The sequence below is a fragment of the Limanda limanda genome, chromosome 6 (assembly GCF_963576545.1).
Source record: "Limanda limanda chromosome 6, fLimLim1.1, whole genome shotgun sequence".
Taxonomy (NCBI): Eukaryota; Metazoa; Chordata; class Actinopteri; order Pleuronectiformes; family Pleuronectidae; genus Limanda; species Limanda limanda.
The window spans coordinates 13,396,125-13,518,892 of record NC_083641.1 but is presented as its reverse complement, the minus strand read 5'-3'; the positions used below and the strand labels follow the sequence as shown (position 1 = coordinate 13,518,892).

Genomic DNA, 122,768 nt, shown 5'->3' with positions numbered 1-122,768 from the left:
ACCTGAAATACTGAAATTCATTCACTGCAAAGATATAGAAAATAAAAACTGAGGCGGGTCACTTTTGAGCCATGCTGGGTATCAAGGGATTTACAGCTCCATTATGTCGAAACTAACTCAGCAACCTTTCGTTTGCTTGATTTGATTTTGGGTTCCATAAATGAACACCAGAGGGCAGACTTGAAGCATGCACACTGTACTTGGCTATGAGGGCCTGTTCATTCGTCACCCCCCACAGACCTTATGGTATTTACTACTCTGTTGTCAATGAATGTTAGGGTTTGTTGAAAAAACAGGATATTTTGCATTAAGGGGTTTCTAGAAATAATAAACAATTTAATGATGCTGTCTAATGACAAGCATAATTTAAACGATATGATTTATGCATCTCCATATTTTCATCTTTTTGTGTTTCAATATGCCTCTTCTATTTCATAAACAGCAACATTTCTGAAAAAGTATATCAATTCTTTGAGATTGAACATGTCTGAGTCACCCAGCCCAGCTAAAGCTGCGTGGACAGTCTTGAAAGGTCTTACACGTAACACAAGATTTTACAAAAATATGATGAGACTACTGATCTAGTTTTGAAAATCAAATTCACGACACAGTACTGATGTTGGTGGGTGGGTCCTGCAGGAGTAGGCAGCCAGTGGCTGCCAGCAGGAGTAGGCTGAAAGAAATACCCAGGTAACAGTGGCAGTCTTCATCCTGAGCATAGAGCTGAACAGTGACCTCAGTCATACCCTCTGAGCAACGTTATGAATGAAAAGCTTTTAATAGAGGTTGTGTGTTTTGTGCAGGAATGCATAATTGGTTTAAAAAATGTGTTTAAATACAAATACTGTGAGTTCTGTATTTCCCCCGTGTTATTTCCAGACATCACTTCTGATTGTTCTACACATTCACCTGTACTCACAACAAAATTTCCCTCATGTATGACTTATTGTAGCACCTTGTTAGGATATGTAAAATAATTTTCTGTTTAGCAAAAATGTCATTCTTTGCTCATAAAGAAGAGTTTAAAACCGTAACTTAGGAGTAAATATCAGTCTTTAACGTAAACGTTACAGTGTTGTTCAAAAACACATTGTCAGATCAGCACTAGGTGAACAATGTCTTTGTAAAAATGATATTGCTAATGAAGTTGCTTGATCAAAACAACAATTTCCTGTAATATTCAAGTTAAAACTACCAATGTCAAGAAAAAAAGGGAGCTATCACATTTCCTTTGTAACTCATTGTGTGTGAGAGTTAATTACTAACAGGTAAGCCTGATTATGACTACAGCCCTAATAGTGACCAACATAAAGACACACCACAATAAAGGGGCAACTAGACTTCAACACATCATCATCAACAAGAACAACAATAATGAGGTAAAGACGAATGGGGGAAAAGCCCAAAAAATAGTATACTGTAGTTTGTAAATATTGTTGAAAGAAAGTTGCTTTCAAGTCTTAAAAACAAAAACAATTTTCATACCTACCAACTGACCCCAAACATCTGTCTGTTAGTTTGAACACTTATCTTGAAAACCATCCTTCTCATCCACTTCCCTTTTGGCATGTTTATTGTTAATGGCTCAGGGAAGTGAGTAAAAGTTTAATAAACAGGTTACGAGCACTCTGTAGCACTTGGGTCTGACCATTTTGTCCTCTCGGCAGGAGGTAACTACGTCATTCAAAAGTGTAAATAAACCCCACATGTGAACAGGGATTAAGCAAATGCAGTTTTATTTTATTAGACTATTAAAATCGTCATTGCAGATAAACCAGGTAGGATAGACACGAAATTGGCTTTGTTCACTCTGCACCGGGTGTTTGTAGAATGCTGTGCTCACAACTATAGAGGACCATACATGACTTAAGTATAAATAAAATAAATAAATGTATAGATAAATACATAAATAAATAAAAAAGGAAATAAATTAATTCATACAGAAATAAATAAATAAATACGTATATAACAACAAAAATAAAAATAAATAAATAAATGTCTTAAATATATTTCCACATTTATTTATTTATTTATTTATACTTAAGTCATGTATGGTCTTCCATACACAACATTCAGCACACAAAACAATATTAAAAAAGCGACAGCCGAAGGAATTGCCACAAGTCAAATCAACAGCACATTACAATGCGTTTTATTTTGAAAGCGTGAGCCAGTGTTTCCGGTAACGCTGGCCGACTTGACGCTGGTGCCGCTCAGGCTGCTGCTGTCAGTGACTGGGTGTTGGACGGAGAGGCCAAGCGATCCAGAGACCAGGGCGACGGGTCCAGCTCAGCATGGACTGCTGCCCGCCTTAGATCCTTCATTTACATTATTGTTCTTTTACAGCCTGCGTTACAAGTCGTCCTCCCTCCTCTGATTTTACTCTCTCGCTGCGGCGTGTTTCTCCGCCTCAGACGACAATGGATCGAGTGAAGAGCTCCATGCAGCAAGTCCCCAACGCCATCCCCAAAGTGATTCGCCGGACTGGGGGAGCCAACAGCCTGGAGATGGAGAAGGAGAGCTTCGAGAGGGGCCAGGTATGGATCCAGAGAGGGAGATCATAATAATAATCAGTAGTGTTGTCATGAGAGAAAGCGTGGGCATGAAGAGGGTCCTGCTGAGGAGGATGATGTCAGAGCTGTTTGCAGCCAGCTCCTAAAACTAAACAGTGCATTGTGATATTTACACAATCTCTACTCGTGTGCATGTGTGCATGTGTGCGTGTGTGTGTGTGTGTGTGTGTTTTATGTACTTTGATTTCCACGTTTGACGCTTTAATTTGGCTGTGCTTGGCTTGGTCCAGATTGTGGGTTATTATGGTGTGACTTTCTCTCTCATGTGCTTGTGTATGTGTGTGAGTTTCTGTGTTTGTGTGTGTGTGTTTTTGTGTGTGTGTGTTTGTGTGTGTGTGTGTGTGTGTGTGTGTGTGTGTGTGTGTGTGATCAGCAGACACCAAATGAGTCCAGTGCACAACAAAAGAGCTGTTGAAATGTAGGTCAATGGCCCTTTGAGTTGAGATAACGGTGATGTTGGGTTATTTGTGCAATACAAATCCAGACAGGGAGGCATGCTGGAGCTCCCTGTCAGTGTCTGCTGTCAGGCCCCAAGTCCCAGCAGGGTCCGTCAAGATTATGACGATGAGGATGGTGATGATGAAGATGATGGTTTAATGAGATTTTGGCAGTGAGGTACTTTATTTGAAAGCAGGGCAGATAAGGATATGATTGTTATATGTGTATTTGTGGCTGCTGGTGAATAATGAATGCTCTGTGGAGCTCCAGTCTGACTTCTCTCACTTGAACATATGTATGTAGGCTGCTGTTATGGCTGTGGAGCCTCCTGCTTCCTGCCCTGCCTGGTGGTCCGAGCCTCCTCCCCTCCCCACAGTAGACTATGCACATGCAGGGGAGGGGGGGTGAGAAAGTAGGTCAGATGAATCCAGGCAGTCAAACTGCCATGACATTGCAGCAACATGCTTCTCCCTTTACAGCGGCTGTTCAACCGGACGGCGGCGGTCAACAGCACAGCCCATAAAAGCACACAGCTGGTTTTTGGCAACTTTCATACGTGGTCTCATACAGTCCCCTCACCCATGCATCCGTGCAGACCTCTCCCATGCATCCGGGACAGTAGCAGCATGGATTACAGAGGGAGGGAGAGAGAGACACATGCGTGTTCTTAATATGTCCCAGGCCAAGCCTGGTCACTAGGTCACTGTCAGGGAACTTACCTAGAAGTGTGTGGTGTTAAAAATGGTCCGCAGAAAAACAACTTATCACATGATCATAGCTCCTTGCCATGACATGTCTCCGCATGCAGTTCTCAGATCATGTGTCGTGGCAGTTGAAGTTTAAAAAAAGGAGGAATTTGGCCCTGATCTGAATTTTTTTATGCATCTGCCTCATTCATGGTCTAACTTATGTCAGGTCTTTTTAAACTGAGCAGACAGCTCACTTTAGAGTAAGGCAGAAGGGGGGGGGTATTCATGCAAGATACAACAAGCTCGACTTTGATTTGCAGTTATACTGTATTGAGTTCCAACATGACTGGAGACGTCATCGTGACACATTCATGTTCCCTTGACACTAATGGTGCCAATTCCTCTACTGTAATCGAAGGCTTTCTCCAGGGTCTTTAGATCACTGATGGGGATTTGTTTTCCCAGTCAACACATGATATCACTTCTTTTTTTTTCTTGGGGGTTGATTTTTAACACAGAGTTGTGGCACACTGCAGGAATCAATGAATCTGCCGTCTACTTCACAGGGATCAGTGAGAGATAATCTCTTCTGATCCTAAATCTGCTGGGTTAGTGGCTTTCACCTCCTCTACAGAAAAACCGACTGCCTGTCAGCATAACTTCTCTGTTTGTCTTTAATTTCCGGTCATCGCCTTCGTCATTTAAGCTCAATTCGTTCTCAGCCAAGGAATCCCTGCAAAGATGAAATATATTGTGCGAACCCCCTTATGTATTTCCCTTTGGATACTTTGATATAACTTGTTTTTTTACACGTCTACTTAGTTACGTGAAAGAACAACACAACAGGAAGGAACTGACAGAGTTTATATGTCATGTCTCGCCTCTTGCATGCTCGACCCAGACACAACAACCCCAATACGGACCATCTCCTGATGCGTTCTTCATACGTGAACGGTAAAGTTGACGTTTGAAACTGGCTTCACGCTGTAGTCTACATACAGTCTTTCTCATCCTTCCTACATTCAACATGAACCCTGATCCAGTATTCTTCGTCAGAGTGTGCGATGCAGACACCAGCGTCTACTTTAAAGTCACAGCTGCGTCAAACAGTGATTCTGGGAAGTGCTGGCCTATCTCTGTGTTGAGTTGGGTAAACAACCAGGGTGTGTTCAAAACCCTCTGTGACATAGTGTCCACACTGGTTTATAAAAAGAATGAACCAGGCAGCCGCACAGCACACAGAGCTGCTTTTAATGACATGTTTAGCCTCATAATAGCAGCTGACTCTTTCATTTAGAGTTTAGCGGGGATCACCATGGCATGTGTTGCTCCTCCATTGTGTTCACAATAGCTTTGAGAAAACCCAACAAGCAAATAACAAGTCAGTGCTGAACTCTGCATGCATTATAATCTTTATCACAAGGCTCCAGTATGTCAGAGATGCCAACTCGCTCCTCAATGGCAGAACAGTCTCTGAGCTGTCAGGGGCCAGAAGAGCCTTTTCATTTGAGAGCTGGTGTAGGTAGCAATCTCTGGGCCAATATGAACGATAATTAGTGCTTGTAGAAAACTTTTGGGGCACCAGTTCCTCCGCAGGGAGATGGAGCCAGAGAGTGACACTGCTCTCTGTATGTTACATAATTAAAGCCTTAAAATTAGCCTGCCTGCCCCCCTCCTTCTTTCCTTGTTACACGTGTAAACGGAGGTCACTCACGTTTGTATCAGTGAAGCCAAAGCGCCTTGTTGGCCCCCTGGTGGCTGACTGCAGAACATGTCATAAATTATGCACACGCCATGTTAGTGGATGGGATATATTGACATACCCATCGATATATCTGCTAAGTTTAGTTTTTATTTGTTATTTTTACGTTATAAAAAAAGGGTAAAATGGCATGATTGAGTATGTGTGTCTGTGCCACCTCTGGCATCACATGTGCAAGATGGCAGCGTTCATAACCAGGACATTTGGGATTCATTTCTGGTTAGTGAGAGGAAACGGAGACGTGTCTTTCATGCTTTTATACAAAGTTTGGCTGTTGGTTTGACTGTGCAACAGGGATGCCTTATGTTAGAGCAGACAGTTGATAGTCGTAGCATCTGACTAATTATTAGATCATTATTATCTACAGCATCAACCTTACTACAACATCAACCTTACTCTGTAACCGTGGACAAACTTTTTGGACTTTGGACTCACAGCTTGTTTTGGTTTCAGAGTTATCACACCCCTATTACTTTATTACTACTTTATCTATTTGCAACTATCTGTTTCAATTGCCCCTAGTTGCCTGATAAAGTTTTGAAACTCTTCCAAATCCTCCCTTGGCCCAAGAACCCCTGGTTATGAGTCAGTGGTGTAAGTATCTGATGGACACCCCTCGTCCTCCATTACCCTGGTTTAGTGCTGTGTGGTGCCCTGGCAGCTGTGGAATTCAGGGGAGGAGCGTGGCCGTGGCCCTCGGACACAACAAGACTCAGTAGTGCAGATGGAGACGAGCCTTTCCCTTTGCCTCTCTTTTCTCCTTTGCCTTTATCTGCTCCTGGTCGTTCTCCCCTTCCCACACCCATTGTCTCCACTCTTCCTTGAGCCGTCTTTTAACATCCTGCAATTTAAAACGCTGGGGAAGTTATGGAGGGATATCCGCATACATGCAGCACACACACAGACAAGCATGCAGGCATGAAAGCACGATCATCAAAAGCACTGAGGCAGCAGAAACAGCAGGCGGCGGTTTGTGGCCTCATTGCACCGACTGGCCGGAGAATAAAAGAGCTGGACGTGAGTGACAGGTCAGTAAGTGGAACAAAGTCCGGCAATGAGTTCTTGGCGGCGTTAACAATGGCTCTGATTTACAGATTGTTTTGGACCTCTCTTCTGTGTTTTACAGCACAGTAAAGCGGAAAGAGAAAGAGACAGAGATAGGGTGATGTTTTGTTTTTTTCTTGTGGGACAGAGGTCACAAGTCAGTCTGAAGCCTGCATCATTAGTGTAAGGCTGGTGGTACGCAGATCAGCCTGCTTCCACATGAGCAGTCTAACCTAAAATAATGTCTAACCTACTAAATTGCAATACCTGTACTTTGACCTGTATCTTTCCGCTGAAAGATGATACACAAGAATACTGATTCATTAATTATTGGCCAGCTCTAGTGCCGATCATGCCATACTGCATGGGTTGTTGTTAACATGTCACAATTCAAATGAAAGCTCATTTATTGCTATTACAAATGACACACACTGAAATTCAGCCTCTATCTTCTGATAGAAGGAAAACTCTAAAAAAATCATCACAATTAAATTTGTTATGGGATACCACAGTATACAGATGATGAAGATGTATGTTTTCCTTCTTTTTGAATAAGTCATGGGGAGCCTGTCTATATTTGACCTGTTGTTTCTCGCCCTCTTCCACCACTCATCATAATGCATACACACTACACCACATCCTCGTAGCGTTGAAGCTTGATCTACTCTCTATTGGGATTTTCAAGTAGGAGACGTTAAGTCATGCTAGAAAAAGTCCTAGCTGAATTTCTACCAATCACTGTCATCAGCTCCTTTTCTGAAGTTTTGAAAAGTGCAACTGCAAAAAACACAGCATCATCCTTTTTATAACAGTAGTCCTAGGTATTTGTGGCCTTATCATTTTAGAGTTTAAGAGAATTTTTTAGAGTTTGAGACTTTCTGTGTCATCCTGTTTCTATAACATTCCCCAAAAATGTAATCCCAACTTCCCAAAACTGAACATTTGAACAAATTTCAGTGTGATAATAACTACCAAAAATGACTGAAACCATCTTTGAGTACATTGACTTTTGAACTTTGGTCAGAGTCCCAGCCACTTCCACTGAGGAGGTAGGACTTATGACCTACTGCAGCCGGTCATCAAGTGGCGATCGAGGTGCATTGCCGTCACGTTTCGGACGCTGTCATTTCGTCCATCATTATATTCAGTCTATGGTTTAAATATTCAAAGGCATAAGGAGTATGTAACTTCAACATTGCACAGTTTGTGACTTTCCAACTTCACCTTTGTCTCAGGCACTATATGCTCAGGTTACACTCACCTGTTGCATCATTTCCTCTCCTGAAAAGTACAGAGGAGATGACATAGATGTACAATGAGATCACTTAACAGTTGCACTTTGCACCATGTACCGGGTGTGTCGTCAGAGTAATCACCTATCAGTATTTTCACCTGTTTGTCTGCGCCACAGTTGTTTCCTTCAAAGGAATTGTTAGACATTTATATTTTTATCACACATAATTATCAGAGTTCCCGAGTGGTTGAGTGAAAGACAGAGTGGGACTTCTGTATGTGAGAAATGCTCTGTGAGGCTGCTCTCGGCGAAGGGCCCACGCCGTACCAGGAAGTGAAGAGACTTGTTGGAAAAGAGCCGGCATTGTCTGGAGACAGAGTGTTTATGCTGAGCAGCTCGGAGGTATAATGTGCAGCCTGATAGTGTAATGTGTAGCATATTGGTTATTGTGTCCCGGCCTCGGTTCGTCAGCTGATGTCCTGCAATTTCTTTTTTTTTTAAACAGAAAAAAAAACAGTTGTTTGGATTTAAACAAGGTTCTTTTTGTCTTTCTGTTTCTCAATGGATCTACATGGCAAACAAAGCATTATTATCTATTTAAACACTTTTACATGATAAACCTGATTATTTATTATCAAGCTATACGTATATACCTTGACTAAATCATCTATTGATCATTTGTATCATGTTAATATATTAAAATGGATAATTCACATTAGCACTTCTGGCATGTTCACACATAATGAACCAAATAGTTGCTATAATAAATTCATTATATAAAACAACTGTTAAGGTTTAACTGACTGCAACATAAACTCTGACACACACACACACACACACACACTCTGTTGTTGACAGTCTCAGAGAAACCAGATGGGGGCATCACTTACCTAGAATTGCTCTCCTGGTGAACACTGAGCTCCATGTGTTTTATAAGACCACATCAACTCTGCTCACACAGTGTGTGTGGTGTTTCTAAAAAAAAGCCACTTGCGGTTATGGTGACATTATGTACTGCCTGTGTGGTGTGTTTGTTGTGTTGGTTCTGGTACTTTGGGTGCAAACACACTGAGCAAGATTGAGAGGAGGATGAGTTCACAGCTTTTCATAGAACATTTTAGATTTCTTTCTTTTTCCGGTTTAGTTACCATGAAGGTTACATTTTCACCTGTGTTTGGTAATTTGTTGATTGGTTGATGGATTTTCGTCATCCTCAAATTTCGGTGAAGATGAACAAAATCTTTTCTTTCTACATTTTTTAAGCAAGAGCTGCCAAATATTGCCTAAACATGAGATTTTATTATATCACCCGTCCTGGACATTTTCCCCAAAAGTTTGGTAACTTCATCAAGGATGTTGTTTTTGTTTCTTTGTCTGCAGTAAGACTGTTGCAAATCCAAATAAAACTGGTGACTCTGGTGAATCTAAATGTGTTTCCATCAGGGGACTGTTGGACCTTGGCGGGTGACCACATATTTGCCACAACATTTAAATATCTTGGTGTCTAACACAATACAACCAGGAAGAAAGAAGTAAAGGGCTAAGACATGATGAATGAGGGGATTGTTGGGCGTTGGCGGAGGTATGCACTCCACTGAGAACCATTCTAGTTAAGCTTTAAGATTATTGATTGGGCAATTGATTGATTTGTTATTTTTTTATTTTATTGAAAAATATGTAAGAAAATATAGTTTGGTGTCAGCTTTATAACACTTGATCTGGGCTAACTCCAGATGAGTGGAGCATCAGAGGACCCTGGACCCGCCTACCTTCACCCCCCTCCCCTCTCAGGACCCCCGGCGGCCCCCGGACCCCAGCTTTGGCACCCCCGGCTTTGAGCCGTCCCACTCTCTATGCTACTATTGTCTACTACCAGGAAAGCGGGCTATTTGCAAAATAAAGGTGTCCTCCAGCCTCCTGCCTCGGCCCCAGCCCGATACACACACATGTGAGCGGAGCTGGTTGGTGAAGCGGAGCAGCGGTGAGAGCAGCGGGCTGTAGCGGGCTTTAGAGGCTCGACCAGCGGCTCTCCTCGCTGTGTTTCCCCCTCACGGAGCCGCAGCTCCTCGGCGGGCGGAGGCTGGGAGTCCTCCCCGGGCAGGGAGCGAGCAGGGCCGGCAGAGGAAGGAGCAGGGACGCGGAAGGAAGGAAGGAAGGAAGGAGAGGGCAGCGGCATTTTAATACCAAATCAGGACACATGTTGAGCTAACGGCCCCTCCACCTCCTCTTCCTCCTCTTCCCCTCCTCCTCCTCCCCCCGAATGCATTTGTTGCTTCAATCGCTTTCCCGTTTCTAATTACTGCGTGTGAAGGATCCGACCAGCGGAGCTCCTCTCCTGGCCTCCCCGGGCTGCGAGGGTCCCCTCACCGCTGCTGCTGCTGCTGCTGCTCCGAGGACCATCATGGATCTCAGTAAGATTGTAAGTGCTCAACATTATTACCAAAATAACACAGGGTCCGCATGTGTGTTTGGAGGTGGGGGTGGTGTCCAGGAGCTCCAGTTGTGTTCGATGCAAGCAGGGACTTGTTGTGTGCAGCCGCAGAGAAGTTGAAGGTTTTTATTTGTTGTTGGGGAGAAGAAGGTTCTGAGCGGACATCCTCTCCTATCTCCCCTCTTATCCCCCATGCTTTGTAAACTGGGCTCAGGGTCCTTGAATGGCGGGGGGTCCCACTGAAAGTTTAGATCTTCTTTCATTTAGATGGAAGATTCAGTGATCAAAGGTTTCCCTCCAGCAGGGGCGGATCTAGGGTTTCTCTAAATCGGGGGCCACGCTCACTGAGAGGGGCCAATTCAATATCCATGTAGTTCCTGGTTGAGTAAAGTGCAGATTTAAGGCTGCATCCATACGACTGCGTTTCCGTTTGAAAACAGCGCTTTCAATCCTTTAATCCCCATCCATACTAACATGCCTGTAAAGACACATCCCGTGACCCCTCCCATACACCGGGCATGTGCGATACCTTGACCAATAACTTGTCTACTAAGCAGTTGTATCATTGTAAAATACAGAATTTGACTGCATAACAGCAGAGAGGGGTCAAGGGGCAGACAGGGTCGGCAACTCTTCTAATTGATTATCTATGTTGCGTTCTACAGCGGTAGCCGAGGCTAATGCCGGTTAGTACCTTCCGGTGATAGAGGCCCAACAAATCAGTGAAACCTCTGTTGTGACCGAATAGACCCGATCAGGAGGCGGCTGTGTGTGTCGACATCATCCCTTCCAAACATCTCAGTTTCTGCCAGTCCAGACTAAAATGCTGCTCTGGAGTTAAATGAAATAAAAAATGGAGCCAGCAGCATTTCCAAACTTCTCCATGTTTTTGGCCCATCCCTTCTTGGGATTACCAGACATCCTTAACCTTCAGACCTGTACAGCTTCTTCCGGGATTACACCGACATGTGGAAAAGTAAGGGAAAGGAGTAGATTCATAAACCAGTATAAAATAGATATCTTTAAATTAGCTTTATAAAGAGCTGTTTTTCTTGTCTCCGATAGGCTTTCTCCAGATATTTGGGAAAATTTATATGTTTCATACATAAACAGCCTAAGTCAGTCTTTGCACATCATCCATATGTACAAGATCAATATTGTTTTCATCTTACAAAACAGAGCATCACAGAGTTCATAGTAAGCAGGACAGTAGAAAACAACTGAGATGTTTTTCTCTGTTGGCCGCAGCTTTCTGTCTTTTTGGCTCAGTGCGCAGCTGCAGGTTGGTGGATAAAGTTCAGCAGCTTAAATGTGCCATGAATGTCAATTACAGGTTGTATTGATGTCAGTGGGCGACAAACCTCAAGGCACAGTGTCTTAATGTGTGAGCATCACTGTGTTTATTCTTGTAATATTGCAACGTAAAGTTTCTGGCCAAGCGGTTCAGTCCTAAACACAGTCATGGTTGTGAAGTCACAGTGAAGTCGTAGTTTTACAAGAACTTTTTCTTCCCTTTAAGTGGCCACAGTACCGTAATAGCAGTTTTGCTTCTGGTTGAAAGTTGTGGGTTTAATCTCTTCTTTAGACTGGATTGTCTTTATGAGCAGAGAAGGAGAAACGCTTGATAAACTGCAAAACATTTTACTAATCTGAAGTAGAACAATCCTGTTATATCTCCTCACTGTTCTTGTACAATGTATAAACAGTATATCGATTTATATTGGACCTTTGTGAAATTGCTATTGATGAAAGTTGTATTGCGATAATTATTATTTACAGTGTTTATCCAACAGCCCCAACTGGGTTACACATATTAAAGAGACACAAGCTGTAAATCTAAAGTATGCATCATAAGCAGATCAATAAAAACTATTCAACAATGTTATTTTAACACGTTTAAAGGTTGAACATGTATTTCTCCTGTGACTCGGAGTGCTCTGACAGACTGGCTGAAGTGTCCAGCGTGCAGTGCAGCAGGTGCACACAAAGCAAAGCAACAAGACCGGCCTTTCACTGCCATCATGGATGGATGGGTGTAGTTTTAGCCCTTGTGTAGGTGTGGGGGAGGGTGCATGGGTGACATGAAAGCACACTCCAGAGTCCCCCTTTTTTCCTTCCTCCAATGATCCCCAGCAAAGGGATGGTCAGAGACATGTATGGAGGAAATTTAAGATGCAGGTCACATAGATGGTGTGAAGAAGAAGCACCAGATGCACAGTTTTGTTAGTGAAACAGGAAAATCCCTCTGTGGTCTGTGGAATACAACTCAGCTGCCCACATGAGGTCAGCTGGGCCATGCAAGCGCAGACAGAGGTGTACAGTGATGGAAGTTGTCCTCCAGTGGGTTGCCATTAATTTACACTGCTGAACAGGTTATTTCAAACCTCTTGGTGTTAGTGGGAAATCTTTCGGTGCTTTAGGTTTAGCAGATTTCCTCAAGGCTGCTCTCCGTGGTTGAGCCGGCTGTCCCCATGTTTTGGCTGTTTTGGAACGGAGTGAGGCAGAGTGGTATGGAAACAAAGCTCTGAAGACTGTTTGCAAGGACACTTTATTTTCCCACACTGCACAAAAGTTAGTGACGCATAAAAGATCTTGATAATAAACTTTATTTGTATGGCCCATTTTCGACAGAATTACAGAGTTATAACAGACAGAAGCTATACTAGAGATGTTCTGATACCATATACCAGGCCCCGTACCGATTCTGATACCTGGACTTTGCATATGCTGATGCAGAGTACCGATCTGATACCTGATATAGTACATTAAAAAAATATCAACCAACATAATGTATTTTAGCTGTGTGTTATTAACCCTGTATAGGAGTGATGGTTGCTATCATTGTTTTATGGTGTGGCTCAGCTTAAACTCTTTTGAAAAACTAATACAGATAATGAAATACAACATCTTTTATTATCTCGTTTGACAGTTATGATTGAAATAGACCAGAAATAAATAAATCAAGGAGTATGCAACAATGAACTCAACAAGTTTGTCGGTTATGGTTCTTGCTTTGGGTCTTTGTCTAATTCATTGTGTGAACGCGGACCAACTACTGCAGTTGGTCCGTTTTTTTCCATCGCCTCATTCGTCTGATGGATCCTCAAATACTTTATGAGATTGCATGTGATGCATCTGGCAACACTAGTGCCACCCCTATAAACCAAAATCTAACAGACAGTACACGTCAATGTTTTACTTGAGGGACTTTCCAGCACTAATTATGGCCAATTTGTTAAAGTTGAATATTTGTTGGTTTTCCGTAATCCCCTTTTTGGACGGTTTTTTATTCGAAAATTCAATTCAGCGGCTTATAAAATTTCACTTCACATTTCTGAGTAATCTAACTGAAACTTTGAATTAAAATGCCTTATAAAGGAAATTATTATCCTCGTCATTTACTCTTAGTGCTATTTGTTCAGATGTGGATCAATAAAGACAAGGTTGTTTCACAGATTCCATAAATCTCACAGCTCTTCACAAGTTTTGCCTCTGTGACGTTAAGAAGTAAAGTGTGTTTGGAGTTTTCTTTACATTTGCCATCATTAAATCCTTCAGGAGAACATACACAGACCCACACAAATTCTGTGTGTGGTGTGTGTGTTTGTGTATGTGTGTGTGTGTTGTGTGGAGTAATGAGAAAAGAGGCTGTAGCTTTTATAATGCATCATCATGACATCCCCAGTCATACAGGAAGCTGAGGCTCCTTCACATAAGGCTGCAGAAAGGACACTTTTTAGGAGAGGTGTGTGTGTGTGTGTGTGTGTCTTCAACCAGCTGTTGCCCTCCACCTCTTCCCACAGGAAGAACAGAAGCCGAGTGCTTTGAGATCACTCACTCCAAATATCCTGAACCTCCGTGTTTTAATGGGCCCTTCAGAGACTGTGTCATCCCGCTGAGTCTATCTGCTTCACCAAATGCCCTGTTGTTCAGAAGACAAGCAGTAGGTTACAGACTGAGAGGCTTGAATGTCACTGGCAAATAATTCTAGACCATCGGCATTCAGGCTGTTGATTATGATTAGACTGATAAATGCCGTCTCACCATCACTTATGAGCAGAGTTATTATCAATTGCAATGCAGGTTCTATTCAGAACAATATGCAGACTGCCTCAGTTCCCTCCAGTGAAGCCTCCATAACATGACCTTTTTGAGTTTGTAATTTTCGCTCTCCCACTCGGGTCTTTCCCTTTTGAGTGCATTGAATTACACCGGAAAAATAGCCTAAAATAGTTCTAAAAAAAGACCATCTTTTCCAGTCAGGCTCGTTCTCAAGAGGTGTGGAGTGACTGCTCTGTGAGAGCGGATGTTCGTGTCAGATGCAAAAGCTCCTTAAACAAGCAACACACAGTCCGCTTTTTTACAGGAGTGACCTTTTGATTTGGGTGGAGTCACTTTTGGAAAATGTTAGGGCTCAAAATGTCTTTCAATTTTTATCTGATTTAAAAAAAAAAAAAAAAAAGCATTCGTGTCATTTCATGCTGTTGTACCCTGTTGTGAGGGAGGATGTTTATTTGTTTTAAATGCTCTCTGGAAAAGTTCATTTTTGGTTGTGCATATTGAACTGTCAGGGGAGTTGTGTTATTTTCAGTCAACTGTATTTTGAGTTTGTGAAACATATTATCATATTATTAGTTAGCATATTTGCTAACTAGTTGGTGAAATACATTGCGAGAAACAATGATCCCATAATTTTCCCTTCTCAGTGTATCTCTACCACAGCTCAGTGTAGCATTATAGTATCTTTTCACCCCATTGTTTTGGTTTTACTTGCTGTATTTTTGCTGCTGTTACAAAGTCACTGGAGAGTACCTGCTCAACAATTCACCAAGTGACAGCTAGTGTGCCAGATCTAAAACAGAGCTCAAAGTGGGAATATTGGACTTACAGAAATTTGAATAATTGCTAATATTGCTCAATTTTATAGGAAACAATTTGCCTTGTTCAGTTAAATGCAGGTTTACAAACGTCAATAGTAAGACAATAAGATGCATAGTGAACTACAATGGTACTCGGACATCGCCTCCATCCGCTAAGGCAAACACCCGATTTCGCAATGTTAAAGAAAGTGAAATAAACTTATTAGATCTGCCTACTTAATCATAACCACTCTAAAAGTGAATGGGGTTTTCCCTGGTTCATTCTTCACCCCTCCACCAAGTTTCAAGAAAATCATTGCAGTGTTTTTTTCAAAATCCTGCGAACACACAGACAAACAACCTCCTTGTTGGAGCTAACAAGAGTGAATAGAAGAGTGGGCTCACTTTCAGTTTTGCATCCAAACAAACTAGTTTAGATAATCTTTAGTCTCAATCACAATACTCCATGTGTATTAATCTAACTTTTTTCCCAGGTCTCTGTCGTTTAAATTGTTTTCATAACTGATGGACAGAGCTTGGGAAAATACAGCAGTTGTTTCGAAGCATAGTTTTTCTTAAAGGACACCTGGAAGCATCTGGCAGGAAATAGGAGAGCTATGAAAGAATGAGAAGCTTGGCCTGACTGACTGTCTGGGTTGACTGAGCAAGGTTTTGAGATGAAGAGGGGCGGGTGTTGGAGCTGGGCATTTTTCAACAGGCAGGAAATGGCCAGTGCAGGGTGTGCCAAGACAGGAAGCCTGACTGAGTGTCTCTACCCACCCCACCACCACCAACAACAGCACCAACACTGCCTCCACCCCCAGTGCTTCAGCCACAATGACCAGGCCTCCACTGCTGCACCTCAGCATTACAGTGCTGCTGCATTCACAAACAGGCATGTTTCCTGTTTTCATTCCTCCCTCCATCCTCTCTCTGTTACTCCGCCCTTTGTACAGCACGGTGGATCGACATGTCTGAGCAGTAGCCCTGTTGCCGCCCGCCCCCGTTATTCGGCAATGGAACCACTGTTGAGTTTAACTTAAATCTCAAGGCAAACTGTGAAAAAGGTCTTGGTTTGGAATATTCTATTCACAGATGGAGCCCGATAGGTGTGTGAGGTGCAATTACCAGCACACTTCCCAATCTTAAAGTGCAAGATGGACAGCAACATCAGATAATGAATGTATTGGAGATGGCATGGGATGGCATGATGATAACAACGGTTAGCTCTTTTACCAGAAGGTAACTGGTTTAAATCCCAGTTGTGTCCCAGTCTTTCTGTGTAGCGTTTGCATGCTCTCCCCATGTCTAAGTGGGTTTTCTTTAGATTCTCCGGCTTCCTCCCACAGTCCAAAGACATGCAGTTTTGAGCCTATGTTAATTGTAGACTAAATTACGTAGGTGTGAATGTGAATGATTGTTTGTCTCTATATGTTGGTCCTGTGATAGGTTGACCATCTGTCCTGGGTGTACCCTGTTAAACTCCATTTGTAGCACAATGCTCTTATCACCACATCACCATGCTGGTGAAGGTCTATAAGGTCTATAAAGTTTTTCCTTTAAGGTTTAATTTTAATGCTAAGTGCAGAATGTATTTTTTTCTCTGTAAAAGAAATTATCTTTTGTCTATTGTGTTCTTTCCTAAAATGACTTGGGTCAGATAATCCTAGAACTGTATCTTAGATCTATCACAGATTTGATTAATCACTCCACTCCCGCACTAAATCATTGGGGTCACACAAGGATACCTCCTCCGTCTCTTTTACCACGAGAATATTTCAATCCAGGGAGAACAAGTGTTTCTGAATTCACTCTCTCCCTCTTTCATTTCGCTCTGGTTTGGAGGTTTTCCCCTGTCATCTTCTCGTGATTGAACGACCACTGGCTGAGGGTTTGTGCCCCAGCAAACACAGAAATATCCAGAAGCGCTGTCTTTGCTCTCCTCCTGTCATGGAGCGACCATGATGCAATGACATGCGTGTATCTTTAGGACTTACATGATATTGCCGAGGCATGTGATTCTCATTCCACAAATCGGTCACAGGAGTCACTGACTAGGTTTACATGGACACCAGTAATCTGACTATTGACCCTTTTCTGAATTAGACATTTTTTTGATTATGATTGCTACATGAGTTGGTTGCTGCAGCTGAAACTATGAGTTCTGACTTTCTGCCTGGATGGCAAAAATGTTATGGACCATAGCAGGACCATGCAGACCATGCATTAGGTTGTTATAGTTTGAGCATGCGGTGGCGAGAGCAAGCACAACGCAAGAAGCGCTGCAAATAGTGCACGCCCCAAGTTAGAGATCTCTTTTGGTTCATGATGAAACTGTGGCAGGACAAAATTAAAATACAGCGGGCTGCCACAGTTGATATTTAATGTGAAACACTGCCACACTAGCTTCCATCCTTTTGGGTGTTTTCTTTCTAGTTCAGCAAAAGTTTCAACTCATTATTTTCTCATAGTTTTTACTCTTGAACCCAAGACATGAGTCATCAAGTAGTTTGGAACTGCTGTACATATCGATGTCTGTGAGAAATCCATTAAAAGGCCATTATGAGGTTTACATATGCAAACATGTATTCATGATGTGACTGAGGGCATAATACTCCACTGGTAGTAATTTGATTATTGCTTATTCTGAGATGACCTTATTTGGGTTAAGATGATGGGAACCGCTACATGTCGGTGTCTTATCCGGACTATTGTGTCAATCGCGTTAATATCAGAACATTGTTGTCCATGTAAGCGTGTCCTCTGAGAAGCGAGGCAGAGGAGAGGGAAGTGAGCCAGTGGCTGAAGGCTGTGTCACTTAGCAGGCAGACGATGCCTCTTCTCTCCCTGTGCTCGACGCTGGCCCTTCAGTGGACACAGCCAGGCTACGACCAGCATATCAATGTCCCCCTTTCCACAGAGCGGCCGATCGGGGCTCGCCAGGCCTGACTTAACATGCTTTCAACACTATCAATAACACTTTGTTTGGAAGCAAAGCTGCAGGGGGTGGAAAAAGATTTTTTCTGTAAAATTCCTGTAAATGGCAAGATACAAAGAGGAGTTATGTGTTGGGCAGTATTGATTGGTTATTTATAGGGCTGGGCAAGTTAACTAGTTAATTTCGAGTTAACTCATCACTTATTTAACTCAGACAATTATTTTATCTCGCATTAACTCAGGTTTGATTATTTATTGTTTATTTGTGAAAGTCAGGCTTTTATTTTGTAAATGTCTGTTGCTGACTGCTCTCAGAGGACACAGTGACACAGGTTTCTGTTGAAGTCTAAGGAGGAGTCTTACCTCTACTTTTTTATCTCCATTATCACTCACTTCTCAACTCTGATTCAACTTCATTTCACTTCATCGGCTGGTGTGGCATGGGCGCACTACAAGAAGCTAATGGGTTGTTGATGCCAGCGAGTCACCTCAGTTAATGCCAGTGCTCGGCAGCTGGCAGCTCTTATTCAACCCAAACACAAAGTACAGAGTCTCACTGTGGCCTAAATGGGTCATCCTCATGTGGGAACCAGTCGCACTGGGCGTTTCTCAATCATCTCTTCAGTTGTGTGGACGTAAGACACAAACATGATAAAGTTTTATTTTTTTTAAATTAATGTCTGGCACCAGCCGATACTATAAATCGAAACCTTTAAGCCTTGTGATATTTTAACTCCTGTGACCCTTATACCGATGACAACATGAGATAATGTCAGCATTTTTTGTTATGACACATTAACAAATAGAACAGTGACAGGAAGTGACACAGCAGTCACTTCCTCCAGATGTGAACATACTGTAAAAATGCTTACTGAGGTTGATTTTGAAAAGATTATCTCAAAGTTGAGAGGAAAACAATTATTTCGGTATAGATACGTAATACTTATACTGAGAGAGAGACTCAAACTGTAGTTATATGTGAAATGGAGCTCAAATGATGTAAAGATTTAAGTCATATTTTTGCGCAAATGCTTTTAACTGCAAGAATACATCATGATAAATGTAAAAAAAATGTCTTCTTAACAACTATAAATTCAAAAATGAACTTTAAAGGATATTTAACAATAAGATATTCAGTTTTATTGGTTTATTGGAACAAATGATGACCTAAACAGATTAAAACGTTTTCTTTATTGGTATTTTTTAAACATCAAACCTCTCAAATCACAGCCTAAACTAAAAAGTTATGTTAGTCAATGTAATGATACAAATCATGAAATTGTGTTGAGAAGGAAAGAAATACAGAAAGTGCACATTAAATTATCAAAGTAAAGTGAATATCTCTCTCTGTCTCCCAGCTGTTCAAACGTCCTCTGGAATAATCGGAAGTTCCTTCTGTTTATTTTGTATACAGGCAGTTTGAAATGCAGTCATTAGCTCATTGATTATCTTGATTTTATGACTATTGAGCTGGGCAAGAGATCTGTGTTTTCACCATTAATTTCCAACACAGGTCAACATCTACACACACTCTTGTCCTTTTCAATGCATCCTGCACTGTTTTAGTCTTCACATAGAGATAAGACTGCAGGGAGTACTGCAGAGGCCTGACAGGAATTTCCCCGGAATGAAAAACTGGGTCCAATTATCAGTCCACTCACTTGTGATTTGTGCTGACGAGCCCAGAGCCAAGTTTATTCACGGGGAGGAAATAACTTCTTAGATAGCAGATGCTCAGATTTTAACCCGGGGACCTTTTGCTTTCTGCTCTCGGTCAGAGGAAACCGACTCATTTCAGTTCACTGCTGCACAGTGAGGACAGAACAGTGTGAACCCCGCTGGGTTTGACCTTTACAGTACTGACGCACACACACACTCACGGCTCAGGTTGTGCAGCTGATCCAACAGGACAGGTGTTGGAATCATAGCTCCAAAACTTGTGTGCAGCCAATTCTGTGGCAGTTAAATCTCAGTCGTGGCGGCTCGGTCTGCCTCCGTCTTTCACGACACGTTGTGGCGTCTCCTCTTCGTATCCGGCAGATTAACATACGTGAGCACAGATGGGTTTGACGATAGGGAATTCAGAGTCTGAGATGTGGAAACAGCAGCCAGCTCCACATTCCTCCTGCTCCTCACACTCCCTCAGCTTTAGTGAATTACTTCAACTGCATTTCTCTCTTAAGATAGATGTATTTTTTATAAAGACAAAACCTGCTCAATTTTTTCTCTCTAATCCTATATTTGCTTTGAGCTTTGAGCTTTTATTCTCGAGTGATTTTCCTACATGTTCGGCTTCAAACTAGTCTGTGACACAGTGAAGCCTATTTGTTTGTTTGCTTTAAGGACACCGCTGATGTTGCCTGTACTTATAATTTTAGATCTATGTTGCCTCCTCCCTCTGTTCCTTCTCTTCTTCCTCATCCTCCTCCTCCTGACGGTGAACTTCCAGTCCTGACAGCTCACATACTGGAAGAGGAGGAGCCGACTCGGGACATCTGTGGGAAGTGAGATTATGAAACAGGCATCCCGTCCCCTGCTGACCTCACGCTCACAGTTAATACCGTGTAGGAAAATATAAGACAAAATGCGTTTTTGTTTTTAAATGTTGTTATTATTTTAAGTTTGGTGTTTCAGGCTCAGTTTCAGAGTTTAAGCCTGTGTGATAATCATGAAAATCATGGGGTGAATTTACTCTGGTGTGATATGATTTGTCAGCCAGTTATTATGGAAACACCTTGTTTTGAAAACCATCTGAATTGGCTTGATATGTGAAGCAATGCAAATCTGGAAATAAAAACAGGAACACAGTGTTCATAAGTATTTCATAATGCAGCAGTCCTAACATGTCCTTGATAGGACATAAAGAAAAAGTTGAATTCAACCGACTGTGGTGATTCCCCCACTTCTCCGAAACTGAGATCAACTGTTTTGGTTTGGAGAAAAACATCGTGGCATCTATTGCATGTACTACCGTAACATTAGGTTCAGACTGGTGGTCCCCAGAGGATACATCCAGATCTTTAATGATCCCTTAATCTCCACTGCTTTTACACATCAAAGTATGTGTACAGATCTGGAGATAAATAAGCTAAAGTTATCTCGCTATGGCTCAGGAGGTAAAGACAAGACACTGAATCCCCATGTGATTGAATGTGACTTACAGTTCAAAGCATTTTATTGGTCGATAAGACCATTTACTTTTCTTAAGACTTAACTACTTATTTTACTAAAAACACCTGAATGAAAGTCATCTTGTGGTAAGAAATAAGGGAACTCACCAGACAACCACAACACATAAAGCAAGCCTAACCCTGAGCTCTGAATATTTACCTTTTTTCCATGACCGTATCATTGTCTTTTCCTCTTCCTCTCTCATTTGAATTGGTGGCTGTATTGTGCAGGTGGGACATGTAAAGAGAGATGTGCTGGCACACACGTCTCAGACAGCTGTTTGCCTCTGAGGCTGTCGAGCTCCTAAAAAGCAGCTCAGGCCTCTCAGGCGCTGCCTTGAATACCAACTCTGCAGAAAATGGGTCAATCACCCTTTACTAAAAAACGGCTGCTTCTCATTCCCCAGGTGGTTCTACGCGTGTGTGTGAGCGTGTGTTCGTGTGCGTGTGTGTGTGTGTGTGCGCGTGCTTGCCTGTGTTCAAATGGAACACTTAACACTTGAACGTTTTTTCTGCAATCGATCAGAAAAAAAAGCTGGGTGCTGATTTGTGTTCTCCGTTTCTCTCATGTGTTCACCTCTTCTCTCTTCTCCTCTTCACAGGCTGTCAGCATCAATAAGGCCATCAACACACAGGAGGTCGTTGTCAAAGAGAAACATGCCAGGAATATCCTTGTTTACTGTGTGTGTGTGTGAGAGAGAGTGTGTGTGGTTGTGCGTTTCCTCTGTGGCTGCAGGGTTATGTTAGTGCAAGATCAAAACAACAAACTTGTGGTAACCCCATCTTCTCCACGTGACTCTAATTTAGTCATGTGTGGAACAGACAGCTTTTGTGAGATATAAAATTCTAGAAATGGAGTTATTAAACGTATATTAAAGGTTAAGTGTGTAAGATTAAGGTGAAAGGGATCTATTGGCAGACATTTTTTATAAAATAATCCCATATGTTTTCACTAGTTAGTTTCATCTAAATTGTACGAATTGTTGATTTCTTTAAACTAAAATGAACCCTTTATATTTTAATACATTATATTTATCTCTGGTCCTCTTTACGGAGGCCACCATGTTTTTTACAGTAGCCCAGAATCGACAAAGTAGCCGCTAGGGGGAAATCAAGATGATTTCTCTTCACAGAAAGGTCAGAGGCAGTAAAAGAGTAAAAAATAGATGTAATGTAATATCGGTCACGATCCAGATTAACACCACCGAAACAATGTCGTGCACTTTAACCCTTTTATCCTTGACTGTCGCTCTCACCCTGCATCTTGGGGACCCATCATGAAAAAGGCGCCCACACATTCTGGGCAGCCATCAACCGGCTCCCTCTCTCCAGCAACGCGGTGCTCTGCTGGAAGTTCTGCCACGTCTTCCACAAGCTGCTGCGAGACGGACATCCAAACGTACGTAGCGTGACGGCACGACTGCAAACCCAGAGAACAGAATCATCATGTAATCGAATATATTTCATCGGATCTATTTTGTTTTTCTAATTCTTCTCCCCTGCTCTCCGTGTCTGCTGACGTCCCTGCAGGTGATTAAGGACTCCATGAGGAACAAGGCTGATTTAACAGATATGAGCAGGATGTGGGTAAGAACACATTTTTATATTCATCTAGTCACATCCCAGCATGAAGCCATATCAGCCTGAGGAAGACGACCTTCTTCCTCTCCGCTGGTAGAACATTTAATCAAGTGGGCTGTTTTTAATATTACCTGTCCTGCTCAAAGATATTCATCTCACCCCTCACGCCTGTATGAGTAATATTTTTAAATCGTCTACCTCAGCGATGAACAAAGCTAAAATCACCTTCTGTTTTTCAGTGAACCTGTTACTTTAAGTCAGAACCTGAGAGAGTTTGTTTTTTTAACAACAGAGCTACATTGACTGTTACACCACTAGAAATCGAGAAGAGTATTTCTAAATTGAGCGATCACTCAGCTCACGGATTATATTTACTCGTGTGATTAGCAGCAGTGACTCTGGCGCAGGCCTAGATCCTCCTTTTTTTTCATGACTCAATTTCTGCTGATGTCAAGAGGCAGGAGGATACAGGTCCCTGTGAACAACGCTACGGCCTCTCTTTCCTGTGTGAGAGAAAAAAAGGAAGTGAGAGGCAATTGGCCAAATATTTGGGGATGTTCAACTTTGTTCACACTCTCAGATTGTTTCCACACTGTATCTATTGCCTGTGCAGTAAGAGAGTGTTCCTAGCCAATCCCTCTCTTCCCTGCAAGGGAGAAGGAATTACACTTTCTGGCTTTGATCATGCCTCCTCTCATCTTTCTCTTAACATTTCTCTGTTGCCCCTCTCCTCTCCTCTCCTCTCCTCTCCTCCCCCCAGGGTCACCTGAGCGAAGGCTACGGGAAGCTCTGCAGCATCTACCTCAAACTGCTCATCACCAAAATGGAGTTTCACATCAAAGTGAGTTGTCGGCCCAGCTAATAAAACCCAGCGCCAGTCTCCCTCCCTCACCACTCATTATCTTTGTCTCAGACACTCCTTTTAGTGCCAGCGTGTCTCTTTTGGGGAGGGGGTTCATAGAGAATTCTGGCTTTACACTAATGGCCTCTCAAGAATCTGTAATATGGCCTTTTTATGAGAAAATTTGTTGCCATATGTTCTTACATATCACCATCCAGTTTGATCCGTAGGCTCTGTGCATCAAAGAAAACACCTCCTGATCTCAAAGGGACAGAAATAATACAAACTCTTTCATTACACACTTCATAAAGGGCAGTTTATCAACAATCAGCTTCTGTCGTCTGTTGTATATATTATCTTTTAACCTGGAAAGAAATCTAAAAAGAGCACGTATGTCCACCAAGGCCCAACAGTTTATTTTATGAAGCCACTTTTAAATTCATATTTACATATACAACAAATTGCCTCAAGGTCATCAAGATTCATGAATTACATACCATATACCATGTTTGTTGAAGGCTGTAATAAAACCTAAATAATCCACTGTCTTCTACCTGTACAGAGAAGTAGCTGTAGAGCTGAACTGTGTGTGTGAAATGATGTTAAAGCCTCCTCTTGTATATCTTCCCTTTCAGAACCCGCGTTTCCCTGGCAACCTGCAGATGTCAAACAGACAGCTTGACGAGGCGGGAGAGAACGACGTGAACAACTTGTGAGTGTGGCGAGCTGCTTTCGTTATTGTTAAGGAGAATGGGACAGAAGGTGACTCAGACAGTGGGAACACAGGAAGGAACTCTGTATTGTTGTCAAGCAAATGTTTAGAGAAAGACTTTAGATCAGAGATTTTTATAAAACTTTAATCTGCCTGAGCTGTTCGGATGTTCACCAACAAGAAACAGGAGAAAACTCATCTGAGAAAAAAAAACTTCATAAAATAGACAATGTTTGTTTGTGTATTTGTTCTTATATTTTTGTGACGACCATTTTCAGCCTAGACCTTACAGAGTGAGGTCATTTTGTCTGGTGCTCACTTTCTGTCCCATTTTCAAAAGGCTGTTTGAGGGTGAAGACTTGATTTTAGGGTTGGGCTCAGGTTTTAGATTGGGGTAAGTTTAGGTTTAGGTTAGGCATTTAGTTTTGATGGTTAAGGTTAGGGAATGCAGTATGCCAATGAGTGTCCTCAATAAGGTCAACTAATGTCCTCTGAGGTCATTGAGACACAACTGTGTTTGCTTGTGTATGTGTGTATGTGTGTTTTACTGATAGCATCATAAAATTGTCTTCTCTCTGTCTCTCCCTAGCTTTCAGTTGACCGTAGAGATGTTTGACTATCTGGAGTGTGAGCTCAACCTCTTCCTCAGTGGTAAGTTAGTCATGTTTGCGGCAGACCAGTGACGATGTACACACACACAAACACACGTACACACACACATGTTCACACCATTGACAGACCGGCAGCCACAGTCTGAGCTGTTCCGCAGAAAGACAAACACTGTGACAGACGGATGTGGACTGATGTTATCATCAGTGCTATCACAGCTCCTCCTCGTCTGAGTGCTGCGAGCCTGTGAGTGGTCACACACTGTCCTCTCCCCTGTTGTTGTCTGGGTGAGTCATCGCGGGTTGATGTCTCTTAAAGTACGCTTGAAGCTAAAAATAGACGCCTAGGATGTGGCCCAGGAGCTCCGAAGAAAAGCTGCAAATGCTGCACACCCCCCCTTAAAAAAGGAAGGGGGCAGGAAATTGCATTGTGGACTCTATTTATCATGTCCTTCATTCTACCTCCTAATGATGATAGTATCTCTCCCTCCTCCTCCTCCTTTCCTCTTTCCAGAGAAATGGAGATACTAACAAAAGTTGTATCTCTGCTTTTATGTTCAGGACAAAATAAGCAACTTTTAGTCCATGTATCCCGAGTTTAATATTTTCTTTGACAAATCTTTGACTTCATACCCCCCAAAAAATCCACTGCACATGGGTGTGTTAAATCACACCCTTCTCAAGGCTGCTGTCAGCTTCCTCCCCCGGTCTGGAGTATTTTAAAAGCATCACGTCATCTGAGAGGAAAGATTCCAGGCCTAAGGTGTGACTGTGTGTCCGTGTGTGTGTGTCTGTGTGTGTTAAGCTGTGCAGAAAACCACACCTCTGCAGCGCACACACAGGCTCTGGCTCTGGAGATGCTGTGAGGCAGCGAAGCAGGGAAATGAAAACGGGGTGTAACGATGGAGGCTGAGTCGTTAACAAGCGCGTCAGTGTTTCACGTTGCTGCTCCATTTTTTTCCGCACATTAAGCCTGCCTTTTGAGCTGTGTGTTGCTTTCACATACTTCATTAGTCAGGTCTAGTGGCCCGATGCAGGGAAGTGATCAGAGAGCACAGCAGCACAAGCTGATTGATTGATGAAAAAGTTGGGATTTATAATTGTTGATTTTCAATACATAAATACTTAATGCTTTATGTACTAAGTTCAAGTACAGGTCTGAAGGCACCCGAATGCGTTTTGAATCCAGCCAGAGATCCGATCGCTCAGACCACCAAACGTGGTCCAAGTGATCGGATCTCAGGACTCCTCTGACCCGCTGTAGTTTCACAATGAGTCAAATGCATTTTTACGCTACACACACACATACACACACACACACAAACACACTGCCATCGGACACATTTCTATACTCAGAGTGGGTCGAACTTTGAACTACCCATAACTTTGACCTGTCAACTTGTGATTGGATCTCTTAGGATGGATTTTAACTTTGTGTTTGTGTTCGCATCAATAATCTCTGATATGTGTATGTGTGGGAGTACGGCAGCTCCTGCTGTGTTTATAACTGTACCTGATCATCTCAGAGGAGTCTTTATTTGTAGATATAGATCATGTGAATACATTTATTGATCTGACCTGTGTGTGTGTGTGTGTGTCTCTCTCTCTATCTCTCTCTCCTGTACCAGTGTTCAGCTCTCTTGACATGTCCCGGTCGGTGTCGGTGACGGCAGCAGGTCAGTGTCGCCTGGCTCCCCTCATCCAAGTCATCCTGGACTCCAGCCATCTGTATGATTACACCGTGAAGCTGCTGTTTAAGCTGCACTCTTGTGAGTCTCTCACAAACACAAACAAACAAACACACACACACAAACACACACACATTAGCTTTCTCTTTGGCATGTTCATGTATAAATACCACAAAAGCAGTTTGCAGGGCTGAGGACTGATGTGTTTGTGTTTGTGTTCACCTCCAGGCCTTCCAGCAGACACTCTCCAGGGCCACCGAGATCGCTTCCAGGAGCAGTTTAAAAAGTAAGACGTTCACACACGCACACACACACACACACACACAAACACAAACACACACACACACAGACACACAAACACTGTGCTCTCTGACCGAGTGTGACCCAGCAGTCTAAGCTCTTAGCACCATGGTTAATGAATTTGCAATGTTTAACTTCCTCTCTCCTCTCTCTCTCTCTGTTCCAGGTTAAAGAGTCTGTTCTATCGCTCCAGTAACTTGCAGTATTTCAAGAGGCTGATTCAGATCCCACAGTTGCCTGAGGTGAGGACGGCCGTCACCAATTCTAATTTTTAACCTCACCTTAGCCTAGAGTCGACCCATGACAGAAATGTTATATCAGGTTTCTGTTTTACAATTGAAATCATTTCTTAACAAAATGCTCTGATGGTTTTTCTTTAAACACAGGTCATTTATAAACTCTTCATTCTTCTTGGAGCTCAGCTGTCCTATACTCTAATTAACATTTGACAATTTCTTATGATGTCTGTTCTTTTCATACACACTCTTTTATCCATCCTCTGTTTCACTGATGGGCTATAGTAATGTAATGTAATGTGATGTAATGTAATGTAATGTAATGTAATGTAATGTAATGTAATGTAAATGAGAAACAAGACTTCACACGCTGGGCTTAACTTAATCACATGTATGTGTGGGTGTATCTCATATCCACTGCCAACATTAAGTGATCTAGTGGTGACAAAGACATTTATTATAAATCATTGACCTGCATGATCCTGACTCTTAATATTCAAATTACCATTTTTTCAACATGTTTTAGTGCCTTGTATGCACCTTTTGTAAACAAAGTTTTATTTTAATGCTTTTATCTCATCCTACTGCACACACAGAATATCTCTTAGAAATGCTGTCTACTTTTTATAGCCTTTATTGTCATTGTACGAGAAAAAGCAGTACAACAAACTCAGAGGTTGAAATGTATAATAAGAACAAGGGTAATTAATAGTGTGAAACAGTAGTTTAATGGACACTGAGCATTCAGTATACTTTAAGTATATATCAGCCGATATGTCGTTAATATATTCTAATATCAGTATCAGCAGCAACCCCCCAAAAATCCAAACTGTAGATTTCCAGTTTTAATCCCTGTCAAACCTATGCCGCATATATTGACATAACTTACATCTAAATTGGAAATTTAAATGCAACAGCTTTTTTGTTGTTCACACTGATCACAAACAAGGAACATTTTAGCACATTTCTAGCTTCACTGTGGCCAGTGCTTCAATGGATACAGTAACATATTTGACAATATATACTGATCAGATTTGTGCCTTCTGATCCTTGCAGAACCCCCCCAACTTCCTGCGCGCTTCAGCTCTGTCGGAGCACATCAGCCCCGTGGTCGTGATCCCCGCTGAGTCATCATCCCCCGAGTCGGAGCACATGGTGGAGACGGACGACCTGGTGGACACAGATGTCCCCTCACTGCCGGTAACTACACAAGACGAGTGTCCCTGAATGGTGCCATCTTTAACGCTGTGCATCGCTTCTGAAACTGTCCTCGTCTTACGGAGTGCGTTGCTGTGATCAATAATCAAAAATATATTCTCTCCTGAAATCCCCTGAATAAAAACATCAGCTTCAGGGAAAGAGGATGAGATAAATCAGGGAATAACATGCATCTCTGAAACTCCCACATGAAACCACTTATTTCTTAGATTACTGGTAAAACTACTCTAAACATCTGGTTTGTATTTGTACTCGCATGTCATCATGTTTATTATGTTGTCTTCCAAATAGCTGCATTTTGAAGGGCACTCAGGGAAAAACAACAAATATTCTTCTTATGATATTGGATATAATAGTGTTATAATGAAATCCATGTTGGATCCACCATCCAGCTGCAGGACACCTGGATCACAGACTGAGCATGAGCAGTTTTGGTCTAATGGATATTAAATGTTGTTTTTATCTGTAAATCCAAACTAGTCCTGCTCTGTAGAACTATGATGGATTTAAGTTAATGACTATGTTTCCTACTAACTGCATAATCAAAGTATGTTTATCAATACCAACATTTTCATACGTTTTCCTTTAACATTGTTATTTTTAACCTTCAGGTTGCCGTGGAGACAAAGTTTGACGACTTGTTCGGCACCTCGGCGGCCAGTGACCCGTTCAACTTCAACAGTCAGAACGGGTTGCGCAAAGACGACAAGTAAGTCTCTCCACAACATCATTTCAAGATTGATCTTTTTTATAAATATTATTTAACTGCCATGGTGATGTGTGAATCTGCAAGAAGCAAAATAAGTAAGTACAATAAAAGTATTGCACTATATGTAATTAATTAATAAATCTATAACAAAATGTCACGTTTCAACATAAACATTTTTTGGAAAATATTCAGACTGAGGACCGGTTAGTTCGTAGTATGTCATGAGCACGCTCTCCAAACATAAACAGATAAGGAATATCAAAAACATGTATCTTCTCTAAGTTTGAATGCACAGCATGGATATCTGTGGTTCTTTTTGTAATCATATTTATTGTAAAACCTGATGCAAAGTTTCAGCTGTCTATTTATGTATTGGATCAATAAGAGATATGTTGTCTGTGTCCATCAGAGATCGCCTGATTGAACAGCTGACGAGGGAGATCCAGGCCCTCAAAGAAGAGTTGGAGTCTTTCAGAGTGGAGGTGAAGAATCGAGGAACCCTCTTTCCTTTTTACACCTTGTTGCAAATCCCAAAACATCACACAGACTCTGCAGAAGTGAATCATCTTTACTTTTCCCTCTCTTTTCCTTCCGTCTCCAGAGCGGTCGGTTGTGTCAGGTGCTGAGGGGGCGTGTCAGCGAGCTGGAGGCGGAGCTGGCCGAGCAGAGCCACCTGAGGCTGCAGGCTGTGGGGGAGTGTGAGTTCCTGAAGGCCGAGCTGGACGACCTGAGGAGGGTCAGAGAGGACACGGAGAAGGAGCAGCGAAGCCTGACGGAGATAGAGAGTAAATATCCTGCTCCTATATACGCTCTAACTGGTGCTATATTACTGGGGAGCGTGTTCCACCATTTAACCTTATACAGAAAAGAGACATTATTTCAATATCTTTGAACAAACAAGCACTTCTAACATGCATGGCTTTATATTTTAGCCCCTTATGTGTTTATCTTGGATATATGGAGCAAAGAATTGCTGAGGTGCTGAAAAGTGTTGACTGTAGATGTGGCAAACGTGGTTGATAATCTTATTGTAGTGAGGAAAACCCACTTTGGAAAGGTATATGTGTTTTATCATGTGCTTGAACACACTTAGAACAGACATATCCAAATAAGTTTCTGTGCAACTAAAATATAAAATCAATAGAGAAATTCTCTGATCAAAATAAGACCAGGAAAGGTAGGAATGTACCTAAAGATCTAATATTTGTCACACAAAAAACTAAATCTGCAATTTCCTCACATGCTGAAATCATTCACTGTATGATTATGATGATGATGATGATGATGATGATGATGATGATATTGATGAGGATGATGCTTCCTCAGCACATAATCGTGTTTGTCTCTGTCTCACCAGAAAAAGCCCAGGCCAACGAGCAACGCTACACCAAACTGAAGGAGAAGTACACAGAGCTGGTTCAGAGTCATGCAGACCTGTTGAGGAAGGTGAGAAAGATACCTCACTCTCACCTGATTATGAAAACCTTGAGCTTCCAAGTTAGAGTAAAGGAGACATACTCATATACAGGTTCATAATTCTAATTTAAGTCCTTGCTTGAAATGTTCACATGCTGTAATATTCAGGAAACACATCACTTTCCTCACCCGTCGCTGCAGCTCCTCTGTTCAGCCTCTGTCTGAAACACTTGATTTTAGCTCCTGTCTCTTTAACATAGACCAGTGTGCTGTGATTGGCCAGCTGGCCATCTCTGTTGTGATTGGTCAACTGCCTCCAGTGAGTCTTGGAAATGTCTGCATCTGCTATCCTGGCTTTCTTGGGGGGGGCGTGTCAATCTAGCCACGAGGTGTGCATTATGCAAATATGACAATGCATTAGGATGCCACATGACCTATTGCCCAGAAGCATCAGCCGGACTACTGATGAGAAACAGGAACTTTTAAACTCTGCAGAAGTAATAATTAAAACATTAGAAGAGGTGAAAAAGCATTAAATGTCTCCTTTAATTACTCTCTTCTTAGACCACCAGATTTATGATAATTTAGCTTTCTTTCTCTTCATGTCTGCGGCTTTGTTTGTGTGTGTTTGTGTGTGTGTGTGTGTGTGTGTGTGTGTGTGTGTGTGTGTGTGTGTGTGTGTGTGTGTCTCTGTGTGTATGTGTGTGTGTAGAACGCAGAGGTGACCCGGCAGATGACGGTGGCTCAGACGGCACAGGATGAGGTGGAGGTGGTGAGGAAAGAGATGCAGGAGAATGTGAAAGCAGCTCAGGAGTCTGCAGACAGACAGGTGAGGAGGAGGAGAAGAAAGTCCTTATCACCGACAAACATACAAAAGAATTGACCCCCTCTGAAGCCAAATGATTTGCTGAGTGTCCGACAGAGATGTGGAGAAGGACTCAAACCTGGTTATTTTAGGGTGCATGTATACAGAGGTCTGGTTGTGAGGAGAATAGTAATGTACAGATACGGTTTGTGGGGTCCCCTGTGCAGTCTTCAGAAAATTCCTGTGTTCTTATAATCTATGCTGAAATGTTATAAATCAGTGTTTTCAACCTGAGCTGATGTGATCTATCTGAAGTGACATCTCCACGTGTCTTTGCTCAGGAGAGGAACCAGCTGGAGCAGCTCCAGGAGCTCCAGAGAGAGCTGGTGTCCAGCCGCACAGAGCTGGATTCCCTGAAGACCACCGTGGTTTCTTCACAACAGGTTGCACTCCTCTCACATTTCTTACTCAAGAAAGACTACACCCATATTTTCTGTATCTAAGCCTCCGTCTGCTAACTAAACTCTTTGTCAAGTTACCAAACTAATTTTCAATATTCTGTCCCACTAAAAAGAAACTGAAATGAAATGCTGTACCTTGGACCTGGATAATCCAAATGGATTACCGTCTGAATAGAATCTAATAACAGGATAGCACTCGTTTCCCAGTCATCAGTTACTTGATGATCTCATCTTAAAGCATTAGTCACAACATGAATCAGTCGTACCTGGGATCTGTTTTCAGGATCATTTTTATAACTTCTTTTACATGAGAGTGTGGTTCAAGGAGTAAAGTGGGTCGTCCACTAACCAGAAGGTTAGTGCTTCAATCCCTGGCTCCTTCAGTCTGCGTACCAGTGTCCTTGTCTAGATACTGAAGCCCAAATTGCCGTGACTGTGTGAATGGTGTGTGAAAGAAAAAAGTGCTGCACATAGTAGCACTGTATACGTCTGAATGGGTGAATTTGACCGTAAAAGTGCTGCTAGTGGTTTATAAAACTGGATTTAAACAAATCCTGGATCTTGACTTAGATGGTAAACCACACCCGAGCGTCTATCAGCGAGGGCAGGCTGCAGGCTGAAACGTTCCACCACACTCAAACAACATTTTCCAATTTCAGTCACAAAGCTGTTTTTGTGCATGTTTTTATCTTCAAACTATCATCCATCCCATCACTCCCTCCATTTCTCTTTTTCTCTTGGGCTAAGGATTTATTCTATGCATCTATGAGAAGTTACAAAACAATATATATATTTTAAAGGGAAATTAAGAGGCCTGTATCTTGAAATTAATTTTGAAATGTAGTGTGGATGTATGCTTAGTTTGGTACACGTAACATCCATTAACATGGAGGAGGCATGATTTATGACGTACTGCACCCAGCCACCAGGGGGCGATCCAGGCGCTTTGCTTCATGTTTGGGGAGCTGTGATGTCTCCGTCTTCATATTCAGTCTGTGATTGTGATTACCTTTGTCCCTCCTTTTTCTCTCCGTGCACAGTTCCCTCTCCTCTCTCTATTTTCATATCTACTTCTCATCGACTCTGTCACCTTTCCTGTCCTCCTCCATCATTCTGAATCTCAATAGCTCATTTTTCACACACACCAGCCCACGTTTTATCGCTCCTGTCTCCAGTGTCCAGCTCTAACCAGCTCCTGTCTCTTAAAAAAAAAACTTCCTTAACAATTCTCCTTTCTTGTTTTATCTCTCTGCTTCTCTCCCCCCCGTCTGTGTGGGACCTGCTGGCGTTCAGGCTGTAAGTCTCTCACCTGTTCTTCATGCACACACCTCATGAGTCATAACCTAACTCTGCTTACAACACGATGGTCGTAAACAGTCTGAATATTTCATTTCACAAACCTCGAGCGCACAGAATGTGATGCAACCTCACTCTGTTTGTCGTAGCTAACGATTGCTGCTTTACAGCCGAGTTGTGCAACCACAACTTCCCCGCCTTCCTTTGATTGTAAACCCAACCGTCTCTGGAGACTGTCCACAAACTGAAATGGAGACAGTATTGTTGTAATCACTGGCTGGAGATAAAATGTTTTCTATTGTGAGGTCGGAGCGCTCGCAGCAAAACCACATCCTGACATGTCCTGACAGCTGCGTATTATCCTAACCACGTCCTGCTGTCTGTTCATCGTCCCCCGACACCATCCAGACTGTGTCACATTCCTCACTTCTTTATCCCTCCATCTTTTATGTCCTCCGTGCAGTCGAGCGAGGTGCTCAGCACGCAGCTGACCGCCCTGCAGTCCGAGAAGGCCGAGCTGGTGCAGTCCCTGTCGAAGGTGGAGGTGGAGCTGGCGGCCCAGGGGGAGGAGCTAGAGCGGGTCCAGAGCTCCCTGGCCACAGAGAGGGAGAGCGGGGTGAAGACGGCAGAGGCTCTGCAGAATCAGCTCAATGAGAAGGTGAATGAATGTGAACTCTTTTAATTAGCTGCAATCAATCAAGCAGATAGAAGTGACAGAACCACGATGATCCAGTGTGTCCAATTAATAGTTCTTTAACACTAAGACCCTCCAGCGTTTTTAATAAATGACGATGTCGTAGGTTCACCTTGGTCCGTGTGTGTTTGCGTCCACAGGAGAGCCGGGAGCAGGCGCTGGAGAGTCAGCTGGTCGCAGCTCGCTGGTCCAGCCTGCAGGGAGCTGTGGAGGAGGCGGAGAAGATCATCCAGGACTCGCTGGCTCAGATTCACGACCCGGCACACATCAGCTGCACCAGCTCTGCAGGTCAGGGGCTTTTATTCTACAGCAACACAGAACAAGGCAGCTCATACTCCATGAAGGAACACTAATTAGCAGTGTGTGTAGAAAGGGTTGTGTGCATGCCCTCATGTTTGTCTCTAAGCTCCCGCTGTAATGCATCGTGTCTCTTTGTGTTTCTCTCTGCAGATTATCTAGCATCCAGATGTCAGGCCTCTTTAGATTGCATGGAGCGACTCCATTCTGCCAGCGGGGTCTTCACAGCAGATGACACAGGTGAGTTTAGCTTTTTCAGGGACACATTTTATTTTATTACACATTATAAAATAGGTAATAATTAGCTGTTTTAGCTTATTGTTTGTGCCTTCTAAGCATTTATTTTGCCGAACAACCACAGATACTAAAACGCACTGGTTGAAGATAGGATGTCACCAAACTCTAATATAAACATAATGATGCAAACTGTCCTGAGCAGGCACAACCATAGACTGCATATAAAACTTGGTATGATGTCATGATTGAGACTGACCTGTGATTGGTGGAGTGTGAGCATTGCTACCGTGGCTCCATCATCCTGGCGTCATTTCTAGAATGTGAGGGGAAGTGGAGACGTCCACTTTCATGTACAGTCTCTGTGTGCACAGAAGTGGCTACGATGAGAGATCTGTACAAGGTTTATGAGAAGTGAAAAAACAGTCGACATTTAGACTGGAATTCCCAAGATGAAAATAAAACTTGTCGCTCTGTATTTTAAAAGGTACTATAGTATACTAGTTGTTGTAAGGTTTCTATCAGCTGCAGAGCCTAATGTGCATATAAATACAGTAAACAGAGATGTTTGGGGGCCAGGGTTTTATATATGTGTTTGTGTTAATGTTGACTAAGTGTGTGTGTGTGTGTCAGTAAATTCTTACCGATTTCTATTGACTTGTATTCATGTCTATCTAGATGTATCTGAGTTGCTGCGAGTGGTGACCCAGTGTGGCCACCTGGTGGGAGACACCATCGTTCAGGGCAGTGCCACCTCCCACATGGTGGCAGTGGAGCAGGCTGATGGTAAGTGTGTGTGCGTGTGTGTCAGAGAAAGAGAGAGCTGGAGATGAATAGAGTTTAATCTCCAGGTCCCTCCTGATATTAATCTGTGGGTGAGTCAGTCTGCTCAGTCATGTTCTGACAGGTCTGTGAGTCGCTCATGTGTCTTCATGTGTAACATGTGAAGTTTGGCAATATGAGCTAAAACTATTGCCTCAATAATTTACTTATAGGAAATAATCTTCTGGTTTGTCAACTAAGTGTTGTAACACCTTGTGTTAGTCTGAATGTTCTGCTACAGCATTCGCATCATGCTGAGAAGCAGCCCTTTAAAAGTCTTTAATGCGCAAGTTCAGTCAAAACATGCACAATTTAATTCTTTGCTGACTTCAAGCAGAAGTAATGTTTGAAGGATCTAATCTCTTGGGAGATATTAGCAGCCTTTGGAAGACTAAACATGCCCAAATATAACAATGCTCTCTTATTACTGCAAGAAATAACAAACACAGAGAATTGAAACTGGGTCAGACTGAAGCTGCTTCTGTAGCTGTAGCTCAGGAAGTCGATGGAGAGGTTTAGACATGAACCTTTTCTGTCCAAACTGCGCAAAAACATTTCAATAGAGGATTTTAAATCTTGTGTACATTTTGATGCAAATCAGCTGGATGCGCTGCGTCCAAAAACGGTAATTTTAGTTCCTCTCTAATACTATGAGAGCGGCTGGTAGATGACACTTGGCCTGAGGGGACGTCGGTATAATTAACACTACAGCTGCAGCCACTAGTTGCACCGCTACACATCGGAGTTAACAGAGGACACAACATGGTCCTTTCATATGAAAGTGAGTGTAATTAACACGTGCATCCTCCTCGTCTATGTCTCTGTCAGCCCTGTCGGAGAGTGTAAAGACGTGTGGCGCCGAGGCTCTGGCTCTGCTGGGACAGATGAAGCAGCGCGACAGCCTGGCTGCAGCCGACGACAGCCGACTGAAGGCTGCTCTGGAAGCCCTGCTGGCCACCGCAGAGGTTTGTGCTCCGGTGCCGAGACACACTGCTGCTGAGATAATAATGATGATGTCGCTGTTACGACCTCAGAATCTGGATCCCAGCGAAAGGTCCTGTTCTTCTGCTGTATTATTAAACTCAAGTCTCTCTGGTGTTTTCAGAAACTGCGTCCTCGGGGCTTGGAGCTGCAGCAGGGGGAGCTGGGAGATCTGGTGGAGCTGGAAATGTCCTCCACTTCTGCTGCTGTGGAGTCAGCTGCTGCCAGGATAGAGGTGCTTAAGTGTGTGTGTGTTTAGATTTGCTCATCTGATGGCAGATGTGTATTTATATGTACTCGCTGTGTGTGTGAGCTTGTTTTTCTATGCGTGCTGTGGGAAAACATCACCAACTATTGCATTTCAAAACCGTTTTAACTTCAAAGTGTTTTTTGTCTGTGTTTTCCAACAGGAAATGCTCAACAAGTCTCGAGCTGTTGATACAGGAGTCAAGATGGAGGTCAACGAGAGGTAAGATGCAGATCAGAGCGAAGTTTGAAAAGTTGGAAAACACACACCACCGTCTTCTGTGAGAAAATATCAGTATAAATGCAGAAGTAGGATGGCTGTGGATCAAGAGATAGAGCAGGTCATCCACTAAATAGAAACTCGTCAAATATGAGCTGAGAGACAAAAGTGCAACAGGTTCTCAGAGACCAAACCTGTGAGAAAACATCACGCCACCAATTAGTCTGCTGCTGTATCTAGGCAACACAGTATGTGTTAAAGGAGCAGTCCACAATTTCAACTGTTACAAATTGTGCGTGGTAGAAACCCGTGCATTTGCAGACGGTCACACATTGATGTGCAAGGAATTTCATCAGTTCAGCCACAAAGGCCGTGCAAACTGAAGTCTGAAGCGGATGTGCCATGTAACGTAATGTCTATTTGCAAACCTAAAATACATTTCTGCAGTAAATCTGCTTTTCAGACAGGCACTGTAACTTCAGATTATTTCTTAAAATCCAAGTCAGTTGCTTGGGACGTTTTCCCGAACTTTTCCAGCCAGCACCCCGAGTAAAATGCCTGAGTGGGCCCATGTGAGAATACAACAGGGAATTCACAGTGAGCGAGTGGGCGCCTTGAAGACACTGACAAAGTTGTCAATTTGGAAAGACAAAAAGATCTGAGAGCTTTTCCCAGTGTCGACCCGTCAAAAACACGTGATAACCACAGCAAAATGATAATTCATGTTCAGCTTCTTCATGTCCTCCCCCAGACACCACTCTTCATCTGAACTGATTTTGACATTTTCCTGTCATTGTGAACGCGTCTGACTCCGACAATCTCCTGCTGCGTTCTTCGTATGTGAAATGCAAAGTCCTGTAAATACCCAGAGCCACTTTCGAGTTAATGTCTGAAAACCTTTCCCTGGAGCATCTCCACTGAACAGGTTGGCAAGTTCTCAAAGTGTTTCTTCACAACGTGCTGTTAACAGCTCCAGGAACCTCTTGATGACATAATTGGACAGAGTCTAGGTTCTTTGCTCCAAACCGGACCATCGGGGTCATTTGTTGAATGCACATGAATCTGGACTCAACCATCCAGTGCCACATGAATCACTCTGTAGGGTGTAGATGTCTCTCTGAGCAGCTTTTTGAACCTCATTCCAATGAGCATGTCTAGTCATTAGTGTTGCATCCTTTCATTTTCAAACCACAACGACACAGAGAAACGGGTGTATAATTCATTACACCCGTGTGTGTTTGTTGTATTCAACCAATTAACCAGCACTGCTCTTTCTCATCTCTGCCTCTATGGAAGCCCATTTCCGCCACTGTGATGAAAAAAAAAAAAATTGGTATCTCATAATTATGAGATACTATCTCATAATTATGACTTAGCATCTCATTATTATGAGATACTATCTCATAATTATGACTTAGCATCTCATTATTATGAGATAGTATCTCATTATTATGACTTAGTATCTCATAATTATGACTTAGCATCTCATAATTATGACTTAGTATCTCATTATTATGAGATAGTATCTCATAATTATGACTTAGCATCTCATTATTATGAGATAGCATCTCATTATTATGACTTACTATCTCATTATTATGAGAAAGTATCTCATAATTATGACTTAGCATCTCATTATTATGACTTAGCTTCTCATTATTATGAGATAGTATCTCATTATTATGACTTAGTATCTCATAATTATGAGATACTATCTCATAATTATGACTTAGCATCTCATTATTATGAGATACTATCTCATAATTATGACTTAGCATCTCATTATTATGAGATAGTATCTCATTATTATGACTTAGTATCTCATAATTATGACTTAGCATCTCATAATTATGACTTAGTATCTCATTATTATGAGATAGTATCTCATAATTATGACTTAGCATCTCATTATTATGAGATAGTATCTCATTATTATGACTTACTATCTCATTATTATGAGAAAGTATCTCATAATTATGACTTAGCATCTCATTATTATGACTTAGCTTCTCATTATTATGAGATAGTATCTCATTATTATGACATAATATCTCATAATTATGACTTAGCATCTCATTATTATGAGATACTGACTGCAGGGTCTGTCATGCAAGTCAAATGTTGTATTTCTGTTACAGTGGCGGGCGTAGTTATCATTAACTCAAACCTTAACTTTACTTCACTGAGTTCCCAGCCTCTCTACCACTGCTCACCTGCCCTGCTGCAACCCGCCCACAGTCAGACACTAAGTCATAATTATGAGATAGTATCTCATAATTATGAGATGCTAAGTCATAATTATGAGATGCTAAGTCATTATTATGAGATGCTATCTCATAATAATGAGATACTAAGTCATTATTATGAGATACGGATTGTGGGCGGGGCGCCACAGAGCAGGGAACCCGAGGCTGAGCGGGTGCGGGGACAGCAGCCTTCCTCGCGGAAGTGGAAGACTGTGCATCGATACAGAGACATAACAGGATCGATCCATGTTTTCTGCTCAGTTCATTGTCTTAGCGATGTGCTGCCGCTGAATAATTATAACAAGCGCTGCTCCAGGATCAGAACAGACGCTCTTTAAAAGTCCGGTTGTCTTGTGTGTGTCGGACTCTGCTTCCGCCTCACTTCCCTCTGACCCGCGCTCACTTCACACTTTAACAATAAACACCAGCACCGATCACAAGTTATTAGGACACGTACAGGACTGATGTTTACTTTGTGTTTGTTTGAGTTCATGAAACACGTGTTGTGTGGAGCTGGGGACTACGTGCACACGGTGTTTAAACATGTGTTTCGTAACGTGAGATGTAACGTGACGCGCACAGTACAGGACCGTCAGCGTTGAAGTGACGGAGCGATCCGAAGTCTTGATCGGTCATCATCGAATAATTACTAAAAAATACATGTGATTATCAGTTTTAGTGAAGAGGAATAGAGACAAGCATACACACACACACACACACACACACACACACACACACACACACACACACACACACACACACACACGCAGACTCGCATGACAGACCCTGCAGTCAGTATCTCATAATAATGAGATGCTAAGTCATAATTATGAGATATTATGTCATAATAATGAGATACTATCTCATAATAATGAGAAGCTAAGTCATAATTTTGAGATACTATCTCATAATAATGAGATGTTAAGTCATAATTATGAGATGCTAAGTCATAATTATGAGTTACTATCTTATAATAATGAGATGCTAAGTCATAATTATGAGATAGTATCTCATAATAATGAGATGCTAAGTCATAATTATGAGATGCTAAGTCATAATTATGAGATAGTATCTCATAATAATGAGATGCTATCTCATAATAATGAGATGTTAAGTCATAATTATGAGATACTATCTCATAATAATGAGATACTTAGTCATAATAATGAGATGCTAAGTCATAATTATGAGATACTATCTCATAATAATGAGATGCTAAGTCATAATTATGAGATACTATCTCATAATAATGAGATACTAAGTCATAATTATGAGATGCTAAGTCATAATTATGAGATACTAAGTCATAATAATGAGATAGTATCTCATAATAATGAGATGCTAAGTCATAATTATGAGATAGAATCTCATAATAATGAGATGCTAAGTCATAATTATGAGGTAGTATCTCATAATAATGAGATAAAAAAAATTTTTTTTTTCATCACAGTGGCGGAAATGGGCTTCCATACTGCCTCTGATCTAGTTATTCATGTAAAGTGTTGTTTTCTCAATACCTGCTGTGAGAGATGATCACGAAAAGAAACTAAACTAAACTGCTGCAGCTGCAAACACTACCTTGAGTATTTAGGTCAGTGGTGCATCGGTCCTGTTAGAACTAGACTGTCTGGAGACAGTGGGGAGGCTGATCCCTTTCAATTTTGATCTCATTCTTTAAAAAAATAAAGCAGCTACATGTTTGTTCTGTTGTTATTTTGAGAGGCTTCAAACCTTGCGTGCAAGATATTTAAAGCACCACAGACTTGAAGATGTTCTGATCCCGTATGAAATGGAGATATCACCTCAGCAGCAGCTACAGAAGAGTTTCAATGCTTGTGTGCTCTGCTCTGTCGCCCCCTGCAGGATCTTGGCCTCGTGCACAGAACTGATGCAGGCGATCAAGGAGCTTGTTCTTTCTTCCAAACACCTGCAGAGGGACATCGTGGAGGGCGGAAGGGTGAGTTCTCCTTCATGTGACTTTTTACAGTTTTCTCATCAGTTTCGAATCATCTGAAGGATTTATTTGATGATAACGTGACATCTGCAAACTTAGTCTTAAACAAGGATTCTACACTACATTTCAAACTAGGTCGAGATTTCTGGTCTGTTGTATATACCGAGTGTCTGTTGCATGATCCAAGTGATCTTTATTTGAAGTCCTGTATTTATCATAGGGTCTGATCAGGACTGATGCTGGTATATATTAAAAAAATCCTTCATATTGAAAGTGAAAAATAATGATAATATCTATCGTGTTTTATAGCAGTTTAAGTGTTTTTTAAATGTGATGTTACACCAAAAATAATCATACATACAATTCAGTGTTGTTGCTAATCAGTGACATATGCCAGGATCTCATTAAGATCTAGTATATGGAAAATTACTAATTTTTGAAAACAAAATAAGTGATTTAAAGTTGAAAAATGTATTCATATATATATAGCGTTTTATAGCAGCTTTAGGAAGTGGACATTTTGTGAGAGTGCAGAGAGGATTTTATTTTAGGGAGCTCTCAGTGTGAAACCCGAGTAGATTTAAACTTTTGGTTTTGGACTATCAGTCAGACCAACCAAGACATTTGAATGTCTCCTTGGACATATTCAAATTATAATAATTGACCTGTAGTGAAAATAGTCGTTAGATCCAACCTCTGCGTTCAATTCATACACAGGAATGAAAAAAGTGTGTCATGTTGTTTGTTTGAATTTTTCACTCTTTTGTCCACCAGGGGGCAGCCTCCATGAAGGAATTTTATGTCAAGAACTCCCGCTGGACCGAGGGTCTGATCTCTGCCTCCAAAGCAGTGGGATGGGGCGCCACAGTCATGGTGTAAGTACCAGTCGTCCTCTGAGTATCTCTTACTCATATCAAATGTATAAAGAGTTAGTGGAAACATGTATTTCAAGATGCAGCGATCAATATAAATCTTGGAGGATGGGAGAAATTTGTTTAACAGTCAAATAAAAAGTAACATTTATAAACTACCATTTATAAATCATGTTAAGTTTTCTTGTCCTAAATTTTTAAGACACCGACTTATTGAATGTGTTGCTTGGTTGCAGGGACGCTGCTGATCTGGTGGTGCAGGGCAAAGGGAAGTTCGAGGAGTTGATGGTGTGTTCACATGAAATAGCTGCCAGCACTGCACAGCTGGTGGCTGCTTCCAAGGTGAGTGAACAATGTTTTTCTGTACTTTTCCCTCTCCGTGTGGAGTAATGACTTAATGTGGAGAAAACACACAGTAGACCTTTTTTAATCCATAAACATATAGTGAGTTAATAGGGGCTGAATGCATACTGGAGATTTACACATTAAAATACCTATGACTGAGTGATTTAAATTGTTAGCTATTGTTGAAGCAGAAGTCCCAAGCTGTAGATGTCATGTCTCTTGTCTTGTTGTCTGTTTTTCTCGTCTGCAGGTGAAAGCGGACAAAGACAGCCCCAACCTGCACCGTCTGCAGCACGCGTCCCGCGGCGTCACACAGGCCACCGCCGCCGTCGTGGCCTCCACCAAGTCTGGGAAGTCTCAGATTGAAGAAAAAGGTGAGGGAATCGATCTCATAACCTCAGCTTAAATGTTTGACAACAGTATAATAGTTAATAGTTAGTATAATTAGTTATAATGCAGAAGTCCACTTGTTGTAATTTTTAATCTTTCTCTCTTTCTTAAGTTAAAAAAAGCCTTTTTCTGTTTAACATATAAAACTGATTAAAAAATGTTTTTGGCTCCATTTAAAAGTTCTCTTCTTTGGTTTGTGTTTCCAGACACAATGGATTTCTCCAGCATGACGCTCACACAGATCAAACGACAGGAGATGGATGCACAGGTAAACAGCAGGAGAGACACTGAGACGTCCTATACCCTAAAATAATATATTTCTTAATGAGCCACAGAGCTGAACGGGGAGTCTAAAAAAACAGTTATGTTAAGTTAAATCAAGTAGAGAAGCAAAAGGAACTAAACTCTGCTTTGGGCCATAACACTAGAAAATCTCATTTGTACAGATTTTGAAGGTGAAATGGGATTTTGGCTCATTTAAAGGAAATAAAGTTTCCACTTTAGAATCTAAAGGTTGATTGTTTTTCATCCATTGAGGAGCTGAATTTTGCATGGACACTTACACAAACACACAGACGTACACACACACAAACACAGACATACACACAGTCCATTGTTGTAAATGCACAAAGGACTCATACTTAAACATTGTTCGGTGTATTTTAGGAGTTTTAACTCGAACCTGTTTAAATAATGATCATTTCCTCGTTTTAAGTATCCACACACACAAACACATGCAAACACACACACACACACACACACACAGGAAATAGAAGGAAAGAAAATAACAAGCATTCATTTTATTCAGCACTCCCCAGTGTAACCTCAAGAAGCCTGGTTTAAGTTTGTGTGTTTTAAAGAGTTCAAATAATTTTAATTCTAAAATAGTAGCCTCTTAATACAAAAAGTGAATCTAATGATGCAAAGCTTACGATTTGGACTACCTCTGTAGTGACTCATCTTTAAACTGTTCTACAACACCATGTACCATATAATGTTTTAATTAAGAAAAAGTGCTCAGCTATAAAATCTTACAGAAAATCTTATTAAGGTATTCAAATATTTGTTTTCTCCCATGTAACCCATAAAACTCTGTTTTTATAATGTTGGCTTTTCCGTGGGGGACATTCGAGGCCACAGGAAGTGAAGAGTGAGTGATTGTCCTCTTTCTCCTTCAGGTCATGGTCCTGGAGCTGGAGACTCGTCTGCAGAAGGAGCGAGAGCGACTCGGTGTCCTGAGGAAGAAGCATTACGAGCTGGCCGGTGTAGCGGAGGGCTGGGGCGAGGTGGAGGAGGGTGAGGAGAACTCTGCTATAATTACACTTCAGTAAAAAAAACAACATTGTAGTAGAAAATGTAAAAATACACTAAAACCTGTCTTTTCCATCTTCTCTACAGGCACAGGTTGAGACCAGTCCCGTCCCGCTGCCTCCTTCCCTTCCTCCACCATCACACCGGCTTCTGTCTGCCTCTCTCTATTTATACACACTCTTCTCCGTCTTTTTCTCCCTTGTTTCCTTCTCTCTTTTCTGTTTGTTTGTTCTCTAAGCCAAATGAAAAGGTGCTTCTTTTGTAAAAAAAACAACAAAACACTGCTTCTCAACCCATGTCCGGAAGCTTCCATGAAAGGACAGCACCAAGGGCTCAGCGGAGGAGGGGGGACGTCGGAAGAAATGGACGTCAGAAGTTGGGGGGTGGGTGGGTGGGGGAGAAAAGCCTACAGTGCAGCCCGACTTCACAGCCTCATGTTCCCTGCCCTCCCCTCCCCCCTCCTCCCGCCCAGGACGGAGACGAGCAGTGATGGAGTTGATCACTTCGGCCCGAGTATTTATTGTCTTCTTTTTATTTCTTCTCCTTCCTCCCCCCCCCCCCGGTTTTTACTACCAAGGAGACGCAGCAGAGGCGACACAAGCACAAGCGTCAACTAAGACATCCCAGGCTGCACTGCACAAGCTCTCTGTGTAACATAGATGGCATGCATGCTCTCCTTTTTTGTTGTCTTCGTCGGGAGCTGCTCTCTACTCGTCCGTCGGTGCAGTTTTGACGTTCTCTTCCTCCCTCGTTCCTTCCCCGTTTGTTTTTTCTCACACTGTGAGTTCTCACCTTGTTAAGTCCGTACCGCTTCACGAGCAGGTTCACTGGACTTTCTGCCTTTTCACCACCTCACCATTGTGACGACCGTGACTGTTAACCTGAACGCACCCCTCTTTTATTCAAATTTTTTTTGGTTTCTTCATATTTTAGCAGATTCCTACCCGGAAACTCTTTTAAAACAAGAACAGGGAAAAGTAGCACACGTAACAGTCTTCTCCCTGTGGCCTTCTCACACTGCCAACTACCTCGTGCTACATCATCAGAGGTCAAAGGCAGCAGCTGTGCATCATGGGGAGGTCAAATCATTTCCTCTTTCCTCAGTTTTTAGACACGACCACGGATCATTTCCACACAATTGGTTCTGGACTTTCTGCGGAGTTTTGACTTTTACACATGAACGATGCAGCAGGAGAATCTGCTCAGATGCGTTCACAACAACACAGAAACCCCAAGAGCGATCAGGTGTAGGGGGGGGGGGCGTGGTTCTGGTTGCAGCAGGTAACTTAAACATTCTGTTGCGGAGATCGACACCGGTGTCTGCCTTGCGTCTGTGTCTTCTATGTGTATGGTATGACTGCTTTTTCCTCCTGAGATATTTGTATCCCCCTTTTTTCCATTTTTGCAACTATCGCCTGTTTGAAACGTCATCAACAACACCCCCCCTCCGCTCGCGGTGAATCCTCCGGAGGACTTCCTGTCCTGGTGGGCCCATTGGAACATTCTCTCCAGTTTTTCCTATAGGACAGAAACAGTGAATGTCAAGAGCCTCTCACTCTGACATTTGCATTTTCACATACTGCCCCTCCGGAGCTCTCGTGAAGGAGAGCAGTGGGAGGAAACCCTCTTTTTTATATATATATAGAAAAAAAGCAACAACACTAGTCATAAAGTTTTTATTTCTTCGAGTCTGGCAGCAAAAGCAAAGTTTTCAGATTAAATTGGTGCATATTTTTAGTCAAGCGGAGCCACGACGAAGCTGTCACAGCAGCTGCAGCGGCTCTGGAGGTGGAGCTGGGATCCAGTCACTTATAATGAACTGCGAACACCGTGGTCTCCTGACAGATGGCGAGTATCTGCTCCTCCTTGAGACGTCACGACCCCCCCGAGCAGGACGGCCGTGCTCCCGGGGTGGATGATAATCCTTTTAGGGTTCTGCAGGAGACGGGAGTGTCCGCCCACTCGTAAATCTGCAGGAAGGAGGAAATGTAAATCTTTTAAAGTTTGACTGTTTCAAATCAATGTTGAATGTGAGACTTTTATGAATTTTGAGGCCACCCTGCTGCACAAGCCTTTATTAATGAAACGTGAAAGATCGACCTGCCTCTTCATAAATCCTGCAGGACTGATGGCAGGCTGCAGTTTTATAAATCCTTCACTAACGGCCTGCGTTGGCAGCACCACAGTGGACCCTGAAGAATGCAGTGCACAGACTGCAGTGTTTCAACTTCCTCAAGACCAAGTAGCTGTGTATATAAACTCTGAGCCTTTAACTGTTGGAAATAATCTTTGGATTTCTTTTCACGGCATCTCTCCAATTAACGCTTGAGTTTAATTGAATACATGATGGTGCCCAACAACACCACACATAACTAATATAAGTCTTTACTTCTTCCGTACCAGGGTTTATTTAACTGAATTTCCTACTGAGACTGATGAACTGACTTTCAGTGGACTGAGAAGACTGATCATGCCTTTGTGTAAAAAAAACCATGAGATGAGCAGTCATCTTATTTCTCTCTCTCTGTTGGATAATGATTCTCTTGGACTCTTTGTCTTTCTCTGTGTCTTACCATACGTAGCTCTGAGGCGCCGCTTTAGCTGTGTAGCTCTAAAAAGTTGTGACACTGGGTATTTTACAGACACTGGTCAAATAGTATCTGCAAATAATTCTTAAAAACACAAAAGAAAGGGTTTAAACAGCTTTGAAAGCAGATGGTTGAATTACCCCCCCCCCCAAAATAAATCCATAGCCCGACTGATTTTTTAAAAGTTGAATCTCAAGATGTCAATATCAAACCCTCATGAGCAAGAGTCTTGATATTTTACAGTTTAACCCAAACCTTTATTATAAATAACCATAAATAAAAAGAGAACGCGTAAACAATCAAACATACAAAACTATTTTTTTACATAAAATATCTATAAATGCGCATCTCTTCTACATTGTTTGTTCTGTCAAATCTAAGTTTGGATATCGGCAAACAAAAATGTCAATATCAATTTATTGATCAACTGATAGATCAGTCGGGCTCTAATTCTACAAACAAACTGTTGGCTCCAGGTCTTTGTATGTAACAATGATTTTAGCTGTTTTCTGTCATTTCTCCCACACACGAGCAAAACAGTAGCTAATTTCATCAGAAACATCTGGAATATAAAACAAATTAAAACCACCACAGAAGAAGGATTCATCCACTTTTGATGGTGTTACAAGTGTCTTGGAAGATGAATGCACCTTGAGTGATGTTTAGTTGTATTTTTCTTGCCCAGATATTCTTTATTGACCTCCCTCTCTCCGTCTGTGTCCTCTCTCTTCTCTCGGGTCTGTGTCTGTAGTCCGACCAGCTCAGCCAGCCTTTTCAAACTGCCTCACACTGTAGTCAAAGAGAAACAAATACTCACATAGCAACAGTGGAATATGTCTTTGTATGATATACTAAAACTTTGTTGGTGGGTTTGTTTTTATTTTTTCAGTTTTTGAAAATAAATATTTCAACTCGTTAATACGGACCCATGTGGAACTGTTGTTATTTTCTGCTCCATGTCAGCTGAGTTCATGTGATTAGGAAATATCGGATCGGTGAAACAACTAAACGTCCATTTCAGATGATTCAGATTTTGGACATAACAGCTGTGCCTCTTTCCTGTTGTTTCCTCTATGTTTTTATGCTTCAGTGCCGGCGACCGAGCCAGATAATATGTTGTTGGGAACGTTTGACAAGAACAAGAACGTTTGAGAGAATTTCTTCGCAGTTGGTCCAAAGTCAAGGTCTCTGTCACCTCACAAAAAACACATTTTGTTGCCTTATGAAATATTAGGAACACCTCAAGAGAATAGGGGAGGGGGGGGGGGTATCAAACCATATTCAAACTAGAGTTAACAAATAAAAGTGTAATAATGTATATAGCAGTATTCAGGATAAGTCACTATTTGTGACTAACACAAATTTAGCCTAATTTGATCAGTTTTCTCTTGGACTCAAACATGAATCGATGTTTTCAGAGGTTAAAGGTCACAATGACGTCAACACTGTCACTAGTTGGCAGAGGCCTTCAATCACTGGATCGGAATTCCAGTTCATCCTTTTATTATTCGTGGAAAGGCTTGATATTACATAACACTGACATTGATTTATTACCCCAACGGTTGTATTAAATCTTTTTACCAGCTGATGCAACATGCAGTGAAAAAACCTTGAGGAATTCCAACAAGTTAAATAAGCAGCTGCATCATTTCAGATTGTTGCTTTTTTTAGAAATACTTTGTTGAATGATCTTACTTATGACAGTGTTTTCACTATAAGGTATTTTGTGTGTTTGTGTGTATGTGTGTGAGTGTGAGAGAGAGATAGGATGAAAAGTGTGTGTTTGCTCAGTAATTGTCTTCTCTATGGGCCCATAACCTCACATCTACATCAGAGTGAATCAAAAATCCTAATGTTCTTAATTGATTTTACTTTGGAGGTGGATTTTTTTTTCCAGTAAAAGCATTGACCTGTAAGATCCTAAGTGCTTTGTTGGCATTGGAGGGAAAATAAATTAGTTGCAAATTAGTTGCAAAAAAAAAAAATAGAACTTTGTATAAGTCTGTTGCTGCTCCTCCTACACTGGAAACAAAACACACACACACACACACACACACACACGCATCCCCCCGTCCACACACAAACACACACACAATTTGTAAGGCATTGCAGGACTTGTGAGTAAATGAATCAACGTAATCTAAAACCACTGTGCTGAGATTACAGAAATCCATAATCTGGGCTAAAGTGTGCTCCAGGATCAACCACATCTGATAAGAGTCTTATTTCCTTGTCGCTGCAGTTAGTAAGTGTAACAGAGCCCCACTGAGACAGTAAGACAGAAGCTACTTCAAACAGTATGGAGCTAATGTCCTGTTTTCTTGTCTCTTCTGTTTTTCATTGTTTCTCACTCTCGCTCAAGTATATCATCTTTTGAGTTAAGATTCGCTGTATGTTTAAAAAAAAAAAAAAAGTATCAAGATTAGAGTCTTGGCATTACTGACAACTCAAGAAACTAAAATTGCCCAGTGCATATCTTCAGCAATGTCCAGCAGTCCCCTTGTGAAACCTCCTTTAAAAACACAGGATCCAGATTTTCATTTGGATCTGCACCAACCTGCTCACACTCATAGATATCAGTCCACTACATGTGCCTGATATTTTTTACCACGAACCTGAGATATCTGTAATCACGTCATAAACGATCTCACAACGTTATATTATTAAAAAAAACATCGGATTTAACATTTAATGGGTCCTTCCTTAGGTCATGCCCCAGCCCTCCAGTAGTTTTTGCATAATCCTGCCGATGAAAACATCACCTCCAAGATTCAAGATTCAAGATTTAAGAGTTTATTGTCATATGCACAACAATTACATTAAGCAGTCGCTTGCAATGAAATGCTTGGGTAACAGGCTCTCTTATAGCAATGCTCAGAATATTACAAGCAGGCAAAAAAAAGTATAGACTTAAATAAAAATATATATATACACCTAACGAAAAAAAAACAAGAAAAACAATAGTGCAAAATGTATTGGTGTGAATATGCTAAGGTGCAGAGATGGTGGAATTATGACAGATTGGAGGAGTTAACAGTCGGGTAAATATTTATCCGGCAGAAAAACATCGTTATATCACATATTTTCACAGCTAACGAGTCTTACCTGGTGTCAGGTACACAGACCAGGTGTGACTCGTTAACTGGCTCCATGGTAACACTTCAACCTGCAGGCGTACGGAACAACAACAACAACTCTTCTTCTGTTGTTTAATCCTGACTGACAAACAACAACAAGCTGAGGAACAGTTCAACCACAGAGGCAAGTAGTTGATTGTAGTGATGTGAGATTTTGGGATCAGGTAAATGACCTTGCTTCGAGTTGAAGGTTCTTTTCTCAGGCCTTTACCAAATGTGGTGATTGTATTTGTAGCAGTGAGACATTATTCAGAGTGACACACCACTGACAGCTGTCACTAAACATCAGTCAAACGTCAACTGGACAATCCATAATTCACCAGATTTAAATTAGATTTTGAGATCGATTAAGCTAATTCTGGAATGGACCTATTGAATTGTGCGTCCCTGCTTTGTGATTTGCTTTGCTTTGAGAAACTCAGGTTTAAGTTAGGCCAAGCTATGCTGGGAAGTCGTACAGTGATACAACAGAAATGGTTTGATTTGCCCCATTTTATCAACATGTGCAACAAAAACAGCCACTGTGATCAACCAAAATGAGTTTACTGATGTGGAGCAAAATAATTAGGTTCAGAATCGTTTCAAGCCTAAAAAGGAAGAATCAACAGCTGCTTTTCAGTTTATGGAGTACTGAGTCCGACAAAATACAAAATGTTATCCGTTAAGTCAAATATATAATTAAATACATCAATAAAAAGTACGCTAAAAAATCAAAAGATTAAATTAGTGTAGAAGAATAATATTTTCATTATGGATTACAATGCTAAATTCTTAAAACTTCAGTAACAGTTTTAAGAACTGCACTAGGCCAACTTAAGTTAGATAAAAAATTCAACTCCTCACAAGACTGGAACAAATGTTTGGCAGTTTCGTTCAGTATATAACTATCTTTATAACATCATTTAGCAATCAGAGTTTTATTACGTTTTGTCAGTTTTGGTGCTCCGTACAGTGTCTGGAAAATTGAGGCTGTAAATACATTTAGCTTTCTTATCGGACGTTTTACATCATATCATAAGCTTTTTCTTTCACTTTGTGTTACAATGCACCTATTGTTACAGTGGAAACACAGCAGATATATTTGTCTTTAATGCTGTTGGCTAACTCGTCTTTGAGTGAACATCTTGGCGTATTTGTGTTAAAGCAGATTTCCGGCCTTGAGCATCACAACCAGCACTACTTGTTCTCTTCTCCCTCACTGCCTACATATATCACAATGTCCTCCATCAGCAGTGGGCAGGTTAAGCCCCCCTATCTGATTTAAGACGTGCTACAGTATGCAATGGTGCTGTGTTGTTTTGTTCTGTGCTGCTGTTATGTCACATGGGTAATGTGGTGGGTGGTGCCCATGAGAAAGGCAGGCCGGGCTATTTATAGTCTCTGCAGTCCTGAGCTGGGCTGCTTTACAGCCCGTCTCCTGGCAGCAGCAGCAGTGGTGGGTCTGTTTGTCTCCCCTCTGCTCTCCAGCACAAGCACAAGCACACTCACATGTACAATATACATACTTTAAATCAGCAGGTACACTCATGGCTACAGGCTGATTGTTCACAGTCTAATGGAAATACCCAACCTGCACAGGGGTGAATACATGTGTGACTATAAAGCTGTGACAGATGCTAAAACGATATATAAAAAACACAAGACAGGTCAGTGTCATAATGTCAACACGCATCACTCTGTTGGTTGCACAATGTCAGGCGTGTGTGTCTGTGTAGGACTAAGTTGAGCTGTACAGCTGTTCATGTCAGTGTCCTCTGCACACACGTTTCATCCCGGATCACAACAGCTTGCAAAACCTTGTTTTTCCTATTCTTTCCTATTTGTGCAATTGTCCTGAAGGAGAGTCACATGTGTTAAATTGTTTTAATAATTCTTCAGGGACAGGGCAAATTTATGTTTTTCTTAAGGTAACATTGGTACATCTTATAAATCTGAATCAATCCAAACCAAACGGTGTGAAACCTTGACCTCTCATCTGTTTTAATACCACTACAACAAACAGCTACTTTCACAGCAAAATAGGATTGTATACAACTAATGTTCATTTCAAACTTAAAATTCTTAACACATCATGTCTCCTTCTTCACTGGAAAGTAAACTGGCGTAATTGAGAAAAAGTGTGTGTACACTGGAGGCCACAGATTTCCATGTCCTGTCAATGGACACTGATGTCTTTTACTTGACCTCGACTTTCGAAACTGTTGTGATGTCCAAGAGCCCTGCTGCTCTTGGACATCACAAGATTGCTAAAAGTCCACGAAGGCCCAACAGTCTCTTTAAATTCTGTCACGTGGCCCCCAATTGCAAACACAGAGATCAGTCCCCTGAATGTGCAAGAGCCATGAATTATTCCCTGGTAACAGTGACATTTTCAAAATACACCATATCTCTTAATGTTAAAGAAAGTGCTTAATTCCTGGATCTGCCCACTGATGTGGTTCTGACCCAGAATGTAATAGGTTCTTGTTTGGCTCAAGTCCCATCCTTCAACCGAGTTTTATTGAAATCTGTTTAAATGGACAGTGTTGAAACCATCATAGTAAAGGTAATAAGCATAACAACGAGATGTACAAAGGAAGTTTCTTTCCTGACTGTCCACTGAGGGAATCCAGAGGTTGTAGATGCTCTTATATCTGTAATGCAAAGGGAGACCAGCTGGAGAATCCTAGCTCCACCATCATGAGGCACTGAGGGATGCCTGAAAGGAACAGCCTTTGTAACGTGAAACCACCTGAACGCTCTTACTGTTGATGGAAGGGTTTATCTGTGTCAGCCCTCTGAACAGCAAGGTGTCATCACTGGGGCCGCCCTCACTGAGGCCCTTTTTCAATGTCCTGCTTTGTGCTTGCCTTGCACATTGCACTGTGGCCTGGCTGGCCTTGTCCTGCTTTTTGAGAGCCTGACACAGATATGAGGTCACGGGCTGAGAAAAAAAAAAAGCCCTCCCTTCTCTGCCGAGGCCTGTGGGCACTTCTACCCGAGTAAACAAACAAGCAGTCGGCACTCTGCTTCCCTCAGGGGCTGATGATTCCCCACAGAAAGAAGACTGAGCGACAAAGGCAGCTTTCAGATGCTGCTGCAGACGATCCCCGGGGACATTTCATGCTTCCTATTGATCGACAATATCTGGTGCCACTTAGGTGAATAACAGAACCTTTTAGAAAAAAGGTTTATTTACTTTAAATGCACATAAAAGTGATTTAGCGTCCTCGTGAAGCTCTCAGCTCTTCGTGCTGCGGGGCAACAGACTTGAAGGAGGATGATGAAGCGCTTGTGGTGTCTGTATGATGCAGCTGGAAAAATAGATTAAAGCAATTAATCAGGGACGGAGGCCTCATCGTCAGGCATGTGGCTGCCATTTAGCTCGTGTTTTTCCCTCAGCAGTACTAAAGTGTCACGGTGGTGGTTCTGCGTGTGTGTCTGTGCATGGTGGATGATAACTATGAGCTATTAGACTTTAGAGGCGTCTGTGTGCACGTTCCAGAAGAATAAAAACATAGAAAGTTTTTGGGAGTGTGTTGTTTTTTTTGTAGAGAGTTGAGGATATCATTACCGCTTTCATATCTGAACACAATTTTTGCACAGGAAACGGACGATAACTTTGAGCTGTTTCTCACTGTTTCCAGTCTTTGTGTTGATCTAAGCTGGTTGTAGTTTTATTTTCACCATACAAACCTGAGTGGTATCAGTCTCCACATCTCAGGAAAAGTGAATAAGAGCATTTCAAATGTCAAATTATAAGGTTGGCTTCAGGACTAAAGAAGGACAAGAGGATGATGAATGACTTTTTTATACTAAAATGTTAAATTAGGTAAAACACCGCAGTAACCAATTGTAAACGCTTCATGTAAAATAAGAGGTAGATGACATTTAATTTACAAAAAGGAGAACTAAGACTTACATTTGCAAGAAAATGTACTGAGGCATTTCTGTTTGTTTTGTTGTTTTGAAACAGTTTTGTTTCTGGAGCATTTAATTTATTTCTTTAGTTTTTGCTCTCTTTATATATTGTTCATATGTTGTTTGATTCTAACCAATGTAAATACCATTAAATCTTCTCATTTAAAATAGGGTGATATTCTGGTGATACAATTATTTTTTGTTACCAACTGTTATTCTTATAAATGCATCACTGGTTTCTTTCTATCTGAAAAAAATAACTTAGACATCACAGGAAATCATGAAGCCTTAATTAATCAAAAGTAAATTATAATGAATCTAAAGTAAGAATAACAGCTTTTCCATAACTGAGCCTGAGAGACAACTATGACTAAAGAATGCAATATATGCATGAGATCATTGTAATCTTGAATATGTCAGGTGTGAATCAGTTGTTAGGTGCTTTTGCTTCCTCCTCCTCCTCAGTCCCAGACGCTTTCTGATTGTTTTCCAAATCGAATATCTCTTCTTCTTTTTGAGCGTCTCCTCAGAAGCAGGAAGAGCATCAGGGAGGGGCTCCTGCTGGTTGTTGAGTATAGTTTTATATGCAGGTTTGTCCATAGGCTTCTCCCCTCCTTCTTCTCCTCCTTCTTCTCCTCCTGCTTCCCCTACTGCTCTTTCTCCTCATCTTGCGTCTCCTGCTGCTTCTCCTCCTCTTGCCACTCCTGATGCTTGAGATCCTCTCTCTCCAGAGTTGAGAAGTCAGCTCCTCATCTCCTCCATCAGACGGAGAGTGTACAGCTCCGCCTAGAAGGTTTGCATCTGAGACTTGACTGCTTTCTCAAGCTCAGTATTCAGGTGAGTGGCCTGCTGCCTTGCTCTGTGGTTGTTAGCTTCATACCTTTGACTGATCTCATTGTATGAAGCTCTTAGTTTCTCCAGGTAATCTAGGAGAGCCTCATTTGTGCTCCTCTCGGCCTGCAGCTCCACAGCAAACCTCTGCTGGTTGATTTATATGAGCCTCCTGCAGCTCCTTGTAATGTCTGTGGAGGTCCTTCTCCTGGTTCTGCTCGCTGATCTCAGTGGGGATATCTGCGTTGCTGAGGGTTTCGCTGTCCTCCTCCCAATTATCAGGCTGCTGTTTTTCTTCATCCCAGTAATCCTCCTCCTCCCAAATCTCAGGCTGCCATGTTTCTTCGTCCCCGCCGCTTGTAGCTTTCTTCCGGGGATTGTAGTTCGGCAAACTTTTCCAGTGCTTGGCAAAACTTGAGTCTCTACTCTCGTTCTTGGCCCTCTCCTTGACCAACAGAAGTTCAAGATATCTGACTTCTGGTTGAAATGCCCGGCAGTCCATGCAGTAGTCCTGAGCTTTGACCTGTCTCGCAGTTCTTCTGTTGTAGGTAAGTCTTTTCCTCCTCACAGCGGTAATCCACAAGGTGATCAGTAGGAAATGATGTGAGTAAGAAGCTGCATTCTTATATATATATATATGTGTAGAATGTTCAAGATCACAGACATTTCATCAAAGCAATTTTTACTAGCATTACTATACTGTACTATATCGTTACAATGTTTACAGAAATAATGCTGTAGTTTGTTTGATGTTTTTATCTGTGTGTGTGTGTGTGAGTGTGAGTGTGAGCAGAGAGTGTATCTGCAGCCCTGCGAGTCTCTACAAGCAGACTTAATGGTGTGTTTTCAGAGGAGTTGCTCACAGGACGGTAACAAGCTTTTCTAAAGTTCGAGAGATACCTGCACAAACACACAGTTGTAGGTTTTAGCAGGTAGCGACAACATGAACACAGAGAGAAAAATTGTCATTAAACCCATCATGACCCAGATGTGATCGCCGCCTGCCATCACAACATACGTGAACAAATCTAGGTCACATTGGGGTTACAAATCACATTGGTGGTTATGTCCTGCTTTCCCTATTTTGCACATCAAATTCAATCATTACACATGTTTAGTAATCCAGACAGTCAGCCTCCTGCCCTACTTGCATCCGAGAGAGTGAAAGAGAGAGAGGCACAGACATAAACACAGACGTCAACAAAGAGACAGAGGAGGGGTGGGCACAGTAGACCCAGACAGAGCATGACACCCACTCCTCCGCTGCCTTGCTTTAGGGGAGACAGATAGAAGAGGGTGAGAGAGAGGGTTGCTAGGAGACCTGGCCCAATCCAAACACAGCACCATCTGCTGCAGTGAGATTTGGAGTGGGTTAGCCAAGTCAGACGGAGAGGGAGAGACAGAGAAAGACACAAGCCCAGGGGGATCATTCAAAACAACACCGCAGGGAGAGATGGGGGACAGAGGGAGGAGAGGAAGGGATGAAGGATTAAAACAAAAGAAGAAAAGGAGAAATAAAAAAAACTAAGATAAGAGCGGGTGCGAGTGAGGAGGAAAGAAAGCATGAAGAGCTTGATTCATGTATGACTAACAGGTGTAAGTCTTACATCACCCACTCATAACCCTCCTCCCTGCACACACGCTAACACTTGCCAACAGAAACCAACACACGCTAACACACACTGACACACACATCATCAAATCCACTCACACAAAACAACAGTCAACCGCGTGATATTTTCTGTTTAAGTGAAATATGAACACTGGTGCTGCTGTTGTTGGTCATTTTGTTTTTTACAGTACAGTACTATTCTACCCTATAGTAACGGTTGATGCTCTTGTTACCATGGGGATAGTAAAATGTCCCCATCGGATGTCACTACTCAGTCGCAGCAGGCTTTGTGCCCACGTCCTCTGATGATGCCTCAATGCAAACACCCACCTCATAATTACATCAAATTACTTATTTCTGTCATAATTTTGCATTATTATTATAGGTGCATCTTATGACACAAGAATGTGTAGAAATTTGTGTGCAGAAGCTGTTCTTTTACATTTCCTCTGCAAAATCAAAGTATTACATAAAGATCAGCAGGTTTTCTGTTGAAAATTTGTGCAAATCATTTTTATCTTTTGGCTTCATAAAGGAGCTCACCAACTACATGAAATTTGAAATCAAGATGATACATAATTTGTCTTACAGATATTAAGTCGTAAGCAACTTAAGACCTAGGCTAAATTTCAAAACAAAAGCTTCCATTTGTCTGGTATGAGCAGAAGCTTATGGCTGATGTTAGCAAACTTGCTAAAAAGTATTTGGTCAAAACTGAGTTACAACCAGAATCAAACGGTTTGACATCCCATTTTACTACTTATATCAGCATCACATGGTAGCTTAGCCCCACCCACTTTTTATATATTTATTTTGGTGCCCCAATATTTTAGTATTAGTTTGTAATAAAATATAAGTAAGACTGTAGCAACATTTTTAATCTAAATGTGGCGGGGAATCAAGAACATATTGTTTGCAATTTTTAGGTTTTATGCAAGTTGTGTGATGATCAAAACAGCATAAACTGATGTCAGTTACACATTTCAAATTCTTCAGACTAACATAAATATAAAATAATTTGGTCTTGCTTTAAATAAACATGTCATCATTAAGCTTCAATCTTGAATTTATCTTTAAAAACATAAAAAGCCGGCCCTATGAACTTTAAAATATGTCGTCATTAACTGGACAGGAAGTACTCAATAAAAGAAAACCAAAATGCATAATAGGAAATGTAGGTTCGTTTTAAGCCCATAGGGACTTAAACTCTTGACCACTATGACTTAATTTTGCGAGAAATCTTTTCAAAATCTGACTCACAGTATGAAAGGGTGGCACATGAAGACACAAACTATATTCCATACAGATATCAAGGTGCTTTTTATTAGATGAAGATCCAATGATATATAGTCAACATCAGCATCCTCCTTTACAAAAGACATTAAAATTCAAACATTTTCAGTATAAAAGTAGTATCGTACAGCCAATGTGGGGTACCAGAGAGAAAGCATGACATGTCCTAAATCATATTCATTCATTATCATATGGATCATAGATAAAACACAATACATTAACACTATTTACAGTCTGTAACACAGAGGTCGACATTAATGGTAATCCTCGTGGTGAATACAGTAAATAGAATATATTCATATATTAAGATCTTTTTGTTTACAAACTCATAATGCTTTACATATATCACTCTTGTGGAGAAAGGCTATCCACAACCTTGGCTTTCAGCTATACACCCCCCCCCCCCCCTACACCCCCCCCCCCCCCTTGTTCTGCAACACTTTGCCCAAACAAGATGAACCTTGTTTGGGCAACTTGTTGATGGGTGGCTTCTTTGGTTGTGCTGGGTTTCATGTCGTAGCCTCCGACTGAGCGGGCAGCTGCTGAGTATTACTGAGGAGAGTTAACTGTTTACTTTGAGTTAACAGGGTAACACCGTATACAGGGCAACTTCTAGAGCAATTTTCACAATAACAGGAAACAGGGCAACTCAGTTTGTTTTTACAATCTCTTCTGCTTTTGGGCTCTTACAGCTCAACTCAACGGTGATCTATCTCATTAGATGTGGTATTACAGCACAAGGTTTCTCAGTGCAACTCTCATACACAAATCTGATCAGAAAACTGTAGTTTTAAATCGAATTAGAAAATAATACATTTTCATGAATGTTGCCACAAATATTACCTAGGTATCATAACTCCAAGGTCCATGATGAATGAGGACTATTAAGTGAGTCAACTGAGGTCGAAAAAATGTGAAATCTAAATCTGAGGCAAAACAGTAAAAGATAATGTGTTGGTACAAACAAATTATAAAATATATCTATCCAGTGCATTGCTTCACAATGTTGCCCAGTTGGTTTGTTATGTTAGTGAAGGTCGGTGTAACAGCAGTTAAACAGCCGCCATCCCAGACTGAAATAGAGCCTAAGAGTGATGGGTATTACCTGTTTATACATATGCATCCTTAATGCACACCTCTGTGGTCATGTCTATACCTCGTTACTTCAGTAAAAAAAATCATTACTTACTATTTGAGTTCATTTTTTTTACTATTTTCATTTTCCCTAAGCCCATGAAACCAGTCATGCTTTGGCCGTTTGTGTTTTCAAATCAAACTGAGTAAGTCTGTTTTTTGTATGATAACAGGGGTTGTGTCTGTGTCTGAATGATCACTGGCGCCCCCCCCCAGCTGATGGAGTCTCGTCATCTATGGTCATTGACCCACAACAGAAACCTTTGGAAATCCCAGCGACAGTTGCTCACCTGAGACAAGCTTATGTAGTATAATTCTATGTGACAAAGAAACAAAGGTGGACGCAGCGATTCCGCCGGCACCAGACATACAAAGGAGGGATGACGAGATCACTTTACATGACGCTACGAATCGAACGAAGACTAAACCCCAGGGGGAGCTGCTCTGCTGCTGCTGCTGCGAGAGCAAGTTCCTGCGAGGTTCTAGGAGGAGCCGGTGGCCGTCGTTCTGTTCGCTGTGGGCTCACTCTGCTCTTCCTCAACTGCTTCACTAGCAAGACGTGGAGTGGATCCCGGCCAGAATGCCATAAAGCCTCTGCATAACTGGATCAGGATCTTCTCCTCACCACCATACTGAGCTGAGTGAGCCCCCACCCTCCCCACGCCCATGTGCTCAGGCCTCCGTGCCAAGCCTCAGCACCAGGCCTCATCACTGGCCCAGCTGGCACGGCCCCGATCAGCTGGATTTGAGCTGGTCTCATTCATGCTGCGGACAGAGTGAATGTCCGTCAGCGCTTCAGGCCAATAAACCCACGCTGTGCCGTGCCGACTGCCCACCTTCCGGCAAAATTTCCACTGAATCGCCTGTCAACAACTGGCTTTAACGTCATTGTTAGTCGAGATGGAGCGCTTCAGACAATGTCAATGTTTCCTAGAAGGTATAAAAGGAGTGTTATCACCTTTGTAAGTGTTATCGAATCATGTTTCAGAAACAAACAAAAAACGAGAAAAAGGACATCACTATTGCTGGCCAGTCACCTAGTCCTGCTAGCTGCATACAAGCCTGCCTAGTCTGTCGAGCTGGGATGTTTGGGATCTTGATCGTGTGTGCGTGTGTGTATGTGCATCAAGAGCCATGGTAGGGAGGGATTGGCAGAGAGTTACAAAGGTTAATGGTAAATCAGCCAAACCAAAGTCACACACTCACCCACCACACACGTTCCCCCCCTGCTCCCCCTCCTCTATCCATTTGTATCCCCCCTCCACTGTCGCGGTCAGTCATGTCCCGGGCGCTTGTCCCTCAGTCCCAGCCGTTGTCCTTGATCATGTGGGCCAGCTCAATGATGAACTTGCCCTCTTTATACTTCTGACTGCTCTCAAAAGCATGTTCCTGGAGGGCGAGGCAGCAGGCAGGAGAGAAAGAGGGACAGCATTTAATTCAAATGACAGATGGACTGAGGATATTAACATGTTTATATCTCTGACAGAGGGCAGGATAATGTAGGGAAAGACACTAGCAACCACTCTTTGTAACCCTTGACTCATTTTTGTCCTGTCTCTGCTCGTGGCTCTCTGTTATGGTTATACAAGCGTCAGTCACTAAACACTGAGGACTCTGCAGAATGAAAAGTGATTGGATCATCGTACCTTATTTTGGCAGAAATTAGTCTTTAACCACCAACAATCTGCCAGAGAAAAAAATTGAAAAAAGGCCACAGGCAGTTCCAACACTGATATAGTCTCCTCTACTTTAGCAGGCTGTAACATGTATTGTTAGGTGTGTAAGCCAAAACTCCTCTGGAGAATATAAACCACATGAAGCCAGAGTTTGGGCAACACACACTTATTATCTTCACTGTAGCATATATCAATTTAACCCATAATTGTACATGTTCACCCTTTATTCAGGCTGGCTGCATATACATATTATGAAAAGCATGACTTTACCATCACAAGCAAAGCTTTAATGATATAAACCTAATAAGAGTAAATAGCTTGTAATAAAAAATACAAGGTTAAGAACCAAACATGATGCCAATAGAAAACTTCACTATGGTTTATATATAAACTTGTTAACATCAAGATATTTCCATTGGACTTGGTTGCGTTTCTTTTCTTTAGCGCTAATTAGCAATCATTAGCATCACTTTTTAAAATCTTAGTATTTCATTGTGAAAAATTTAACATTTACGAGTAAGGGCATTATTTTTGACACCCCTTAATTTTTCCGAAACTTTCCCCCCCATTTCAGATCACACACTAAACAGCAGAGCTGCAAGTTAATGCTGTTAAAATGGCAGAAAATGACCTCTGCTTACTGTCCAAGTCCATTACCGACATTGTGTTCCCTCTTAAAGCCCAATCATTCTCTGAAAGCCTTGAAAACGACATCACACAACAGGCTGAAGCAGACGTGCTTTCACCGTGGAGCTTCTGATTCTTGTTTAGTGTTGGGCTATTTTGGTTGCGACCTACAGACGCACATTATCAGATTTCCTGTTGTAGAAGTGCAGTGGGTCAAACCTCTCAATAGAACTGTGACGAGTGAAGAAAATCAACACTGCTGCAAGTGATAATAAACAGCAAGCCTCCGTTAGTCCTATCCAGTGTTTGTGAGCGTGTGCAAGCATGTGATCTGTTTTCTTTGCCTTGTGGGGTCCTGACAGGAATAGACACTACACAGAAGAGCAGCTACATTTGAAGCTGGTTTACCGGGTGTTTTCCAGGCACCATGAGGAAAAATAAGCTATTTTTAGGCAGAGAGGTTAAAGAATCAGGTTTGGGGTTTAGACACGTAGCAGTGAACATGATCGTCAGAGGTCAGGCAAGGAGAGCTGGTCACCGGAGCCTGCTCAGAAGTCAAAAAACAAGGCGTGTGCATATGTTTGTGTATGTGTGTTTAATCTATGAGGGTGCCCTATAATGTAAACTCTCACCTTCATTCTGACAGGGCTCAGTGATGACAGTTGCACATGCTCAAATCTGTTGAGATGTGATGACCGCTAACATGTGTGGATTCTGTTTTGCTCACCCTGCCCAGGTTCCTTAAATACCATCTGTGCTAAATTAACATAGCGCGTGTATTTTGATATGCTATACTATGCTATAAACAGACACTCACTGTATGCATGGCTCTGATATTAGCCAGGCTGTCAACCTTAATTTAACACTGTAAGAGAGTTTAATCAACTATTCCTGACACTGAGCCGTGATGGCTGTGATGTGAATCAGCCACATGAAAAGGAGCTCAACAGCATGGTTGCAGAAGTCAAATACCTATTCATGTTTTGAACAGAGCTTATGATATCAGCCATAATATTTGAACCATCCAAGGTAGACCTACCACAAGCTACGAGTATAATCCTGTAGAGGCCACAAGTTTGTATTTCCCCTATGTTTTCGCTCCAAAACAAATGTTTTCTGGTCACGATTCATCTTGTAGCTGGTCGACCTGGTTGCAGGCTTAAAACTCTTTTTAAAGGAAAAGGAATGGGAAATTAATTTTCTCAGATTTACTTCCAGAACCAGAGTCTGTTACGCTCTAAAACACAGCTACCGTGTCTAGTATAAAATCCACTAATTATAGGTATTTCTGACCTATGAGACATATGAAGTGATGAATCAAGACCTGATCAAGATGTTTTTACTTCCACAAGACTCATCACAAGTCCCTTAAGATAAATTAAGACTTTCCCTTCTTGTCTCCATCTGCTCTGAGAAATCTGATGAATAATTCAGCCCACAGCCGCCCTGACCCTGACAGAAGAGGAGGTCCAAACATAATAAGGGCGAGAATAAAATTAGGTTGTGCCATAACAGCAGCCTCCCAGTTTATCGTCCTCTAACCTTGGATGCAGTTTGCGGTGCCATGCATCATATCAGCCGAGGGACACTTACGTATTTCCAGCCCAGGGTCGTCTTGCAGTTCTCACAGTAGATATCTGCTACAGCGTGCAGGCCTGTGAGCAGCACCCTCTCCTCTGCAGGGCCGCACCCGACGTTCACCCTGAGAGAGGGAGAATCAGTGAAAAAGAGGGAGACAGGCAGAGACAGTGAAAAACGGATTAAAAATAACTTGTGAAAGTGTCTCAAACTGCTCAGTTGCATCTACTGTATGATGAGCTCCGAGTGAGTCACCACCTCACGCCCACTCGCCCAGCGAATACTGATAGGGCATCAGGCCGCAGAGCATAGATTCAAACGCTCTAATTTTCACACTCAATTCAACTTGATAATGACAGCGCTGCGAGGCACAGGCTGGCTCCATCTGCTTCAGAGCCACAGAAACAACACCACGTCCTAGTGGAACAACCTGCTTTACAAACCCACTTTATAACACCTGGATACGTTAGATCACTTCGGATCCTGCATGTTTTTCCGGCCTCTTCCGGCCTGTACAACCTCCCAATTGTCATCCCGTCACACCGAATGAAAAATATTCAGTCTTGGTTTTCAATATTCTATATTTGAAACATGAACAAAGTATCACTTTTTTAACCCCAATTTTACTGTTAAAATTTTGCATACAAGTTACTTGGTATTATCTGGCAAGAACAACGTATTAACACATTAATTCTGGTATAATTAATATACCAATTCTAGTAATAATTTTGGAATTGTCCAGAGTATTTTACCTGAACCGCCCCAAAGTAACACCCTTGGTTTGGACAGATACTCACACTGAGTTAAACAGGTAGGCTCTGCCCTGGCTGCCCTGGAATGACTGCAGAGAGAAGGTGAGACAAAGATAGGGGTTGACAATAAGAATCTTCTTTCTCATACAGTGTGTTCTCTATAAATAGGTTTGTTTCCTTCATAGAAGAATTTGATTTGCGATTTTCGTGTGGATACCTGACCCAAGCCCGTCGGGACCAATGGAACAACAATTTTGAAATGATATTTGGGTTCCATTTGGGTTCTGTCATGTAGACTGGGCTATCAACTTAAAGGCACACTGTGTAGAATTTAGTGACATCTAGTGGTGAAGTTGCATGTTGCAGCAGAATACCCCTCACCTTAACCTTCCCTTCCAAACATGAAATAGAACAGGTGGTAGCTTTCAGTGTGTCATAAAAACTCAAAAGGTGTTTAGTTTGTCCAGTTTGGACTTCTGTAAAAAACATGCCGGCCTCCATAGAGAGGACCTGCTCTCGATGTAAATATAAAGAATTTAAATATAAAGGGCCCATTCTAGGGTCAAGAAAACCACAATTCATACAATTTAGATGATCACACACTAGTGAAAACATCATTAGGATTAGTTTATATTCAATTTCTGCCAATAGATCTCTTTTACCTAAATCTTACACCAATAACACCAACTCAGCGCAGCTTATTGTTATATCATTATATTATATCATGAACTTAATCTGGGCTTGGGTCGGGTCAGGACACAAAGAACAGAATGCTTGTCGAGTTCAGAGAGTAAAATTCAGCCTGAGCCACATTCTTATTTGAGCCTTTTACTTTGTGGAGGACGTTGGGGATCTTTCAGCAGAAATTAAATATAATATTCATAATTATCTTTTCATTAGACTGGAATCACCTGAAACTAAAAATTATGTTTTTGTTCCTTAGAATCAGCCCTTTATATAGATCAGGTTATCTTCCACAATGTTTCTACAGTAGCCCAGAGAGGACAAAACCGAACACTGGCTCTAGAGAGGGCCTTTCACGTTTATACATTACCTGATGGCCAATGTAGGTTCTCTTACACACTTGTAATTAGATTGGCAAGAGGTTATTCATCTGGCTGAGATTTGTAACTTCACTGCTCAATGCCACTAAATCCTACACACTGAGCATTCAACACACAAAGTTCTTTCAAACCAGTGGAAAACAATTTACCTGAAATTATTGACTATAGCAGTCTCATAGTAACTAATATTCTACTAATTTATCTTTACCCAGTTTCTAAATTAAAAGAGACAACACAATAAAGTGAATTACTTTTTTCTTTTCACATTTATTAAGTAAAACAAAACCTGAAGCTGAGCGGCTTGAATGCAAGTCCTGTCTCAATGGTTTCCAATGGCTACCAGTGTTGGTAAGGTGAGTCAAGTCACCAGAGCGGAGCGCTGCCGATGCCGTCGGGTTACCTTGGATATGAGCTCGTCGTGGTTGGCCAGGTGAGCTCGGCAGTGGATGCAGCTGTAGGTCCGGTGGCAGCTGGGCAGGTACGCCTGGAAGGTCTTGGAGCGCGTCATTCTGACCATGGGCGGGGTTGGCGGGCGGTGCAAGAACGGACTGCCAGCCCAGGTCGGCTCACAAGGGAAGCACCGCAACACACAGGTGAGGGCCGTGGTGGGCGGTGGGTCGGGAGGCGAACACCTGGGGGGGTAAAACAGCACCTAGTGGTTACTTGGTTGTGTAACAGCTCCTTAGTTAAGCGGATGTTGCGCACTGATCCACAGGTGTATAATTGCTGATGGGATTACAGTCTGCCCTGAGAACTCTCCAGCCTGCTTGCATCTGTCAAACTCCTAAAACCACAAAAAGCTACAACGTGATGAGACAGGGTGCAATATTACACGAAGGGAAATCTACTACAGGAGATTCATTCAAACTCAGTACAGGTTTTATCACACAGTAAACCAACACATCAATACACAGCATAGTCATAGCTGGTTAAGATACAAAAGCATGGTCAGACACAAACAGGTTCATTCTTCATTCTTTCAAAACTGTCATGTTTCAGTGCTTAATAGCTAAACTACCACACTGAATATGGAAAGCAAATATTACCATGTTAGCATTTGTGGTTGTGAGTGTGTTAGTATGCTGATATTATCAAAGTCCTGCTTTGCCTAAGTACAGCCTCACAGAGCTACCAGCCTGTTGACTTTATCTTGTTTAAGCTAAAATACAAAATGTGAGAGCTTCCTGCTTCTCTCCAGTGTTTAATTCCATTGCTACTTTACAAGTTCTTGTTCTGCCTTTCGTAAAACATGGGAACCCTTTCTGTCATATGTTGGTCTGAATGTTTCCACCATTCTCACAAGAGGGTTTGTATCATAGCTCAGAATGCTCTGCCTCAAAAGAGGCACTCAGTTTTATCATTTAATTGATTTACTTTTATTTCTGTATACTTTTATTTTACTTATCTGTTTTTAATTTTTTCTTACTTGTATAGGACGTGACCCCTGAATCTTCTGCCTGTATGGATTTAAATATGTGTGTTAGCCAAATGTTTGTCTTGTTTTTGTGTTGTATAACCTGTTGGAAAACTAATAAACATATATGTAAAAAAAAAGTTCTTGTTTTGGCGCCATTGTATGGACAGGTCACCTTGCAATCTGGGGAAATATGATGATTCTCACAATGTGGCATTTTATAAATCAAGCAATTCATCAGTAGGTCAAGTAAGTATTGGCTGAATTTAAATGAAAAGCAGCCATTGGTTACAGACACAATGTCTTGTCCACTGGTCTCCACTCTGCACTGTCTCCTGTTGAACGCAGGTCTTTGCAGTGCACGGCGCCGGCAACGCTAGCTCACATTCTGTGTTTAAGTCTATGAGGCTGCAGAGATAATCTTCTTACTGTAGCACAACTGCGAGGATCAGGCCATGCTCTCTCCATGATATCCAAATAGACCGAGCCCTTAAAATACTTGTGCTGGTATGCCCTGGTGACTGAAAAGATTAGCAAACTGGCCTGGGAACCCATCCCAAAGGCTTGGGGGCCATAGGACAGGGGACTATACAGTAAAAACTACTAAAGAGTTAAAAATCCTTTGTTGTCTTTGTTGTGGTGCATTGTCTTTGTAGTTTTATTTTATAATTCAACTTTAATCTTGAGACTGTAATATATGCTTTTATTTTCTCCGGATTATTTTGAATACAGGAGCTGGACTCCTCGCCACAACGAAAAAGAGACAGCACATTACCCCAAGTCTAGTGTCACTGGCTTATGGGGAACTTATTTTAACATTTAAGGCTCGATTTGGACTCAGACCCGAGCACATCAGTGATCCTCTGACACTGTTCCTGCCCAGTCGCAACCTGAGGTCCTCATCCAAGGATCGGCTCGTCATTCTGCCATTTTAGCGAAAAAAAACTCCCAGAGGAGCTGATTCCACACCATCAAGTGTAGACCACACGGTGAAAATTTTATATAAATCTAATTTAAGTTGTAAAATGAGGCTTACTTCATACTGGCGTATGAGCCATCACTACATACAGACCAATAGATCTGTTCAGGTCCAAAAAAACTCTTGTTTCTCTTCAGATCGTATAAACTTTTTAATTTTGCAACATATAAGACATCAAAGGAATCTATGACCACTGACATTATACAGAGACAACAGAGGGGACTTTTGAGCCATTTTGCCACGCCTAATTCAAATGACTCAAAAATACATAAATTGTCACCCCTTTTGAATTGTCTACTATTTCAAATACTCTTCTTTCTCATTTGAGTTCATATAGATAACTGTATTTCTTGTCACCCACAAGACTTTGACTCTATATGAAAGTTCTGTTGTAAATTTGATGAGTTGTTTCATCACCTTCACAATATTTGGTCCCCTTATGTCCCCTCTCCTTCCTCTCTGTCTTCACTGAACCATCTGGAAAAACTAATAAAATACTGAATGGGAGCAGGAGGCCTCTGTGAGTTCAGGGCAAACAACACGGAGGCAGAGCGACAGAGCGCGGCCTCATTACTTTACTGCTCTTCAGTGCGATTGTTTTTAGTGTCGGACGGAGGCTGATAAAGGCTCCAGTGCTAATGGGAAGGAGCGGGGGGGGATATAAATAAATAAGGCAGAGAGACGTGCCCTTGTTTTCTCTCCTCTGACTCGGTGCCAGCGGTGTGGGATTGAGGCACAAAGACACGCTCAGTGCAGTGGTCAGAGCTGCCCCCCCCCCCCCACACACACACAAACACACACACAGACTGATGTATAAGTCAAAGTATATTTTATCCTCTTGGTTTGAGTGAGTCAAGGGTGAGGACAAGGAAAAAGTTTCTGAAGCTTCCTTATAGATTTGTTCCAAGTTATTGATTCCTGGTCGGTACGCTGGTGCAGTGGTTAGCACGGTCACCTGACCTCAAGACCCATCGTCAGATTGGCCCCAGCTCCCCCCACGACCCTCAAATGATCAGCAATGACGTAATGGATGGAAAATTATTGAATTTAGTGATAAAGTATCAGGTTCTTATCTCTTAAGCCAACATTGTCCTACTTAATGTTTATATTTGGAAGCTGTATTGTTACAAAAATGAAAACATAACTGACATGTTGAGTCAATTTATTGATTAGATGAAATGAATGAGAAAATATTTTTATAATCTGTTGCTTCTTTGTCTTTGTCTATAAGATAGTTTAGATCTCAATTCTCAATTGAGAAGATTCATATTTTTTCAGCATATTTGGCTGTAGCCATGTTTGTCAGACAATATAGAACATTTCAAGACATCACCTTGAGCTTAATAAAGATATTTTAAAGGTAATTTGTGGTTATTTCTTTGTTATAATAATTAGCAATCTGATTACAATTGTACTTTAAGATGTAGGTACTGTCTGTAATGTGGGAAGATAAGCTTGGGCTTTACATTCGATCACATTCAATTTAGGCTTCTTCTTTTAAAGTTCTTCTTCTGTTGCACAGGAGCGTTTCCAGGGTCTTTGGGGGCTGAGGGCATAAAGGGACCCGAAGAGCCCCAGCAAGAAACATGTGATGCCAAACTATTTTCAAACGATTATTTTAGTATGAAAATTATAAACAAAGAGCAGACTTCGCATACACATAAATAAAAGTACATTTTGAGTGCAAGCCCCAACCACCTCTACACGCAGCCGCTAAACTCACTACAAAAGATGACTACTTTCCCATTGCCAGTGGGAGGTTTGCCTTCCTGTTTTTTCCCCCGGTGCGTCATGCTCGACATCACAAACTAAGAAGCTCTCACCTCGCTCTCTTGCCAAATTAGCGCCTTCACTTAAGTGTCTAATTTCCATCACCAATCATAGCCAGAGCCGATTAAAACCCCTGTCTACTGCAGAATCATTTGACCTGGGAGTGAATGCTGTTCTATCCATTCCCATTGCAGACAAAAGCTCAATGTTACCGGGTTTCTTCACCAGTGGAAGGGTGCTATAGGATTAAATGGAGTTCTCACACAATTGTTGTTGCTCTGGACGTGATCAGCTGTTCTCAGGGGGCCCTTCTCAGCTCGGGGGGGCCCCAGGTAATTGCTTGCTTTGTCTACCCTGTTGCAATGCCCCTGATGCTGCATTAGTCGCTCAGAATAAAACGTCTTGAATGTCAACATGGTATCCACCACAGCTGACGACAAGGTGGGACCGAGGTGATGTTTACTCCGACTAGCTGCAGTAGGGATGCAGTTACAGTTAGCTGCCAGCGTGTTGACATACTCCCTCTCCCTCACAACGTGCTAATGGGCCTTTAACGGAGTGCTATTCCCCAGCAGGGCAGCGTCACACGTGTCACACAGCTTCTCGAGGGTCTGCACTCGCTCTAAGAGGTATCACTTCATTAAAGCCCAAACAACAGTAGCGGCAGTGTTTGTAAGTGGCTTCGGATGAGGACAGATGCTTCTTACAAATGTGATTCAAAATATATTCTAATGCCGTCACTGTGTGGGAAGTGGAGGCCTGAGCAGAAGAGTTTAGTTTACTGTACGTCTCAAATGTTTGATTATTTAATGGATTTTCAAGCACAAGTGACAAACACTTTATTTAGTTAGAAGCATTTGATGTTTCTTGTGTTCAAAATATATTAATATTACTCTTTTCTGGCATTTTATTGTCATACAGATGCAGATGAATATATAGATTTGTAGATGCACTGGTTACTACTTTCACATCACAGCAAGAAGAGCTGTGTGGAGTTTATATGTTCTCCCTGTCTATGATTTTTCTCCAGATTCTCCTAAGTGGAGACTCTTAATTGACCATAGGTGTGAAATGGGAATGGTTGTTGTAGATTGGCCCTGTGAGACAATGGTGACCTGTGCAGGGTTTAACCCACCTCTAGCCCAATGTCAACTAGGATTGGGAACAACCCTCAGAGGATAAGTGGTATAGATAATAGATGGATGGATAATAACCGTATTTTTAGCAGATGAATGGCGATGAAAATGATAAGTAGCTGCAGCCGTGGAGATGTAATGGTTTTGATTTAGGAGGTATAAACTCTGACACTGTATAACAGTAACATAAACATCTGTAATTAAAAATATATTTCCTAAATATTAGTTTCTCTCATCATAATGACAGAACAACAACAAAAAGGAGACAGGCAGCTCTTAAGATGAGAAGTGAATGAAAATGTCCCGGACCTGTTAAAGGCCGAACTGTGACGCTGATTGACATTTCATCAAGAACAGGATGACAGCGCACTTGAAATTCATTTTTCAAGGAAACATATTTTGATGGGGTAAAGGTTGTTGTTGATGGCACGCTGTAAAAAATGCTGACGCAAACAGGCTGCTCTGCACAAAAAACAACACTCTTGACAGAATAACAAATGACATAAATAATCAGATGACAACAAGAAGTTATCGCAGAGATCCCGACAGGCTCCAGCAGCAGCAAAATGTTTATCGAATCAGACACGTCTGTGTAACCTCACAGTGTGTATGTGTGTGTTTTGGTATTTGTCCATCTTCTAGCAGTTTATCTTTCAGTCTGCCCTGCCTGTGTCTTCTCCTTGTCCGTCTCTACGCCTCTTGGCATGTTTGTGTATACATTTTTTTTCTGCTGTCACTCTGGCTATTCGTCAGTGCGGCCGCGGGTCGTTTCAGGTCGCCGTGCCGTCCATTCTGGTCATTTATGGGTGTCATCACAAAAGGTTACGTGCCACGAGCCTCACCAGCCGAAAGGGCCCTTGTATCCCAACAAAAAATCCTTTGTTATGTAACGCACTGATGCTGCCGCTGCCGCTGCTGCTGCCTCCGACAATGATTGAGAGCAGGAGAGATGGAGGGGAGGAAGAGATACCAGGGTAGAGAGATGAGAGGAGGGGAGTCAGCCGGGGACAGGGAGGAGGCAAAATGAATGAAGGAGCAGTGTGTGTGTGTGTGCATGTGCGTGTGTGTGTGTGTGTGTGTGTGTGTGTGTGTCGCTTCAAATGAGCTGTGTGTCGTACGCTGCCCACGAGCTGCACCGACACAGTTGTTGTGTACTTTCACCCTGCTCTCCATTCAGTGTTGCACCAGGACCAACAGCGTGCAGCAGCATGACATCACCGAGGAATAAAACTCCCCTGTGCCCCCTCTCACTCATATCAAATCTCACTGAGGAGGCGATGCCACTGCATCCTTGGTGTGTGTGTGTGTGTGTGTGTGTGTCTTTGTGTGTTACCGTTGCCACGTTTTATATTCGTATCTTCTTCTATTGGTCGTGCACACACAGGCAGCTTTATGGAGGGCGATGCCTGTTTTTTCCAGCGGCTGAGATGTCTCACACCAACGCTTTAACAGAAAACACGAATGCAAAAACAACACAACTGCAGTAGCAACAACATCAGCGCAAGTGACAAGACAACCACCAAAGCCATAACAACACAAACGCAAAGGCCATAGAACTGTCACGACCACAACGGCTTACTTGATTGCATAATTTTCATTGTCGACATCCTTTGTTGCTCACTAGGTTTGTGGTTTGTGTTTCCGTTGTGCAGCGGTTGCAGTTGTGTTGTCACCTTTGCATTTGTATCGGGGGTTTTGCAGTTGTGTTGTCACTTCTGTATTAGTGTTGTGGCTTTTGATGTTGTGTTGTCACTTTTATATTAGTGTTGGGGTTTTGATGTTGTGTTGTCACTTTTGTATTAGTGTTGGGGTTTTGATGTTTTGCCGTGACTTCTGCAGTTGTGTTGTCACTTCTGCAGTTGTGTTGAGACTCTTACATTCAGGTTTTCCGTTAATACGCTTGTGCGAGGCGTATCAGCCACCGTAGCTTTCAGCTGATTTTGACGCACAATCTTCTGCTACGTGTACAACTCCTCAAAGAAACACTTACTCATTGTACTTCTTGATCATTGTGGTTATAACTCATACTTTCCTCATTTCCAAAGTTGTTGCTTACACATGACAACACTGTCACGATACAAAAAAAATACAAAAAACTAACAAGGCGATGTAATAAAGGTGAGATGGTCGGCACAACACACCAACACACCGCAACTTTGTTCATGCAAACAAGTCCTGTGTTGTATATCACCTTACAATGCCTGCAGCTCTCTGACCCTATCATCTTCGATCACTGTGTGTTGACCCATAGCGTGATCAATAACTATCTGTACACTCGCTCTGCAGTGATAACAGAGGGAAGGCCGTGAACTCCTGAACTGTTGGCAGATTTATTTTGCAGATTTCCTTGGACGTGGTTGGTTGCAGAGTTTTTACCAGCAAGTCTACATGTCACTGACTTGTAGAGGGTTGTAGAATTCATGTCCCATCATCTATTGAGTGTAACACAACAATAAACACAGAAAAACGTGCATGTTTGAGGTTTACAGTGTGTGTGTGTGTGTGATTATTGGGGATGATTATAGGTTCAGTGGCAGTGCTGCACTTTATCTGGGGCAGAACTTTAGCCACCACACGGAGCACAGATGGTGGAGATGCCTCAGCTCAGCAACACACACACACACACACACACACACACACACACACACACACACACACACACACACACGAACACGAACACACACACACACACACGAACACACACACACACACACACACACACACACACACACACACACACACACACACACACACACACACACACACACACACACACACACACACACACACACACACAGAGATGGGAGTCAGGTGGTCAGTGTTCACGACACCACATCGTGACGCGATAACCCCGCATTGATCACAGCTGACGCGCGCAATCACTGCCAGGCGCGTGCACGGCGGATGATGGCGCATACGTGCACGACTGCCACCTCGAACAGCCTGTGTGTGTGTCAGTGCGTGCTATAACAACAAGCAGGACCTAGATTCTGTCGGTCCACCACAGAGAGGAGACAGACAGAGACAGCATCAGTCCACTCACCAGGACGAGTTTGGACACATGTGTGTTGACAACATATAATAATAATAATATAAAACACTAAATTTGTCCTTTTGTTGTCTGTTTACAAAACGTGCACATGCGATCTATGCTGAGGAAAAGTCCTGCACAGCCTGCAGCTCCACGGAGTCTTCGTGCAGCGACGTGAGGAACGTGCGTAACAACAAATCCAGCAGATGACTTTACCTTTGTAGGGGAGAAAAACCTGCGGATCTCCACGAAGCCAGGGAATGTGGCAGCTCCGTGCTCGTGTCAGTGGAAACCCCCCCACAGCCCAGAGTCCCCTGCGCTGGTCCTCGGCCCGGAGACTTCTGCAGGAGACGCAATGTTTTGACGCGCAGCTCAGCTCAGTTTAGAGACGGAGACAGAGAGAGACGAGCCAGTCAGCCGGAGAGAGAGGGGGCACTGCTGCCTACTTCCGGGTTCGTAGGAAAACAAGACTCAAGAGTTTATTATCAAACGCACAACAATAACACTAAGCAGTCGCTGGCAATGAAATGCTGAAGTCACAGGCTCTCTTCTAGCAATGCTCAAGTAATTACAACCAAAAAATTAAATAAAAATAAAAAAGTATAACATAGAATATCAAAAATTTAAAATAGAAAATAAAATATATGTATCTAAATATATAGAAAAAAACAATAGTGCAAAATATGCCATGGTGCTGGTTTAGTGGAGTTACTGCAGTACGGAGGAGTTTAAAAGTCTTATGGCCTGGGGGATGAAACTATCTCCGGGCCCGGATGCTGCGGTACCGTCGGACGGTTGTACAGTCAGAGTCAGCTTCATTTAACACTACTGTAATACTAGGAATTTGACTGGAGTTGTGCTCAGTGTACACAATAAGCGTGACCACTATGTGCAACAGAGGTGAACTGTGGACAGGACAGTACTGCACCGGGAAACAAAATGTGCAAGGGTGGACAAGAGGCATGTTTCTATGGGGGGGCTGGGTTGGTGACATGTTTGAGTCCACAAAATCAGTTTTTGGAGTTTTAGGTGTAAACAGCCTGGCAGTCAAATTCAATCCAATTGAAGTAAATGGTGACCAATTGTGTTTGAGCCTCCACCTTCAAATTTGACATGAAATGTTATCATTCACACTGTGTTTTTTAGCCTGAATGTTCTTTGTGTTCCTCCCCCTAGTTACTACTGCAGTTCTCATATATAAATACACATTATTTTAGAAACCACACTCCATGTCGCACATGTACGTTTGACATGACTCCTTGTTTCCTTCAGTTATAGCAAAAAGATAAACTACTAAGAAGTATTTAAAAAAATTCCAAAACTTGTAAGAAACTAACACAACTAGTTAAGAATTATACATTTTTCTACTACTGTGTTGTGCCTTTGCATTCATATTTTACGTTAATGCACTTGAGTGAGACGATATATATATATGTTTTCCATTATGTGTGACTTTTCTCACAGCTATACAGCAAAGGCAATCTCTTAATTGTTCACCTCAGTGAATAAGGAATTGTTCACAGATGTTAGACAAATAATTGGCTCCTCTGTTTAAATTGTGGCCCCTGATTTAGCTAAATCCTATATCTGCCACTGTCACTTCACCTTTCCACCCACTTCTCCTCTCTCACCCCACAGGTCGAGGCAGATTTGATTTCTCCACCGACTTCTTGTTGGTTGTGGGAACTGTTGTGGTTTCTCAGTGTAAGTGCGACAGTGTAAGTTCTCAACCTCATTTGACACTAAATTAAAATTGAATTGAAGCCAAGTTTCATATCGTTGAGTCTTTTCCCTTGTGACAAACGATGAAAAGAGATTTACCATTACAATGTGTCTCATTGGAAGAAAATCCCTGTGTTAGAACTTTAAGCAATTTCTTTGTGAATAGGAGCCATTATCTAAATACGAACCATAAAGTAATAAAGTGCACTCCGCCACACAGTGAATTATCTTGACCAGAGACTAAGCCGAGTTGGCTTGATGAATAACTGACAGCTGCTTCAGCCAATCAACAAACCGATCAGCCATAGCAACACTGTGCTCATTGGTCAAAACGTAGAAACGAGCAACCAATGAAATCACTGGCAACCCACATTTTCCTAACTTATCTCTATAAAGAACAGACTCCGGCAGAAACTTTTTATGGCAGAGACTCGTTGTTGGCGCGAGGTGTTTTAAATACACCTCAGTCTTGTTAATGAATGAGAGTAAGAAAGTCTGGACTGTGGATTTATCTGGAGTGAAACGTGTCCAGCTTCATTCAGTTTCGCTGCTGGAAAAAACTTTGAATCCCTCCAGTCAACACTGCCACCTGCTGTCAGTCTGCTGGAAGTAACCAGATATTTTTTCCATACAAAAACCCCATTCATTTGTATTAATATTAATATTTCTAGGTTTTTATACATACAAACAACTTATGTTACCTTTTATTTTTTTATTGATAAAAACGCACATTTTCAACCACATTGGACAGGCCACACGTCCACACACTGGTCCTGTCAAAGTCATCATATTCAAACACAATAATTTGTCAGATATTGATTTCATGCAAAAACAAATCCACACACAATGCTGCACAGGTATTGTATTACAATACTAGAGTGCAATAATTTGTGTAAGATCTGAAATATGATTGGTTGATCACAAGGCTTTCTCCATTAGAAACATTATAGTGATGTAAAGTCGTTTTCAATACAAAGTAAAAATATCAGAAATCAGATTTACACCTGTAAACCATGTGCAGATTTCATTTCAGCTGCGTGAAGTAATTAAAACTCCAACACAGTTTTGACAGTACAATACCAAACAATACTACATTCATTACTTAGCCTCACTGCAGTGTCACAGGTCTGAAAACCAGAGCATCAATAGAGTGGTCATCCGTTATAATAACCTTTAATCATTCAAACTGTGACGCAGCGAGGTGTTGTCTTTGAATTTCACACAGCTAAAATACAGCCATCATTCAACATGTAAAAACCCATGAATTAAACACATTTCTTAAATCTGAGTTCAATTTAAATTCACTGCTGTTGTAGATCACATTAACAAAAGGTGAAAGAGGTATAACTCAATAACATAAGTTAGATCAAGTCCGTTTTTTGTGCAAAAGTTCTCTCTTAATGGAGAATGATACCTCACTACAATTTGATCTTGAAATGGGAAACTACACCCAAATATACAACTATGTATCCATTCAAAGTGCAACCTTTCATCTTAAAAAATATCATATAAAACATAATAAGACGTTTTTAGAGACAAATCGTACTGTAAATGTGAGCAGTAGCCCGTATTAATGATGTTTTGTCTGAATCTGGCACATATGCACACATCTGGACGAGTAGCGTGTCACACTGGCTTAGATCAGCATGTGACAGATTGTAAAAAAACAAACAGAAAAATTGACATTACATTTCAAAATCAAGGTGCATCTGCTGGTGATTCTACTAGCCCAATATGCCATGCAGTTATACTGCAAACTCATTTACTGGAAGGCAGTAAAGAAAGATTTAATTAAATCAATAAAAATTTAAAATATTTTCAAGTTAAAAGCCATATTCAAGACTCATAAGACTTGGAAACGGCATATTTCAATGGTCATTATGACCCCTTTTATAGATACACATACAATACAGATTAGAGTCAAGTGGATTAGTCAGGTAGAGTCTGGCAGGTCACTGGAGCTTTGAGAAGCCATTCCTGTCCATGAAGTCTTTAAGCCTGGTGGGAAAATCTGTCATAACTCCTGTGGCTCCCAAGTCAAACGCCCTCTGGAAGTCCTCCTCGTCGTTCAGCACCCACACGTACACCTGAACCAGACGCACAACTCGTACAGTGAGAAACACACAACACACAGCGGAGGGAGTGTCACTAGGCTCAAGAATGTTACTGTCCTCTTAACAGCAGCAGTCGAGGCAAACATGAGACATTTATTTATATATTTAGTCAGCTGTTGTGTAGAAGATTTGTTGGGTCCAAAGAGGGGCCTGTGCCTGAATCATTACCTCCCTCATTTCCTGATTTAAATCACTTCTGTCCAGCACCCAATATTTACAATGTTTTGGATGTGCGTGCTTTTGTATACCATCAGAATGTGAAGGATTTTCCTCATTTGTGAGGACAACTATAGAGCGTATACAAAAGCATTCTTACCTGTATGCCTCTGGCAGTGAGATGCTCAAACAGAGCTTTCCTCATCAGCAATCTAAAAGAGAAAAATATTAATTTACAGAAACCACAAGTATAAAGCCGTTTTCAGACATGAACACAATACGGTCCAAACATTATCTGGAGTTTCACTCGGGGGTTAGCATAGAATCCAGAGATTTTCCGCAGAACTGATTTGGACAAACAACGTCTCTGGATAAATTGAAGGGGATAATCTGGAGTTAAGTGCATGTCTGTAAACAGATTAACAAAGGTAGTGTGACGTTTAATAGTAACTGTAAAGGAGGAACACTCTTTAATCAAACTTTTGCATCAGGCCCGGGAATCCAGAAAAATTGTATCTAAACTGTATCGTTATTTCCTTGAAAAATCTTATTGTACTCTGCCAGTGAATGCATCTTGGCGGGCAGATATTCCTGACCTTGACCCCGACTTCAGCTGGGATGGGGTCTGGGAGACAGTTATACAGTCATCCAGAAACCCTGACCACCAACAGATTCATCTAAATTTAATTCACAGAACATACATGACTCCTCGTAAACTGTACTGCATGAAAATTAAAGATAATCCGAACTGTACACTATGTACTACTGGCACTGTGGGCACCTTTTTCCACATGATTTGGGAATGCCCAGGGGTTGAACATTTTTGGAGACTAGTGCAGAGTGAATTGTCATTGCTATTGTCCATTCCTATCCCCCTGTCCCCATCTGTTTTTATTTTAAATGATATTTCTCAACTGAAACTCACGAAATCCTCAAAGCGCATATTTCTGGCTGGCCTAACTGCAGCTAAAAAGATGATCGCAACAAGGTGGAAACCACCCCATATACTATCTCGGCGACAGTGGCTGCTCAACTTCATAGATGTTGCGCTTCTTGAATTGTCCACAGCACGCGTTCATGTTGCAAAGGAGGAAGTGTCATTGTACTGGGCTCGAACAGTGGAGGCTCTCAAGGGCTTTTTGGTGTGAGCTCAGCCCCCCCCCCCCTCCGGTCCTGCTTTCTTTTCTTTTATTTGGTTTATATTGCCTGTTTATGTTTTAGTGTGTACTGTAAATTGTGGACGGAATCTAACCATTTGATAGATCTAACTCGGTTACACTTCAATGGCACCTTTTTCCTTTTTGCTTCTATGACATATGTATTGCACTTAATTGTTCCTATATATTTATCTTCAGATATATCGTTCTATTTTATTTTTATGTCTTCATTTTATTATTATCCGGCGTGTATGTGTGTATCTGTGTGTGTGAGTACATGGGTATACTTATGTTTGTATACGGTAATTACTTTATTTATGCGCTGTTGAATGATGATAATTGTTGTTCTTCAAATCCCAATAAAAATTTGATCACAAAAAAAAAAATAGTAACTGTAAAGGTTCTGCATAAGTCATGGTAATGTATGAAACTATCATTTTATAAATCATTATAGATTCAAACCAAGTGAGTGACTCACCTGTCTGCAAGCCAGGCGGCGATTCTCAGGCCCCTTGTTAATCCTTCAGGATCCTTCAGTCTGCAGAATCACACAGAAGATATTGTTCAATTGTGGAAAAAAGCCACTAATGTCGCTGCCGCTTTCAGACTTGATCAAAAGTTTGCTTAACCTTTCAGGTTATGTGACACGCAAAAAGGTAACCTATTGCTAAATTAAGTTGTTAAACTTCAACAACAGCTGAGTTCAGACAAATTCAAATTCATTCTAGGAAATAAAGGAAATCATTAACTAAAGTCGACGTAAATAAGTCAGAATGAAGGAAAATGTTCATAACAAATCCGAATCACATTATATCTGTTGTGCACATTTATCACAACAGATTGATTCGTCAACATACAATAACAGTCACTGTGTTTCAGGGGTGAATTGTGTACTTAATAGCTTTGTCGCGAAACATAAATACTGAGGGACAACAGAATTGTAAAAGAGGAGATAATTTAATCCTAATGAATGTTCAGCATGTTTAACCTGCTGTGTGACATTTATCCTTATGATTCACTAACACACCCCAACAGGGGAAAGGGTGTGAAAGTCTCTTTTAATCACTCGTCAGTGAGTGACTTTGTTTAGAGCAGCTCTGTGGCAAAGACAACACAAACACAGAGGACTTGTTGCAAACAGTTAGAAGGTGATTACATTTAATGAAAGAAAAGCAAGTAGCTCATCAACATCAAAGCAAATCTCTGACTTCAGTAAGGAATTATCTTTGTACATAATTAAAAAAGAAAACTAGCTCAGAGTATGTTTATTTGTGATTTAAATAATCATGTTAATTCCATTTGTGGCGTACATCTGTGTGTAGAGTTCAAAACAGTTAAGTACAGAACTTGAGTCCCATGAAAACCCTCCTGTCTCTGAACGAGGTCTGTCTGTGTCAAAATGGGTCGGATCTGCTGATGAAGGCCACAAGATGTGACTAAGGTCTGGAAGCTTTACAGTAAATGGACCTTGTAAAAATGCTTTTTCATATCCAAGGTCGATGATGAACTTTTAAGCTTGGTTCAACACATGATAAAATTATTAATATTTTAACCATAAATGGAAATCTAATTGCCGTTTTTTTCCAGTCGCTTCTTTTTTGTAGTCTTTTGATCGTCTTCCCAACAAGAAATGTTGAGTCACAACTAAATGTAAAGCGCAGTGCTACCTTCTCCAGCAGCTCTTTCCACAGATCTCATTTCCATTAGTCTGAACTCACTTGGTAATAATGGAGGGCATGGGGATCTCTAGGAACTGCTCCTTGAGGGGAACAAACGGCAGAAGGCCGGTGTAGAAGAGGCCCAACAGCTGCAACACTCTGGGAAAGCTGAACAACACTGGAATCTGAGGATTCTGCAAAACACAAACACAAAACCAGGATTCAGGGTCAGTTTACAGGGGATTCAGTGAGTCTATACTTTTAAAAAGACACAAGATGATTTGTTTGTTTTTATACCTGAAACAAAAAGAGAAATACTGACTTCCCTCAGACAGCAGATACAAAATCATTGTTAATATTTTAATACCCTGCAGTACAGGACATAAGTACTCCTCTTTACTGCAGCAACTTACTCATCCCATTATAAGGATATTAAATAAAAACTATATTAATATTAGCATATAATATTGACATTCGGGAAAGTAAATAATAATTTCAGAAAACTGAATAAACTCTACATCTTATTGTCATTAAATAAAGGCCACACAGCTCATATAAAATTACCTCTTTATAACACTTCTTGACAATCTGGTTTCTGGCGTTTCCCCAGACAGTCAGATGTTCTCTGTCGTACTTCACAACCAGCTCGGAGACCTAAAAAATGTAACCATAACTGAAAACTCAAACAATAAAACATGTTTACAAATGTAACAGCAGTAAAACACAAATTAGGATTTGTTTTTAGAGCATCAAATGTTACCATTGAATACCATTTTACTTACACAATTAGTAAAACTAATTGACTATACACATACATATATATATATAAACACGTACTAAAGTCTGTTTTCTTGATAAACACTTGAAATTGAAAAATAAAGAAAAAAACACGAGAAAACGGTTTGATCGGAGGGTTTAAGACCAAAAGAAAAGACACGCACACACACACACACCTTCTTGATGAGCGTGTTGTTGTTGGCCTTGATGTCAATGTTGACAGGGGTGTTCGGAAAGGCATCAAAAACGTCCTTGAGGAGAGGGATGCATTTGTCCTCCCCTCCCTCACAGAAACACTCTGCACAGACAAGGACAGGTCAAACACACAGGCGGCTTCACATAATTAACTGAACATATTTACGATAGATGACAGGCTGTAAACTTAATTGTATTCATATTTGACACAATATTTGTGCATTTATCTCAATAAAAACATAGAGCACTTGGAATGTACATGTAGCTGTTCACTCTGTAGAGCACACTGAATGATGTTTCTGAGAAAACATCTGTATATGAGTGAGTGTTGAAGTGACTACATTACACATGTGCATGTGATGCTTACCCCTCTGAAAAGTAACTCCCAGCTTGCAGAGGTATGGAGGTAGTTCCTGTGAAGAGCACACAGCAGTCAGTGGTTAACAGACAAGAATAACAGGCTCCAGTCAGAGCCTGAGCAGTCAGGGCAGGTTCCGACGCTGTGAGAGCCAGGGGGCGCTCACGGTACTGACAGTCTTTACAAACCAGACAGGAACCCAGAGAGGACATGACAAAGTGAGATTAATATGAAGAACTTTGTGCTTCTCTATTATGAGGCCGAAGGTCACATAAAAGTAATGTTCTGTGAATATCATCACGGTTTCAAATTAGTGTGTGGCATTTATCAGTGTATTTATCTCTGCCAAGGAGGTTTATTTTTGTAGTGTTTTTTGTGGAGGGGCGGGCCATAACTCAAGAAAGAACTAAATACACTGGAACAGATCCAGATAAACAGGCAGATCCAGGAATTTTTTATTTCACTTTCTTTAACCTGGTGGGATAGAGTTTGAGCTCAGGTGGAGGTTATTATGCCACGAGTGCTTAATCACTGGGCTTTACATACTGTAGAACGAACAATCATTTAGAAAATGGGGATATTCAACATCTCGTCCTGTATTCCAAATGATTACTTCCCTAAAGTAGGTTTAAGAGAAATAATGGAAAAAGGGCTGTATTAAGCAGCTGCTATTAGTCACACACTGGACTAGATCATCAAAGATATTTATAACTAAAAATAACAGCATTGTTTTATTAATCAGCTGATAGTTCCACATGACATAATCAGATGACTTGGGATAGAACTCAACTCAACTTCCCTCACATAAGTCTGGTCACAAGGTTACTCGTTGTTTGTTTTTTAACTCAAATATAGGGGAACCTCACGACCTCAGGTCTTTTACATGCTATTGCCGGCAGAAAAGTAAAACAATATTATCTAACTGTTCAAATATTATATAGGTGTGTAGAAAGGTCCGGGCTCTGTGCGGGCGAGTCAAGATGTTCCACACCACACTCACCCAGACGTTCACAGTTTACCAATATCTTGTTAACCTGAAGCATTTAGATTTCCCTTCACTGTAACTAAGGGGTCTAGGCCAGCCCCGGAAAAACAACCCCAGCTGCTCGGCCATGGAAATCCATGCCATCAGGTTTGGAACTCTATGCGCCTCTGCACTCAGCGACCCTGCTCTGTAACTCTGTACATTTCACAAACTGACTTGTTGCAGCGGTGGCCTATTTTAGTGCCACACTCCAATTCAATGTGCTCTTTCGAACGACCCATTCTGTCACAATTGTTTTAAGGGCCGACTGCAAGGTGCTTGATTTTATACACTGAATGAGTCACCTGAATTGAATGATTAAGAGGTGTCCCAATAATTGTGTTCATATAGTGCATCTCTCTGTCAGATATGGAAATGTGATGACTCAAGAGACATTTCAGAGCAGTAACTCACAGCGTAGGCGACGTCAGAGATATCAGCATTGATACCAGTCGCCCTCCTCAAGTTGGCGTCGTGAGAAACCACAACCTGTTCGTCTTTGGTCAGGTGGCAATCCAGCTCCAGCATGTCTGTGCCCAGATCCACAGCGCTGCATGATTTAAAAAGCAGGACACACACTGTATTTATCACATACCTGGGAGACTCCAGAGACATTGAAACGTTAATCTCAGCACTGAGGTCAACACACATTATAAAATCATAAACCACTTTACACTCGTAAAACAGACATTACAGCACTTTATCATCTAAACCTTTATGACCAGTGACCGAAGGCTACATCTTTAGCAATATGTCTTAGTCCTAAAAAGGCGTTTTTGCTCTGTAACTAAATTAATAAAGGTTTCTATGTCTCATAATCTACTCACACACTTTTTAGATTGTCTATTTGCACTCGGGTGGTTAATCGCAGAAAACATTCTAAACAAGGGAAAGAAATTGTGAAAGAGCAAGGATTTCTTTCCTTGGACTGACGACAAGGTGGAACTGCTCTCGACAATATGTGTGATTTACATCATGGCTGGTCGACAAATCATGACTGATAACACGATCAGAACTGCTTCATCTTTACCAAATATGTGTTATACTCACTGCTTGAAAGCTGCCATGGTGTTCTCCAGGTTTTCGCCGGCACCTGCAATGCAAAAAAGGAAACACTACATGTGATACTCACTGCTGATACAGATCAAACAGGTACAACCAGGATCTTGACCTATGAGGGCATTTTATTTGTGCTTTCTTTAGCTAATCATCTTTCAAGTATCCAACCTTTTGTTTAGTGCATATGTCATTTTATTAATCTTTTCCTTTTTTAAGTTTACGTCATAGCGGCAGCAGCATACACAGCGCAAAACAAGCAAACACACAGACTTTTGTAATACAATCAAAACCATGCAAATGCATCTATAAACAAAATATTAAATTCTTAACAGAGGTGGAATAGGTAGACAGATCTATTATTGCTAAATATACAAGTAATTAGCTCCCATTAAGAAGCACAATGGGTCTAATAACCATCATCAGTAAAAATGTAATCATAATAAAGTTTAGTTGCACTTATTTATGGCATTTACATGTCGCACTTTGTAGTTTGCTGCTTTTGAAGCTAATGTCCTTAAATGATTCTTGGTGTTGTGGGTCTGTTCCCTCATGGTTGAATGCACTTATTTTAAGTCGCTTTGGATATATGATATATGATGTAATGTAAAGTAAAAGCACAATGGTCCACAAACTGGAGTTAAGTAAAAAAAAAAGAGTTACAAACCATGTACTCCTTAGTAATTATCATCCAACGTTGATATTCAGATAAATACATTTTGAAATCTTAGCATGTTCATATACAAAACTTGCCGTGCATTCTTTTCTTTGAGTGGGACTTTGTGAGAAAACTGAAATTTGAGCGAGTGCCACTGACTCACCTCCACGGTGGGAAATGTGTCGGCTGAGGAAATTCTCCCGCTTCCTCCGGTGCAGTAGAGTTGGACATTTCATGAGCAGTGCAGAGGTGAGCACGTAGCCCGTGACCGTCGACAGGACATACACAGCAGCGCACATCTCTCGCCAGACGCCTGCAAAACAAACACAAACCAGACAACATACTCAGTGACGAATATTTGATTCCAACAGCCTGAAAAGTCTGAAAATAAAGAAATTCAGGATGAGTGACAGCAAGTATTTTCCAATTGATTCATATAAAGAAAATGTTGCTGAAGTCCTAGACGAAATAGGGCTAAAACTACTGACTATCTATTGTTGAATGTATAACTTCCTTTAAAGTTTAAAAACTGATTTCTGCTACTCTGTGAGAGTTGTGACTTTAAACTCTTCTTTTGGACAGAGAATGACAAACGTTTAAATAAACCACAAAACAAAGTTGAGGTCAATAAGTTGTGTGTTATACCTCCTCATTGTGTTTCACAATGTTTAAGCCTTAGATGGATGTGTATTGGACTTTCGTTCTATTGAAACCGAGGAGTCAAGGACTGAGGTTGTGTTGTTTCTCTCCCACCAACATTCATTTGTACAGTTACCACAGAGATGCTCCATCAGAAATATAGTATTTGTTATATTCCACTCACATTATTCACTGTCTCCTCAGGTTCTAACAGAGCTGCTTCGGTGCCAGCACTGGAGCAAAGGTTTGTATTAATATAAAATCTAATGAATCATTAAGAACGTGGACTCTCCCAAACAAACGCAAAGTCACGTCAACAGGTAACGTCGTTAGCACACGGGCTAGGTGAGGCTAACGTTAGCCGAGCTGCTCGTCGAGCTCTCAGGTGACATTTTTACCTTTGTCATCAAACTGGTTCGGGTTCCTTCGTCCCCTGGTGTTGACTGACTTGTCGAGTGGCTGGTGAGGTCAGTCGGAGTCCATGGAGCTGAGCAGGAAGCTTGTTTGTGTGGAGATGAAGTGATGGTGGGACCTGTCCTCTGCTCCACAGCTGACTATGACTTCCGGTGCCGCTGGAGACTCACTGCGCATGCGTAGCGCTGAGCGTCCAACAACAACAACACTGACAACTTTATATAGGATCACTGACAACACTGACAACTTGTGACAACACATAGGATCCAAAAAAAGAAGATCAAAGATCAAAGAAAGCAGTTTAAAGTGAAGTTCTATAAATATATTATACACATCATGGTCACATATTGGAAAATAATATGTACCTCATAGTTTAACACGTCAAACTAACACATGTTAGTAACTATAATTCATATCACTTTAACTTTTGAAAAAAGTATTCAAGATTAATAGTGCATCCTATATTGGACAGTTCAAGAAGAGGTGCAAACATTTTTATCAGTCCAACAATGAAATATACAATTGAAATGTGAATTTAGAACAACTATCCACGGCCTGATTGATCTCCTACAGGGCCCTGGGGCACACATCTGTTGCTGGGCCCCATGGACTGAAAATAAAGATGGACGACACATCTCCATGGCTCCACGTCTCCACGTCTCTGCCGGATATATATATATATACATGTAAAACTATTGAGATACCATCGCTGCCATCTTGTGCATTTTGAGTCAGAGCAGTAGTGGCAATGGTATGAAGTTTGTTACTATAATTCTCATCTGTTAATCATGAATTTGACATTTTTATGGCATCAATTAACCAACCATAATAAAAACAGGAAAATTAACGCTTGAACGTGAATCAGTTTGATAACCTAAAATGACAAAAACTAACTTTAAGTAAATTTTATTTGATATGTACAAATACTGTTTTGTTTGGTAGTGTTACGATATTAATTTTAAGCGGACCAAAAAGTGCAGACAGAGAACACGGCAGGTAGATGGTAGGAAAAGGGTTTATTGGAAATTCCAATAAGGCAGGCAGGTAGCAGAGAGGTAGCAGACAGGTAGCAGGCAGATAGCAGGTAGCAGGCCGGAGCAGGTAGCATGCAGGTAGCAAGCAGGTAGCACTCTGTGGCATGTAGTAGAACCAGGAAGGTGTGCAGCTGAACCACACAGGTGAACGGACGATCTGGCGAAGACTGTTGAGATGAGCTGAGGCTTTATGGAGTGGAGGTGGAGTTGATTAGATGAGTCTCAGCTGTGAAGGTGTTCCACAGGAGGCCCCTCCCAGCTCCAGCCACCTATGGAAAGGGAACAGTGGGGGAAGGGATTACCTGGTCCTGACAGGTAGTTTGGGATTCAAGGCCTATACTGCAGCCAGCCACCAGGGGGCAATCAACAAGCTTTGGCATCGCTATTGGGGAACTGTCATGTCATCCATTTTTACAACAGTATTTCTATGTGAGTCTGCTATTATCTGTTATTTTTCTTTTATTGTAGAAATGTAATTACTGCTCGGAAGCTTGATATTTCCAAATCCTTTCATAAAATTGGTAATTACTTTGATGCAGGTTATACAATCAAAAAGAACATAAATGTTTCATAATAAACAATTTAAATTACTACAATTTCAAATATTTATTTACACCAGTTTGTGATGTGTGCAATCAAATTGCAACAAGAGAAAATTATCCCACTAAACTCTTTCGTCTCATTTAGTGAGTTGGTTACTGATGTCGTCCACCAGAGAATGTGCTGGGAGGTATATGCACAAAATGAATATCTAGCAGACAGCCTACAAGTCATGTGCAAATATTGACGTCTATTATTTACATTTAATATAATACAATAACCAGTTCCTTTTAGCTCTGATGACTGATCAACGAGATAACACAGTAATCCCCACAGAGCAATGTCCAAGTGAAATCTTGTTCCTGTCAAAGTTCACTTCATGTAATAAACCGCCCATAGATATGTGATAAGCACCTTGAATTCCTACAGCATTGTGTGCAAGTAATTTCTCGTTGTTTAAAGAACTAGAGCTGCTCCCGAGGGTTTTTATTTTCAGTTGGTGTTGAGTTTCTCTGCAGTAAAATTCAGTGAAATGTCAAATCTGAAAATGCCTCAAGAATTAACAAACATCCTGGATGAGTGGAAGTGCCTGGAGGAAGAGTATCAACAACTTCAGGTAACTGAACTCCTCACACTTAACCAAATATTTGTTATGCTGCTCTAACCACACATTTACAAGTTAACGACGGTTGCTGTCCTGGGGCGCAAATGGTGGAATTAGCTCCCCATTGATATCAAGATAGCAGAAAGTCTACTCATCTTCCACCGCAGACTAAAATCACATCTCTTTCGACTACACCTTACTTAAGAAGATGATGATTCAATAACCATTATCCCAAAAAATGAATATATATTTAAGTTTAGTTGCACTTATATGGCACTTACATGTAGCACGAGTACTAGTACTTGTACTTACATGATTCTTGCCGTTCTGGGTCTGTACCCTCATGGTTGAATGCACTTATTGTAAGTCGCTTTGGATAAAAGAGTCAGCTTAATGTTATGTAATGTAATGTAACATGTTATATTGGCCTTTAATCAAGCTTCCTCTAAAACTGTCATGCATTATCAATACCATGTTTATGTCAACTACCTTGGTTGTGCTTCAGGTTAAATTAAGCCCATTTTCTTTGGTTATCGATGCGACACCATCTTCTTGTGTTTTTCAGGAGACACACAGAAGCTACTTACAGAAACTGGATGAAATTTCCAAACTACAAAAGAGCTGCTCTTCTTCCATTTCCCATCAGAGAAGAAGACTTAAGGACATCTCGCATCTGGTGAAGAAGTAGGTGTAAACACACACACATTCACACATTTGCATGGTCACATCTACATTTATATGTTGGTATGAATACAGTAAAGAGGGAGGAAGAAATGCTCTCCGATATAAAACGTGGATTCTATATGTTATGTTGTACCAATGATACGAACTGATCTTGTGCTCTTGTTTCATCCACCAGATGCAGCCCAGGAAAATCAGAAGAAGCAACGAAAAACATGGATGTGATAAAAGATAAAATGAAGACGAGACCCAATGCTTATGTTGAAATGGAATCTTTTCTTCCTCAAAAAAATGGGTGACAACAGCATTTTTAGTCACAGAATTAGTGTGGATATCATTATTGTGATAACAAATACATACAAACTCATTGGTTATAGCAGATAAGGTGAAATTAATATGATTTTGTCATATTGCAGGCTGTATCTGAGTCTGGTCCTTGGAAATGTGAATGTCACTCTTCTCAGCAAACAGTCCAAGTAAGAAATGGCGCTTGAAAACAACATCATCTAAAAATACAGATTTTTATTTTACATTAACATTTGTTTAGTTAAATTAATTAAATCAAATGTAGAGTATTTCTTCGAGTGATCATTTGCCACCTATTTCAGTAGAGAATCATGAACATATCACATGTTTGTCAGATTTGCCTACAAAGACGAATACGAGACGTTCAAGCTGTGCTCCACCGTCATCCTGCTGCTGTGTTCCTGCATATGTTATTTCTTTGTCAGCTACAGGTATGTATCATACATCACAGCCGCTCCAGCCTTGTACATTGCAATGGGTTCATTAGTCTTCATGGACACTTTATAAAACAAGCACTTGTCTTTTGTCCCTGACTTTTAGATTTGTTGATGCGGTCCTCAACTTCCTGCTGGTGTGGTACTACTGCACATTAACGATCAGGGAAAGTGTTCTCATCACAAACGGCTCCAGGTCCGTCCTGCTACTCTGTCTACGCTTTCATTATGTCACAGTTTTATAATTTTACATATAAGCCCTTCCACTTTATTGTTATAGAAAAATACTTCCTTTTGTGGCAATAAACCATGTTATTATGTTTTTGCCCAAGTAATCCTTGATAAAGTCAGTTCAACTAATGCTATTTTATCACTGCCATTTTACGTTTGAAGATCTTTTGCACAATTTAAGTTACCAGCTACCAGTAGATGTTCGCAGGTGAGAGTGGCCACCAGCTGATGTTAGGGGCATAACTTCAGTTGTGTGCCTTAGCGTCATCAAGTGTTTTGGTCTTGTAATCGATACCGGCCGAACTGAGGCTATAGGTAAATCTGACTGGCTTGTATGGCAGCACTATGAAAGCCATGCTCAGTAGATCAGACATCATTCCCTCTGTACCTTTTTAATATAAATGCTGTCCCCTTTAAAAACACAGTACAAAATGGAATACATCCCTTGTTAATATCTGGCACAGGGCTTGCCCATGGCTCCTCAGATCTCAAAGCAACCTGATGGCGGATGTTGCAATGAAACCTCTGCTGCCAACCTCCACAGGGCAAACTATTGCTTTCCAGCCATGGTGTTCTGCCTCCAATGCCATGTCTTAGAGCAATATCTGGGACAATCATTTCAATCTGGATTAATAATAATCAATCTTAATAATAAATCTGATCTTATCTTATCTTTTATGTAAAATATCAAATGAAATGTGTCTTGCATCATAGAATAAAAGGCTGGTGGGTTGCTCATCACTACTTTGCAGCTTTTTTGTCCGGTGTGATGCTGACATGGTGAGTAGAGGAAGATAAAAACCTTAATTACAGACTAAGAAACAATAAAACTCTGTTATGGCACATTTAAATACCTATAATTCTTGCTAAAGTCCACTTTTTGTACAATAATAAGTCTCCGCTCTTTCACACACAAGGCCGGAGGGGAACCTTTACAAGATGTTCAGGAACCAGTTCCTTGCCTACTCCCTGTATCAAAGTAAAGTCAAAGTACTTGGAAAACTTTCATGGTTCGAACTTACAAAAAAAAAAAAAATGATCTAACCTGAAATGTCTTTCATGTGGAATGTGCAGGTTTTGTTCAGTGTCTGCAGTGCTACTATCAGAGTGGATGCCTGTACAGATTACGAGCCCTGGGAGAAAGACACAACATGGATCTGACCGTGGGTGAGCGACACAGTAACACGTTGAGGACACAGAGTACAGATGTACATAGTCAAGTTTATCATTCATTGTCATTCATTACTGAATATCTTGTAAAAATTGTAATAATGTTAATAATGTCTGTGGCGCCTCATTATCCCTGCTTTAACTAGAATAACGCAACAGTGAACCTGGTGAGAACAAATTGCACACAGTCCTTACTAAAAGATGTCAGTTTTCTTTCTTCAAGACCCATTAATTATTCTCTGTGACCTCAATGAAAATATGGAAAAAACCTATCTCACAATGTTTAACCCTCCTAAAATCCTTGGGGTTAATTTGAGTCAATGTTTAACGTCTCTAAACGTTATCATGGTCCTGTTCTCCACTTCAAGACAACAGGGTAGACGTATTGCTGCTAATGTAAACCATTAGGCCCCATCAGATATTCTGCTGTCAGCCATGTCCAAGACATAAAATAGGCATTTGTGCTCTTCATAACATTCGAGAGGTGTGTAAATGAGATTACACAATTTAGAAGGGAGGCAAATTTATGAAAATTTGGAAAAACAAGTAGTTGGAATGCTGGAGGGGCCATATTTCCAGCCACCACTTATCCAAAGACATTCCATGTTTTCTGTCATGTCATACGCTTTGATAACAGAGAAACAAGGTAGAATAGTGGGATAAGTGGGTTTAGCAAATACCAATGCTCAAATTTACCTTTCATGAGTGTTTTTTGTTAGTCAATGACTGTTGTGTGTTCCTCAGTTCTGAGGATGATGATATTCTATTTTGAAAAATAACACATTTCTAAATGCTTAAAATTATGTTTGGTTCTCCTGGGTTCAAATTGACTCCAAACATAATATATGTTACTTTCCTTGATAAAATAAATAGTTTTTTTTTTCCAAATGTTATGAATGATAAAAAGTGGTCAACAAAGAAACATTAAGTACCTGAAACAACTGTAATTTTGATTCGAATATTTTTTGGGGATTGCTGGGGTCACAATGAGCCCAAGGATAAACAAGGTTAGTAAATTTGAGGATAACAGGAAGGTTTACCAATGAATCCGTATCAAACTTTAATGGGTTATTTTTCCTTGGGTCATGCCACACCCATCCACAAAACTGAAGAATGGAAATCGGTTCAGTGATTTTTGTGTCATCCTGTTTACAAACATACAGATATACCTCCACCAATGTCCAACTGTCCCTTATATCCACACAGGCTGCACCACAGTCATATCAATCCACTAAATCTACCTAATCAATAACAAAATTGAAAAACATCCTATCATGCAAAGTTAAAGAAAATGAAAAAGATTAAATTGAATGAGCATTCAAAATATAATGGGTTCTTCCCTGAATCATAATGAATCCTCCCACCAAGTTTTGTGGTTATCCGTCCAATAGTTTTTGTACAATCATGCTTAGAAATGAACAAACAACATTTTAACGAGAGTAAAGACAGAAACATTTATTTTTTTTACTTTGTCTGATTCTATTTTCAGAGGGATTTCAGTCGTGGATGTGGAAAGGGCTGACGTTTCTGTTGCCTTTCCTCTTTTTTGGTCATGTGAGTACAGTGTGTGACGCTGACATGCAAGTGAACTTGAGAAATCCCCTCTAATGTACTGCCTAGTTTGCATTAAAGCCATGCATAGTCATGGTTCAGACTGGATGACACAGACAAGCTGATTTTTAAAAAATGCTTATGTCATTCTACGGCCAACGAGTACACTGAATTTTTAGGAATGACGACAGAATTGAAGGGTTTTAGGCAATCTGAAAAAAAAGTTTTACCTTCACCTAATCATCCATTCCCCATTCCAACTCTTGAGTCCTTGTGATGTTGTCCTGCAGTTCTGGCAGCTCTTCAATGGCCTCTCTCTCTTCAAAATGTCTCAGCTCCCAGACTGTAAAGAATGGCAGGTCAGTGATTTCACAGTCACTCACTATTTCACCTTGTTCCTGCAGATCTTTCAACAACACTCCAGGTTTTACTGTTTCTATTTATCTTTGCAGAATCACAACTTGGGGAGGTTTAATGTTTTATATCAAGAACGGTGTCTTCGAAATGGACTTTGTGAAAGATATTATTGATAACTTAGTGTTACATCACAATGAGCTTTTGTACCAATATTTTTATTGCATAAATATAATTACCTTATGAACCCCCCCCCCCCTCATGCGTTTGCATTTACATACTTCACCTTATCCTCTCCTGATCGTATCCATTAGAAAATGACAATGAATCAACTATATTTTGCTCACTCAATTGTTTTGTTCTCTAATTCCTGTTTTCTGTTTCTCTGGCGTGACGACAGGTCTTGATGTGCGGTCTCTGCTTCCTCGTTCTGTTCATGGGAAATTTCTTCACCACTGTCGCAGTGGTCCGACAGAAGCTCAAGAGCAGGAATCAGAAACAGAAGAGTCTGTGATACAACGTGATAAAATAAAGCATGTCCACAAAACACTGTCTCACATGTTCACAAGCTCATATCTTCATTAATATTATCCTGGCCAGCAATAATACGTCTACTGGCAATACTGCAAAACATGAACAGTAGATACATAAATATAAAGGTGTGCTATGATTAATCAATCGTTATTAAAAGTTAAATAAAGGTGTGTTCTTATTTGTACCAGAAAACATCTCTGATATATAAGTGCAAACTCAGGCTATGTGTTTAGTTGTTATTTAATATCTTAACATTTAATTTCCAGTGAAGATCTTTTAGATTCTGAGATTCATACTGTCATATGATTATCACTCTCTGTTTTTTTCTGTTATACAAATATTTGTCCAATTTTCTCTTTAATAATAATATATAACCTGTATTGACAATTTTGTGTGCATGTCTTTTATCTTTGGTTTATGTTTGGTTTTATTACAAGACATTGCTGGCTTCTCCCACACCCCTGACAAATGTTTACACTTCATTTATGCGAACTAATCTGACTAAACTAACTCAACTTTGTGAGGGGCTTAAGGCAAAATCTTCCTGTTTCATGCCCGTCTTTTTTCATTTCCTTTTCACCGTGCTTTCAGGTTCAAATAAATGTGGGTTGCCTCAGAAATGTAAATGCAGATCATTTCTTTCGGCAGATGTGATGCTGAACTATTATTTTCTCTATGTGTGTTTAGCTCACTTTGTGAAATGCGGCCTGAGCTGAAGGCGGAACAGGTTGGTTCATTAGCACATTTTCTCATGTATTGCTAAATACAATTTTCCAGAACCTGTATAACCTATTTTCTTACTACATAACAATTATCTTTAATTGTTTTCCATTGAAATCTTACACACAAAACCCATAGTCAGTAATTAAAAGCCGCATTTCCGCCAGTGACTACAACATTTAGATCAAAATTTAATATTTCTTATACTGGTTGTAAATGGTGGAAAAAATTGTAAAATCCTCAATTAAGAAAAGAGCTGACCAGCGGGCCGGCCCACGAGCTAACGCTAGCCGGGGCTCCACCGGCTTGGTTAGCTCCCCTAGCCAGGGGGAGCCCGGCTCCCCGGCTAGCGTTAGCTGGCGAGCTTACCTGGCCAGTGGAGCCGGGCCTTGTAGCGAGACTATGTCGTACTTTCCGGTCGTAATCCCATTCGACGCCATCTAGCGTATCGTTTCTGACATAGAGGAACTACAACAAATCGCGGGAGTTGTTTTTTCCCAGAGTTTTTGGGACGGTAGACATGCCAGATACCCAAATTAACGTGTAGAAGCACTACAAAAGTGGAATTTTCATAATATGGCCCCTTTAAACTATAAATTTATGGATTATTGGAGCATCAATGGAGCGAATTTGAATTGCTTTATATACTACGATATAGACTAAAAACACAGACAACATAAGGAAACAGACAGAGGCACAAAATATAGTATTAAAACAAATGTTTGAACAAAATGTTCGAAAAGTGATAAAAATATGGCTATTCTGTAAACACCTTCAACAATAGTATCTTCTACAGTTTTTGCAGTATATTTTACTGTAAATACTGCTTAACTTGAACTTTTACTACAAAGACCGACTGAGCATGCAGGCAGATCAATTCTCAGTTATAAGAGTTTCAACTGCATAAATAGTTCCTTGACTTCACTACAAGTTTCTGCTAACAACGTGTCTATGTAAGTGAGAATGTGAATACAGGACCTAAACTTTATGGAGCATTTAGAAAATGGCGCATTAAGTTAAAGGTCTGAGGACATCTGGGCACATGCAGGGAGAATCCCTCTCGGGATATTGGGCTATCTGACCGTGTCCTTGGTGCTGTGAACATCAACAGTCCTCCACAGACTTTAAGCTGTGGAGGACATGTCCGAAGAGTTTGTCTGTCTGCTCTCAGCCCGTCAGGGACACGCAGACACGAACCTGCTGGCTGGATTACATAAACACCGACCCTTGGCCTGCAGTTCCTCCACATTGATTTATTGTTACAGCAGGTTACGTGTGCACGCTGACACAGAGCTCCATGCCTATGGAGCAGCCCAACTCAAAACACGTGGCTCCCAGACTCAGAAGACGAGAGCGAAAAAAATCCAATGGTCGCATAGAGGACGAGTGCCTTTTTCTAAATTATATTTTTGAAATGATCAAAGATTGAAATATGCATTTATAAAAGTTATTTGGCCTTGTACGTGCAGAGGTGTTCCACCCCCGCCGACAGGCTGCAGATGGTTTCGTCCGGCAAAGCGTAAAGTTCCCTTCCGCATGGAGCGCATTGTGAGCCTGCCACGAAGAGGAGAGGAGAAGGTGAGATCACTTCAAACTCATCTTTATACGACTTGTGTCCATCTCTAGCTTATGGCAGTCTGTGGGGACGGAGCCTGGGGGACAAAGACACTTTCTGTGAAGCTGTAGGGGGAAGATGGAGGCGACATGTTCCGCTTTTTAAGTGAAACGTTAGCTTGGGAGAAGTGCTGACTGCTGTGTTACGCAAACTGAGCCGAACTTATGTCACTGTCTGACACGCCGTTTCTTCAGTGGCTTAACACATTTAATATTATTTACACACACCAGATTTTAGACATTGGTATTCTGCCTCAGAGTTCACCCGTGTCAGTTTTCTTATTCCTTATTTTTACACGATCGCGTTTCCATTCAGTATTGTCACGATCCAGGGAATAGCCTGCGCCAAGAGTTCACTCCTGCTGGCTGTAGTGGTCCTCTTGATGACTTTATCAGAGCTGGTGTAGGAGCAAGGGGAATCGAATCAGTTCTTGGATAACTCCGTTAATAGCGAATTCTTCTGATGTGTGGTGCTTCCCGCTGACTGTCTGTGAACCGGTGCCACAGCCATCGTTTCCCAGCTCGTCCATGTCTGTTTCATCATCATTCAAAGCACCGCTGGCTGTTAAACGGCGGTTACCCTCATGTGATGTCGAGTTCATCATGTGTTTAAACAGTGGCCGACCACCTGAGCCCAGGGCAACATGACGCTTTACTCACACAGCCAGAGGTGGATGGATGTACGGTGGCCGAGAGGGCACAACGCACTGCAACCTTAACGGATCTCCAGTAAAGCACAATTCATGCTTCTGCGTCCAAATCTCCCGTTCGCCTCCATCTGTTTAATGGTCGTACAAACCATCTCCTCTAACGTCTTTCTTTTCTTTCGAAGTTGCATTTCTCTAAGAAAAAGTAATTGCTCTTCAACAGCTATCCGCTCCAACTCCAACATGATAACACTCGCCAATATCGCCGTCGTTCTGGAGAAAACAGAGATTCCAAAGAATTTCTAAATAAGTGGATCGGAAACTCACCGCAATAGTGTTCCAAACCAGTTGGACCACCGGTTGACCATAATTTGCATCAGGTAGATATTATACAGCAATGGTGGTTGAGACAACAACTCCCATTATCCCACGCTGCTTCACAACGTCATCAAACAAGGTCCTTGCTTTCTTGATGGAGACCAGCACCAGCCAAAGTTACATAGTGTATGTTTAAGAGAAGACAAGAAGGATCAATACTTTTTAAATGGTTTAAGATTACCTGACTATTCATTGTAGTTCTACAGCTTACCCCTGTCTCCCCTCATATCTTTGACAGAGGCTGCCTGTGACACAACTCGTAGAGATCCTCTCTGTTGCTGTGTAGTTGAGGTATAATTTTCATGTTACTACCAAGATGCTAACTTAATTGGGTTTCGAACTTGAGACAGGAGCCACTTTGTGTTCACTTTGCGCTGCTAATTGATCCTGCTGGGAAATCCCTAAGCAGAGCGGACTGCATGGCAAGAAATAGAAGACACTGATAAATTATAAGGGACCAAAACTTTAGCTTGGAACCCGTTAGTGGTGTGACGGTACACAAAAAATAATAACGGTTCACTACGTACCTCGGTTTTGAGGTCCCGGTCAGGGGATCAAATTGAAACGTCCTGTTACCTTGAATCAAATTGTGGATTTCTCTGGGTTTACACATTGTTGGAAACATCTTGGATAATCCAAGTACAGAAGTCAAGCTATATAACAGATATACAGTTTTCTTTTTTACATTTGAATAAGGCATGTTTACATACCTTCAAGCTAAAATGCAATTATGCAATTTTTCGTGGGACATCGTTTCAAACTAGAAGGCATGTTTGATGTGCTACCAGCTACATGTCTGATGACAGTTGCGCAATGTCGGCTTCTGTACAATCCACTCGTCTTTGTCCGTCGTCATTATAGTAACTGTGAAACTGAAGTGTTCCTACACAGCAGACTTAAATGATCAGGGAGAGTTTCACACTCCTGTTTGTCTGCGGTCGCTATGACGATGAGCCTTCAGCACAACCGGTCCTTCGCTAAAGCAGTCCCTCTGAATTTGAGACAGACACAAATAATTTCAGCACATGGACTCGCTGTATTCTTTAGGTATGTGTGCGTACCGAGCCAGAAGGTCCATACTGGACATTTTCTCTTAAAAAACTGAATGAATCGTTTGCCTTGCTTTGAAATTCTTTCTTTAGTGATTGATAATCACCTATTTTAACCACATTACCTGTTAATATAACATTTTATATTGTAGAATGATACATATAAACGTGATATTTGTGAAAACATGATTTTAAAATATTTGATTTAGAAGTTTAAGTTTGAGTGTGGTTTTGACCATGTTAGGGTTTACTGCAGGTCAGGTCAGTCCCTGTGACTCCTGTACCTACTTGGTTGGCACACAGTTACCTCTGTACATGGTAGTTGAAGTGGTTTGCTTAAGATCAGTGAGTCAGCAGTAAAGTTGTATGTGTGTGAACATCGCTGAGTAAAACTCAGTCCAACTGTACTTGTATTTATGTAACAGCCGGTCCCAAGGATCAGAGGAATCCGGATCTCCTTATTTTCCCAGCTTTAACCAAATAGTAACCTGAGAGCTGGGAACATGAAGTCCTCTTGTGCTCATTATGAGACGAGCTGCTGCTTCACAACAGATTCCTCAAGTATAGAGAGCAGTGGCTTACAATGCTGTCGAATGTTCTGTAGAGCCAATTGTCCATAAATTCATGCACAAAAGCTGTCATTGTATGGTAACACATGTTGAATCTTGCTCATATATGCTGGAAATCGTAATGTTCCCTGCAGCTGCTTAAACAGTTTTACGTCCCTGTTGTTCAGCTGGAATTATTAGAAACAAGATTGTAGACTTGAAACTCATTTATTGAAATTAGTAAAAATGGACTATAGTCAGAAAATGTCTATCAAGGGCGCATACAATCAAAACTTTTTAGTTAATAAGTGAAAAAAATGATGGATGCTATCAAAGTCGATCAACGTCCTGTCAAATAATCAATGAGTCGCATGTCAGTTTCAGCTCTATTCAAGTGTTTACGTTGTTTTGAACTGGACTAATTTCTGTGCTCTTACCATCCCCCATGTATAGTGTTAACATGGCAGACATGGACGGTGAGACCACCACACACACCGAGACCATGGCAGAAGAAGAGGAGCCTCTCTTTAGCAACCTGGACCTCTTCCTCTTCACACTAATAGTTGGCCTGGTCGTTTATTGGTTCATGTCCCGCAAGAAGGCAGAGCCCATCCCTGAATTCAAGAAGCTTGACGTACCGTGAGTATCCATCAGGGTACACCTGGGTAATTTTTGTTTCTGTTGTGTTTTGTTCTGTTTATTTAAAAAGGTCCCTGTAGTATAATCGGGTTCCAATTCAGATGTTACTGTAGGTTAAGGAGAAAAAAAATCTGAGTTTTTTTTATGGCTAAGAATAAAAACTATGAATTTGATTTAATCTGGGGCGACCGCTGTGGGGGTAGGGACACTGATGCACCGGCCTTTTCCCCGGTTATCCCTGTGTTCCCGACGGCCAGTCCGACCACTACCTAAGGGGGGGAGGAGTTCTACTGACTCATATAACATTCAATTTGAGGAGATCAGACTGCCATTACAGATGTAAATATTCTCATATCTTGCCCTGCACAAGTTAAAGGTTGTTTTTAGACTGCAGTGTCATATCTTGGTATTATGTGGTTGGAGAAGTGAATATCTACACCCGCGTGTAGAGACCCCAGCTTGACAACCGTTGGTCAAAGGATTCTTTCAGGGATCCCGGTTCTTCATTACCAGGTTGTGACGTCAATTACTTTAGCTGAACAAACTTCAGCAAGAGGCACCATATTAACGTTAATAGCTAAATCAGTGTCCGTCCTGTCTGAGTTAAGCTTTTGTCCCAGATTTACAGTACATTACATTTCATTGAGCTGACGCTTTTATCTAAAGCGACTTGCAATAGGTGCATTCAACCATGAGGAGACAGACCCAGAACAACAAGAATCAAGCAAGTACAATTTCCGTTTAGTTCTTAGATTTTCAATGTAGGCGGTTTAACTCGCATTAGATCAAATGTCAAACTCTCAGCTCCACTAGTGTGCAGTGTGGTCTATCAACTAATCAAACAACTACTTAAATGTTGCAGCATTATGTTTTCTTCTTTGTTGGACATTACTCATAGTTAAGCACATAAATTACTGAAGAGCTTATCCCTTCTGATCTGCCAGTGTCTTCTTAGACATAAGCAGTTAGAAGGAGACAAATGTTTTCCTTAAGTCAGACTTTTTATTTTTACGAGTTGTTACTAAATTGGCCTTGAAGCATGTGTGTGAAGGTGCACAGCTTCAGGCTCTTGTAAATGTTCCACTAGTCGCGACCTTTGTTGCCACCCCCCGCCCCTCTCTCTGTTTGTCGCTCTCTCTCTCTCCCTCTCCCTCTCAGTCTCTCTCTCTGTCTCTCTCTCTATCTCTGTCTCTCTCTCTCTCTCTGTCCCTCTCTCTTTCTCTGATCACTTATCAGTGAGTGATGGAGGCTTGGCTAGGTTTGAGTGGACTCCCGTTCAACTGGACAGATTTTTAGCCCCTCCCCAACCACAACATACTTTCTTCGGTCACCAGAGTAAAGTCCCGGCCCAGCAGCGCCCATGCTCTCTGTGTGGCTTAGGTCTTGTGTAAATAGAGACGGTGTTTGGAGCTTAGTGAGGGAGATCCATTTGTGTTAAAAACAGGAGCTTGGCTGAAAAGGGGGGGAAAGACCCCTGGAGAACATGTTTTGCTTCATGGAGAATGTGCATCTGTGGAGGGCGGGAATACAGGAAGGGAACACAGAGCAACAGAAGAGCCAGGCTGGTCCACCCCCCTCCCCTCAAAGGGAGCAGTGATTACCTAACTGTTATGAAGGGGGCGTGGTCTTCCATGTCTTTCCTGTGCTTTTGTTTTTGGCCCTGAACCCATTTTGAAAGAGTTCCCTGGAGAACAAATGAGGAGGGAGAGCCAGAGCTCCATTTGTGAGTCTCTCCAAAGGTGGAAAGTTGAGGCAAAAGACAAGCAGCCCTTTCTTTTCCCCGAGGTTTTTTTTTTATTCTTTCTTCCCCAGTCCCCTGTTATTCTTTTGTGTGTGTGTGTGTGTGTGTGAGATTGTGTGGGCTGAGCTGCTCTGTTTTTGGAGAAGGGCCATGTCACAAATGCAATCCTTTTATGATAAATGACGTTGCTATAGCAATGACATTCCCCTCTCTCTCCTCCAATGAGATGGGGGCGGGGATACTTCAGGAAAAAAACGACCATTCACAGCCCCCTCACCACCACCTCCTCCTCTTTCAGTGCTCCACCGGGGAGTTGCTGTGATAACTAGCCAAATTCTCAGAATGGATCTCGTAGACTTTTTCGTCCTGAACACCTTTCAGAGCAGAGAGGGGAAGAGGCGGGATGAGGAGGAAGGCATTTTCAGCCCCTGAGTGTTTCAGTGTGTGTTTGTGTGAGTCAAAAGTGTGGGTCTGCAGCTCGGCTACATTTTATGGGAAAGTCAGTTTCCCACCATTGTGTCCTCAGTGGTTGCCAGACACTGACAGGGCTTGTAGACTGCTGTGCTGTGGTGTGTGTGTGTGTGTGTGTGTGTGTGTGTGTGACTGTGTGTGGAACAGACGCTGCTGATTTCAGAGAGCAGCACAGGAAGAGACAGAGTTCAGATCGTGTTGGTGCCTCAAAGGTGAAGGAAGGCAGCTCTTCCAAACCTACGAGTGTCCTGCTGCCGTTCTGGACTGGCTTTCCTTTTTTTTCCCATCTTGTGTGGTTGTAGACTGTCCTGCGACCTGCTTTTAATTTTTGAGCGTGGCGGTTCCCCGGCGTAGCCTAGCCAGAGGTGCTAGAGGTAGTGACGAGCTACAGGGTTGCATGCCATGGGCTGCGTCTTCTCCCTGCCTGAGGACAGGAGAGATGCTGCCGAGAGGTCAGTGAAGTATTTTGAATTTCCTCACAGTATGAGTTTTTTTTTTTACTGATGCATGCCTGGAGCTGTGTTAAACATTTGATAACAGCTGCTGTTAAGTTTGATCGCACAGATCTTTGTAAATGTCGAACTGTTGTCTCTCTACACACGCTGTAGTTGCTAGTTTCTATCACAGACTGGTGAAGATAGTGGTTTCAAAAGCCATTCTATGTTCCAAGTGGGCTATGTAAGATATGGTGATAAAATTGATGAGACCACCACAAACCCAATTTAATTATTGGGTCACTTTTTTTTCCTCCCTCTTTTCCACTAGCTGAGTCATTAAGCTCATCGGCCATCATTACACATTTTAAAGCCTTGTTTGTTTTTATTCAGTAATCAAACAAAGCACAAGCTCTGATTTCCATTTTGTGGAAGCATCATAAGATTACGTCTGGGTTCAGGGACTGAAATAACTCTCTGTGAAAAGGTGTCATTCATGTAAAGATGAATTAATGAATGAAGGAAAGTTGATTGACATTATATACAGATGATGAGATCTGAACTGTTTCAACTGTTTCAAATTGTTCAAAAAAGAGAGCGCGCCGGCAGATGAGGTTTACTTTCATGTTGGACACATTAAGATTTCGTTTTTTGTTTTGTTCCATTTGAATTTGCTTGTATGATTATTAAAAAAAGACACACTTTATTTATAGTTTTATGATTCTAGACCTTTAAATTGTTTCATTGCCTCTATTAAAATCGAATATCATTAGAGTGGAATTGGCAGATTACATTTATCCTGTTTCAGAGATAATCAAGTTTATGATTTGCAAATACAAATCACTTATTGCACTTATTACAAGTTGCTTTAGATAAAAGCATCAGCTAAATGTCCCCACAAAATATCTCTCAGAAAACAATACGTTTTAATGAATGAATTAATAGGGATATTACTACTATTACTATGTACTATACACAACATGTGTTGGGCTTCAAACCCACATGCAATAAAAACTCTCTGCACACGGCTTCATAGCTTGTAAATATTTCTCTCAACATGTGCTGGAAATGAAATGTAATCAGGCACTTTCAGTAAAATATTCTACTTCATGGAGACAGCTGATTAGTTTAAAAGAGGACAATAGTTATGTATTAATATACAATATGATAGTAATAACTAAATTACACTTTACAGCTTTACCGGCTTTTCTATGATCATCAAAAATATACATTCTCCTTTTTATCCCTGTTCCCGCTGCAGCTGTCCTCTCAGAGCTTTGATGCTGGATGAAGTGGTGTTGCCTTTTATTTGATGGAATAATTGATTTTGCCTCCTGTGTACCTTTTTACTGACACTGTGTTTGGACTTGTTTTGATCTGATCCCATCCAATGAATTACTTCCTGGATCTGTCCAACCCAGGCGATTAGATTACCATAGTGTGTGTGAACTATAATGATTGTCAACCACTTCTGTTGTTATTAATATAAAATGTGTAATGTAAAGTTAAGAAGATAATTACACCATGTTCACCTCACAAGTCGTAGTATTTCCTCACATAACAGCCTGATGACTCTCTGCTCTTCTCTCACCTTTGTGTTCTGAATTACCTAAATCATTTGATTGAAAATCATTTTTATGGATTTTGACCTGGCCTCACTTTGAACTTAAAGACATCTAACATTGTTATGTTCCTATTGTCTGGTTAAAAGTACTATCAGTGATCTAAATGTAAACAGAAGCATTATCTCATCACCAGAACTCCAAACACAGTATCACATTATCATCTGTAAGTTATTGATGTCGTTAACACTTGACTTTAACCTCGTTTATTATATGCTACAGGCCACAATATAATGTAGCATATATAAATACGTTTAAATATTAATTATTGTACATATAGATGTTCAAACGGTGCTTAAAATGCATAATGTTCGGGTTTCATATAAACGGTTACTTTGATGTTTTCAAATGGTTTGTTTACAACAATAATGTCTATACTTGTAGCAGGAAAATATGCCCATATTTCCAAATCTGATCATCTAAACAGTAAAGTCAGATGTTTCTAATGAAGTCAATGCCCTTGTGTCTGGATTTATCTTAACCTTCTATTGAATTGGGAGTTAGGTTTGAAAGCACTTGTCAGAATATTTTCAGTCTGCTTTCAAAAAGTTGAATGACCAACAACCTTGAAATCGGCTTTATCTCCATGAACAACATTTGAAAAACACCATCACTGCTGTTGGGGAAATCAGTGTCATGTCAGTGAATACATTTAGTCTAATTATGTATTATTTAACCCAAATTGACAAGTTCAAATTTTTTTTTTAACCAGAGCACCCACCACAAGGGAGACGAGTTTCATTGAAAAGATGAAGAAAACGGTGAGTTACGTTGCTTCCTTGCCACTGACGTCTTCACGTCACTGGTGTTTGTTTAAGTTGAGTCTGTGGTTTTATCTTTCCATCATAGATACTCTCTTTTTTGTTGCTGATGTTCCAAAACATTTATTCAGGTTTAAGAACTAGTTTTTAAAGTAATTTTGAAGCCTGTCAGACTTGAAAACTTGCAATTTGTGTTCAACAGTGTCAATGTTGACCCCTTGTTTTCCTCAGTAAATGATAACAAAAAAAGGACTTTCAATCAAATGCTTCACAGTCCCTCCTCTATTGCTCTCTGACTATGACGAGTGTACTTCTTCTTCCAGCGAATGAACGCAGATTTATATCTGAAAGCCCTGTTTTGACTCTGATGCTCCTCTGTTTTCAAGCCAGCCTTGAGAAAAGACTTTGGTTTTGAATCATGTGGTTTTGCAGCAAATAGTTCAGATACTGAGATGGTGGCAGAACCGAAGTTTGGCCCCAGGGCTATTTGATCTGGTCTCCTCAGCCTTTTTTTTAATTATGGGAACATTGTGGCACAGATGAGAAGTATGTGCTTATGTAAAGATAAGTTAAGTCTCAGAGAAGAAGTGTAACACAATTTAAATCTAATGTAGTTTCAGTCCTTTTGCATCATGAAGCTTCTAGGAAGGGTGAGGAACCTGTTTTCCAAGGGTCATTTACGTTTGTGCAACATTCTTTCAGGACTATACTCATTACTGAACACACACTAACTTCTCTAATGAAGGCTTGAACGACTTCTCTGTGCCAAGGTGTCTGATGTCAGATGCTTGTGACTACTCGCAGCTGGTTTTCCAGGTTTGGGTCAGTCGTTTGAGCAGAATTGGATTTTTGCAAGGGTCCGTTTTTTTTTTAAAAGATGCTCACAGGAGTAATCCGTCCCAATGGGGAAACCCTCAGGATGTAAACACATTTAATAGAACTCCTGCATGGAGAGGTTAATACACTGAGCTTTGAGCTTGTCTTTCCTTTGCAGTTCAATTATTTCACGTTGTTCAGATGAAACAGGGTGTTCCACATCAAACATTTCGCAACATGCTCTGTTCCCTTCTCCACTTTTTCTCAATAAATGTTATTTGCATAATTCCTCAGCATATTTAAATATCATATCAGGCTTTAAAGAACTCTAGCAGAACTGCTGTCGTTTGGTTTCTTAGCTGTTAGCGCGCTCACTTCAAACCTATCTACATTGTCTCTATCAGAATGACTTTTTGTTGAAGTTGCTTGTGCGGCAAAAAAAGCTGTTTAGAGTTATCTTTAAAAAAAAACTTTATTCAGCCACATTTGATTTTATCCTGTGACGCTGCATTTTTCCACCTGTAATACAGTCAAGATTGGACTTTGTCTTCATTGCATGTATGCCTCAAGAAACTAGACAATCTAGCCTTTTTTTTTCTTCTTTTTTTTACTTCACCATGAATAAATCTTTTGTCCATTTGTCTTGGAGAGCTCGACATTCTGCATTTGCCTTCTGCTATTCTTTTCCTGAGTCATTGGGTTGACTCAGCAAAGGACATAGCTGTTGCTCCTGCTATTTGGCACACATCTGAAGAGAAACCACGCTGAAGGATATGTTATTTTCTTTGGTCACAGAATAAATTAATAACCGACATTTGACTTTTTTTTTTATTGCCTCAGAGCCTAGATACCAGGTGACACAACTCTGTCAGACCAAAGAGACTTTTGGGTGTATTTATAGATGTGGGAAAATTATTTTTCATGTAGCGTGTGAACTATTTTCTGCTTATTTGTTACCAGGGCAAGAACATCATTGTGTTCTACGGCTCCCAGACGGGCACAGCAGAGGAATTTGCCAACAGACTGTCCAAAGACGCTCAGCGCTATGGCATGAAAGGAATGGCTACCGATCCAGAGGAGTATGACATGGTAATTTGCATGAGTGGAGTGACACACAAACCACTGTAGCAAAATGTAACGGACGTTCTTCTCAGTCTTCTGGATGATGCTCTTAGTAGCTGTCAGTGAATGTTGTGTCATAGCATCATGGAAGAGGTATCACTGCAGTGCTGAAGACTGCAGAAAAAACACACTGTTACTGTGGCATGTAAATAATTCAATTAACACCCCAACGATAATCTTATTCTCCTGCACTGTATAGAAATGCTTATATACCAGGTCATATTCTAAAATAACTTCACTGCTGTCAGGATAATGTGGTCTCTTCTAATTATATATTTGATCTCCAGACAAGAGAGATAATTAAAACCAAGTCAACACCCACTCCTGTCTAAATGTGTATAAAACGTCAGTCAAAATTATACAAAGTGCACAATTGCACCCTAAGGTTTAGTCCATAAATGTAGAAATATAGATACAATACTTTGATTACTCATAACATACATATAATGAATAATAACTTGCACGTTTATTGAAACGGCAACAACATTTTTCATGTTCTGACATTGATTTCCTCATGTTCCAGGGGGAGCTGTCCCGTCTGTCCGAGATTGACAACTCCCTTGCCATATTCTGTATGGCCACCTATGGTGAAGGTGACCCAACTGATAACGCCCAGGACTTCTACGACTGGCTGCAGGAAAACGATGATGAAGACCTCTCTGGACTAAACTACACTGTGAGTCTTAATAGTGAAGCTTTTTGTTTTTCTTAAAGGCTTTTAAGAGTTTTGTAGAGCAAAACACTAATTTTCTTTATTTCTTCAGTTAATTAATTTGTTCAGATCCAGAGTAAATACTCTAGAGACCAATGTTAAAAACTAAAAGTGCCAAATGCTAGATACTTTTTAAAGGGGCTTAAGTTATAGAAGTTTATCAAAATAGCAATATTGATCAACCAGAGCTGGTCTCAGACTACTTTATTTGCGATACTCCCGTAATGAACCTTGAGGATGTGAGTCCCATTTCCATTTTAATTAAAATGTTCATTGTTGTCCTGTGTGACGCAGCGTTATTGTGTGACGCAACATTATTGTATTATGTTAGTTTGCATGAGTTTCATATTAAGCACGCAGGCTTCATAGGAATGAACTGCATCTGGCTTTGTGGGCACCATGAAAGAAAAGGCTTTGTTATTTGTCGTGTGTGTGTGTGTGTGTGTGTGTGTGTGTGTGTGTGTGTGTGTGTGTGTGTGTGTGTGTGTGTGTGTGTGTGTGTGTGTGTGTGTGTGTGTGTGTGTGTGTGTGTGTGTGTGTGTGTGTGTGTGTGTGTGTGTGTGTGTGTGTGTGTGTGTGTGTGTGTGTGTGTGTGTGTGTGTGTGTGTGTGTGTGTGTGTGTGTGTGTGTGCCATTGTGTCATTAATGTGGTGCAGCGTCCCTGGCCTAATTTGAGTGAGGAACTTGACTCAAATCAACAATTCTAGTGCACAGTCATGTTTTTTGTATGTATCTGTATTTTTATCTATAGTCTTCTCTTAGTTTTTTTTTCTTCAGAATGTTTTCACCATTCAACAGAGAGGTAGTCAAATATCTGCTCTGTTGAACTGATGATCTACTACACAAGACAAGAGATTAAATCTTAATCATATATTTTCCATAAAATTCCTCATTTATCCTTGGTTGCAGTTCAACTGCTTCTTCAGTTAAATTGTCGTCAGTCGTTGGCTAATGGTTTCGTGTTGCACCCTTATCTCTCTCTAGGTATTCGCTTTAGGCAACAAAACATATGAACACTACAATGCAATGGGGAAATACATTGACAAAAGGCTGGAAGAACTGGGAGCCAAGCGCATCTTTGACCTTGGCCAGGGAGATGATGATGGCAAGTAAGTGACCAGTTCATTCTTGCTGTAAAAATAATTGCTGAGCTCATTTACTCTGGTTATTGAGGTTTAGAGTCAAGCACAAGTTCACATGAACCACAGTCTGTGATAGTCGAAGCACATGATGGGAGGCAGCTGATCTGCAAAGTTCTCTGATGTTCACATAAATGAAAGTAAATAGCTGTTAACTTTACTGAACACATTCATGCACCATAAAGGATTATTTGCATTTGAAGCATTTCATAGACCTTTAAAATTCAATGACATTTGTTTTGGTAAACAATAAATTAATAATAATTTCAACCAGCCCCCTTTGAACAGATGTTAACTCAAACACAATGTGTTTTTGTGTTTCAGTCTGGAAGAGGACTTCATCTCATGGAGGGAGCAGTTCTGGCCGGCCATCTGTCAGCACTTTGGAGTGGAAGCCTCAGGAGATGATTCAAGGTGCAATAACAGACATTCCACAATTTTTGTGCATTGTTTTACCAATATATACTCCCTAGTGTAGTATTCCTGCTTTAGCATCCCTTTTCTGTTTCCTAATGCAGTATTGGTTCATGGCGTCTCTCAGCTCAGGTTTAAAATATGTATTAATCCAAGAATAAAGTTATAAGTTGATCCCCAGACAGTTATGTGCAACGGTGACACTTTAGCATCACATACTGTACACTAGTTTAAAGTGATATTCCACCCAATATAAATTTTTACCTTTTGTGAAACATCCATAAGGATAAATAAGGACATATCAGAATTAGGTGGTGATTCCCACTCATCTCTATTTGAAATGAAGAAATGCCGAGAATCCTGTCCAAGCATTACACTGCATTTTACCTAAGTTAACGTCCATTAGCCTAAAAAACAAGTGCCAATTTTACAGCATCTATTTTCATTTATCTCTCGAAATTAAAATATGTCCTACTGTGGTTGTATGCAGAGATTCTGAAGAGGCTAACTTCACTGTATTTTTCCTCACAGCATACGACAGTACGAGCTGAAGGAGCACCCTGACCTCAAAATGAACAAAGTGTACTCAGGAGAGATCGGCCGCCTTCAGAGTTTTGAGGTCCAAAAGCCGTAAGTTCTCTGTTCACTAGCAGGACTCATTCATCATAAAAGTGTTGTGTGTTTTAGTCTCTACTCACATTTCATCGACATTTAACATCTGATTGCCAACTTTTCCCAAAGGTTACTGTGTAAAATGGGTTAGGGTTATTGGGCATTGCTACATTTTTAACCAAACATTGTTGTTTCTTCATAATAATACATTTTTTCTGTATTCATTTCTGTCTCTTTTAATCGACCATTTGTTTTACAGGCCCTATGATTCGAAAAACCCTTTCCTTGCCCCAGTCACTGTCAACCGCAAACTCAATGAAGCTGGTGATAGACATCTCATGCACCATGAACTGGACATAACCGGCTCTAAGATCAGGTGAGACTGAATCAACTCGTAGATAAGGTTATGTATTCACCTCTGTCCGTTTGTTTGTTTGTTAGTTGGAAAATTACATTACAAAACAGAACAGAGTGGTGGAAGGATGAAGTATTATTTTATGTCACTTAAACATTGGAGCTTGTTTTTGTTTGTCTGTTTTTTTAAATTTTCAGATTGAGTGTGTAGAATTTTGTACAGCTTGAAGTGGGCTGTTGGGCTTTGGTGGAGGTATCTGCTTTAGTGAGTGCAATTCCAGCAGTATCAATAGTGTTAATGTGGGTGTATGTGTATAAATATGCTGAGGCAGGCAGGGAAGAGGAAACTGTATTGGAAGCTGAGGTCTTTATATTCTGTGGGGCTCTGTCACTATATACAGCTCCACCTCAGTTACAGCACAGGCAGACACCGTGACAACATACACAAGGCAAACAGGGGACCATCACTATGCTACCTGAAGCTTTGTAAATACAGGTCAAAGTGTAATCATGTTCTCTGGTTTCAGATACGAGTCGGGAGACCACGTGGCCATTTTCCCCGTTAATGACTCAGCATTGGTGAACAAGCTGGGACAAGTCCTTGGAGTGGACCTTGATGTGGTTTTCTCTCTCAACAACCTTGATGGTATGGCATTGACAGCCCCACGCACCTTGACTTAACCACCTTGTCCCTCCCATAAATGCTCCCCTGATAAGTCGATCCAGGAGTATCAGCCATGTGTTATTGCACATGAAGTTGATATTATATCACTGCAGTTACACCTTATTGCTCTAATATAAATCGTTTGCTGTTTTTGTGATAAATTTAATGAGTTTCCTGTCATGATCAAGCTGATTTGACATAATTAGTGGTTGCATAAGATCATTTTATGAATCATTTTAACAACCGATGGCGTGCATTAGCATTGACAGCTGTGTACTTACCAGAATTCATTTTGACAGTTCAACATCGAACCATAACTCACTTGGAGCTGGCTCCTGCAGTGGAGCATCGTCTTCTATTTCTATCACTTTTGAACTTCTGTTGAAGTTAGAATTCCAACAAGCTATCCTGGCCAAACGCTCTTGTCACTTTCCAATAGCAAGTCTTTCAAATGGTAGCGCTGCTCAGAGGGCTTATATAACCTTTTGTCTTGTAAACAATAGGATCACAAATTTGATGTGTTGAATATATTTTATTAATCAAATATATTACAATGCAGTATGGGCTGTTTGTATCATATTTGCAATTATCTGATTGGTCCATGACTTACACTTTGAAGTGATGCTTGATACTTTCTTCTCATCTGCTGTCAATTAAAACTAGAATTTCATGCCACCAAAAGATAAACATGTTTTCAATTTGTTTTTCCAGATGAATCCAACAAGAAACACCCGTTCCCCTGCCCCACCACCTACCGCACGGCCCTTACTCATTACCTGGACATCACAAACTCGCCTCGCACCAACGTCCTCTACGAGCTGGCACAGTACGCCTCTGACCCCAAAGACCAGGAGAACATGCGAAAGATGGCTTCCTCCTCCGCCGAGGGCAAGGTCAGTGTGGAGCGATGATGCATCATCATATGTGTTTTAATTAATTCCGATAGATGCACTATACAGTTGAGTTCCCTTTTCTATATTTTCCACGTTGACTTCATTTCATTGTATTTCTTTTTCTACAGGCTCTCTACCAGGGCTGGGTGCTGGATTCCTCTAGAAACATCCTTGCTGTCCTGGAGGATATACCTTCTTTGAAGCCTCCCATCGACCACCTGTGTGAGCTACTGCCTCGTCTCCAGGCTCGCTACTACTCCATTGCTTCCTCTTCTAAGGTACTCCTTGCAGAGAAAACAAATTCAAGTAATTCATTAATACCATTTTAATTCAGAAAAAAATGGATCAAAGGCTGTTAATAACTCTCTTCTGTTATGTAGGTTCACCCAAACAGCATCCACATCTGCTCCGTGGTGGTTGAGTACAAGACCAAGACTGGTCGCACCAACAAAGGAGTTGCCACCAACTGGCTGAAGAATAAACAGGTCACGGACAACGGCCACAAGTCCACCATCCCCATGTACATCCGCAAGTCTCAGTTCCGTCTGCCCTTCAAGGCCACAAACCCAGTGATCATGATCGGACCCGGGACAGGAATCGCTCCCTTCATGGGCTTCATTCAGGAGAGGGGCTGGCTCAAAGAGCAAGGTATTAACAGATAGCGTGTGTGTGTGTGTGCAGGCGTGCGTGCAGTCGCGTGTGCTTCTATAATTTTGTACAATCTACTACGCCCCACAGAAAAGCATTTTAATGAAGGACATTACAGTTGATGGATACAAGTAAACAAATTCATATTTTCAGAGACACAGGATGTAGACATTAGAGTAAGTCAAAACTGTGTGAGATAGCCTGTACACAAATGTACTTATAAAACTTGATGAATGTTGGGCCTGATAATTACTTAATGGCTTTTAAAATCTCTTTGGAGGATTCTGAATGTAATGATTAGTGTTCCCACAAAAAAAAATCGTTGTTTTGTTTATGCTTACAGGAAAGGAGGTTGGAGAGACGGTGATGTTTTTTGGCTGCAGGCATAAGAATGAGGATTATATGTACAAGGAGGAGCTTGAGGAAGCGGAGAAGAACGGTGTCCTAACACAGCTTCATGTGGCCTTCTCCAGAGACCAGGAGGAAAAGGTATGGCTGTGCACCTCACCGCTGACCAGCTGTGATTACAAGTTTTTACAGTAATAGTCAACAGGCTAGTGTTATGTAATGAGCATGTTTGTGCTTGTCCTTGTTATACCATGGTGGAGGTTTAAACCTGAAGGGTCACATGGAGTCTTGTAATTGTGTCACCCAAAAGTACAGGCTGCTTTGAGGGTTAAGACTTACATTTTAGGGTTCAGGTTATATTAAGGTATAAGGGTGTGGGATTAGCATTTAGTTGTGATTGTCAAGTTTAAGGTAAATTCACTGCCACTCTTTTATTTTCCCACATATAAAGGTGTACGTGCAGCATCTCCTGAAGAAAAACAAAGAGGCCCTCTGGAAGCTGATTCACTTGGAAAACGCTCACATCTACGTCTGCGGGTAATTCACAAGTTTGATAAGCATTCTATTAACTGTAATTCGTTGTCACATTACATTCATGTATTCATCTTGTGAAATAGGTCTTAATAGGACTAAATATTACTGACCTAAAATGGAACACTGTGCCACTAAATGAATGAATAAGAAATTTAAACATTTGATGTTTACAAAATTAAACTGGACAGAAAGAACTATAAAAAAGTCATTAAGATCTATATTTTTATTGAAAACCAGTCTGTTTTGTGTTTTTGCACCTCCTGGTGGAAGAATAAGATACAGTTGCACTCCTTTTTTCATACAGTTCCATTTGTTTACTTTACATACACTATGACAGATGTGCTTTTGTTTCTTTAGTATGAAAAGGAACAATGTAAATTGATCCACATTCGTACGCATGTAATGCATCCAGGAGTGATAGAAAAAATAGTGCTACAATAATACAATAGGAACAATAATTAAAAATCATACTATTTTGTTCTTAAAACCAAAAAGTATGAGTACAGTCATGGAAAAATAATATTTGCATAACCAGCCATTTATTAACATTACATTTGAATATACGATTTGATCAGGACTTTCTAATATTTAATTAGTTAATCAAAAAATTACAAAACACTTTTGGGCCACTATTGAAAATGGGATGATATATCTCAAGGGGTTTATCCCATGATAATAACATTTCTAAATTAAATTGGAATATTCTCCAGGCAGAAAAATGGTTAATAAGAAAGACACCACCACCAGACATCTAAACCGATCTCTTTCCTGGTTCAGGGACGCGAAGAGCATGGCTAAGGATGTGCAGACGACCTTCCATGAGATCGCAGAAGAACTGGGCGCCATGGTGCGCACCCAGGCCACAGATTATATAAAAAAACTGATGACCAAGGGACGCTACTCACAAGATGTATGGAGTTAAAGAGCCTCAAACCTCAGCTTCGGTCTCACTTCTCAAGTGGTGGTTTTAAAAATATTTTTTTGTTCTTTTTATTGTATATCTTTTATATACACATATAATAAAGAAACTCAACCTGGTTCATGAAAAGCTACAGGTCGAAGAAGATCATGAGGCAAACCCTACCTCAGTAGGCTGCAATGAACCCATTCAGCAATTTCAATCTGTGTTTCATATTTATGTATCTTATTAATACCCAGCATTCTCAGAGATGCATATGAATGAATGAATTTGTGTTATCTGGTGTTCGACTGCATGTCTGGTCATTTAGATCAGATAAAGGAACGTGCTGGTTTGAGTAAAGTCATGACACTTTCACACTATGTTTCAATTAGACCCATTTTCATGGCTGTGCGTCTATTCAAACAGACACTGACTGAGTTGTACATGCATCCGTTAATAGGGACAGAGACGCAGCAAGTCCAAACTCTGAAGGGACAAGAATTAAATCCACTGTGAAAATAACAATCTCAATTGAACTTTTAGATTTGTAACAGATCGTAGACACAATATCGCAGCATGACTTCTTTAATATAATGAGCCTAAAGACACTCACGTTTCAGACATGAAAGAATGTGGCTATTAGTTTTGGTAAGGGATTATCTAGTTTTAAACGTCCTGTAAATGGTTTTAAAAACTTTATTAAATTCTGTGAGGAAAATGTTTTGGTGTGGCAAACTTGCATCATAGCCTTTTATGCATAAGCTGCTGTTAGTTTTAATCAATAATGAAAACCTTTCGAGAGGCACAGAAAGTGGAGGCTCATATATAGAAAACTGTAGATTATTTACATTTTGTTTCCCTAAAGAGACTGCCTTTAAGCACAATGAAAATGAATTATATGTAATGTACCCTGCATTGTTTGTCAAATGTTTGAGGTCCAGTCTCCTAAATGGCAACGGTTAATTTTATATGCATCTGAAGAGTTCAGAATCGACCTTCTCTGTCTGGCATTATTTGTATTTTAGTGTTATTGAGACCTATCGCATATGCATCCCTACCTGGAGAAATCAGACATATCAAACTGTTGTGTCTTGCAGTTTAGCCGATCAGTTAAAGTGCAGCCTGTGCCTTTTCTTTTCAACACTGCCTTATGTACTACCTTAGCATCGGAGCCATGATGCACCGACGTATTTTCAAATCTTTCATTCCTCAATAAAAATGTTGATATCATGTCCAATTAATTTGAGACACTGTCACTGTTTATCATTCTTCCTTGTGATTTAATTATTTGATTGTATTAAGGCATGCATTTTTTTGATTAATAAATTTTGAATAATCTGCTGCGTTAAGGTTCTTTTTTTGTGAACACATTAAATTAAACTTTGAGGTTAATTTACATCTAGTGGCCTTTTCAAGTGGATTAATTGAACCATGGTAATTCATCGTAAGTGGCAGCGGTACAAGCTTGTGTGCAGGTACAAAAACCCTGACGAGAGCAAAGTCATTGATTACGACAAAGATGACTCATTACAAGCTGCAACAGTGGTACTCCAGCTTCCTCCCCCAGCTCAAAAATATAATGATGACATTTCCAAACAAGAATGGCGTTCAATAGAGCACATATCTCCACCAAGGCCCAACCATTGCATTAAATTCAATAGCGCCGACAAATTTCACACATATATAATTTACTCCAATATGCTTGGATCATGCTAATCCGTCCAGTAGTCCACAAGCAGAGGGATATATGATAATAATGATGTTATATTTTTCACATATCATATCAAGTATGCAGGCAAAATGCTGTGTTTCTGATGTTAATGACCTAGTCAACATTTCTGTGGTCCTGCACAGATCAGTGATTGAGTGACAGTGGTTTTTAACACTAATGTTTGAATCTGCATATTGAATCCAGCTCCGTTAGTCAGTCCTGACAAGAATATTAAATATTTCTGTAGTTGATATTTCCTGTATATTTATTACAAAATCAGACCATGGGTGAGTTTTGATTTGAAATGCCTGTAGATTAATTAATAAGTCGATCAACCTGAAATGAATGTTCAACTATGTGGGTATTTGTCTTTTTGGAGCGTTGGGATACATAACCATGTTGGCTAAACAAAGCTTCAATATGATAATGTCACTTTGCACTTAAATTGTCATCGGCTCATTTTCTGGTACTCAATAACCTTTTATTCACATTATTCACGTTATTTTAATGATCAACATATGTGCATGATAATTAATTTGATCAAGCCATCCAAAGCATGCGTAGGGTGGCAATGAACGTGGATTTTATTTTTGTTGATATTCACGTTACATTACATTTCATTTAGTAATATTCATAAGTATGCATTGTTCAAAACATAATTTTTCTCTATCCAAACATGGACCTCACTTATTTGACAAATAACTTTTTTATGCTTGTTATTCTCCTTTTCACTTTGTCAAGTAGACTCCTTACTGGCTGATGTCTTCCCAGCTGGAAAGGCTTTATGCGGCCAATGCCTGACAGATCATCTGGTCTATGTCATCCTGTCTCTGAGCTTAGTGGAGCTCTGCATCTCTGGGTGGAGCTGGATTTGAAACATTATATCTGACAGGTCAGTTTAACTGCGTCCTGTCTCTCAACAACAGAGAAACTTGGGGACCAAGAAGAAGAACATGAAGAACTTGTGAAGGTTACAACTTGGAGTCAGCGATCATCGGAAAAATGCTCAATAACAAGAATAAGTCGTGCATTGAAACTGTTCTGTAGCAGGAACATATTTATTTTCTGAAAGATGTAAAGTACCAAAAGTTATACAATGCAAAGATTCATTTTTCAAACTTTTTACAGACAATGTAAGAATTTTCAATCATTAAATAAATGTAGTCGAGTTGAGATATATAGCACAAAAAAACCTAAGATACTTGTACAAGCATCCTGAGTACTGTACTTGAGAAAAGGTACTTGGCTACACCCGTTACTCTCTGTTGAATTCTACTATCCAGTTTCATCTGCTTTCAGGAGGCTGCAACTGCATTTGAAAAATTACGAGGTTGATGTTCAGTTTGTAGAATCTTTGCGAAGTGAAGCAGTTTTACAGGTGGTAAGTGGCATTGAAGAATAATTTGAGTTAAAAGTTCTATATATCAAAGGACTAAAGTTCAAAGGGATGTGACATTAAAGTAAACTTAAGATTCTATAACTGCTTTAAGTGTAACTACTTAATCGTCAATTGTTAGTATTTGATATATGCTATTTTCTATAGTCTGTTTAATATGCATGTTGACCCATCAAAAGGTAAGGCGTCAACCTTTAACTTTTATTTTAAATCTAATTTAAACCTGCATTTGACTGGAAATAGCACGCAGATACATATGAATATCAGGTGTATCCACAATGAAAATGTACATAACTTTGTGAATTTCTCAGATTTTCAAGCCCTTTGCTTTCTTATCGCTCTGCCATAAATAATGAGGACGTTTTGGGCTTTAGATCCTCCGCCTTGGCGTCTTACAATCATGTCAACACTGCGTCTAAGACTTCCTTGGGTTCTGTAGGGTCTCTCTCTCTGTCGTCATACACACTGTGAAGTTAACAGTGTTAACTGTAGGTGGCGGTAGTGAGGGTGAGGGCCGAGCGGGAGCGCCGTGTTAGAGTCGGAAGAGGAAGAAACAGCATTAAAGGAAGTGCCGCAGTGACTCGGGCTCTGTTCTCTGCTGCGTTCATGTCGAGCAGGGTTTTAATCAGCAAACAAACAGGCCCGATCCACCTCTTTTAAACGATAAAACTGTGCTAACAGAACGGCGCACAATGGCCACTGGTAAGTTAGTGGTTCGTGTATTTGACTTTTTACGTTTTGTGTTTGTTTTGGGGCCTGATAGTGAAAAGTGGGTCGAATAGCGCTGCAGCTAGCTTAGCTGCTAGCCGCGAGGCCGCAGGGAGGGCCCCGTCTATTTCCTGGTGCGTGTTTTATGACCAGGCTATGCTAGCCTCCCGCAGCGTGTGGCTAAGTGTGTTTATTCCGTCTTCAGCTCACTTCGTGGTTTTGTTTTACTGATATTTCCACGCACAGCGACGTGTAAGTGAACGCAAACATCGTACACTCAGCCAGGCCGTGTGGTGGCTATTAGCTGGAGGTGTCATCTCGGTGTTTCTTTGTTTACAGCGATGCTAATAACGTATCTGCTGCTAATTGAGCTACATCCAGCGCTACCTGAGGAAATGTGGCGTTATGACGTGTGTTGGTGTTTAATCGGTGTCTTTGAACGCAACCCGACGTGGTGGGCGAGCTGCATTTGCCCAGCGAATGACGTTGTTGGTTTCGTTTCAACATTTATACCGAGCCGAATCCAAATTGACCGCCATTTTCACAGACCGGCGTGGTGACGGGCCTGGCCCACCAGCCTGCCTGGTGCCTCGCAGCCTGCTTCTTCATATCATATCCCGCAGCAAACACGTCCATGTCCTTCCGGTTTAACGGATAACCAACCACTTATTTCTCTTTCAGACTCAGGCTACGGCCAGCATGGCAGTTCACAAAGGTAATGCACAGAGGAGAACACGGAAAACCCCAAATAAACTGTTTACATACATGTTTTATGTTGTGTCATGTACCAGTGCACACATTCTTAATCGTGAAGATTTTGAACACATGAATAATTCAACAAATTTACAAACAGGATAATAGTCTCTACTTATATGAATATATGTAAAACGTAAAAAAGATGATGAATTCAGTGAGTTGGATTTTGTTTATTTGGATAAATAAAACACACTGAATTAGTTTTTGTCGTTTTTTTAACTATAAAACATTTTATTTTCAGACAATTATATTGATACTTTAATGTCAGACAAGGTTTGGGCTCTTTAGTAGCCGATTATTAATGACTTTGACTTGTCATGGGCATCGAAGATAATATCTTATAATGTGGTGAAGATTGTTCTAATCATGCACAAAGACATTTATAATGTCCAGCATTAATTAAAAAATGGTTAAATCAATCTAATATAAGTAGTCCCATTTCAGCAGGACACCACCCAATCTAAAACACTGCTAACAGAGCGACTAAATGTTTTTTATTATTTCTCATGACTGCAAAGTTAGATTTTAGGTTTGAGGCCCTATGTAAACTTTGACATTGAAAAAGGCAATATAAATAGTTTATTATTATTATTGTTGATGCACTTAAAACTGGAAGCTCACTACTTTCATTGTGTATTCTGTAGCTATGGAGCATATGCCGGTCAGCAGGGCGGACAGGTAAGCTCCTTCTCCAAACCCTTTGTTGGCTGTAAGCATTATAAAGTTGAACCGGTTTTCACTCTGTGATGTTAACTGTCCACATGGCCTATCTGACAGGGTTATGGACAAGGAAATGGCAGTGGCGCTTACAGCGGGCAGAGTTATCCTGGCTATGGACAGCAAGGTGCAGCACCTGCTGCGACGCCAGCTGTGACGCAAGGTGCGCCGGAAGGTGACCCAAGGAGCAATAACATACCTAAACCCCACTTAAATCTTTGTATTGGTTTTATCTATAATGTTGATGTGACCCGGTTGTGAAATGTCACTTGATCTGATCTGTGATATGTGGTAGATGTATAAACCAGAGAGATTAATACAATGTTCATTATTAGAACATTCAGGTTTTCTTATAGCATGGAGTTGTAGTAGCGGAGGTAAAGTGCGCCCAGAAGCATTTTGACTTCACCTCCGGCTGCTTCACTGTCTGTTGTTCTTTGTCAGTGTGGGCGGGGCCAGCCCAGGGTGTGAGAGTTAAGACTCACTGTCAGACAGAGAAGTGGCACTCACTAAACGTTTGTGACGTTTTTATCTAAATATGTATGCAAACACGGTCATATTTTACTAGGTATACTGCCACTGCTAAATGCATGTATGGGAAACGCTGTCCTTATTTTTGTACAGTGGTGATCGTCTACTTTACTTTCCCTTGTGATTTTAGTTTAGAATAATTTTGTGTAGATTTGATATGTCTTTATAGACCATGGGACAATATTTAACGAGTGGAATGTCTCAAAAGAAACTGGATAATTCCTCAGAATTGTAAGCTTTCCATTTGACTCTTTGATTTCTTTCTTTTTCCATAGATGGTTATGGTCAGTCTCAGCCGCAGAGCTATGATAATTATGGGCAGGACTCATCTGGGTAAGACACTAATATCACATTATTGATGGACCTTTTTTTACAATTTCACTGACATTTTGTGGAGTGTGGCAAAATAACGGTAATGTTTAAAATTCTCAACATCCTAGTTTATAAGATTTTGATAACCATTAAACAACACAATGATATACTAGCAGTCATTGATCCAGCAGATCAATTATGCGATCCAGTTTAACTTGACTAGTTGCTAATGTTGTGTTGCGTGTCTCAACTTATTGGATTCTAATATTTGTCGTCTCAGTTGTGCCGACTGTAATGATATTTATAAAACCCCTTTAAGGTATGGTGACAAGTCGTCTTCTTATGGACAACAAAGTGCCTATGGCGCCCAGGGACCAGGAGGAGGAGCACCACCAGTAGTGGCAGCAGCAGGAGGAGCAGCAGCAGCCAGTTACGGACAGCAAAGCTCCTATGGCAGCCCGGGGCAAGGAGGTGGCAGCTATGGAAAATGGAGTGAAGGTATGAATATCTGGATCTTATATAAAATAGGGTGACTGTTTTGTGGGCGTCCATTAATGGAACAGCAATTCAGGTTTTGGTATCTTCCAATCTGTCTCTGCACTAGGTGAAAGTGGTGGCCAGGGGGGCAGGTTTGGACGTGACCAGGGCGATCGTTCAGAAGGCGGGGGCTTCCGAGGTCGAGGCCGTGGTGGCTATGACCGCGGCAGCAGCTATGACCGCAGTGGTGGTTTCGACCGTGGTGGCTTTGATCGCGGCGGAAGAGGTGGACCTGCTGCTATGGGGTAAGTTGCACAGTGCCACTGCCCCTAAGGTACCTCCCATACACTGAGATATGACTTGTTTTTGCACTGCCCATCACCACATGTTGACTGCAAACATCCACATAATGGATTTTCACTAATCTGCTCCAGATTCTTGGTCTGGTCTTTTTTTATTTTGTTTCTTTTCAAAACTTACTACAGATCATTTTCACCCCCTACTGCATTTTGAACAAGATTCCTAAACATTTTTTTTTTTCAAATCCTGGTCCATGTGAAGTTTTTACATAAGAAACATGCTGATGTAAAACAATCAAATGATTGACGTCTAAAGTAAATGGAGACTGAACATGTCTGCTCAATTAGGAGCTTTAAAGGCACCGGTGACCCAGTTGTACAACAATATTGTCCCAGACATTGGCACAGGTTTGATCTATTCTGCAAAAGAACAGTTGTACCTTGACCCAGGATGAGTCAAGTCATTTTCAGAGTCAACATTTCAAGTTAAGTGCGGATGTCTTGAAGTTAGATGGATGATTCTGGAAATCTACTCCAGCACATCAAATGGCTATTTCCCCCTTTATTAAGACCTATAAACATGGCACATCTGAGATTCAAAGTTTCTTACCAAGGTCACTGTCCTGCGCTTGTTCCTGAGGAACTAAATCGTTTTCTTGGAAGTTTTTGAGGCCTCTTGGTACGATTGGAAAGCCTTGTTTTCTGGCAGAGCAGTTAACAGTATAAAGCCAAGTGGTATTGTTTTTCTATCTATAAACCAGAGAAAACTTTTCAATACTGCAATAGCTTCACTCACACTTTAATAATTTGATCATGATCATATCAGCGAGGATTTTTTTCCGCCTTCAATGTTTTTATGAATCTGCAGCCCAACTGTTTCAACTGAACATAAACTCAACTGTGAACTCTTGTGCTGCGCTAACGGCCACATTTGAAACAATGGAAACGCCACTGAAACGCTGCCTTTAGACCTGGAGCCACATCCTCAGCCGCTTCACATTCAACAGGTTTCTTTGAAGTATTGTATATTTGACAATGGCCAAACGTGTGTGTTGTGTTAACATGGATCTACATTTTATACTACAGGTGTTCAGAGTGATTGAACTAAAACTTGGACCTCAGTTAATGGATCTCATAAACACACTAAGTGGAAGATTGCTTATCAGTTGCTACCCCCCTTCTAAACAATTTGGCCCCTCGGGGAAAAAAAACTGGCTGGTTTACAGCCCTTGGTATCCAATTTGGTCGTGTAAAAAGAGAAGGAACCAAATTTCTTTGAATGGTGACGTGATCAATTTCTTCACCGTCTGCCCGATTGTTCAGTCAGAGCTGCCCAGTCGTCTGTACATTAATCTCTATTGTCAAAGACTAATGCATTCCTCGTGTGAGACGTTTCCACCATAGTCGCACAACCTGGCAGGATTGCATACTGATGTAGGGGAGCTTTGAGCTCTCAGTTGGGACAAAGGAAAAGCCATCATATCTCCAATTTTTCCTCTGCAGAGGTGGTGACCGTGGTGGCTACAAAAATTTCGGTGGTAAGTGACGAGCATCAGAACTGTGTCGGTGGGGGAAGAAAGAACTTGAGTTAGCAAAAAGAAAATAAAGTGTGGGGGGGGGGGAAAAACTCAGTGAATGCCACCATTTTCATGTCCATATCCCAAGGGACACCACCTTGTTATTCTTGGGAGGATTTCTAATAAATGACTTCAGATATGGTAATGCACATGGAGCCTGAGTTGTATAATGGTATTGTTGCATGAAGACAAGGGCTGATTGTAAATGACAGAGATGTTCCCAGGACGAAGAAGGAAAACTTTCTAAAACTGGAGACATTTTGGTGGATTTCATTTCTGGTGTAAGCTCAAAAAAGCAAAAAACAGAACAACTTTGTTCTTGTTGCAAGGTGTTGGTATGTGATGCAACGGTAAAACGGTAACACCCATCAGAGAGCTGTAAACATGGACTTTTGTTTACTTTTCTTTCTATCATTATGCATTGATAGGGATGAAGTAATTGCAGTTAAGAATTGTGTGAGACCGTGCAGCTTTTAAGGCTCCTTGTTCAAGTTTTCCCTTCCATTTCCTCTGTTTAACAGGCTCTCGAGACTACGGCTCAAGGGATGAATCAGGTGAGACTGACTGTCCAGTCATTGTTGTCTGATTACAGCATGTTGATCTAGGTCTACCTGAACGATCTTCAGATCTAATCATTCAAATGCAGTCACTACTGACATCTACTGACGTCTCCTCTCCTGATTTCTTCCACAGGTAACGAGGTGGACAACTCCGACAACAACACCATTTTTGTCCAGGGCCTGGGAGAAGAGGTCACAGCTCAGGAAGTTGGCGACTTCTTCAAGCAGATTGGTATCATCAAGGTATATATCACATCTGTAGACTACAGAGCCCGTTAACTTATTCTTTGAACCAGTTGATAAACGTTTAGTATAGTGTACAAATTCTTTTAAATCCTTCTTCAAATGGGTTTATAAATTAATTTAAATGTGCTTTCAGGTGAGCAAGAAGACCGGACTGCAAATGATCAACATCTACACTGACAAGATCACTGGTCTGCCAAAGGGAGAATGTACAGTGTCCTTCGACGATCCTCCTTCTGCTAAAGCTGCTATTGAATGGTTTGACGGTAAGATCGCTGACTTATATTTTAAAGGTTGTAAACTTTTTTAGAGTTTGCCTTTCAAATGTAGAGAACGCAGCACGAAATCCTAGTCAGTCAAATACCAAACAGGAAAATGTCTGGAACATTCAGGCGAGGGGTAGTTCCCTGCTCGCAGAAAAAAATCTTACATTTTTTCAAAGCAAGTAACTTAAACATTTGCGTTCTCACAAATTGGAAGAAAAGAGAATTTCAAGATGTAATTTTTCGTGCATTTCAGAAAGCATACTTACTGATGTCTTTTTGATTTTTCTCAGGCAAAGAATTTCAAGGCAAACCCCTCAAAGTATCATTTGCCACCCGCAGAACTGAGTTCACACAGAGAGGAGGTGGAAGAGGAGGTGCGAGAGGAGGTGGTGGTGGTGGTTTTGGAGGAGGCGGAGGAGGAGGAGGTGCGTTCTGATTGAGATTTCCCTGGGCTCAAATAGGGTTTCCAAATTGTGGTCAAGCGTTGTGTGTGTCTGCCAAGGTTTTGAACACTCGTTTCCTTTGCTTTTTTAAGGTTTCAGAGGTCGTGGTGGAGGACCCAACTTTGACATTAAGGGAGGAGACTGGCCCTGTCCCAACAGGTTTGTAGAAGGGAGTTTCATGTTTTTGTGAACAATTCACAGTAGAAAGGGGCTCATCTGGCCTTATTTATGGAGTTGGGGGGGCTTTATGTATTAAATGTCCATCTGAACTCTCTTCAGCTCCTGTGGCAACATGAATTTTGCGCGGCGACAAGAGTGCAACAAGTGCGGTGCACCTAAACCAGGAGATGGCGGTTTCGATGGGGGTGAGTTTTTAATTATTTGCAGAAGCTGTTCATCCTGAAAACACAATATTGAAAATATACTGAAGAAATTCCAGTCAACATTTCAACGTGCCAAAAATGGATAGCGACAACCCTGATAAATATTCCCTTGTTAATTGACTATCCTCTCCTTGTCTTGTTTTGTAGACCGCGGTGACCGTGGAAGCCGTGGAGGTTACGGCGGTGACCGAGGCGGCGGCGGCTTCAGAGGGCGTGGAGGCTTCCGTGGGGGAGACCGTGGAGATCGTGGAGGCTATGGAGGTGGTGGAGGATTCGGCGGAGGTGGTGGCTACAAGATGGGCGGAAGGTTTGTCACATTTTTCACATTTCACATACAGGTTCGACCTTCAGCATGTCTGAGCCTGTTTGACCTGTTTGCCTTTGTTGTAGTTTGACTGTGACCAGAAGAGGGTGTAGTTTGCCTGAAATGCTGAATTTGCATACAGCGTGTATTGTATCTTTTATTTGATTTAATCCATCCATCCATTTTGTCTTCCCATGTCTCAATTGTTTAATTAATAATAAATGTTTACATAACATTTGGAAGAAATGAAAGATTTGATTAAAGATCTAAATTCTACAAGCTTTTCAATCATACTCAATCACTATGGCCAGTAGAATAAGTATTAACTTTAATTCTATGCCATTATACAACTGTATGAAAAGAAAATATATAATATAGTAGCTGGTTGACTGACAACAGAAACAAAGCTAACCAGCACTAGACTCATAAATATGACTACGGTTTGACCATTAAATCAAATATGTACAAAGTGTGGTCTAATATTCCTGCTGCACCCTCACCAAACATCCTTCACTCTGTGTTTTCCTGCTCCTTTAAGATCTTTGTCCTTTTTGCAGCTTTTGATATATTACTACTCACTAAAGGTCAAATGCTATGTTAGTAAAAGGATGATGTGCTTATCTAAAAAAAAATGTATCCATTTACAGATTTGGAATGGGCAGGGGTACTTGAATGGAGGGCGGAGCTCCATCATATTTTACTCATAATTGTTTTTACTGTTCAATGACAACAGTGCCTGTGTGACTCTTAGAAATACAGCCACTGACAGACTTCTGCCTTTGTCCCCACAGAGGT

General features: G+C 41.1%; 6 protein-coding genes across 10 annotated transcripts in view; 4 read left to right on the top strand and 2 right to left on the bottom strand.

The window, feature by feature from the left end:
• Positions 1-2,240: 2,240 nt before the first annotated feature.
• On the top strand, positions 2,241-43,994 carry hip1 (huntingtin interacting protein 1). 2 transcript variants are annotated; one of them, XM_061073179.1, is made up of 31 exons: positions 2,241-2,537; positions 21,740-21,803; positions 22,394-22,536; positions 22,668-22,724; positions 23,479-23,559; positions 24,195-24,271; positions 24,861-24,922; positions 26,508-26,648; positions 26,796-26,853; positions 27,034-27,109; positions 28,160-28,303; positions 28,933-29,030; positions 29,440-29,512; positions 29,632-29,815; positions 30,388-30,476; positions 31,159-31,275; positions 31,593-31,694; positions 33,472-33,666; positions 33,843-33,990; positions 34,153-34,239; positions 34,912-35,019; positions 35,884-36,020; positions 36,161-36,271; positions 36,447-36,505; positions 40,612-40,705; positions 41,477-41,577; positions 41,811-41,916; positions 42,170-42,293; positions 42,516-42,577; positions 43,488-43,605; positions 43,708-43,994. In XM_061073179.1, the coding sequence occupies exons 1-31, from the start codon at positions 2,421-2,423 to the stop codon at positions 43,716-43,718; spliced, it is 3,144 nt and encodes a 1,047-aa protein (XP_060929162.1). In that variant the 5' UTR covers positions 2,241-2,420; the 3' UTR covers positions 43,719-43,994. The 2 variants fall into 2 exon arrangements, with proteins under 2 accessions (XP_060929162.1, XP_060929163.1); XM_061073180.1 differs by lacking the exon at positions 2,241-2,537 and adding an exon at positions 10,055-10,159.
• Positions 43,995-59,383: 15,389 nt separating this feature from the next.
• ypel2b (yippee-like 2b) lies at positions 59,384-72,500 on the bottom strand. The gene is made up of 5 exons (XM_061073184.1): positions 72,359-72,500; positions 64,213-64,444; positions 62,794-62,837; positions 62,012-62,120; positions 59,384-59,504 (listed from the first exon to the last, which is right to left on the bottom strand). The coding sequence occupies exons 2-5, from the start codon at positions 64,327-64,329 to the stop codon at positions 59,415-59,417; spliced, it is 360 nt and encodes a 119-aa protein (XP_060929167.1). The 5' UTR covers positions 64,330-64,444; positions 72,359-72,500; the 3' UTR covers positions 59,384-59,414.
• A 2,056-nt stretch (positions 72,501-74,556) lies between these two features.
• Positions 74,557-84,211, bottom strand: gdpd1 (glycerophosphodiester phosphodiesterase domain containing 1). The gene is made up of 11 exons (XM_061073182.1): positions 84,055-84,211; positions 83,181-83,330; positions 82,354-82,396; positions 81,718-81,853; positions 80,289-80,334; positions 79,903-80,024; positions 79,514-79,603; positions 79,010-79,143; positions 77,770-77,829; positions 76,295-76,346; positions 74,557-75,951 (listed from the first exon to the last, which is right to left on the bottom strand). Exons 2-11 carry the CDS (start codon positions 83,314-83,316, stop codon positions 75,817-75,819), a joined length of 954 nt encoding a protein of 317 aa, XP_060929165.1. The 5' UTR covers positions 83,317-83,330; positions 84,055-84,211; the 3' UTR covers positions 74,557-75,816.
• Positions 84,212-86,191: 1,980 nt separating this feature from the next.
• On the top strand, positions 86,192-91,660 carry LOC133003757 (ion channel TACAN-like). Its single transcript, XM_061073558.1, has 12 exons — positions 86,192-86,260; positions 86,814-86,932; positions 87,108-87,224; positions 87,346-87,405; positions 87,571-87,666; positions 87,776-87,865; positions 88,615-88,680; positions 88,818-88,879; positions 88,975-89,067; positions 90,560-90,624; positions 90,912-90,980; positions 91,376-91,660. Exons 1-12 carry the CDS (start codon positions 86,192-86,194, stop codon positions 91,487-91,489), a joined length of 1,020 nt encoding a protein of 339 aa, XP_060929541.1. The 3' UTR covers positions 91,490-91,660.
• A 2,069-nt stretch (positions 91,661-93,729) lies between these two features.
• porb (P450 (cytochrome) oxidoreductase b) lies at positions 93,730-112,628 on the top strand. Of its 3 annotated transcripts, XM_061072474.1 has the most exons (17): positions 93,783-93,807; positions 95,107-95,159; positions 96,919-97,104; positions 102,085-102,133; positions 103,910-104,038; positions 104,595-104,747; positions 105,768-105,892; positions 106,247-106,336; positions 106,868-106,966; positions 107,208-107,324; positions 107,830-107,948; positions 108,678-108,859; positions 108,988-109,137; positions 109,240-109,507; positions 109,851-109,996; positions 110,307-110,392; positions 111,167-112,628. In XM_061072474.1, exons 3-17 carry the CDS (start codon positions 96,926-96,928, stop codon positions 111,309-111,311), a joined length of 2,037 nt encoding a protein of 678 aa, XP_060928457.1. In that variant the 5' UTR covers positions 93,783-93,807; positions 95,107-95,159; positions 96,919-96,925; the 3' UTR covers positions 111,312-112,628. The 3 variants fall into 3 exon arrangements, with proteins under 3 accessions (XP_060928456.1, XP_060928457.1, XP_060928455.1); XM_061072473.1 differs by lacking the exon at positions 95,107-95,159 and having other exon boundaries at positions 93,730-93,807; XM_061072472.1 differs by lacking the exons at positions 93,783-93,807; positions 95,107-95,159 and having other exon boundaries at positions 96,911-97,104.
• A 2,345-nt stretch (positions 112,629-114,973) lies between these two features.
• The window catches only part of taf15 (TAF15 RNA polymerase II, TATA box binding protein (TBP)-associated factor), an 8,156-nt gene continuing 361 nt past the window's right edge, over positions 114,974-122,768 (top strand). The window contains exons 1-16 of one of the 2 annotated variants that reach the window (XM_061072776.1): positions 114,974-115,099; positions 115,787-115,820; positions 116,506-116,539; positions 116,639-116,741; positions 117,385-117,442; positions 117,741-117,919; positions 118,026-118,203; positions 119,701-119,735; positions 120,296-120,328; positions 120,468-120,577; positions 120,714-120,843; positions 121,134-121,268; positions 121,379-121,445; positions 121,566-121,651; positions 121,817-121,976; positions 122,765-122,768. The exon at positions 122,765-122,768 is cut by the window's right edge and continues 361 nt beyond it. In XM_061072776.1, coding sequence (XP_060928759.1) covers positions 115,090-115,099; positions 115,787-115,820; positions 116,506-116,539; positions 116,639-116,741; positions 117,385-117,442; positions 117,741-117,919; positions 118,026-118,203; positions 119,701-119,735; positions 120,296-120,328; positions 120,468-120,577; positions 120,714-120,843; positions 121,134-121,268; positions 121,379-121,445; positions 121,566-121,651; positions 121,817-121,976; positions 122,765-122,768 — 1,356 coding nt within the window. In that variant the 5' untranslated portion in view covers positions 114,974-115,089. Of the gene's footprint in view, positions 115,100-115,786; positions 115,821-116,505; positions 116,540-116,638; positions 116,754-117,384; positions 117,443-117,740; positions 117,920-118,025; positions 118,204-119,700; positions 119,736-120,295; positions 120,329-120,467; positions 120,578-120,713; positions 120,844-121,133; positions 121,269-121,378; positions 121,446-121,565; positions 121,652-121,816; positions 121,977-122,764 lie in introns of both variants that reach the window. The other variant, XM_061072775.1, reaches the window with a different exon arrangement.

Excerpts from the sequence above, each read along its gene's own strand:
- porb (XM_061072472.1), top strand. The coding sequence starts at position 96,911 with ATGTATAGTGTTAACATGGCAGACATGGACGGTGAGACCACCACACAC. Across the intron at positions 104,748-105,767 it reads TCTCTGGACTAAACTACACT|GTATTCGCTTTAGGCAACAA; the intron begins GTGAGTCTTAAT and ends ATCTCTCTCTAG. Across the intron at positions 108,860-108,987 it reads CCTCCTCCGCCGAGGGCAAG|GCTCTCTACCAGGGCTGGGT; the intron begins GTCAGTGTGGAG and ends CTTTTTCTACAG.
- LOC133003757 (XM_061073558.1), top strand. The coding sequence starts at position 86,192 with ATGCCTCAAGAATTAACAAACATCCTGGATGAGTGGAAGTGCCTGGAG. Across the intron at positions 86,933-87,107 it reads ATCTCGCATCTGGTGAAGAA|ATGCAGCCCAGGAAAATCAG; the intron begins GTAGGTGTAAAC and ends TTCATCCACCAG. Across the intron at positions 90,625-90,911 it reads CTTTCCTCTTTTTTGGTCAT|TTCTGGCAGCTCTTCAATGG; the intron begins GTGAGTACAGTG and ends GTTGTCCTGCAG.
- gdpd1 (XM_061073182.1), bottom strand. The coding sequence starts at position 83,316 with ATGTGCGCTGCTGTGTATGTCCTGTCGACGGTCACGGGCTACGTGCTC. Across the intron at positions 82,397-83,180 it reads ACACATTTCCCACCGTGGAG|GTGCCGGCGAAAACCTGGAG; the intron begins GTGAGTCAGTGG and ends TTTGCATTGCAG. Across the intron at positions 75,952-76,294 it reads TCACTGCCAGAGGCATACAG|GTGTACGTGTGGGTGCTGAA; the intron begins GTAAGAATGCTT and ends CGTCTGGTTCAG.
- hip1 (XM_061073179.1), top strand. The coding sequence starts at position 2,421 with ATGGATCGAGTGAAGAGCTCCATGCAGCAAGTCCCCAACGCCATCCCC. Across the intron at positions 27,110-28,159 it reads AGATCCCACAGTTGCCTGAG|AACCCCCCCAACTTCCTGCG; the intron begins GTGAGGACGGCC and ends TGATCCTTGCAG. Across the intron at positions 33,667-33,842 it reads AGAATCAGCTCAATGAGAAG|GAGAGCCGGGAGCAGGCGCT; the intron begins GTGAATGAATGT and ends TTGCGTCCACAG.
- ypel2b (XM_061073184.1), bottom strand. The coding sequence starts at position 64,329 with ATGGTCAGAATGACGCGCTCCAAGACCTTCCAGGCGTACCTGCCCAGC. Across the intron at positions 62,121-62,793 it reads GCCTACCTGTTTAACTCAGT|GGTGAACGTCGGGTGCGGCC; the intron begins GTGAGTATCTGT and ends TCCCTCTCTCAG. Across the intron at positions 59,505-62,011 it reads CGACCCTGGGCTGGAAATAC|GAACATGCTTTTGAGAGCAG; the intron begins GTAAGTGTCCCT and ends CTCGCCCTCCAG.